General features: G+C 43.2%; 2 protein-coding genes across 14 annotated transcripts; both read left to right on the top strand.

Annotated features, from left to right (window-relative positions):
* The first annotated feature begins 73,860 nt into the window (after positions 1 to 73,860).
* Positions 73,861 to 127,204, top strand: LOC124036294 (AP2-associated protein kinase 1-like). 13 transcript variants are annotated; one of them, XM_046350671.1, is made up of 20 exons: positions 73,861 to 74,601; positions 92,352 to 92,470; positions 94,215 to 94,323; positions 94,451 to 94,593; positions 94,917 to 95,038; positions 95,205 to 95,286; positions 95,447 to 95,579; positions 97,232 to 97,335; positions 97,917 to 97,996; positions 98,093 to 98,247; positions 98,652 to 98,824; positions 101,003 to 101,196; positions 101,485 to 101,672; positions 101,782 to 101,877; positions 102,306 to 102,401; positions 113,407 to 113,511; positions 113,709 to 113,774; positions 116,158 to 116,334; positions 116,850 to 116,960; positions 124,359 to 127,204. In XM_046350671.1, exons 1-20 carry the CDS (start codon positions 74,439 to 74,441, stop codon positions 125,183 to 125,185), a joined length of 3,243 nt encoding a protein of 1,080 aa, XP_046206627.1. In that variant the 5' UTR covers positions 73,861 to 74,438; the 3' UTR covers positions 125,186 to 127,204. The 13 variants fall into 13 exon arrangements, with proteins under 13 accessions (XP_046206627.1, XP_046206626.1, XP_046206637.1 ...); XM_046350670.1 differs by having other exon boundaries at positions 113,706 to 113,774; XM_046350681.1 differs by lacking the exon at positions 124,359 to 127,204 and adding an exon at positions 117,696 to 120,616 and having other exon boundaries at positions 113,706 to 113,774.
* A 1,547-nt stretch (positions 127,205 to 128,751) lies between these two features.
* On the top strand, positions 128,752 to 139,437 carry nfu1 (NFU1 iron-sulfur cluster scaffold homolog (S. cerevisiae)). Its single transcript, XM_046350669.1, has 8 exons — positions 128,752 to 128,867; positions 129,463 to 129,563; positions 129,675 to 129,810; positions 129,951 to 130,017; positions 130,113 to 130,230; positions 138,274 to 138,337; positions 138,459 to 138,633; positions 138,737 to 139,437. Exons 1-8 carry the CDS (start codon positions 128,809 to 128,811, stop codon positions 138,770 to 138,772), a joined length of 756 nt encoding a protein of 251 aa, XP_046206625.1. The 5' UTR covers positions 128,752 to 128,808; the 3' UTR covers positions 138,773 to 139,437.
* The last annotated feature ends 4,742 nt before the right edge of the window (positions 139,438 to 144,179 follow it).

The following is a 144,179-nucleotide window of genomic DNA, read 5'->3' as shown; positions in this document are numbered from 1 at the left end:
ACAGAAGATCCCGCTCTGTAATGGACAAAATACAGAAGAACCCGCTCTGTAATGGACAAAATACAGAAGATCCCGCTCTGTAATGGACAAAATACAGAAGAACCCGCTCTGTAATGGACAAAATACAGAAGATCCCGCTCTGTAATGGACAAAAATACAGAAGAACCCGCTCTGTAATGGACAAAATACAGAAGAACCCGCTCTGTAATGGACAAAATACAGAAGATCCCGCTCTGTAATGGACAAAATACAGAAGATCCAGAATAATTATTTCTATTTTATTCAGCCAAGCATAGTCTTCTTAATATAAAATCAGATAAAATAAAATAATGGCACGGAACTTATAAGCATATCTTGTCAGCTAAATGAACAAGCCTACAGCCAATGGCATGGAGCATAGCCAGATAACATAGGCCTACAATAGGCCAACTCATAATCTGGTCAATTACCGTGAGACCGGCCATCTTTTGCATGACAATAACCAGCTGACAAAATTGAATGACCACCACAGCCCTATATGGCACCATCTCTTTAAGAGAGTCATGTCCCTCTGCACTTCTTCTGGATGAGTGAATGGGTCATAGAGCAGAGTTAAGGCTAGGAGGCCATGGTTCACTTGGTCTGGCGCCAGCACAATGGCAACAGATGACAAAAAGGGATGAGAGAGAGAGAAAGACAGAGACAGAGAGGGGAGGAGGAGAGGATACAGTTTGCAGCAGTGACGCTTCAGTTCATCATTGTGTCCTCTGGGATAGATCAGTGGGGAGAGTGTCAGTACCCTGCTGGCCTGTTTTAGTGTACTTTATTACACATTCCTCATTGTAATAGCGGAGGATCATAAAGATGGCGGCCCCTATGCACTTTCAACAAATGCCTAGTGTGCTAAGATTGCTGTTTTGTACATTGCTCTTCTTTACTCTTTTTTTGTGTCGTCATTAGCATAGTATACAGCCAATTCTAGCTCCAAGACTGTGGCCATTTGAAAAAACGAAAAAGTGTATTGTCCTGATTTACAGGCGCGTTGAACCATGTCGCACCTTTGCCATTGTGTATTATTAACATCCTTGATCTAACTGTGTCACACCCTGATCTGGTTCACCTGTCCTTGTGATTTCCTCTACCCCCTTCAGGTGTCCCTTATTATCCCCGGTGTATACAGTTGAAGTCGAAAGTTTACATACACCTTAGCCAAATACATTCAAACTCAGTTTTTCACAATTCCTGACATTTAATCCTAGTAAAAATTCCCTGTTTTAGGTCAGATAGGATCACCACTTTATTTTAAGAATGTGAAATGTCAGAATAATAGTGGAGAGAATGATTTATTTCAGCTTTGATTTCTTTCATCACATTCCCAGTGGGTCAGAAGTTTACATACACTCAATTAATATTTGGTAGCATTGCCTTTCAATTGTTTAACTTGGGACAACGTTTTGGGTATCCTTCCACAAGCTTCCCACAATAAGTTGGGTGAATTTTGGCATATTCCTCCTGACAGAGCTGGTGTAACTGAGTCAGGTTTGTAGGCCTCCTTGCTTGCACATGCTTTTTCAGTTCTGCCCACAAATTTTCTCTGGGATTGAAGTCAGGGCTTTGTGATGGCCACTCCAATACCTTGACTTTGTTGTCCTTAAGCCATTTTGCCACAACTTTGGAAGTATGCTTGGGGTCATTGTCCATTTGGAAGACCCATTTGTGACCAAGCTTTAACCTCCACATAATTTTCCATCCTCATGATGCCATCTATTTTGTGAAGTGCACCAGTTTCCTCCAGCATCTTTACAAGGTCCTTTGCTGCTGTTCTGAGATTGATTTGCACTTTCGCACCAAGGTACGTTCATCTCTATGAGACAGAACTTGTCTCCTTCCTGAGCGTTATGCCGAGTTCGTGGTCTTGTGGAGGGCTAAAAAAATAATTCTGAGGTCTTGGCTGATTTTACATTTTTTTCCCATGATGTTAAGCAAAGAGGCACTGAGTTTGAGGGTAGACCTTGAAATACTTCCACAGATACACCTCCAATTGACTCAAATTATGTCAATTAGCCTACCAGAAGCTTCTGGTATGACAATTTTCTGGAATTCTCCAAGCTGTTTAAAGGCACAGTCAACTTAGTGTATGTAAACGTCTGACCCACTGTGATACAGTTAATTATAAGTGAAATAGTCTGTAAACAATTGTTGGAAAAATTACTTGTGTCATGCACAAAGTAGATGTCCTAACCGACTTGCCAAAACTATAGTTTGTTAACAGGAAATGTGTAGAGTGGTTGAAAAACAAGTTTTAATGACTCCAACCTAAGTGTATGTAAACTTCAACTGTATGTGTGTGTGTAACTTTTATTTAACTAGGCAAGTCAGTTAAGAACACATTTTTATTTACAATGACTGCCTACACCGACCAAACCCGGACAACGCTGGGCCAATTGTGCACCGCCCTATGGGACCCAACCACAGCCGGATGTGATTCAGTTTGTATTCGAAACAGGGACATCAGTGACTCCTTTTACAATGAGATGCAATGCCTTAGACCTTTGCGCCACTCGGGAACTCCATACCCGCCTGCCTGACCACTCTGCCTGTATATATCCCTGTTTCCTCTCTATGCCAGTTTTGTATTTTTCCCAGTCTCTGTTTGTTTCTTGTCCTCCTGGTTTCAACCCTTTCTTGTCATGACTCTGTACCCGCCTGCCTGACCACTCTGCCTGTTCTGATTACCAGCCTGCCTATCCCCTTGTACTGTTTTGGCCTGACCTCGAGACTGCCTATTGTCTGGTTCTGTTTGGACTCTGATCTGGTTTATGAACTCTCGCCTGTCCCCAACCTGCCTTTGTCTACTCCCTTTGTTATAATACATTTCGGAGCTCTACCATCTGCCTCCTGTGTCTGCATTTGGGTCTCACCTTGTGCCTTTATAAACTGAATCATGGCAAGCAATCTGAGTCAAGGTGAGATCCAGAAGCAATAACTTTGCATCAGGGGAACATGACAACTTAATAAAGCATGTAAAAAGGTCAAGAAAAAATACAGTTTAATTGACACAGGATGACTCTAGCGTACACTCGTGATGATAATTCTAATGTCAACATGAAACAAGGAGGGGATGAACTGAAGAAAAACATATTTAATTGAGAAGGGAATAGAGGCAACAATAATGACAGTAAAGTAATGTTGGCATAGTTGAATGTGGGAGTTAACGTAGGAGGACAGTGTTCTACAATGTCAATGTTATTTTCAACAGTATTTAACAACTCACTGGTGTAATAGACAGGTGCTGTGATCAAGACAATGAACTCAAGTTTGTTGAGTTCAGTGGAGGTTTTTGAGACTCCAATGCAGGGATGGGCAACTTTGATGGAGGTGGGTTGCCACAAAAAAAATCTGAACTCATGAGGTGTTGCAGTTGCCCAACCCAGTTTTATACAGATAATTCCTTGCAATTATACACATTTTGCCATAGGGTGGAGAAAAATGTTTGCGGTTTCTAATATGATATCTGAGATTGACTAACAAAATCAATGGGAAACCTCCTGGGCTCTAATTCGACCTTGATTACTACAAGTTCAGAAAGTTGTCCGCTAGACTAACTTAAAAACTAAAACATGTTAGCTGATATGGGCCAATTGAGTGACTATCAAAAACTGTTGACGCACAACCAAATTTGAACGTTGTGCATTCTACTATTCCACCTTGCAACAGTAAGTTCCCCTCCAAAATAATAAATACATTTTGTATTGTTTCATTTTTGTGGATATTGATTCGAGGGCCGCCAGTTGCCCTTCCCTGCTTCAATGCATTTCAGCAGAGGAAGCTCAGTGTTCTCTTCTACATGAGATCCAACTGGGTTTAAAGTTATCACGGTGGTCACTGAGAGGACACTCAGGGGATCATTGTCACGGTCGTCATATGGAGGAGACCAAGACGCAGCGTTGTAAGCGTACATACTTAGTACATACTTACTTTAATGAAGAAAGAACACTGAACAAACTACACAAACCGTGACGCTAATATGAGACACGCAGAACAGGAAACTGAACATAGAATAAGAACCCCAAAACTACCCAAGGAATTTGGCTACCTAAATATGGTCCCCAATCAGAGACAACGATAAACAGCTGCTTCTGATTGAGAACCAATCTAGGCAACCATAGACATATAAACACCTAGAATTACAAAATCCTCTAGACATACAAAACCCCTAGACAATACAAAAACTGAACAAACCACCCTCGTCACACCCTGACCTAACCAAATAATAAAGAAAACAAAGATAACTAAGGTCAGGGCGTGACAATCATGGTGGTGTGGACCGACTAGAGGATTTGTTTGGTTCTTGCATGAGAAGGGGGGAGCGGATTTTGTCCACATTCACAAAGGCCTGACAGTTTGCTCAAAAACATCACTACACAGAGGCCTAGTTCACAAATATCTACTTCTCTATACTGTACCCTGTACCATTTGAAATGTTTTTCCTCTTAGAACACATCTAAACCCATTGAACTGAGATGATCAGGCCATTGGGTACTGTATTTAGCCACAAAGTGATCAGATACGCCTGAGCAGCGAAATAACAGTTTAAGAATCTTAGACGGGTTCCAACAGAATCTAAAATATGAAACATGTCCAAGATATCCAGATAAGTGAAAATGTCTAGGAATTGTCTTGTAAACACTTTATTCTTACTCATCCAGTATTCCAGATTGCCAGATAGCTTTCATGTTGTGTTCCACTGCATTTGTTCATTATCAGGTGTGTATCTTACTGTATCTTGCTGTTCCGTAGAACAGCCATTCTAGACCAGTTCAGTGTTTCAGTGACCTAAGCACTGCACTGCTCTCGAGACGTTACTGAGTCTAACTCTTTGACATTCTCCTCTATAACAGGCAATGAGAGAGAGATTTAGACAATACATTTTCCAGTCCAATGTCATTCCTTAATATCGTGGAAGCCTACCTTAAAGTCTGACATCACAATCATTCACTGCTGCCTACTGAGACTGGCCCCACCTTTACAACCATCACCACCCCTTTCTCTGACTGTTTCAATGACCCCCCTTTACTTTCAGCTCAGTTAATATGTGGGAAGCCCATAGATATAAACATTTTGTACAACAGCAACATAAAAAGTATCTTTATTCTGGTTTACAGAGCTCCTTTTGACTGGCCTGGGTCCTGATTGATCATCCTCGCCACAGCTGTAAACGAATGTTTCCACTGACTTGGCTGGATCTTGTGTTTGTCTGCTGCACAGTGTACAGGCTACATCAGGTTAAGGTCAGTGTGTGTGTGTGTGTGTGTGTGTGTGTGTGTGTGTGTGTGTGTGTGTGTGTGTGTGTGTGTGTGTGTGTGTGTGTGTGTGTGTGTGTGTGTGTGTGTGTGTGTGTGTGTGTGTGTGTGTGTGTGTGTGTGTGTGTGTGTGTGTGTGTGTGTGTGTGTGTGTGTGTGTGTGTGTGTGTGTCACAGGGGCTAACCCAACCAGGTCTCAGAGCATTTCGTATTATTCTTTACTTAAATCCGAGGACACTCCGTTACTTTGTTACATTTTGTATGGTATGTATTCATTTCTGGATGTCCATCATCCATTTCGAGTAATATGCTACATACTACAATTCATATATGTATTTAATTTGCAAAATTTACAATATGTTACGAATTTGGCCAAGTGTAAAATATGTTACAAATTCCAATTTGTTGTATCTAACGCTAGCTAGGTGGCTTGGGTTAAGGTTAGGAGTTAGGTTAAAGGTTTAAGGTTGGGGAAGGGTTAGCTAAAAAGGTTAAGGTTAGGGTTAGGGGAAGGGTTAGCTAGCATGCTAAGTAAACTCAGCAAAAAAATAAACGTCCTCTCACTGTCAACCGCGTTTATTTTCAGTAAACTTAACATGAGTAAATATTTGTATGAACATAACAAGATAAAAAAATGTAGACATAAACTGAACAAGTTTCACAGACATGGGACTAAAAGAAATGGAATAATGTGTCCCTGAACAAAGTGGGGGGGGGGTCAAAATCAAAAGTAACAGTCAGTATCTCGTGTGGCCACCAGCTGCATTAAGTACTGCAGTGCATCTCCTCCTCATGGACTGCACCATATTTGCCAGTTCTTGCTGTGAGATGTTACCCTACTCTTCCACCAAGGCACCTGCAAGTTCCCGGACATTTCTGAGGGGAATGTCCCTCACCCTCAGATCCAACAGGTTCCAGACGTGCTCAATGGGATTGAGATCTGGGCTCTTCTCTGGCAATGGCAGAACACTGACATTCCTGTCTTGCAGGAAATCACAGAACGTGCAGTACGGCTGGGTCATTGCCAGAGAAGAGCCCAGATCATACTGCAGGGTCATGTCAGGATGAGCCTGCAGGAAGGGTACCATATGAGGGAGGAGAAAGTCTTCCCTGTAATGCACAGCTTTGAAATTGCCTGCAATAACAACAAGCTCAGTCCGATGATGCTGTGACACACCACCCCAGACCATAACAGACCCTCCACCTCCAAATGTATCCATCTCCAGAGTACAGGCATCTGTGTAACGCTCATTCCTTCAACGATAAACACGAATCCGACCATCACCCCTGGTGAGACAAAACGACGACTCGTCAGTGAAGAGCACTTTTTGCCAGTCCTGTCTGGTCCAGTGACTGTGGGTTTGTGCCCATAAGCAACGTTGTTGCCGGTGATGTCTGGTGAGGACATGCCTTACAACAGGCCTACAAGCCCCCAGTCTGAGCCTAACTTCTGAGCCTATTGCGGATAGTCTGAGCACTGATGGAGGGATTGTGCATTCCTGGTGTAACTCAGGCAGTTGTTTTTGCCATCTGTCCCGCAGGTGTGATGTTTGAATGTACCGATCCTGTGCAGGTGTTGTTACATGTGGTCTGCCACTGCGAGGACGATGAGCTGTCCGTCCTGTCTCCCTGTAGGGCTGTCTCAGTACGGACATTGCAATTTATTGCCGTGGCCACATCTTCAATCCTCATGCCTCCTTGCAGCATACCTAAGGCACGTTCACGCAGATGAGCAGGGACCCTGGGCATCTTTCTTTTGGTGTTTTTCAGAGTCAGTAGAAAGGCCTCTTTAGTGTCCTAAGTTTTCACAACTGTGACCTTAATTGCCTATCGTCTGTGAGCTGTTCGTGTCTTGACGACCGTTCCACAGGTGCATGTTCATTAATTGTTTATGGTTCATTGAACAAGCATGGGAAACAGTGTTTAAACCCTTTAAAATTAAGATCTGTGAAGTTACTTGGATTTTTACGAATTATCTTTGAAAGACAGGGTCCTGAAAAAGGGACGTTTCTTTTTTTGCTGAGTTTAGTTGCAAAGTAGCTCAAAAGTAGTAGGTAGTTGAAAAGTTGCTGTAATGCTAAAGTAATCTGTGATTAGATTCGAACACGCAAACTTTGGGATGCCAGACATTCGTGTCATATGCCCTCCTATCCACCTCGACCAACCACCCTTCTTTTGTTTTGGCTTTAAGTAACCTTCTGCCTTAATAAAGTAACCATACCAAACTTAGAATATCATACCAATTTGAGTGTCCTGGATTTGCATTTACTCTGTTACGTCTAGTCTATGAGACCAGTGTGGCTAACCCAAGTGGGGCATTGTAGTTGCCTTTCCCAGCAGAGTACCCCAACTCCCCCAGTAAGTGGACCAGCAATTACTGGCCAGTTTATTTATAATGATTGTATTTAAAGAGGCCAATGCAGAGTAACTCTACAATAACCACCTCAGGTGGGATGCCTGGTATAACCTTAAACCTTATAATGCAATGTCAAATGAAGGGGCAGATCGTGTGTGGTTGACGCAGTGACTCATGGTTCTGTGTATAGATATAGATACAGTGGGGGAGATAAGCATCTAGTATATTTTATCACCACTGTATACCTAATCTGGGCACCATTCTTAACCTCCTGTAACCCAGTCTTGCCATCAGTCTGTCCAGCCAGTGGCACATGTTTCTCCTCAATCATCTTCCTCCACTCACCCGTTCCTATCTACCTCTCCATCTTCACACCAAAGCCTTCCTGGATGCCCTGTCTCTGTCTGACCCCTTGGGCTCATACCACTCCAACGATGAGCAATTCACAGGGCGCCTTCTCACAAAAACTACCTCAGATAGTCAATAGTGTATGTTTACAACATAGTTTCTGTGTTTCTTTGAGAGTGTAGGTAATGTGTGGGTACCAGTCAAAAGTTTGGACACACCTACTCATTTAAGGGTTTTTCTTTATTTTTACTATTTTCTACATTGTAGAATAATGGTGAAGACATCAAAACTACGTAATAACACATGGAATCATGTAGTAACCTAAAAAAGTGTTAAACAAATAGATTCTTCAAAGTAGCCACTCTGCCTTGATGGCAGCTTTGCACACTCTTGGTATTCTCTCAACAAACTTCACGAGGAATGCTTTTCAAACAGTCTTGAAGTAGTTCCCACATATGCTGAGCACTTTTTGGCCGCTTTTTCTTTACTCTGTGGTCCAACTCATTCCAAACCATCTCAATTGATTGTGAAGGCCAGGTCAACTGATGCAGGACTCCATCACTCTCTTTGTTCAAATAGACCTTACACAGCCTGGAGGTGTTCAACCTTCCCAAGTTCTCTCACGTCACCCCGCTCCTCCGCTCTCTCCACTGGCTTCCAGTTGAAGCTCGCATCCGCTACAAGACCATGGTGCTTGCCTACGGAGCTGTGAGGGGAACGGCACCTCAGTACCTCCAGGCTCTGATCAGGCCCTACACCCAAATAAGGGCACTGCGTTCATCCACCTCTGGTCTGCTCGCCTCCCTACCACTGAGGAAGTACAGTTCCCGCTCAGCTCAGTCAAAACTGTTCGCTGCTCTGGCTCCCCAATGGTGGAACAAACTCCCTCACGACGCCAGGATAACGGAGTCAATCACCACCTTCCGGAGACACCTGAAACCCCACCTCTTTAAGGAATACCTAGGATAGGATAAAGTAATCCTTCTCACCCCCCTCCCCCCTTAAAATATTTAGATGCACTATTGTAAAGTGGTTGTTCCACTGGATGTCATAAGGTGAATGCACCAATTTGTAAGTCGCTCTGGATAAGAGCGTCTGCTAAATGACTTAAATGTAATGTAAATGTGTTTTGGGTCATTGTCCTGTTGAAAAACAAATGATAGTCCCACTAAGCACAAACCAGATGGGATGCTGGGGTTGCCATGCTGGTTAAGTGTGCCTTGAATTCTAAATAAATCACTGACAGTGTCATCAGCAAAGCACCCCCACACCATCACACCTCCCCCTCCATGCTTCATGGTGGGATCCTCACATGCGGAGATCATCCGTTTATCTACTCGGCGTCTCACAAAGACATGGCGGTTGGAACCAACATTCTCAAATTTGGACTCATGAGACCAAAGGACAGATTTCCACCGGTCTAATATCCATTGGTCGTGTTTCTTGGACAAAGCAAGTCTCTTCTTCTTATTTATGTCCTTTAGTAGTGGTTTCTTTTCAGCAATTTGACCATGAAGGCCTGATTCACTGAACAGTTGATGTTGAGATGTGTCTGTTACTTGAACTCTGTGAAGCATTTATTTGGGCTGCAATCTGAGGTGCAGTTAACTCTAATGAACTTACCCTCTGCAGCAGAGGAAACTCTGGGTCTTCCTTTCCTGTGGCGGTTCTCATGAGAGCCAGTTTCATCATAGCGCTTGATGGTTTTTGCTACTGCAGTTGAAGAAACTTTCAAGGTTCTTGAAATGTTCCGTGTTGACTGACCTTCATGTCTTAAAGTAATGATAGACTGTTGTTTCTCTTTGCTTGTTTGAGCTGTTCTTGACTAAATATGGTCTTGGTCTTTTACCAAATAGGGATATCGTCTGTATACCACCCCTACCTTGTCACAACACAACTGATTGGCTCAAATGCATTAAGAAGGAAAGGAATTCCACAAAGGCACACCTGTTAATTGAAATGCATTCCGGGTGACTACCTCATGAAGCTGGTTGAAAGAATGCCAAGAGTGTGCAAAGCTGTCATCAAGGCAAAGAGTGGCTACTTTGAAGAATATCAAATCTAAAATATATTTAGATTTGTTTAACACTTTTTTGGTTGGTTTGAATGACTTCACTATTATTATACAATGTAAAGAATAGTACAAATAAAGAAAAACCCTTGAATGAGTAGGTGTGTCCAAACTTTTGACTAGTACTGTATGTGTAAGGTGGGTATATCATTTGTGGACTGCTTAGTAGTTATGTGTATCAGAAATGGGGATATACTGGATATATTGCCTTTCTCGGTCCTCTAGTGAAATACTTTTCACAGGCTCTCTTTGTTAGAAGTCTACATGCTGTATGTTTACATAATACTACTACAGGTAGCAGTTGGTTTGTTGTTGTTGAAAATGTCCTTTACTGATGCTGTGTGTTCCTGCAGTACTAGAACTTGATGCCCTGTTGCTTGGCAGGGGCTCAGAGGGAGACTTATCTCTCCACACTGTGTACAAGCTGATTACCAGGCAGTCTGAGACACTGTCAGACCTCTTCTCTCACAGCAACAACACCTTTGGTGACTTAGTCACCATAATCATCAACCTTAGGACTGCATGTGAATCCATATGGTGGGAAGAAGGGCATTGTATTTCTCACATTAAAGTGAAATGCTTACTTACAAGCTCTTTCCCAACTATGCAGAGTTAAATAAGAAAAATAAAAAAACATAAGGAATAAAACACGGAAGTGCCATCATAAAGTATTCACACACCTTGACTTATTCCACATTTTGTTGTGTTAGAGAGTTCATTTAAAATGGATTCAATTGAGATTTTGTGTCACTGGCCTACACACAATACCCCATAATGTCAAAGTGGAATTTTGTTTTTACAAAATAATTTCAAATGAAAAGCTGAGTCCAAAGCAGTTCAACCCCTTTGTTATGGAAAACCTAAATAAGTTCCGGAGTAAAAATGTTCTTAAGAAGTCACATAAAAAAGATACAAAGACTCTGTGTTGAATATCTAATCTCTAAGGTCCCTCAGTCGAGCAATGAATTTCAAACACAGTTTCAACTACAAAGACCAGCAAGGTTTTCCAATGCCTCGCAAAGAAGTGCACCTATTGATAATTGGATAAAAATAAAAAAAGCAGGCATTGAATATCCCTTTATGCATGGTGAAGTTATTAATTACACTTTGGATGATGTATCAATACACTCGGTTATTACAAAGATTCAGTCATCCTTCCTAACTCTGTTGCCGGAGAGGAAGGAAACTGCTCAATGATTTTACCATGAGGCCAATGGTGACTTGAAAACAGTTACAGTTTAGTGGCTGTAATAGGAGAAAACTTAGAATGGCTCAACAACATTAATTACTCTACAATACTAACCTAAATGACAGAGTGAAAACAAGGAACCCTGTACAGAATACAAATATTTCAAAACATGCATCCTGTTTGCAATGCAGCCCTAAAGTAAAACTGCAAAACATGTGGCAAAGAAATTAACTTTTTGTCCTGAATAGAAAGCGTTATGTTTGGGGCAAATCCAACACAACACATCACTGAGTACCACTCTTCATATTTTGAAGCACGATGGTGGTTGCATCATGTTATGGGTATGCTTGTCATCGACAAGGACTAGGGAGTTGCAAATGCAAATATACACTGGAGTTACTTACCAAGACGACGTTGAATGTTCCTGAGCAGCCTAATTACAGTTTTGACTGAAATCGGCTTTCTAGCAATGATCAACAACCAACGTGACAGAGCTTGAATTTATTTTAAAGAATAATGGGCAAATATGGTACAATCCACATTTGCAAAGCTCTTAGAGACTCAGAAAGACTACCAACTGTAATTTGAATTTTTATCTAATCAAAATTTGAGTGTTTTATTTTGCATTAATTTAAAGTCTTCCACTTTGGCATTACAGAGTATTTGGTGTAGATCGTTGACAAAAAATGACAATTAAACCACTTTGTAACACAACAAAATGTGGAGAAAGTCAAGGGGTGTGAATACTTTCTGAAGGCACTGTAGGTATAGTTTCCATATTTACTGCATACAACACCACCAACATGATGAAGTGAAAAACCTGTTTTCTAGCAATCCTTTTCATTCACCCTCTCTCTGCTTTATTTGTTGTTACTCGTGAGAATGCCCTTTTATAGCCTACAGCTCTAATTGCCCCTACCCATTCCCTATCATGCCCCATCAAAAACATTAGCCCTACTCAGATTCTATTGCAAGCCCCCTTTATCACCAGCACGGCCTAATTCACCGAGGTTGAGGTCTATTACCGGTGCTCTCACTACATTTTCAAATGTCAGGCTATTTACCAAATACACTGAGGGCACATCCAGAAAAAACAGGATTTCTAGTCCGGTGCAACTACTGCTTAAACTTCTTAGTTCCTTTACTAGCTCTCTCAAAATTTTTAAATGCATGATTAATGTGTGATGCTATTGCATTTTCACTGAGATAGACATTTGAAAAGAAATGAGGGCAATTTCAGATTGTGTCATGTTGCTCTCTCTATTTATGTCAAATAAGCTCCTCATAAGTTGATGTTGAGACTAGCATGTATTCCAATGGCAACATTGTGGGCTTTAAAGAGCGACTGCCTTTAAAAAGCAACAAATTCCTTTTAGAAAATAGCCTTTATGACATTGATACGAGTCAGAAACATTTATTCTTTTGCCAAAATTGACTACAGGATAATTTTGGATAATTTTGGTTATAAAGTCTGTCTCGTCTTAAACAGAGTTTGGAACATCTGTGCATCACAACGGGTGAATGGAGGTTGGGTTTCGATTTGAAAATGTCCATTTGCCCACTGACATGGGGTGAACAGTTACGGTGTTTGCTGTCCAAAGCATAGAAAGTGGGCAGCTCTGGCATTTTTCTACTTGAGAAATACTGCACTAAACACCTTAGTTACAGTTGAAGTCGGACGTTTACATACACCTAAGCCAAATACATTTAAACTCAGTTTTTCACAATTCCTGAGATTTAATCCTAGTACAAAATCTCTGTTTTAGGTCAGTTAGGATCACCACTTTAATTTAAGAATGTGAAATGTCAGAATACTAGTAGAGAGAATGATTTATTTCAGCTTTTATTTCTTTCATCGTATTCCTAGTGGGTCAGAAGTTTACATACACTCAATTAGTATTTGGTAGCATTGCCTTTAAATTGTTAAACTTGGGTCAAACGTTTTGGGTATCCTTCCACAAGCTTCCCACAATAAATTGGGTGAATTTCGGCCCATTCCTCCTGACAGAGCTGGTGTAACTGAGTCAGGTTTGTAGGCCTCCTTGCTCGCACACGCTTTTTCAGTTCTGCCAACAAATTTTCTCTGAGATTGAGGTCAGGGCTTTGTGATGGCCACTCCAATACCTTGACTTTGTTGTCCTTAAGCCATTTTGCGACAACTGGAAGTATGCTTGGGGTCATTGTCCATTTGGAAGACCCATTTGCGACCAAGCTTTAACTTCCTGACCGATGTCTTGAGATGTTGCTTCAATATATCCACATCATTTTCCATCCTCATGATGCCATCCAGTGCTTCATGGTTGGGATGGTGTTCTTCAGCTTGCAAGCCTCCCCCTTTTTCCTCCAAACATAACGATGGTCATTATGGCCAAACAGTTCTATTTTTGTTTCATCAGACCTGAGGACATTTCGCCAAAAAGTACGATCTTTGTCAAAATGTGCAGTTGCAAACCACAGTCTGCCTTTTTTATGGTGGTTTTTGAGCAGTGGCTTCTTCCTTGCTGAGCGGCCTTTCAGGTTATGTCGATATAGGACTCGTTTTACTGTGGATATAGATACTTTTGTACCTGTTTCCTCCAGCATCTTCACAAGGTCCTTTGCTGTTGTTCTGGGATTGATTTGTACTTTTTGCACCAAAGTACGTTCATGTCTAGGAGACAGAACGCGTCTCCTTCCTGAGCAGTATGACGGCTGCATGGTCCCATGGTGTTTATACTTGTGTACTATTGTTTGTACAGCTGAACGTGGTACCTTCAGGTGTTTGGAAATTGCTCCCAAGGATGAACCAGACTTGTGTAGGTCTACAAATGTTTTTCTGAGCTCTTGGCTGATTTTCCCATGATGTCAAGCAAAGAGGCCTCTGAGTTTGAAGGTAGGCCTTGAAATACATCCACAGGTACACCTCCAAAGGACTCAAATGAGGTTAATTACCCTGTCAGAAGCTTCTAAAGCCATGACATAATTTTCTGGAATTTTCCAAGCCCGTTTAAAGGCACAGTCAACTTAGTGTATGTAAACTTCTGACCCACTGGAATTGTGATACAGTGAATTCTTAACTATAGTTTGTTAACAAGAAATTTGTGGAGTGGTTGAAAAATGAGTTTTAATGACTCCAACCTAATTGTATGTAAACTTCCGACTACAACTATAGATGTAAAATTGGGGAACTAAAACACCCTCAACAAAAAAACGTAAAAAATAATTACATATTTCTTGGGTTATTTTAGATTCATTCTGGGGACTTGGATGTGAAATCGGCTTCCGCTTCTACAGTGTGTCATGGGGACAAACGTCATTAACCAACTGCAGAATCAGTCAGGAAACACACCTCCAAGACTGAAATCGAGTTTTTCTAATTAGCAACAGAAAAACAAGCGCCAATCGGCAGGGTCAGTGGCTCTTTAATCAAAGATCAATGCCCCCAACTTCTTTGGGCATTAATCACAAAGGTATGTCTACCGAGCATCTACTCTTTCTATGTCTTTAGGGATTCCACAATGATGGTTTCAGCAGTTGTGGCTCTGAGCAGCATGTCTAAAGAGTTAGTGCATGTGATGGTTCTGCCCCTGGCGCCAGGCTACACATATTGTAATAAGGCTTAGCTGTGCTGATTGCAGATAAAGCTACACGATGAAAATAGGAAAGGGGATTTAATTATATTAAAAGAACCAGTGAAAATCTCTCACTTTAAATCAACACCCTGTAATCTGTAATGAGCCTTTACAACCTTACATTATACATGCATTTTATGATAGTATATGTTTTCCTTCTCTCCTGTGGCTCTGGGAAAGCATTGTTTTGGTCTTTCGCAGTACTCTTGCTGATCCCAGGGGGCTTAGAGATAACGCGAGAGGAGAGAGGCTGGAAGACTTTGAGGCATCTGCCTTCTTTTGTTGTTGAATTCTTTCGCTGCACGCAAGTCCCTAAACATACTCACCTCCTTAACATGGGTCAGACTGCTAAGGAGCAAAAGACATACCTCAACACTCCTTTGTGATACAACTTGTTGTTTTTCACCTGCATGCACTGAAGAATCTGGCCTGGCCAGTTAATGCTTGAGTTGATCTGAGGAGACAGAGAGAGCAAAATGGAGACTGAGAGGAGAGAGGAGGGTGTCGTAAGATTGGGTTGTCTGGGGGTGGGGAGTCGACAGGCATGGCAGAGGAGGGAGAGACAGCCAAGTTTATAACCTACTGTAGGTTGAGACAGGAGGGGGTGAGAGAGAGGGGAGAGAAAACATGAGATCCTGGCCTGTGATAGCATTTCTGAAGCCCGCTTCCCTTTCCTTTGGAACATTACTCACATTGCTAATGGTATATGAAGGCTGGCGGCGAGCACAGACCTGTTCCTCTGAATTCTGAAATAGAACAGCTAGGGCTCTATTCAAACCTTAACGCGGAAGTTCAGCGTTAAAGCCCAACTGACATTTAACGGCAAAGTTCCCGCGTTGGCAAAGAGTATTTCTTTCAAAATACATATATAGAGAAACAGTGGCCTGACATGAGCCTGTACACTCTGCAGATCAAGTCCAAATACCAGTGGGATTTCATCCCAAGGTTGAATTGCCAGTAATCACATTTCAGGATGAGTTATTTGATTGAATCCCTGACATCACTGTTCTTTGTCATTCTGCAAACTATATGTAATTTGTCCAGCTAAACAATTTTCCTTCCCATCCCGTCGGGGTGACGCAAGTGATGCCATTGGGGCCAGGCACAAAGTAGTGCATTGGGATTTGGTTCTGGCTTCATGGAACAATCTAGGATTACCCAATGTTCATTAAGGGTAAGAACACCAACGGTTGCAAAGTAGTAATTCAATTATATGTCACTGAGACTTTCATTACTGTGTCTAATCAAGCTCTTATCAGCTGCAGACTAATTACAATGTAGACAGGTGTGCATAACACAGGTCATCTGGTAGCCTAGGGTATTGAATGAACCAGAGTTGGAAATGTGAGCGCTCATAATTTGCACCAAGGTGATCTATTGGTTCATGTAAATGACTACCCATAGAAATTTGATACAGGTTCCATCCTTTGATGCGTCTAGATGAAATTGAGGTGAAGATAACTCTGACACGGGTCTTACCATATGTCCTCTCAGTACCAAGTGAGAAGAAACATTCATACAGAGCTCATAATTGTAATGTTGTCTGTCTCCATTACCCTTCATCTTAGTTATACTATCTGTGGCATAAAGTCAGAGAGAGAGAGTAGAACACTTTACCAGACTGTTTGTTCTCATGGCTCAATCCTCTGTGGGCTTAATGCCCAGTCAGTCCCTCTCTCTGTCCACTGCAGCCAGACACACATCCCCGGATGTTTCCCATTGCTGCACCAGTTGTGTGATGACAGATTACACAGGGGGTGACCAGAAAACTTGTCCCTCTAAATGCATATGGTAATGATGCCAAATAGCACACAGCCAAATTCAATGAGTTCATTGGAGCCAAGGGGAAGTTGTTCATTGAGATACGAGAGCAATTGCTTTTACTGTTGCTTGTCTGATGACTCCTGCTGTGTTCCTTGTACTTATCAGTTTGAAGTACAAGTTTTACTGTAAAAATGTCTCCCGCTTTGACTCTAAAAAAATAGAAGTGTTGTAATAATTGGGTCGTCTAAGTGATATGTTTATGCTATTGGAAATGTCCCATTCCAGTGATGTGGCCCTTTTGCCTGATTTAAAGTTGTTTTCGTTGCATTCCATGAGCAAATCGTTTTGGTTCCACGGTTGGCCTTGAAAGAGACCGAACAGGCTGTTCAGTACATGCACTCAATTAGATCTATTCAGGCAATGTGAAAAGAGCTGGAATGACTCACCAGAATGCAGCTAAGTTGCTACCTGAAACTTTAGATAGAGTTTGGTGCTTTCCAATGTCCATCTCACTCACCTTGTTCTGGTCTCCCTGAGTTCTACCAGGGAAGAGTGGTAGGAAGTCAAACATGTGGAATATAAATCTGGGTTCTGGCCAGTTGAGATCGGACATTCAGACAGTTTCCTCCCACACTTGTCATATACAGTAGGCTTGAACAGCTCATTTATGTTCATCTATCATTCTGCATTCTGGTCAAGGCTTAAGCTCATCAGCAGACCTTTCTGGCCGGACGTAAGAGTGCACCCATGCATGTGGGTCTGTACTTGTGTGTACGTGTGTATGTACAGTATGTGTGTGTGTATGTGTATGTGTATGTGTAGGTGTGTGCGCAAAAAGCCACTTTTCCAGGAATGGTTTTGTAATGAGGGCTTATGCAGTGTTTTAATATGTGTGGGGGTGGAAAAAGTGAATGATACAAGCAGACAAAGTGAAAACAAATATTTATCCACTGGCCGGTTTTCCATCATCAGTTGAGACAGCCGCCAGTTGCCTAGCCAGGAATTGGAGAACTTGAGACGTGCATGGAGATGAGGAGGGAATGAGGGAGTGATGGAAGGATCTATCTGAGGGACTGATCTCCAGGTTTAGTCTGCCATTGTGCGAGTGTCCAAGCCAATACCTCCTACCCAGGAACAGAGGCACTGAATTCAAATAATAACTCATTTGATTATGCTGCACTTATGTTGTAGACCACTTAGCCTCAATGGGGTGATGAGGCCAGTGCACCAACCATTACAGTTTACAGATGGAGTGCCATAATTTGTCTTAGGAGTGGTGTAAAGGTACGATTAGACTGGAATCATGGTGGCTCAGGAGACAAACCGTTATTGTTGTTCAAGGCAAATAAGTCAAAACCAGATCTAAAATACCTACCAGGCGAACAGAAAACTAACTAGGTGAAAATCCGCTCATTGATAGAATATCAATATCACAGCATCTGGTGGTTTAAAGTCAATCTTTGCATGTTTACGGTATTGGTTCCTAATTCGCTGTACCAGACAGTTACATAATGTCATCCTCTATTCATTATATGTAGTAAAATGCCAAATCTCTTCAAAACACTTCATCTCGCTGCAGCTGCATGTAATTATTGCTACATTGTTTCCAAAATGATGATCCTCTTTTAACCTAGAGTATTGAGGAACACTTCACCCTATGAATTCCTCAACATGAAAAGAACATTCTCCTTATGTTAGGAAAGAGGACTTGCCAACAACATTCATACTGAAGTCTCAGTTCAGTGTTGTGTTGGAGTGCCAACGCTAGCCATACATTATGCACTCTCTCACGCAGGGCACCCTCATATGTAATTATGTAAGTAATTTTCTCTGAAATTGATCACTTTTCCCTGCAGGGCCTTGTCTTCAGTCTAGTCTGGGAGAATGTGGTGGTAATGTATTACCATAGAGTCAGATCTGTGGTCTTTTAACACAGCTTAGTGTTTATTGTGGGTTTCTTTTGGCAGGCGGTCATGTTTTCTTTTTGTCTCTTGTCAAATTATCGTGTTGCTCTTTGCTATTTTGGTGCTATGCTGGGCTGGTTGTGTTATCAGTCTCTGTCGATTTCCCTCGCACTGTCCATTAATTTGATTCCTCTTTTATCTGAAGACAGAATCACACTTCCTGATCCTGCTACCGGGGGCTCCTGGGAACCTCAGTGTTTGGCCTGCTCCAGCATTCCCCTATCCTGCATGGCCCAATCACAACCCCCTGTCCTCTGTCAGGTACAATGGGTCCAGACTTGGGCTGTAGCCATGAGTTGGTGGAAATAGGGTTCAATGTTATTCCGCATTCAGTCATAGAGGACTACAGTGGTTTTCCACTATCTGAGTGCTAACAATAGTGGGTGTATGATCCAATGTCTGTCAGAAAGAGCTCTACACTCTTTGACGAACCCTTGTTGGTTCTGGGTAGAACCCATTTGGGTTCCATGTAAAACCCTTTCCACAGAGGGCTCTACATGGGACCCAAAAGGGTTCTACGTGGAACCAAAAAGGGTTCTACCTGGAACTGAAAAGGTTTCTCCTTTGGGGACATTCGAAGAACCCTTTTGGAACCCTTTTTTTCTAAAAGTTTAGAGATATTGTTGAATGGGCTGGCCATGGGTGCTAAGAGATGAGCATATTGCTCATCAGCAGGTCTAGAGCTCCAGGTCTATCTGTCATGTGATGAATCTGAGCCATCAGGACACAGCTCAAACACCACGTATCCCTGCACATTGATATTGTAATGGTACTCTTTGTGTACAGTGCATTTGGAAAGTATTCAGGCCCCTTCACTTTGCACACCTGGGTTGTACAATATTTGCCCATTATGTTTTTTTTTTATGATTCAAGCTTTGTCAAATTGGTTGTTGATCATCGGTAGATAGCCATTTTAAAGTCTTGCCATAGACTTTACAGGGTGATTTTTAAAAATGTATTTATCCTTTATTTAACTAGGCAAGTCAGTTAAGAACAAATTCTTATTTACAATGACGGCCTACCGGGGAACAGTGGGTTAACTACCTTGTTCAGGGGCAAAATTACATAGTTTTACCTTGTCAGCTCGGGATTTGATCCAGCAGCCTTTCGGTTACTGGCCCAACACTCTAACCACTAGGCTTCCTGCCACACTGAATTTGTCTCCCAGTATCTGTTGGAAAGCAAGTTTTCCTCTAGGATTTTGCCTGTGCTTAGCTCCATTCCTTTTCTTTTTATTCCTAAAAAACTCTCTAGCCCTTGCCAATGACATGCAAACCCATTACATGATGAAGCCACCACAACATTCAAAATATGAAGAGTGGTACTCAGTGATGTGTTCTGTTAGATTTTGCCCAAACATAACACATTGTATTAAGCTTAACAAAAAGGTTGAATACTTATTGACTTAAGATATTTTAGCTTTTAATTTTTAATGAATTTGTGAAGATTTCTAAAAACATAATTCCACTTTGACATTATGGGTTATTTTGTTTTGCTCAATGATACAAAATCTCAATTGAATCCATTTTCAATTCAGACTGCAACAGAACAAAATGTGGAAAAAGGCAAGGCATGTGAATGCTTTCTGAAGGCTCTGTAGCTTCATTATTGTGTTTCATTTCTTATGTTTTTTCTTTTTCTTATTTCACTCTACACATTTGGGAAAGAGTTTGTAAGTAAGCATTTCACTGTAAGGTGAATGTGAGAAATACAATTTGATTTGAGGCTGCTGCTGACTCCACCTTGACCTTCAGTCTCTGTCAGTCTGCTGACTCCAGCATGTTTCACATTCTTCTACAGGTGCGTTTGTGACACAGTCGATCCCATCATAGATTGTTTGTCGTCTCCTTTCCACATACTTCTCACATTGCTAAATAGTTTCAGGGTTGGTCATTTTGTGCACTGTACCTGGCGGCCTTTTAGAGAGCAAGCATTTTCTAGGTGAGGAACTAAACTGATCACTGTAAAAATCTGAGGCAATTGAACAGGACACATTAACAGACACGTATTGTAGTTGTGCAAAGATAAACAGTTTAATTTGGCTTTCAAACAGTTTGAAATGATCACATATACTATATTTCTATATTGAGGAAATGGACCAGTACTGTAGTTGAATCTGTTTTCTACCTCTACATACTCAGTGAATCAACAGTGGTGTACAAAATCTCAGCACTTTATTGATCTTATCACCCCAACAGTCCCTCACTAATACTACAGTATATCAATACCACTTAACAAGTTGTGTTAATTCATAAATTACATATCTTAAGCTTGTAATTGAGAGATTCCAGCCCGCAGTGAATCAGGTTTCACACAGGGATTTTTAATCCCGCAATGCTATCATAGTACAAAGGAAATGTCCAGTCCTCCACAGCGGCCTGTTTAATGAATGGTGTGGCATATGTTTGTTCTGTGTAAACTTTGCTTGTTCTGTGGGCCCCAGACCACAGGTAGAGTCCAGATGGCAGCTGCACAACTGACCAGGCTTTGACCTCCCTCATGTCTGTCTGGATGTGTGTGGTCCAGTGATTAAGCTAGGTGTGTCTTTTCTTTGTTTGAGCTTGCTAGGAGAGCGAGGCTGGGAAGAGAGTAGGTAGTATACAGTAAATGGTTGTGGGGCATGGAGACTGGCACAGTGGGAATGGGCTAAACTAAGCTGCCCAGGAACAGGCCTACTTTTTCCACACTCCTTGAACAAACAACCAGAGGTTCTCTTCTCCACAACAGGAACACCACGCCCTATCTTCAACAATGGACAACCCTCAAACCCACCCGCACAATACAGTAATTAATATTCTGAAATAATTTAGTGCGCGTAATTTACCGGGGGACAGGGAAGGGGGGACATGAACCCAACCCCAATAGTAGAAACAGGTCAATTTGACCCTCCCACAATAATATACCATGATGAATTTGATGGATTGGAAATAATTTTTCCCACTGTAGCTTCTGGCTTTCTGTGGCTTTACACTACTACTCAATTCTTTATTTTATGATTGAATCCCCCCGCCACCAATTATGCTTGGTTTGGCCCGGTCTTCAGAGGCCTTGATTTGTGAAGGGCGTGCTATGAGAACAAGCAATATAAGCTACATAGCCAAAAGTATATGGACACCCTTCAAATTACAGTCAAACCTGTTGCTGACAGGTTTATAAAATAGAGCACACAGCCATGCAATCTCCATAGACAAACGTTGGCTTTAGAGTGGCCCGTACTGAAGAGCTCAGTGACTTTCAACGTGGCACCGTCATAGGATGTCATCTTTCCAACAAATCAGTTCATCAAATTTCTGCCCTGCTAGAGTTGTCCCGGTCAACTGTAAGTGTTGTTATTGTGAAGTGGAAACGTCTAGGAGCAACAGTTCAGCAACGGAGTGGTAGGCCACACAAGCTCACAGAACGGGGCCGCTGAGTGCTGAAGCACGTAAAAAATAGTCTGTCGTTGGTTGTAACATTCACTACCGAGTTCCAAACTGCCCCTGGAAGAAACGTTAGCACAATAACTGTTTGTCGGGAGCTTCATGAAATGGGTTTCCATTGCCGAACTGACACACACAAGCCTTAGATCACCATGCACAATGCCAAGCGTCGGCTGGAGTAGTGTAAAGCTTGCCGCCATTGGACTCGAGCAGTGAATCACGCTTTACCATCTGGCAGTCCGACAGACAAACCTGGGTTTGGCAGACGCCAGGAGAACGTTACCTGCCCGAATGCATAGTGCCAACTGTAAATTTTGGTGGAGGAGGAATAATGGTCTGGAGCTGTTTTTCATGGTTCGGGCTAGGCCCCTTCATTTTAATGAAGGGAAATCTTAACACTACAGCATACAATGATATTCTAGATGATACTGTGCTTCCAACTTTGTGGCAACAGTTTGGGGAAGGCCCTTTCCTGTTTCAGCATGACAATGTTCGCATGCACAAAGCAAGGTCCATACAGAAATGGTTTGACGAGATCAGTGTGGAAGAACTTCATTGGCCTTCATAGAACCCTGACCTCAAGGTCATCAAATACCTTTGTGATGAAATGGAACGCCGACTGCAAGCCAGATCTAATCGCCCAAAATCAGCGTCCGACTTCACTAATCCTCTTGTGGCTGAATAGAAGCATTTCCCACAGCCATGTTCCAATATCTAGTGGAAAGCCTTCCCAGAAGACTGGAGGCTGTTATAGCAGCAAAGGGGGGGACTCACTCTATACTCATGATTTTGGAGAGATGTTCAACAGGCAGGGGTCCACATACTTTTGGCCATGTAGTGTAGTTCCTCTTTTTCCTCGCTTTCTCCTTAATTCTTTGAGCTAACTTGTAACAAATAAAGTACAGTCACATTTAACATGGTAAATTCATGAGCGTGAATAAGAATTATAAAGAAAAGGATAGCTTATTTTTCAAATGGAGAAGGTTTCTATTGCAAAGAGACAGATACGCATCTTGTGAGTGAGTGATAATTGGTTACTGTCATATTTGCCAAAATGTTGTGAGTTCAAACACAACTTTGGTAGTACGGTATTATAAACTTTGGAACAACTGGTTACTAGTAGGCTGCAGAATTAGAGAAGGGCTGTTTTTCTGAACCTCAGGCAGGCAGTAGGCTCAAGCAATCTTGTTTCTCTCCCCAGTCAGAGGCCTGTCTCACAGACTCTCACCAGCAGCAGCCACCTATCCATTTTAGTAACTTAGACGCCCTTATCCAGGGCGAGTTACAGTTAGTGCATTCATCTTAAGATAGCTAGGTGGGACAACCACATTTCAGTCATTTTTGCCAGCCCTGAGAGGGTGGAGAGGAGGATCTGATGGTTAACAGTGTCAAATTCAGCAGATAGATCTATGAGGATGAGAACAGAGGAGAGAGTCAGCTTTGGCTGTGCAGAGAGACGCAGTGACACCCATCTTGAAGCCTGATTGGTTAGGGTCAAGAAGATCAAACTGAGCGAATTGATCAGAGAGATCTAGGAGGATGAGAACAGAGGAGAGAGTCAGCTTAGGCAGTGCCTCTAGTAAAGATGATGTCAAGCGCATTGCCTGCCTTGTGAGTGGGAGGAGAGTGGCAAAGGGTGAGGTCAAGAGGCAAGGAGGGGAAAGAGAGTTGGAAAGAAATTAATCAAATGCATACATCAGTAGGTTGAAGTCGCCAACTGAGAAGAACGGTGATCCATCAGGAACTGAGCTTATGAAGGTGTCAAGCTCATTGAAGAACTCTAAGGGCAATGGTTGGTGATTAGATGACAACAATGTTAAGCCTGAGTGGAAAAGTGACAGCATGGAATTGAAAGGAGGAGATGGACAGGTGAGAGATGGAGAAAATGTAGTCAGATGAAGAGAGTAGCAGTAATCTCTGGAGTGATCCATGTCTCCGTCAGGGCCAAAAAGTCAAGGGACTGAAGAGCAACTTAAGCTGAGCTAGACTCAACGTTCTTGACTGCAGATCGGCAGTTCCAAACGCTGCCAGAGACCAGGAATTCTATATGGGTTGGGCAGGGTACACGAAATTAGAAGGGTTGCAGCCAAGGGATGGGGAACGTCTGTAAAGCCTATAGGGAGAGGAGTGAACAGGTATAGAAAAAACACACACACGTGTCAACGGTACAAAAGAGCTATATGAGATCATCTGAATATAACTAGGTAAGATACTCAAGTGAGAGAGTGGTGTGGAGCCTTCCTCTCTTTCCTTCCTGGGGCAACTCGGCAGAACCTTCCTAGTTTCCTGACACTGCTTAAGACTGAAGTACTAATACTAATTACAAATTGCCTTGCAAAGGTCAAGAGCACACCTTTCGGCACTAATTTCTGGTTGCCTAGGAGAGAAGAAACCACTCCCCCTCCAAAACAGCCACTGATTATCAAAACAACAACAGTCAGATTGCCCTGCCCCTTGATCCTGGTTGATGTGTCAACAATCATCTGCAAGTTAATAGCAGTCAGCAATTCACACACAAAGTAGGCTCCTGGGAAGACAGGCAGTACTTAAAGTAGATGTCCCTAGGTAGCAAATAACTGTACTAGGCAATCACAGATAAAGACAATAATGATACATGTCACTCCTGTAGATATCAGGAGTCCATTAGCTATAGAATGAATGTTTAGAAAACAAATATGAAGGCCAAACTTGTGGGGTGAAATCACTCCTAATGTTTATGCAACCTAATAAACACCCTAATACCTCCAAAACCACCATTATATGTTATTTCATTTGAGAAAATCTACAAAAGGAATTGGCCCTCCCTAATCTTTATTGATAGAGATGCATGTGCCATTGCACAGCGATAAACTGGTTTATTTCTCCTTTATATCTTTTTTTCTTCTTGATTTCAATATGGAAGGGAAACCAGGTATTGGTGTTTGTACGTACTGTTTCTGTTTCTTGAGTAAAATGTATTGTTATACCATATTTTTGTGTAACATAGTAGCAGTACATTCAATTGGGGGAGGTGGGGGGGGGGCATAGGATGTTCCCCCATGATGAAAGGGGCATGAGTTAAATGTTTTGGGAAACACTGATATACTGTAGCTAATCAAATCAAACCAAATGATAAAACTTTATTGGATAGTTCATCTGTAGATGCTCTACAGACTATTGACAGATCAGTAACATTTCAACTAACCAGCATTGGGGAGTAGTGAACTACATTTTAATAATTAATAATTTTACTACATTTTGCAGGAGCTTGGTGGTAGCTGTACTATATTCACATGAAGTAGTGTTTTCAGTAGTTCATTTGTTTTTTTGCCATGTAGCGATGTAGCTAACTACTGGAGGTACACACACATTTTTGGCAAATAGAAAATAATATATGGGTGAAGTAGGCAAGAATTTCCTTTCTTTTCAGCATCACCTCTTTGTAATAAATGTTTGCATTTAATATGCTAAATTACACATACTGTTAAAATCTTTCTCCAGAGCAATCTGTTCACACAATTTCCAGTCTATGACAAGGTGTCTAAAGCGTGCCACAGGGATGCTGGCCCATGTTGACTCCCAGGCTTCCCACAGTTGTCCTTTGTGTGGTGGAACATTCTTGATACACAGGGGGAACTCTTTGTCGTGAAGAGGGCATGACAACACCTTTTCCCCCTCAGGAGACTGAAAAGATTTGGCATGGGTCCCTAGGTCCTCAAAAGGTTCTACAGCTGCACCATCAGAGAATGGTTGCATCACTGCCTTGTATCGCAACTGCTCGGCATCTAAACTGTAAGGAGCTACAGAGGGTGTGCTGTATAATAGAGGAAAGTCCCAAAAATTGTCAGAAACTCCAGTCACCCAAGTCATAGACTGTTATCTCTGCTACCGCACGGCAAGTGGTACCAGAGCGCCATGTCTAGGACCAAACGGCTCCTTAACACCTTCTACCCCCAAGCCATAAGACTGCTGAACAAGACTACCCCCGTCCATTTGTTTTGTACACTGCTGCTACTCACTTTATTATCTATGCATGGTCACTTCACCCCTACCTACATGTACAAATGACCTCGACTAACCTGTACCCCCGCACATTGGCTCGGTACCGGAACCCCCTGTATGTGGCCTCATTATTGTTATTTTATTGCGTTACTTTTTAGTTTTTACTTTAGTTTATTTGGTAAATATTTTTGACTCTTCTTGAACTGCACTGTTGGTTAAGGGCTTGTAAGCAAGCATTTCATGGTAAGGTCTACACTTGTGGTATTCGGCACATGTGTCAAATAAAGTTTGATTTGATTTTAAACTCTTGAGCGTGACAAACTCAACAATGTTGCAGTTCTTGACACAAACCTGGCACTTACTACCATATCCCATTCCAAGGCACTTAAATATTTTGTCTTGCCCATTCACCTCCTAAACACATACACACATACACAATCCATATTGAAAATCCAAGATGGCGTAGCAGTCAGGCGTCTTTGTCTTCGTCTTGTCGTGTCCCGTGTATATATCTTTTTATATCTTTTAACTTCGGCAATATAAAAAAAAAATCTTATCCTCAACTTCAACATACTCTCCTGCAAACCGCCTCACCCAATGTGGTATGGATCTGCTATTTTCTTTACTTTAGAACCAGAACCCCAGTTAGCCAGCTAACTAACTACTGGTAGTCAGCTAGCCACTGCTAGTGGTCATCAGCTAACCTTTAGCCCGGACCACTCCTGCCAGTCTGCACAGGAAGATTCAACCCAGAGCATATCGGACTTCTTCATATCCGGATTCTTACCACAAGCTCTGAACCTTTTCACCTGGATCATCGCTAATGTCTCTGTCCCAAAGCAAGCACCAATTAGCCTGGAGCTAGCCTATGCTAGGCCCATCTCCCAGCTAGTTGAAGAGGTCTGTCAGCCACTCCTTGGGATACAATACCTATATTTGCCTGGACCCTTTTTACTGTCGATATGGAGCCCCGCCGATTCATCATGACTGGACTACCGACGTAATCCGCCCGAGGGTGTTTTTGAACAGGCTCATCCGTCTAGACGTCCCCTGAATGCCCATCTGTTAACCTGCTTCCCGCGGCCCGCTAGCTGTCTAGAGCATATCAGACTGTCAGCTGAAGAGGTCTATCAGCCAATTTCTTGAGCTACTATACCTATTTTGCCAATTGGCCTGGAACCTTTTACTACACAGACCACTGCTGATCCATCATGACTGGTCTGCCGACATAACCGCACAAGGGGACTACAACAGACTTATTCCGTCGTAACGTTCCTCTAAAGCCCTTCTGCTAGCCTGCTAGCCCTACTGTCTGAATCGCCATGTCTCCAGTCCGCCTAGCTACTCACCCGACCTCTATGATCACTCGGCTATGCATACCTCTCCCTAATGTCAATATGCCTTGTCCATTGCTGTTTTGATTTGTGATTATTGTCTTATTTCACTGTAGAGCCTCCAGCCCTCCTCAATATGCCTTAGCTAACACTTTGTGACCTCACCTGGTTTAAATGGTGTCTCTAGAGACAATACCTCTCTCATCGTCACTCAATGCCTAGGTTTACCTCCACTGTATTCACATCCTACCATACCTTTGTCTGTAAATTATGCCTTGAATCTATTCTACCACGCCCAGAAACCTGCTCCTTTTACTCTCTGTTCCGAATGTACTAGACAACCAGTTCTTAGAGCCTTTAGCCGTACCCTTATCCTACTCCTCCCATGTTCCTCTGGTGATGTAGAGGTTAATCCAAGCCCTGCAGTGCCTAGCTCCACTCCCATTCCCCAGGCACGCTCATTGTTGACTTCTGTAACCATAAAAGCCTTTGTTTCATGCATGTTAACATTAGTTTGTTTTATTCATTGCTTTAGCATACTCTGCCAACCCGTATGCCCAAGCCGTGTCTGAATCCTGGTTTAAGAAGGCCACCAAAAACCCTGAAATTTCCATCCCTAAGTATAACATTTTCTGACAAGATAAAACTACCAAAGGGGGCGGAGTTGCAATCTACTGCAGAGATAGCGTGCAGAGTTCTGTCTTACTATCCAGGTCTGTGCCCAAACAATTTGAGCTTCTACTTTTAAAAATCCACCTTTCCAGTAACAAGTCTCTCACAGTTGTCGCTTGCTATAGACCACCTTCTGCCCCCAGCTGTGCCCTGGACACTATATGTGAATTGATTGCCCCCCATTTATCTTCAGAGCTCGTGCTGTTAGGTGACCCAAACTGAGAAATGCTTAACACCCCGGCCATCCTACAATGCCATCAATCTCACACAAATGATCAATGAAGCACAGTATATGGAAGAAGGTACTCTGGTCAGATGAGACTAAAATGGAGCTTTTTGGCCATCAAGGAAAACACTATGTCTGGCACAAACCCTACTCCTCTCATCACCCAAGAATACCATCCCCACGGTGAAGCATGGTGGAGGCAGCATCATGCTATGCGGATGTTTTTCATCGGCAGGGACTGGGAAACTGGTCAGAATTTAAGGAATGATGATGGCTCTAAATACAGGTAAATTCTTGAGGGGAACCTGTTTCAGTTTTCCAGAGATTTGAGACTGGGACGGAGGTTCACCTTCCAGCAGGACAATGACGCTAAGCATACTGCTAAAGCAACACTCGAGTGGTTTAACCTCTCTGGGATAGGGGGACGCAAATGTCCCACTTGGCCAAATTGCCAGGGAAAATGCAGAGCGCCAGATTCAAATAAAATACTATAAAATTCAAACTTTCGTTAAATCACACATGCAAGATAGCAAATTAAAGCTGCACTCGTTGTGAATCCAGACAACGTGTCAGATTTCAAAAGGGCTTTTCGGTGAAAGCATAAGAAGCTATTATCTGATGATAGCACAGCAGTAAACAAAGAGAGTAGCATATTTCAACCCTGCAGGCGCTACACAAAACATATAATTAAAATATAAAACATTCCTTACCTTTGACGAGCTTCTTTTGTTGGCACTCCAATATGTCCCATAAACATCACAAATGGTCCTTTTATTCGATTAATTCCATCCATACATATCCAAAATGTCCATTTATTTGGCGCGTTTGATCCAGAAAAAAACAGCTTCCAATTTGCGCAAAGTCACTACAAAATATTTCAAAAGTTACCTGTAAACTTTGCCAAAACATTTCTAGATACTTTTGTAAAACAACTTTAGGTATTTTTAAACGTTAATAATCAATAAAATTGAAGACGGGTCTATCAGTTTCCAATAGAGGACGAGAGGAAACTAACGCTACTTTTCAAGTCTTGGCCAACTCTCAACAGCGTTACCCTTTTCCAGGATGGCCGTACTTCTTCATTGCACAAAGGAATAACCTCAACCGAATTCCAAAGACTGGTGACATCCAGTGGAAGCGGTAGGAACTGAAAACAAAGAAATATCGTTTCCCAATGAAAATTCACTGAACAGACAGAGACCTAAAAAACAAAAAAATCTGAACAGTTACTCCTCAGGGTTTTGCCTGCTACATAAGTTCTGTTATACTCACAGACATGATTCAAACAGTTTTAGAAATGTCAGAGTGTTTTCTATCCAAATCTACTAATAATATGCATATCTTATATTCTTGGCATGAGTAGCAGGAAGTTGAAATTGGGCACGCTATTTATCCAAAAGTGAAAATGCTGCCCCCTATACCTTACGAAGGAAACATCTTGGAATTGTCTATTAAAGTCCACACCTCAATCCAATTGAGAATCTGTGGTATGGCTTAAAGATTGCTGTACACCAGCGGAACCCATCCAACGTGAAGAAGAATAGTCAAAATTCCCAGTGGCTAGATGTGCCAAGCTTATAGAGACATACCCCTAGAGACTTGCAGCTGTAATTGCTGCAAAAGGTGGCTCTACAAATGATTGACTTTGGTGATAGTTATGCACACTCAAGTTTTTAGTTTTTTTGTTTTATTTCTTGTTTGTTTCAGAAAAAAAATATTTAGCACTTCAAAGTGGTAAGCAAGTTGTGTAAATCAAATGATACAAACCCCCCCAAAAATATATTTTAATTCCAGGTTGTAAGGCAACAAAATAGGAAAAACAGCAAGGGGGGTGAATACTATATTGTTAGGCAAATTTTTGTAGGGGAAAATTATATTTCAATGGTGTCAGCATAATTATATTTTTATTCATTTTGGAGTTGAAAAGTCACCAGGGCTGCGTTCAGTACAAAATAACATAATGCAACGTTCAATTAAATGGAAACGGTGCTGTTCTGAACGACCAGTTGAAAAAAGAGGAATGGGTTTGGTTGTGTTCACAATGCACGCAAAGTCTGTTTAAGAAAGTTGAAGAACGTTTTGGGGAAAGGTGTCGTTCAGTACAAGCCGTTACGCAATGTAGCAAATGTTCAATCAAACTGAACACACCCCAGAACCGACTTTCTCACAGTTATTCTACAAATAAATTGCCAAGCGTGGTTACTTTCTGAATTGTTAGAGTTAGACCAACAGTTTACACTATTAAAGTAATACAGAAAAGATTGGTATTGTATTTCATTTGTTGTTGGGATATATTGACTAAATTATCAGTAACGTCTTGGATGTATTTTCTCTTCAATATGCCACAGAAATAACCATTTCACAACATGCCCCTGGATGCCCCTGGACACCCAGGGTGTTGAGCCCGGAACCCATTGACCCAGACCCCCCTCCTCCTCCTCCCCCAATATGCAATACAAAGTTACACCCTTGCTGTCAACAGGGACTTCACGATATGACATTATCAGTGGCATGTATCCATGGATGCCAAGGGAGGCCAGGCTTCCCCAAATACTGTATTTGACCAATACAAAATTAGAATGATAAAATACTGTCTCTTTCATCTCTCTGTTTTCGTAATTTTCTGTCTATTCGCAAGTGGCTGAATCTCACAGGAGAAATCATCCTAAATCATTAAAAATCATCCATGATTTGCTGGTGTTTTTATAGTCTTATGTCCAACAATTTATGTCCAGCAGTGCATAGCCTACTCCATTTGACTTGTATCCATCCCCATTTCCAAAGAGTGCCTCTTGTCCGGTGTCTCTTGACAAAGACGCACCGAGTAATACTGTTGCTATTACTCGTTACTGTGCTATTTAATCAACTGTATTAATCCACAATGAACTAGGAAGAGAATATTCCATGTCCCCAGCTGAATTGGAGTTGATGCCAATGCAAAGACTGTCAATAACCTACGGCATGCAGTATTAAGCCATGAAGTGTGTTGATTGGCCATTGAGTAGCCAAGCCTTCATCACAACTATAATTACTTTTTTCATCAAAACCCAACCCTTTTCGCACCCCTGCCAGCTATTGTGCTCATAATTCACGCAGTGAAAATAGCTAAAATATATCTGACATGCAATATATAGCCCTACCGCCAGTGCTAAGATTTACCACTGCATTAGGTTTGTTAAAATAGACCCCAGAATGTTAAAATTATGTTTAATTCACCACGTTATACTACTCAAAAGGCACTTAAATGGTGGAACAACTCGACCAGAGGTGTTCATAAGTGTTCTCTTGAGGTGAGAGATGATGCTTGTCACCTGTAGTGTACAGCTGTCTGGATTGGGCTGCTCAAGCCATTGCTGTGGTGTCCCCCCTAAGCTCTGGGGAGTGGCCATGTCACGCCCTGACCTTAGTTATTTTTGTTTTCTTTATTATTTTGGTTAGGTCAGGATGTGACACGGATGGTTGGTTTAGTTTTTGTATCGTCTAGGTATTTTTGTCTTGTCTAGGGTTTTTGTATATCTATGGGGTTTTAGAATGCCTAGGTATATGTAGGTCTATGGTGGCCTGAATTGTTTCCCAATCAGATACAGCTGTTTATCGTTGTCTCTGATTGGGTTGCTATTTAGGTTGCCATTTTTCCATTTTGGTTTTGTGGGTTATTGTCTATATATAGCGGCACGGTCATTTTGTTGTTTTGTATAGTTTGTTCAGTGTTCTCTTTCATTAAAGAGGAATGTATTCATATCACGCTGCGCCTTCGTCTCCTCGTTATGACAAATGTGACAGACCGTTGTTTGTCTACTAGGATTAGGTGATGGTATGCTGTCAGCATCAGATGCCTCCTCTGAATCCAGTCGGACTCCATTAGATCATCTGATCCCCTGCTGGGCTTTCATTCCAAACCAGATTAACCTGTGCCTCACCCCCATGACCCTTACCCACCAACCCATCCACCAATTCCCTGTCTGACTGCAGGCATGGTTAATGGACACAATGCACATGCCTTACATATTTAACATAAAGACATTCATAGGTAAAGGATTAGAGCCAGTGATACTGTTGAAAAACTGATACAAAACCTATGGCCTGTTGAAAACCTTATACACGACTACACATGCATGGTTGGCTCACCATATGTTAGCATTAGGCAGCAGTAGTATGTTTAAATTCCCAAATCATGTGCTGTATGAGGACTGTGATTGATACAATATGGGTATGGGATGGCTTGGCTTGACTATGCAAAATGTTCTGTTTCCAGACTGGAGTAACGAGGCTAAGTGAGATAATGTCTGAGCAGGGGCTTTTCTGGTGAAATGAGTCCATAATGGCTGGAAAAACAACTGTGCACTTATTCCTCCAGCATTATCAGCAATTCAAGAGATATCACTGGCTGTTTCTACTGGAAGAGACAATGGGAAGTGTGTGTGTGGGGGGGGGGGCATTGTGACTTTGGAGAAGTCTGTGTGTCGTTATGCCAACATGATTAATAACAGGCAGTCACCCATGTGCGGCCGTGGTCAATGGCAGCCTGTGGGAACCTGGCCCTAGCCAATAGGAGACGTCTGTATTAATGTACGCTTCAAGTTAAAAGGCCCCATTCCCTTGAGAGTCTCAAGATTTTTCTAAATAGAAGAAGAAGAGATATTTGCCTTAAATCTATACATTTATTTACAATGCCTGTGCTGGTATATTTTGGGCTCAGCTGTACTGTATACATCACTTGTAAAATGGTATTGGGTGGGACATTCCAGTCTTTTTCTCAGGCCCTGGATCGAGTCCCCCCCACTGTGTCCCCATGGGTATGTTCCTGCCACAGAACAAGCCACAGTTGAATCCAGTTCAAATACACTGTGAGTTGAACCAACTTAAAGGAATTGGAACCAGTTGTTGGAGATATTGAGAGATCCCTTGTCACACAAATGAGGAAAAGATGCAAGCAGAGGCATGGTGTAGATCAGAGATGATAGATACAACTATCTCCCCAGGTCAGAGGGCATGCTGTGAGAATGAGCAGGTGGTAACTCTTGTTACAGGTATAATTGGACATGCAGGTGTTACTCTCTCTGTGATGTTGCACATCAACTTAACATTGTGGAAAACTAACTGTTTAGTTTGAAGTTGTGTTTTATGGTGTAAAATTATGTAATTTATATGTTCAATCAAAGGAGCTACTTTTGGAAAATATGTGATCCTGACCTGCGGTGCATAATAAATGTCCCCTTTTCAGGACCCTTTTTCAGGACCCTGTCTTTCGAAGATAATTCGTAAAAATCCAAATAACTTCACAGATCTTCATTGTAAAAGGGTTTAAACACTGTTTCACATGCTTGTTCAATGAGCCATAAACAATTGATGAACATACACCTGTGGAACGGTCGTCAAGACACTAACAGCTTACAGACGGTAGACAATTAAGGTCACAGTTATGAAAACTTAGGACACTAAAGAGGCCTTTCTACTTCCTTTCTAAAACACCAAAAGAAAAAAGCTCAGGGTCCCTGCTCATCTGCTTGAACGTGCCTTAGGCATGCTGCAAGGAGGCATGAAGACTGTAAATGTGGCCAGGGCAATAAATTGCAATGTCCGTACTGTGAGACGCCTAAGACAGCGCTACAGGGAGACAGGACGGACAGCTGACCATCCTCGCTGGCGGAAGACCACATGTAACAACACTTGCACAGGATTGGTACATCCAAACATCACACCTGTGGGACAGGTACAGGATGGCAACAACAACACCTTGAGTTATACCAGGAACGCACAATTCCTCCATCAGTGCGCAGACTGTCCACAATAGGCTGAGAGAGGCTGGACTGAGGGCTTGTATGCCTGTTGTAAGGCAGGTCTTCACCAGACATCACCGGCAACCATGTCGCCTAAGGGCACAAACCCACCCTCGCTGGACCAGACAAGACTGGCAAAACGTGCTCTTTACTGACGAGCTGTGGTTTTGTCTCACCAGGGGTGATGGTCGGATTCTCGTTTACCGTTGAAAAAATGAGCATTATACAGAAGCCAGTACTCTGGAGTGGGATCGATTTGGAGGTGGAGGGTCTGTTATGGTCTGGGGCGGTGTGTCACAGCATCATCGGACTGAGTTTTCTGTCATTGCAGGCAATCTTAACGCTGTGCGTTACAGGGAAGACATCCTCCTCCCTCATGTGGTACCCTTCCTGCAGGCTCATCCTGACATGACCCTCCAGAATGACAATGCCACCAGCCATACTGCTTGTTCTGTCTGTGATTTCCTGCAAGACAGGAATGTCAGTGTTCTGCCATTGCCAGAGAAGAGCCCAGATCTCAATCCCATTGAGCACGTCTGAGACCTGTTGGATCGGAGGGTGAGGGCTAGGGCCATTCCCCTCAGAAATGTCCAGGAACTTGTAGGTGCCTTGGTGGAAGAGTGGGGTAACATCTCACAGCAAGAACTGACAAATCTGGTGCAGCCTGTACTGCAGTACTTAATGCAGCTGGTGGCCACACCAGATACTGACTGTTACTTTTGTTCAGGGACACCTTACTCCATTTCTGTTAGTCACTTGTCTGTAGAACATGTTCAGTTTATGTCTGTTGTTGAATCTTGTTATGTTCATACACATATTTACACGTTAAATTTGCTGACAATAAACACAGTTGACAGTGTCTTTTTTGCTGAGTTTGTTTTATCTTTATACAGAGCATTGGAAAAGGTTTGGATCAACCTTGGACCAATTGGCTGCTTGGCCTTTTTGGCTTCTGATTCATGGAGTGTTTAGTGCAGCAAAAATACCAGCATACCTAAAAGCCTCAAAATAGAGCTTTCCAGTTTTTTACAGGTCAGAAAGAGAGAGAGAGCTCTGGAGCTGTGGGATTTATTGTGTTGTCTTAAATAATCTTCTCTCCTCTTTAACAAATTAGTCTTGATTGTTAAAGCAAAACAACAGATTAGACTTCTGTGTTTGTGTTCAGGCACACTGCTTTGAAGTCTCTGCCTGGCTTACTATGGACATAGTGCTAGGTCACTCTCTTTCTCTCATTCTGTCTCTCTCTCTCACTCAACTCCATTGCAATGATTATCTCTCTCTTCCCAGTTCTTTTTTTTCTGTCGCTTGGTTACAGTACACAAACATATGATTCCATGTGATTGCTAAGTCTATATGGGTTGTTTTATCGATTTATTAAAAATAATATCTTTAATGTACTGTAATGACGGTTTCTTTACCACAGACTACAAATACTCCATGCAGGTCAAATGAAAGGTAACACAGCACATGACCAGATGCTGTCAACTTAATCTTGCAATAACAGGCAACTGTCAAACACTCCGCACCAAAACCACCAAAGTGGTTCTCTCTGATCAGATAAGTGCAGATATTTGAGAAAAATCTTGTCTGTGACAAATTATACTGATCAGTGCAAGTATAATTTTGCAACATACTGTAGCAATACTCATTACAATATGTTCTTGTGTTCATTTTATAGTGCAATCTTATGGGCCAAGCAGAACACTCGCTGGGATTACATAAAGCTCTGTACCATTATCACCAAGAACAATATAAACACCTGCTTTTTCCTTGACATAGACTGACCAGATATACCTTCTTAAATCCACTTCCATTAGTGTAGATGAAGGGGAGGAGACAGGTTAAAGAAGGATTTTTAAGCCTTGAGACTATTGAGGCATGGATTGTGTATGCGTGCCGTTCAGAGGGTGTATGGGCAAAAAATATTTAAGTGCCTTTGAATGGGATTTGGTAGTAAGTGCCAGGCACACCGGTTTGTGTCCAGAACTGCAATGCTGCTGTGTTTTTCACGCCCAACAGTTTCCCGTTAGTATAAAAAATGTTCTACCACCCAAAGGACATCCAGCCACGACACCTTGTAGAGGGGGAGGTTCGACTGGGGTGACAGATAACCTAGCGGTTAAGAGCGTTGGGCTGAAAGGTCGCTGGTTTTAATCCCCAAGACAACTAGGTGAAAAGAAATCTGTCAATGTGCCCTTTATTAACCCTAATTACTCCTCTGCTAAATGACTCAAATGTAATATTAGGAAGGTGTTCTTAATGTTTTATACACTAAGTGTATCTTGGCCATAGTACCTCTCTGCTTTCTGCTCCCATGGGCTAGCACTTCCCCCATAGTAATTTAGGTAATTACTAGACATTTAGACGTTCTGTACTTGGTTGGGAAATGGCAGTCGCTTATTTGAGGCATTTTAAAAATGCTCTGTGATATCACTCTCATGCCGTGCCATTAGGGTTCCTAAATGTAGTGAACAATACGTCAACTTTTTGTATTGGTTAAAGGTCTAGTTCCGCTATTTTTATCTCAATATCAAATCATTTCTGGATAACAATTAAGTACCTTATTGTTTTCAATTAAAATAATCAAAAATAGCTTCTAAGCAAAGAGCAATTTCTCAAGCTAGAATTTAGTTAGGTCTGTCTGGTAGTGGTCTGAGTGTGGAGGGGAAAATTGATTGGCAGAGAGGTTTGGAACTTTCTTTCTTATTCGTCTATTAACTCATTTGATGGTGGTGTCACCAGGCAGGACAAAACTCCATCCCAACAAAACAGGCTGAAATTGAAGGTTTTTTTTTTCAAACAAGGCCTTCAAACAATTAGAAGGGCATAAATGATAATTTCACCAAAAAAAAACTTTTTTTATTTTTATTTTACCCCGTTTTCCCAATTTCGTGGCATCCCATTGTTTAGTAGCTACTATCTTGTCTCATCGCTACAGCTCCCGTACGGGCCCGGGAGAGACAAAGGTTGAAAGTCATGCGTCCTCCGATACACAACCCAGCCGCACTGCTTCTTAACACACCGCATACCGCGCACCTGGCAACCTTGGTTAGCGTGCACTGCGCCCAGCCCGCCACAGGAGTCACGCGATGAGACAAGGATATCCCTACCGGCCAACCCCTCCCTAACCCGGACGACGCTAGGCCAATTGTCCGTCGCCCCACAGACCTCCCGGTCGCAGCCGGTTACGACAGAGCCTGGGCGCGAACCCAGAGTCTCTGGTGGAACAGCTGGCGCTGCAGTACAGCGCCTTAACCACTGTGCCACCCGGGAGGCCCATAATTTTCACAATTTGACAATATTATTCCAATCTTTTGTGTGGAAAATCATGTTCTGGGCCTTTAAAGCATCATGAAGGCTTTATGATTCTATAGTGACATTTAATAATGACTGTTGCTGATCCTGTTGCTGACCATTTGTCAGCAAGACAAGGGAGCTAATGGTGGACGGACGAAATGGACGGCCGAGCACGCCATTAACATCGACAGGGCTGTAGTGGAGTGGGTCGAGAGCTTAAAGTTCCTCAGTGTCCACATCACTAAGGCTGTTATCATGGTCCAAACACACCAACACAATAATGAAAAGGCCACAACAACGCCTCTTCCCCCTCAGGAGGCTGAAAATATTTGTTATGGGCCCTCAGATCCTTAAAACGTTCTACAGCTGCACCATAGAGAGCATCTTGACTGGCTGCATCACTGATTGGTATGGCAACTGCTTGGCATCCAACCGCAAGGCATACGACCCAGTACATCATTGGGGCCGAGCTCCCTGCCATCCAGGACCTCTATACCAGGCGGTGTCAGGGGAAGGCCCGAAAAATTGTTAAAGACTCCAGCCATCCAAGTCATAGACTGTTCTTTCTGCTATCGCATGGCAAGAGATACTGGAATGCCAAGTCTGGGACCAAAATACTCCTGAATAGCTTTTACTCCCAAGTCATAAGACTGCTGAACAGTTCATCAAAAGGCCACCCAGACTATTTGCATTCACCCCCTATTATTTATTATTATTGTTTTGTATTATTGTTTGTTGCAGTGACTCTCTCTCTAGATTCGTGTTACGTTTGTTCATTAAACATGGATCGCAATCTACACGCTGCATTTTGGTCCGACTCTCCTTCACACCTAGAAAACCGTTACAGTAACTTATTTTTTTACTTGTTTTGTACATAATGTTGCCGCTACCGTCTCTTATGCCCTAAAATACCTTCTGGATATTAGGACTGCGATTACTTACCACGGACTGGCAAAATCCTTTGTTTCCTTTAACGAGTCTGATGAGGCCGACGCAAACGATATACCGCTTTCTCGGGAACAGGCCCAGATCCCCGTGATTTGCGTGAAGAGGAATTCGTAGGCAATCAAATAAACCCCCACTTCCTTCCAATCTGCTAGCAAAGGTGCAATCTTTGGACAATAAAATAGATGACTAACGCGGAAGATTAAACTACCAACGGGACATTCAAAACTGTAATATCTTATGATTCACGGAGACGTGGCTGAATGACAACACTGTCAACATACAGCTGGCTGGTTATACGCTTCACCTGCAGGAACAGAGGACTCTGGTAAGACAAGGGGTGGCGTACTATGTCTTTTTGTAAATAACAGCTGGTGCACGATATCTAAGGAAGGCTCGAGCTATTGCTCGCCTGAAGTAGAGTATCTCATGATAAACTGTAGACCACACTACCTACTGAGAGTTTTCATTTGTATTTTTCATAGATGTTTACATACCACCACCGTCAAGAGGCTGGCACAAAGACAACATTGAATGAGCTGTATTCCGACATAAGCAAATAAGAACATGTTTAGCCAGAGTCGGCGCTCCTTGGAGCCGGGGACTTTAATGCAGGGAAACTTAAATCCGTTTTACCACATTTCTATCAGCATGTTAAATGTGCAACCAGAGGCTTTACTCCACACACAGATACGCTTACTTCACCCTCTATTTGGCAAATCTGACCATAATTCTATCCTCCGGATTCCTGCTTACAAGAAAAATTAAAGCAGGAAGCACCAGTGATTAGATCAATAAAAAAGTGGTCAGATGAAGCAGATGCTAAGCTACAGGACTGTTTTGCTAGCAAAGACTGGAATATGTCCTGGGATTCTTCCGATGGCATTGACGAGTACACCACATCAGTCATTGGCTTCATCAATAAGTGCATCGATGATGTCGTCCACACAGTGACAGTACGTACATACCCCAACAAGAAGCCATGGATTACAGGCAACATCCGCACTGAGCTAAAGGCTAGAGCTGCCGCTTTCAAGGAGCGGGACTCTAACCCGGAAGCTTATAAGAAATCCCGATATGCCCTCCGACGAACCATCAAACAGGCAATCGTCAATACAGGACTAAGATCAAATCGTACTACACTGGCTCTGACGCTCGGCGGATGTGGCAGGGCTTGCAAACCATTACAGACTACAAAGGGAAGCACAGCCGAGAGCTGCCCAGTGACGCAAGCCTACCAGATGAGTTAAACTACTTCTATGCTCGCTTCGAGGCAAATAACACTGAAACATGCATTAGAGCACTGGCTGTTCTGGAAGACTGTGTAATCACGTTCTCCGCGGCGGATGTGAGTAAGACCTTCACAAGGCTGCAGGGCCAGACGGATTACCAGGACGTGTACTGTGAGCATGTGCTGACTAACTGATCAAGTGTCTTCTCTGAAATTTTCAACCTCTCCCTGTCCGAATCTGTAATATCAACATGTTATAAGCAGACCACCATAGTCCCAGTGCCCAAGAACACTAAGGTAACCTGCCTAAACGACTACCGACCCGTAGCACTCACGTCTGTAGCCATGAAGTGCTTCGAAAGGCTGGTCATGGCTCACATCAACACCATCATTCCAGAATCCCTAGACCCACTCCAATTTGCATACCGCCCCAACAGATCCACAGATGATGCAATCTCTATTGCACTAAACACTACCCTTTCCCACCTGGACAAAAGGACCACCTATGTGAGAATGCTATTCATTGAATACAGCTCAGCGTTCAACACCATCGTGCCCTCGTAGCTCATCAATAAGCTAAGGACCCTGGGACTAAACACCTCCCTCTGCAACTGGATCCTGGACTTCAGGTAACAACATATCCGCCACACTGATCCTCAACACAGGGGCCCCTCAGGGGTGCGTGCTCAGTCCCCTCCCGTGCTCCCTGTTCACTCATGACTGCACAGCCTGGCACGGCCTGGCACGACTCCAAAACCATCATTAAGTTTGCAGATGACACAACAGTGGTAGGCCTAATCACTGACAACAACAAGACAGCCTATAGGGAGGAGGTCAGAGACCTGGCCGTGTGGTGCCAGGACAACAACTTCTCCCTCAGCGTGATCAAGACAAAGGATATTATTGTGGACGACAGGAAAAAGAGGACCAAGCATGCCCACATTCTCATCAACAGGGCTGCAGTGGAGCAAGTTGAGAGCTTCAATTAATTTTGTGTCCACATAACCAACAAACTTACATTGTCCAAGCACACCAAGAAGAGGGCAGGTGAAGAGGGTACGACAAAACCTGCTCCCCCTCAGGAGACTGAAAATATTTTTTCCATGGGTTCTCAGATCCTCAAAAGGTTCTACAGCTACACCATCGAGAGCAGGACTGGTTGCATCACTGCCTGGTTGCAACTGCTTGGCCTCCGACTGAAAGGCACTACAGAGTGTAGTGCTAATGGCCCAGTACATCACTGGGGCCAAGCTTCCTGCCATCCAGGACCTTTATACAAGGCGGTGTCAGATGAAGGCCCTAAAAATTTTCAAAGACTCCAGCCACCCTAGTCATAGACTGTTCTCTCTGCTACCGAACGGCAAGCGGTACCGAAGCGCCAAGTCTAGGTCCAAGAGACTTCTAAACAGCTTCTAGCCCCAACCCATAAGACTCCTGAACATCTAATCAAATGGCTACCCAGACTATTTGCCTTGCCCAGCCCCCGTTTTACACCGCTTCTACTCTCTGTTGTTATCATCTATGCATAGTCACTTTAATAACTCTACCTACATGTACTTATTTCCTCAATTACACTACCTGTTATGCACGTGAGTGAGGACCCAAAAGCGGTTTAACAGATACAGAGTCTTTTAATGTCAAATCACAGGGAAGACATAGATCCTCTTCAGATGTATAAAAATGGCAAAATAGACAACCCGCAGAGAGGGCGACAAAAGAATAATAAAGTCCCTCTGAATATTACAGATGAGTCCCCTTCTTGCAGCAGAGGAGAATAGCTGGGTTAGAATCCCCTTCTTAGCAGCCGAGGATAATAGCTGGGTGAGCGGCGACAGACTGCTGGTCTCTCTGGGTAGGCGCGGGTCGTAGAGGACAGGGGTACCTGATCACATGTAGCATCAGAAGAACAGGTAGATTCCGACAGGACGGGACAAGGGTGAAGCAAACAAGATGATAGTTTGGTTCTGGCATGAGAAACTCAAACGAGAATCTGACAAAGACAGAAACAGGAACAGAGAGAGAAATAGAGACCTAATCAGAGGGAAAAAAGGAACAGGTGGGAAAAGGGTGAACGAGGTAGTTAGAGAAGATGAGGGACAGCTGGGGGAAGGAAAGGAAGAGAAGGTAACCTAATACAACCAGCAGAGGGAGACTGAGTGAAGAGAAAGAACAGGAACAAGACATAATATGACAATACATGACACTACCGTTCAAATGTTTGGGGTCACTTAGAAATGTCCTTATTTTTGAAAGAAAGTACATTTTTTGTCCATTAAAATAACATAAAATCGATCAGAAATACAGAGTAAACATTGTTAAAAAATGACTATTGTAGCTGGAAACGGCAGATTTTTTTGAGAAATATCTACATAGGCTACTGAGGCCCATTATTAGCAACCATAACCTCTGTGTTCCAATGGAATGTTGTGTTACCTAATCCAAGTTTATCACTTTAAAAGGCTAATTGATCATTAGAAAACCCTTTTGCAAGTATGTTAGCACAGCTGAAAACTGTTGTTCTGATTAAATAAGAAATAAAACTGTCCTTCTTTAGACTAGTTGAGTATCTGGAGCATCAGCATTTATGGGTTTGATTACAGGCTCAAAATGGCCAGAAACAAATAACTTTCTTCTGAAACTTGTCAGTCTATTCTTGTTCTGAGAAATGAAGACTATTCCATGTGAGAAATTGGCAAGAAACTGAAGATCTCGTACAACGACGCTGTGTACTACTCCCTTCACAAAACAGTGTAAACTGGCTCTAACCAGAATAGAAAGAGGAGTGGGATGCCCCTGTGCACAACTGAGCAAGAGGACAAGTACATTAGAGTGTCTAGTTTGAGAAACAGACCCCTCACAAGTCCTCAACTGGCAGCTTCATTAAATAGTCACAAGTGAAGAGTCGACTCCGGGATGCTCTGTTCCTCTGTCCAGTGTCTGTGCTCTCTGCCCATCTTAGTCTTTTCTTTTTATTGGCCAATCTGAGATATGGCTTTTTCTTTGCAAGCGTTGTACGAGATCTTTAAAAATCTTCCATTTCCAGCTACAATAATAATTTACAACATTAACAATGTCTACACTGTATTTCTGATCAATTTGATGTTATTTTAATGGACAAAAGATGTGCTTTTCTTTCAAAAACAAGGACATTTCTAAGTGACCCCAAACTTTTGAACGGTAGTGTTCCTCAACTACCTCGTACTCCTGCACATTGACTCTGTACCGGTACTTGGTACTGAGTCAAAGTCGCTCACACAGGACTAAGAAAGGCCCAGTGTGTAACGGCTGTTGGTGGAAGAAGGTAAGGACCAAGGTGCAGCGTGGTACATGTTCGTCATTATTTAATAGAACAGAACACTGAATGACAAAACAACAAAGAGAACAACCGAAACAGTTCTCTCTGGTGCAGACACAAAAACAGAAAGCAAATCATAGTGGGAACACAGGCTACCTAACTATGGTTCTCAATCAGAGACAACAATTGACAGCTGCCTATGATTGGGAACCATACTAGGCCAAAAGCAGAAATACAAAACATAGAACAAAAACATTGAATGCCCACCCCAACTCACGCCCTGACCAAACTAAAACAGAGAGATAAAAAAGGAACTAAGGTCAGGACGTGACACTGTGCACTACTTTTGTGAAAGAACATTCTGATTTATCAGGGAGTGCTGCAGCACCCTCAACACCGCTTTTCCCGCGGCTATGAGTATGGGGTCAGACTCGGACCTCCCTTTGCCTCCAGAACAGCCATAATTTTCCGGCCATGGATTCTACAAGTCGGAAACTATCCACAGGGATGTTGGTCCATGCTGACGAGATGGCATCGCGCAGTTGCTGCAGATTGGATGCCGGTACGCTACCGCCACTAGTCTGTACCGTTGACAACAGTCAAGACTCATGTTTCTTCCGCCAAATCCTGACTCTGCCATCAGCATGACACAACAGGAACTATGATTCGTAGGACCAGGTCATTTTTTTCCACTCCTCAGATGTCCAGTGTTTGGTTTTTAGCTGATAGGAGTGGAATCCGGTGTGGTCGTCTGCTGCAGTAGCCCATCAATGACAATGACCGATGAGTTGTGTGTTTCGAGATGCCGTTCTGCACACCACTGTTGTACTGCGTCGTTATTTGTATGTTTGTGGCCCTCCTGAACGATTCTTGCCATCCTCTTTCGACCTCTCGCGTCAACGAGCTGTTTTCACCCACATAACTGCCGCTGACCGACACCTAGACTCTGTCATGCGTGAAAAGCCCAGGAAGGGCCTGTTTCTGAGATGGTGGATCTAGCGTACCAGGGACCAATGATCATCCCACGCTCAAAGTCGCTTAGGTAACTCATTTGAACCATTCTAACGTTCAATCGAACAGTAAGTGAATGCCTCGATGCCTGTCTGCCTGCTTTATATGTAAAACCACAGCCATGTGACCATTTTCGTGAACGTGGTGGGTACCTAATAAGTGTATAGCCTTGTAATTGTTATTTTTTATCTAAGCATTTCACTGTATATTCTACGCATGTTGTATTTGGCGCATGTGACAAATACAATTTGGTTTTATTTGATCAGATAATCTTTTAATGAACTATGCCAAGTTTAAGGCACAGAGGCTTATGTTTGACTACATTATGACTCTCTGTCTCCCAATGAGATTAGAGACTGGAGGATGGAGTGAGGCAGAGAGAGATGTTCCACTGGAGTCTCCTTGGTGTCTTGACCACTGCAGGGCTGTTAAAGGGAGCCGGAGGCTATAGTTTTGGGCCCACTGCCCAATCTCAAACCTCATTAATCCTTTCCCAGCCTGACGCTGCCTGGACCCATGATGTATTGGGAGGGTCATTTGAAATAGTCACCACTTCACCCACTCATCCGAGCGGGATTGTGATTAATACGACCCAAGAACCATGGAAAAACACAGGGAAATTGATTCTGTGTGGTTAAGTTTGGAGAACCTTATTGACATATTAAGGCGCAACCCACAATGTGTTCATATTTAGATTCAGTGTTACAATTACTTTCCCACCTGTAGGAATTTCAGAAAGCACATGTATCAGATTATCAGACGCAATGCTTGTATTCCATATCTCTTCTGAATAATCCCCATCTCCCCTGAAAAGGGAGAAGGGATCATTGGCAAACATCTTCACCTAAACTTGGAGCCTCAGGTTAGCTGACAAAACCATATATCACCCCTATGAATAAGTGTCACATAGGAGCCAGTAGCGTGGAAATAGATAATAGCTTCCCCAGCGCTAACCACAATGACATAAGTTATTGTGATTATGAGGACACAATCATTTGTTTCTTTTCTCTTTAGTAACCAATCTGTCAGTAGTCCCCTGAACCCTGCAGAAAAGTCACTTCCTTTCTGAAACATCTGTGAAACCTCTGATTAATGTAACTATCTACGCCGACTCTGCCGAGTCAGACTTTGACACCATGACAAGGCACTATGATCTCCCCAGGTGTGAGTCTACAGAAGCAGCTATGGACTATTCTCCTAAAAAGCACATGGCCTGAAATTAAATTGAATTTATACTAGTCAGGGCACAGAGCTCTATCACAGACTTTTCAAGACATGCCTCCCACTTCCTTACAATTTGATCAGCTTTTTATGTGGAAGGAAACAAACAAGACAGTCTGAGTGAAATAATCCATCTCCAATGCAGCATGAAGATTACCCTTTCCTGACTGGGGCGCGTGCACACCAAGTTTAGCCTATGAATGAGGTCAACCAGTAGGCTTTCAGAGGCTGGCTCTGCAGAGTGGGACTCGCTGCCAGTGAGTGAATCTAAGGCTCATTACTCATCTCTGGGCAGCTCAGAGGAATCCTCTGGTCTAGAGGTCAGATCCAGGGTCAGTAGACCAGACTCCTATCTGAAGGACACAACTGGTAGGTGACTGACTGTTCCTAAAATACTATGATTGCAAGACAATAATTATAATGTAATATATCAGAAATCAGCTCCCCTGGTCCAGGTATGCCTAACAGGATTGGTACTGGGATTGATGGTCAACGTCTTGCCTTGCTCTTGAAGTACACTGCAAATACTGACACAGAGTGCACACATGCTGAAGAGGGAAGTATTCAGAATATCATAAACACTCACAGCCTGACGTTGGTATTGCACTCGTCCTCAGTTTAAGGAAAACAAAGAAAAAATATGAAAAAGACAGAAGAAATGCATCAAAAATAAGCAACAGAAGACATATTTCCTTGTCAAATTGTATTTCAGTCAGAACAAGCAATATGTATGAGAGAGAGAAGAAATGGCAATCACACCACATCACTGTTAATGCAGGACAAATAAAAATAGAATATTCAAATCTGAATTAGTTTTATGCACAATATTAAGTGTAAAGAATGGTGGTAAAAAGGTTTTTAATTAGTGCACATAACGTGAATGTGAAGAAGCATTTCTATTATACCCTTCAATGAGTTTCATTGTTTATAAGGTGCGTGCGACTGACATTATGAGACAGCTGGGAAGAACAAGAAAACATGTTGTCAATTCAATTTATTTTTAGCGCTACAGGAAAACAGGTAAGTAAATACAGGAAGACTTTAGCACTTCTTCCTTTTTGGGGTCACACTGGTTGAGATTGATAGATACTGTCATGAAAATAGATACTGTCATTTGTTTTCTTGACTGTACATTTGTTTATTCCATGTGTAACTCTGTGTTGTTGTTTGCGTCGCAGTGCTTTGCTTTATCTTGGCCAGGTCGCAGTTGTAAAGGAGAACTTGACTGGCCTACCTGGTTAAATAAAGGTGAAAGGGAAAAAAAGGACAAAAGAAAAGCCTCAAACTTGAAATGTGTGGTGCACAATGTGAAGTGGAAAGTTATAGCAATTCTATGTAATGACTAATGATCTGGGGAAAGAAGGGAAAGTCTCTGAAGTGGAATCGGAGTGAGAAAGCACATCCTCCAACAGCTTGTTATATCAAGTTGGAGCTCTGTTTTGTCTGCCAGTATCTTTTGTGTTATTTTTGTGAGCACAATGATTAATATTCTAACGTGCCAGGATTGTAGTAGCATCTGCGTCATGAGTTCACAATCCTCGGCTCATTTTACAGTAGTTGGACATTTGTCTCGTGTTTGTCAACATATGGTCCTCAGATAGGCACACAGTGCGTTCCTGCATGCAGCAAGCCTCCCCTGTGATCCCCTTCCCTGTCTGCATGTGCACCTCCAAAGTGCCTTGTGCAGTTGAACGTCTCCCATGACGCTCTTAGCCTCGTCTCTTGTAATGAGAGAAGTTTTGTCTGTGACCTCTAGAGGTGGGGTCTCTCATGAAAGACCTGCTGCCCACACTGTTAACAGCCTGTTAGAGCATTAAGTTACTTTCTGTGCATCTACATTGTATTATAGCTGGGGATTACAGGTGTGTTTAATTATTTCATTCTCGGGAAGGATGTTTATGTTACCCACAAGAGGCTCGTTAACAGAATATGTTGCCCCTCCGAGCATTGCTTAGACACCCATAGGATTAGGATACAATCACATTATAACTGTTGATAAAACTACACAGATGAGTATCAACAATGCTGGTTTCCACTGTGTTTTATTATGGTTGATTGCTTGGGACAAGCTGCTATCCAGCCCTGAGGGAGCCACTACTCAGATCCATCCGGGGTCTTCCCCTCCCCACTCAATACTGTGGTATTAGGGTCTACTGAGGTCGGTGTATATTTGGTAAATGCAGTGTGACATGCCAAAGGATGGGATGAAAGTAGCAGGGATATCTGTATCAGTCACACATGGGAACAGGCAGCTTTATTCTGGTCTATGAGATTTCTAAGTAGAGTGGGAACTTTCCGCTGAAAATGAATTCCATTTGATCACTAAGATCCCATGGTTCTACTAGGCCTACCTCCTGACTACTTCTGTGCCTTGTGACCTTGACATGACCTTATGGTGTCATTTTCATTGTATTCAGATTTCCTGTTCTCAGACGTCTACACAAGTTTCAAGGAGTACACTAAAAAGGACACTGAATTATGAGTAGGGCTGTTGTGGTGACTGTATGACCTCTAATCACTCTTACATGAATGCAAATGTGTTCAAAATTGAAGCAAACACTTCATGAGAGCCCATGAGCTCATGTTGTGCAACATTTCAATAGCCTATGTAATTGCGCAAGAAAACAGAGTGATGGCCTCTACTAACAACAGGATCAGCATTCTATATTTATTTCTCAACTTTCCTAATATTAGGCACATTGCTTAAATTTACAACAGGAGTATAGCATACCTGGTTGGAATTAACATAAACCATGATGAAAAATGTCCTCATTCGCTATTTAAGTGCATAGATTACATATTTATTCCACCGACCCTGTTTCAGTACAGGTGCATGATAATGGTCCATTCTAAAGCAAATCAAATTTCACAAATATATTATTTAGTATATGTAAAGACAAGATTAAATCAAGAATAGTCTGATGGGTGACAATATTAGCCTATCACTTGTGAATGATATACATTTTACATTTTACATTTAAGTCATTTAGCAGACGCTCTTATCCAGAGCGACTTACAAATTGGTGCATTCACCTTATGACATCCAGTGGAACAACCACTTTACAATAGTGCATCTAAATATTTTAAGGGGGGAGGGGGGTGAGAAGGATTACTTTATCCTATCCTAGGTATTCCTTAAAGAGGTGGGGTTTCAGGTGTCTCCGGAAGGTGGTGATTGACTCCGCTGTCCTGGCGTCGTGAGGGAGTTTGTTCCACCATTGGGGAGCCAGAGCAGCGAACAGTTTTGACTGAGCTGAGCGGGAACTGTACTTCCTCAGTGGTAGGGAGGCGAGCAGGCCAGAGGTGGATGAACGCAGTGCCCTTATTTGGGTGTAGGGCCTGATCAGAGCCTGGAGGTACTGAGGTGCCGTTCCCCTCACAGCTCCGTAGGCAAGCACCATGGTCTTGTAGCGGATGCGAGCTTCAACTGGAAGCCAGTGGAGAGAGCGGAGGAGCGGGGTGACGTGAGAGAACTTGGGAAGGTTGAACACTAGACGGGCTCTGCGGATGTTGTAGAGCATGAACCTACAGGAACGGGCCACCGCCTTGATGTTAGTTGAGAACGACAGTTTGTTGTCCAGGATCACGCCAAGGTTCTTAGCGCTCTGGGAGGAGGACACAATGGAGTTGTCAACCGTGATGGCGAGATCATGGAACGGGCAGTCCTTCCCCGGGAGGAAGAGCAGCTCCGTCTTGCCGAAGTTCAGCTTGAGGTGGTGATCCGTCATCCACACTGATATGTCTGCCAGACATGCAGAGATGCGATTTGCCACCTGGTCATCAGAAGGGGGAAAGGAGAAGATTAATTGTGTGTCGTCTGCATAGCAATGATAGGAGAGACCATGTGAGGTTATGACAGAGCCAAGTGACTTGGTGTATAGCGAGAATAGGAGAGGGCCTAGAACAGAGCCCTGGGGGACACCAGTGGTGAGAGCGCGTGGTGAGGAGACAGATTCTCGCCACGCCACCTGGTAGGAGCGACCTGTCAGGTAGGACGCAATCCAAGCGTGGGCCGCGCCGGAGATGCCCAACTCGGAGAGGGTGGAGAGGAGGATCTGATGGTTCACAGTATCGAAGGCAGCCGATAGGTCTAGAAGGATGAGAGCAGAGGAGAGAGAGTTAGCTTTAGCGGTGCGGAGCGCCTCCGTGATACAGAGAAGAGCAGTCTCAGTTGAATGACTAGTCTTGAAACCTGACTGATTTGGATCAAGAAGGTCATTCTGAGAGAGATAGCGGGAGAGCTGACCAAGGACGGCACGTTCAAGAGTTTTGGAGAGAAAAGAAAGAAGGGATACTGGTCTGTAGTTGTTGACATCGGAGGGATCGAGTTACAGTTGAAGTTGGAAGTTTACATACACCTTAGCCAAATACATTTAAACTCAGTTTTTCACAATTCCTTACATTTAATCCTAGTTTTAAAAAAATCCTGTCTTAGGTCAGTTAGGATCACCACTTTATTTTAAGAATGTGAAATGTCAGAATAATAGTAGAGAGAATGATTTATTTCAGCTTTTATTTCTTTCATCACGTTCCCAGTGGGTCAGAAGTTTACATACACTCAATTAGTATTTGGTAGCATTGCCTTTAAATTGTTTAACTTGGGTCAAACGTTTCGGGAAGCTTTCCACAAGCTTCTCACAATAAGTTGGGTGAATTTTGGCCCACTCCTCCTGACCGAGCTGGTGTAACTGAGTCAGGTTTGTAGGATCCTTGCTCGCACACACCTTTTCAGTTCTGCCCACAAATGTTCTATATGATTGAGGTCAGGGCTTTGTGATGGCCACTCCAATACCTTGACTTTGTTGTCCTTAAGCCATTTTGCCACAACTTTGAAAGTATGCTTGTGGTCATTGTCCATTTGGAAGAGCCATTTGCAACCAAGCTTTAACTTCCTGTCTGATGTCTTGAGATTTTGCTTCAATATATCCACATAATTTTCCACCCTCATGAAACCATCTATTTTGTGAAGTTCACCAGCCCTACTGCAGCAAAGCACCCCCACAACATGATGCTGCCACCCCCGTGCTTCACGGTTGGGATGGTGTTCTTCGGCTCGTGAGCACCCCCCCTTTTCCTTCCAATATCTTCGATCTACACTTCGGAATTGGATAAAGACGCGCACAGTTGCGTCCTGGATGTCTGTCTTCATGTAGCCTGTGAGAAAGGCACGATCACGTGATGGAGCACGCAGCACTCAGGGGGAAGCGCACAACCGCCACTGGCTGCAAAAGGCATGGATTATTTTAGGGTGCGTTATGGCCACACTAAGGGGATGCCACTGTGAAATTCAAGGCATTATCAATTGCTGGTGTAGTGTGTACAGCCTGCCCAAGAAACAAAGCAGAGCTCATACCTTTCAAGCAACTTTTTTCAAAGTATAATTTGAGTCGCATCATGCAGCCTTACAATTATTAAAAATCAAAACATATAGCCCAACGTTTGTAAAACAACTAAAGTTACATGAATTACTCTAAATTAATAATTTAGGAAGATACATGTATTTGTTAACATGTGTGGAAGCCAGGAGATGCTACATGTGTTTATGTGAATTAATGGTCAATTGTCATGAGACCGACAGTTATTTGCTTGACATACACAGGCTGATGAAATGTCGTGACCGCCACAACCCTAATTTATAATTATTAATTTGGGGGATCATAAAATGGAAAACAAAGTGTCATTATGAATATATATGAAGGCACTGTCAGAGGAAACAATTGACTCCCATGAGCAAAGCTAATCCACCATTAATGACCACTGAGTAGTGACATGGAGGACTCTTGTTAGTTGTCTTGCATCACAGCATACCATCTGTTTTCACTTGATTTAACACAAATAGATGTTACTCTGTCCTTTAGAACATAAACATATGACAAAATGTCCAATGAGGAGCACTTTCTAGATGTCACCCCCACACTTTTCCTGAAGCAGGGGGCACAACCTTAAGTTAATCACATTACAGTTTAATTATTGTGGAAGGACCACCAGAGGGCAGGCTGGGCTCACGGATAGTAGCCTAACAAGGCATGGGAGACAAGGTAACCGGAGGCAATTAAGCACAGCTGACGGTACTAATGACATATTCAAATCAAATTTATTTATATAGCCCTTCGTACATCAGCTGATATCTCAAAGTGCTGTACAGAAACCCAGCCTAAAACCCCAAACAGCAAGCAATGCAGGTGTAGAAGCACAGTGGCTAGGAAAAACTCCCTAGAAAGGCCAAAACCTAGGAAGAAACCTAGAGAGGAACCAGGCTATGTGGGGTGGCCAGTCCTCTTCTGGCTGTGCCGGGTGGAGATTATAACAGAACATGGCCAAGATGTTCAAATGTTCATAAATGACCAGCATGGTCGAATAATAGTAAGGCAGAACAGTTGAAACTGAAATGAAAATATTCTCCTTCCCCTATAAGAGAGAGTATGGAACAAGCAGAGAAGGGGGAAAACTATCTCTGGAAGATGGCCACTGAGACAGAGGAGCTATCCATGAATAACCACTAAGATGGTGACAATCCCATCACTTTTGTTGTAGTTTAAAGATAATCGTATGGTGTTCTTGTTTCATCTGGAGATTTTCATTGATTATGTTCGAGTGTTTGTGTTGACCAAATGCCCTCAATAGAGAACTGTGTTCAATCAAGAAAACCTACTCCTTACTCGTTTATTCCACCTTTCCGCTTTAGAGAGACACCCAATTACTTGGTCCGCTCACATTGGTGGAGGATGCGGGCATTAGGTGGACGAGTGACACAAGGATAAGTGAGTAAATCAAGATTCTTCCAGTGGACCCGGAGGAACCATGAAGAACAGAATATCCAGAACGATGGATAACGCCCTGCTACAACAATTGATTACGGCACAGCAGACAACCTTCTCACCAGCTGAGCCGGTGAGAAGAATCTAGAGTTAAGCCAAGAGCGGCTGCTCACCCCATCTTACCTCGTTTCTCCAAGGAGGATGATATTGAGGCCTTCCTCATGACCTTCGAAAGGACGGCCACCTTGGAAGAGTGGCCGCCCACAGAATGGGCGAGCGCAGCCCCTCTTTTGACCGGGGTGGCTCAGGAAGCCTATTTTCACCTGGGTTCCCATGAAGCTGCGGACTATGGGCGACTAAAAACAGAGATCCTGTCCCGGTACCAGCTGACTGCCATAGATAGGGCCGTAAAGTTCCATCAATGGACCTATACAGCTGACCAACCCGTCCGTGCACAGATCTTCGCATTAATACGACTGATGAAACAGTGGCTAGAACCTGGAAAGGGACTAGGACATGTGATAGAGACCCTCATAGTGGACAAGATATTGAGGGAATTACCCAGTGACTTAAAAAAGGTTGTGGGGCAAGCCAACCCGTTGTCAGCCGACGACATAGCCCAGGCGGTGGAAACATATCGGTCTACAGGGGAATTGTTAAAAAGTGACAAGGAGGAACTGAAGGATTCTTCCAATCCTGTACCATGACTCACCCCGGCGCGTCCGCCACCGAAACGTCCAAATCCCCTCCGGAGGTGGGAGAAGTCAGCCACCACACAGCAGGGTCGGTGTTATAAATGTCAGTCTCCCGACCATTAAGCCCCACAATGTCCTAGCAAGGACGAGCCCATGGTCACGGAGTCATCACTGCCCACTCCCACACATCCCGGTTTGAGGGGGCAGGATCAGCACTGTTGGTTAGCAGAAATAGCCCCAGCCCCAGAGATTCTGGTTCGAGTCGAAGGACAAGATATGGTAGCCATTCTCGACTCGGGAAGTATGGTTATTCCAGGAAACCACTGATGAAAATACCTGCGAAGGGTTATACACAATGCAGGAAGGAAGGAGCAACCAGGCGCTAAGGGATATATTTGAAGCTCCATCCGAGGAGGGAACCTGGAAGGGATTCTCCTCGGGCACCCCTGATGGGGATGGGGAACAACCTCCACATCCCTCTACCGAGGTCGACCTGCCCCAGGAATTAAAGGGACAGTTCGGCACCTCGCAGCATAGAGACCCAGACCTAAGGGAGGCCATGGTGAAGGTGATTGACGGGAGGAACGTCGACGGATCAGGTGAGCCCCCTCTTACTTACTATGCAATCAGACGGGTCTCTTATACTGGGTCGTAAGATGAAGGGGGGAAAACCAGGAATGACTAATGGTGCCTAGACCATACAGGGATACAGTTCTACAGTTAGCCCATTCCCACATCCTGGGAGGACACCTGGCATGAGACAAGACTATTGACAGAATCATGCAGAGATTCTATTGGCCCCGGGTCACCCGGGATGTGGCCAGGTATTGTAGGACGTGTGATCAATGTCAACGTACAGTTCCCAGTATCCCTGCGGAACATGTCGTCAAAAGGAATTGCCAAGGAGTTATTTTCATGATGTTCTCTCGGGTGGGCCTCCCCAATACGATCTTAACCAATCAGGGAACCCCGTTCATGTCCTGGTTGATGAAGGACTTGTGTCGGTTATATCAGGTTCAACAAATACGTACAAGCATATTCCACCCTCAAACAGACGGGTTGTGTGAACGCTTGAACAAACCGATTAAAAGCATGTTGAGTAGAGTGGTGTCCCGAGTCGGGAAAAACTGTGACATGCTTCTCCCACACTTAATGTTTGCTCTGAGAGAAGTACCCCAGGCATCCACTGGATTCTCTCCGTTTGAATTGCTCTATGGCAGACCCTGTCGAGGGATCCTCAACTTAGCCAAGGAGACCTGGGAGACCCAACCATGCCCCTTTCGATCTACAATAGAACATATTACCCTGATGAGAGACCGCCTGTCAGCAGTGTGGCCCATAGTCAAGGAGCATATGGAGAAGGCACAAAGGACCCAAGGCCGGGCCTATGATAAGTCCGTGATACCCCGTGAGTTCACCATGGGAGAAAAGTGATGGTGCTCGTGCCCACGGCCGAACACCGCTTGCTGGCGAGTGGAGGGGTCCCTACGAGGTAATGAAAAGGGTCTCACCGGTCAATTACCTCATCAAGCAACCTGACAGGAGGAAGAAGGTCCAACTCTATCACATAAGTACCGGGCTCTACCACAGGTGCACCATGGCCAAACTCTCCTGCCGGAGCAGTCAAGACAGCTAGACAATCTGATTATGAACTTCGGTCGAATATTCTCTCCATTCCCAGGACAAACAGTTGTCCTGTTCCACCATATCCACACTGAATCCTGTAAGGTTCCGTCTCTACAAGATTCCTGAGGCTCGCCGAGTCATCGCTAAGAACGAGGAAAGGGAGATGTTGAGGATGGGTGTGATCGAGCCATCGATGAGTGAGTGGTCCAGTCCCATAGTCCTTATGAGACTCTGCAACGACTTTAGGGACCAGGGAAATTCGGGACTGGCCTCGACCCCAGACCAAGCGGGACGTTCGGGCCTTCTTAGGGATAACGGGATATTTTCAACGTTTTATCCCGGGATATGCAACCATTGCCAACCCCCTCACAAACCTCATCAAGAAAAACTTGCCAAACCAGGTAGAGTGGAAAGACGAGATGGAAAAGGCCTTTCAATTGCTAAAAGATGTCCTGTGTTCTGATCCCGTTCTACATGCTCCGGACTTCTCACAAGGGTTCATTGTGCAGGTCGACGCCTCGGATACAGGGTTCAAGGCCGTACTAGCTCAGGGTAAAGGCGAAGCAGAGAAGCTGATTCTCTTCATAAGTAGGAAGCTCAGCGATCGGGAACAGAGATATGCTACCGTAGAGAAAGAGGCCTTAGCCATTAAGTGGACCCTTGATTATCTCCGGTACTACCTACTGGGGTGGAGGTTTGCATTAGTTACTGACCATGCGCCCCTCATGTGGATGGCTGGTAAGAGAAACAATAACAACAGAATAGCCAGATGTTTTTTGTCTTTACAACCGTTCTCTTTCCATGTCATCCACAGGGCAGGATCGAGGAACGGGAATGCAGACGCGCTGACCCGATGCGACCAAGACGGTGTGTCTGGCACCCGACCCTCCAGTTCGGTCCTGAGGGGGTAGATATGTGGAAGGACCAACAGAGGGCAGGCTGGGCTCACGGATAGTAGCCCAACAAGGCATGGGAGACAAGGTAACCAGAGGCAATTAAGCACAGCTGACGGTACTAATGACATATTCTCCTTCCCTATAAGAGAGAGTATGGAACCAGCAGAGAAGGGGGAAAAACTATCTCTGGAAGATGGCCACCGAGACAGAGGAGCTATCCATGAAGAACCACTAAGATGGTGACAATCCTGTGACTTTTGTTGTATTTTAAAGACAATCGTATGGTGTTCCTGTTTGATCTGGAGAAGAAGATTTTTTTTTCCTTGGGAGATTTTCATTGATTACGTTGGAGTGTTTGTGTTGACCAAATGCCCTCAATAGAGAACTGTGTTCAATCAAGAAAACTTACTCCTGACTAGTTTATTCCACCTTTCCACTTTAGAGAGATGCCCAATTACTTGGTCCGCTCACATTATACTCCTCAAAACATCAATGATATAGTTTAGTCCTGAGAATTTTATATCTTTAATACGTTTTATCCATTTTTACATTATTTCACTACTTTGTCAATTAAAGCTTGTGTGGTTAGCTATAATGGAGGAATTCAAGATTGTGATAAACATTCCCACAGACAGAGTCCATTGATCTCTCTGTATTGTTTTCACTACAAGAACCGTAGCAACTCAGAAACCTGCATGGCTCTACCTGTCTACCCCCTTTTCTGTGCTATCAAGCCCTTTAAAGGAACTTGCAGTCAGGTGCTTGTGAAGTTAAATCTTTAACCACCTCTCAAATCCTTGCCTTCAATTATGTAGGGTTTTCACCAAACATAGACATTTTCTAAAGAGACTGCTCTCGAAGATCTGACCCTCACGATGCTGGCTCAGAATAAAAAGCCTCCATTATCTGTGATTGCAACCTAACAAGGACTAAAAGGGCTTTGTTTTGTGAGCCAGGGCTGATATTGATCTGCAGCTAGGTAGGCAGCTGTGATTGTGGAGTGGAGCTGGACTGACCTGAGCAAATCAGGAATCAAGGTAAGACCCAAATGCAGACTGTGTGAAGTAACAATGTTTATTGTAACAGGGGCAGGCAAACGACAGGTCAAGGCATGCAGGGGTCGATAATCCAGAGTAGAGGCCAAGGTACAGGATGGCAGGCAGGCTCAGGGACAGGCAGAGTGGTCAGGTACAGGGTCAGGACAGGCAAAGGTCAAAAACCAGGAGGATGAGAAAAAGAGACAAGAAAAGAAACAGGAGCAGAGACAAATGCTGGTTGACTTGAACAAACAAGACAAACTGGCACAGACAGACAGAAAACACAGGTATAAATACCGAAAGAATAAGTGGGGAAGATGGGCGACACCTGGAGGGGGTGGAGACAAGCACAAGAACAAGTGAAACAGATCAAAGCTTGACAGAGCAAAGCTAAGAGTGCTCAGTATATGGCCAGGGGTAGCCTTAGTTATAATCACTAACAGGACCTGTGGCTGCAGATGGAGAACTAGGGCACCTGCTCTTTCTGTGCATGGCCAATGATAATCGAGGACAGATGGTCTTGGCATTAGCTGATTTAAGAGCTCCTCACTCACTGTCTTGAAGAAGGATGTATGTTGGTGTCTATTTCCAACCTGATTGAAGGCTGTATGCTGGTGTCTATATCCAAAGTGGCTGAAGTCTGTATGCTGGTGTCTATATCCAAAGTGGCTGAAGTCTGTATGCTGGTGTCTATATCCAAAGTGTCTGAAGTCTGTATGCTGGTGTCTATATCCAAAGTGTCTGAAGACTGTATGCTGGTGTCTATTTCCAAACTGTCTGAAGGCTGTATGCTGGTGTCTATATCCAAAGTGGCTGAAGTCTGTATGCTGGTGTCTATATCCAAAGTGTCTGAAGACTGTATGCTGGTGTCTATATCCAAAGTGGCTGAAGTCTGTATGCTGGTGTCTATATCCAAAGTGTCTGAAGACTGTATGCTGGTGTCTATTTCCAAACTGTCTGAAGGCTGTATGCTGGTGTCTATATCCAAAGTGTCTGAATGCTCAGGTGGAGACATGGGGCTATAGTATGAGCTAAATAGTCCTGCAGAGAAGAGGGCCTTATTTGACACACACTTGCTTCTCCTTCGCTGGGCAGTCTGTTAGGAGTGCCCCACCCTGTGCTATAGGAAAGAGGCACATTCCACAGGAAGTTTACTCTTCCCCTCTTCCCTCTCTCTTCCTGTCCACTCTCTGATTTGTGCTGATTGTTGTGAACTGGGTGGGCTGATAAGAGAATGAGTTGGGGAGACCCCTGGCCTGCATACATACAGTAATACAGTAATACATACAGTACATACAATTTGTAAGTCGCTCTGGATAAGAGCGTCTGCTAAATGACTTAAATGTAAATGTAATGTAATGTAAATGCTTTTACACCTGCATTGTTTGCTGTTTGGGGTTTTAGGCTGGGTTTCTGTAAATTTGAGATAAATGTAATGATTTGATTTGATTTGATTAAATGTAATGGTGTGGACCAACTTTATATTGTTCTGAAGAAAGCCACAATGACTCAATGCACCAAGATAATCAGTGTCTATTTTATAAAGCAAATGAGAGGTTATTGCATCAGCGGTGATAATGAAATTGAATACAGTTTTATCAGCGATATCCAATCAATTCTATCAGAAAGGAGCAACTAAATCAAAATTGATGTGATAGCAGCACCTGCTTACAATAGATATAATCGTTGTTCCTGTTACCTGTGCTGGCTTTGTCACGGAGTCCATCAACACCTTCACCTTCCTAGTTAATGCACCTGCCACTGCTATCAGCAGCAGCAGTCCACCAGCTGAGGCTGCATTGTGTGGGGCTAACAGCTTGCCTCCAGCTTTTATTGGACCTCTGTGACAGAGAGCACGTCCCTGAGCTAGATCAATAAACATGCACTGACATATTTCATTCACATACAAAATTCTTAGTGTACAAAATAGTATTAGTGTACAAAACATGTACAAAACATGCTCTTTCCATGACATAGACTGACCAGGTGAATACGGGTGAAAGCTATGATCCTTTATTCACTTGTTAAATCCACTTCAATCAGTGTAGATGAAGGGGAGGAGACAGGTTAAAAAATATATTTTTAAGTCTTGAGACAATTGAGACACCACCCAAAGGATATTTAGCCAACTTGACACAACTGTGCAAAGCATTGGAGTCAACATGAGCCAGTATCCCTGTGGAACGCTTTCGACACTTTGTCCATGCCCCGATGAATTAAGGCTGTACACAACTCAAAGCTTATAAATGTTTGTGCAAGCGCAGAGCTGTACGTTTATTTTTGGATGCCAAGTATTCCCTTATGCAGCTGGCTGTTTTTTTGTATTAGGCCAGAAAACTGAAGACATAGGCCTACTCTGCTGCAAAGGAAAACAGCTGGAATAATGTGTCAATTCCCTAATGTGCTCACTTGTCATTTCTGTGGGATTAGCACTCAGATGGTTAGACATAGGAATGACCTTGTGTTGGCTAGTGAGGATTCTTTATAGTAGGCAGAACAGAACACTTAAACATCATTCTCTTTCTTGGATAGTAGCCTATGCAGCAGAGAAATCTGCATTAGATTTTCTGCTCTGTTGATTTCTCTGTTTTTTTTTTAGGTGTGTGTTCACAGATTTGGAAGAGAAGAGACTGAAATTTGTTGAAGACAGCTGTAATAGCATGAGGTTTTTCGAAGGGCACTTGTAAGAGGAATATTGTATGATCTTATCAACGGGGGGAATGTAATCGCACCATTAAAGCTTGTCAAATGTTCTTCTTTAACCTCGAACACAATGTAACCATTCACCATACCATTTAAACGCCACCTTTATTGCAAAGTATCTGTCACAATGTCAGGAACCAGCTGCGATTAGCCGTTTACCCTCTTCCCTAGATTTCAGAATTTCTAGATTCTAGAGGAATATCAGATTTTTGGCCATGTCTATGGAAGTCATTAGCTTCTGACAAATGGCTTCAGTAATTATAGCTTGAACCTCTTGTAGGAGAAGCCCAACAAGTCAAGTGGGGCTGCTCAAGTACGTGCTGATTGACCCTGTCTTAGAGTGGGATGAGGTCCAGATGTGGCAGAGTGACTGCTATTGGAGGGAAGGACACTCCATCCTCTTGATTTGGTACACCATGTCTACTCCTTCTCCCAAAAGTCGAACCATCATGTAAAATAGAGCGGCACCGACTAGTGATGGACTCTGAAAGTAAGGTGTCAGTTAAGGTACGATCGCTGCGGTGAGAGGCACAAAGATGAATCGCACAGAGACTCGAGTTTAACCATTTATGGTGGATAAATTAATAGAATTTCATCTTCAACGCATTCATACACACCAGTGATGGTTCAGAGTTTATAATCCAGTTATTGGAAAGAAGGTCCAGTTCTTTGTTGGTAATCCCTTCTCTGGAAAGTGAGAATGACTTCTGATGTCAGCCTGGGTGAGATCACCTCTTATGTACTGGGCCTGGCCCAACCTTGTAATTGGCCAAGGTTTGGCAGAGTTAGGGGTGATTATTGGCTTGTCAAAGGTCCCATGAGAGGTCAGAGTTGTGACCTGTAACTGGATACTTGGCACACTCCGAGGAGGAGGATGAGGTTCTCCCCCACTACAGCAGATTTGCCTTAAACAAGATCTAGCTGAGAGGGGATAGGGTTTTCCTCAAACCAGCTGCACTAAAATAATGCCTGGGGAAGCTAAAGCAAACCTCAAGATGAGAGCTGGAAGTCTGGGGCTGCTTAACAATAGTGTGAGATTTGCTTTTTTTCAAAAATGAAACTCCTTTTTATCAGGGATAGGAAGGGCTGCTGCAGGCTGTTTGATTTCTATTAAAAGCTCACTTACATTGTCTGTGCACCACAATTGTCTATAATTGACAAGCTACATGTAGTATCCCATCTTGGAACTTGTTGCCGTGTTTAAGTCTTTGATTGTTCAAGTATTGAGTACAAAAACATGTTCTACAGGGGCAAATTGATATCAGTGCTCTGTGAATGACAACAAACAGAAAACCCTTAGGAACACCTACTCTGTCCATGACATACACTGACCAGGTGAATCCAGGTGAAAGCTAAAAATCCCTTATTGATGTCACTTGTTAAATCCACTTCAATCAGTGTAGATGAAGCAGAGGAGGCAGGTTAAAGAAGGATTTTTAAGCCTTGAGACAATTGAAACATGAATTGTGTATGTGTGCCATTCTGAGGGCAAAGGGGGGTGCAACTCAATGTTAGGGAGGTGTTCCTAATGTTTTGTACACTCAGCGTACAGTATGTGTCAGCAGCATCTTCATTCTTTGGGGCACGGACAGGGCTGTGGAGCACGGTGAATCTCTGAGGAATTATACTTTAAATGACCTTGCATCCTGCCTTTCTCAACGTGTAAACACTATTGCACTGAAGCATTTATTTTGTTGTATACTTATATAACTACAGCTGTAGTAGAAAGCATTATGATTTCCTGACAGGGAATAGGTCCCTAAATTATACTGAACAAAAATATAAACGTAACATTTAAAGTGTTGATCCCATGTTCATGAGCTGAAATAAAATATCCCAGAACTGTTCCATGTGCACAAAAACCTTATTTCTCTCTAATTTTGGGCACAAATGTGTTTACATCACTGTTAGTGAGCATTTGTCATTTGGCTTGATAATCCATCAACCTGACAGATGTGGCATATCAAGAAGCTGATTAAACAGCATGACCATTACACATGTGTACCTTGTGCTGGGGACAATAAAAGGCCTCTCTAAAATGTTCCATCTTGGTCACATAACACAATGTCACAGATGTCTCAGGTTTTGAGGAAGCTTGCAATTGGCATGCTGACTGCAGGTATGTCCGCCAGAGCTGTTGCCAGATAATTTAATGTTAATTTCTCTACCATAAGCTACCTCTAACGTTGTTGTCGAGAAATTTGCAGTACATCCAACCGGCCTCACAATAGCAGACCACGTTTAACCACGCCAGCCTAGGACCTCCCCATCCGCCTACTTTACCTGCGGGCAAATGCTCACCTTCGATGGCTACTGGCACACTGGAGAAGTGTGCTCTTTATGGATGAATTCCGGTTTCAACTGTACCGGGCAGATGGCAGACGGGCAGTAATGGGCGAGCATTTGTCCGCAACAGTGCTGATGTCAACGTTGTGAACAGAGTTCCCCATGGTGGTGGTGGGGTTATGGTATGGGCAGGCATAAGCTACGGACAACGAACACAATTCGATTTTATGAATGACATTTTGAATGCACAGAGATACCGTGGCGAGATCCTGAGGCCTAATGTCGTGCCATTCATCTGCCGCCGTCACCTCATGTGATAATGATAATGCATGGCCCCAATGATGCAAGGATCTATACACAATTCCTGTCCCAGTTCTTCCATGGTCTGCATACTCACCAGATATATTACCCATTGAGCATGTTTGGGATGCTCTGGATCGATGTGTACGACATCGTGTTCCAGTTCCCGTCAATATCCAGAAACTTTGAACAGCCATTGAAGAGGAGTGGAACAACATTCCACAGGCTACAATCAACAGCCTGATAAACTCTATGTGAAGGCGATGTGTTGCGCATAAGGCAAATGGTGGTCACACCATATACTGGTTTTCCGATCCACGTCCCTACCTTTTTTTTCAGGTATCTGTGACCAACAGATGCATAAATGTATTCCCAGTCATGTGAAATCCTTTGATTAGGGCCTAATAAATGTATTTTTATTGACTGATTTCCTTATAAGAACTGTAACTCCGTAAAATCTTTGAAATTGTTGCATGTTGCGTTTATATTTTTGTTCAGTGTTTAATAACCTTTCTCCATGTTATAGCCTACCTGATTAATATGAATCCCTTTATCAAACATTGATAATAATGCACACAGTAGTTCCATCCAGAGTGAAAAAGATCTTGATAAACTGTAACTTCCAGAGCAGGAACCAGCTTTAACAGCATCAAGCTACTAAGTCCTTGGTGGTTTATGGATATCGTTTTATAAGGAAGCCTTTGGCTCTCAGAAACTTGGACATTGTCGGATATCTTTTAATTAATTGAATCATGAGGCTTCTTCCGGGAATTAGGATATTGAAGTGAACTTGAGGTGAATCACTTATTAATAAAGCTTCAAATAATGAATTTGGTTTCAGTTTAGTTATTTGGGAGTTACAAGATAAGAATATCTAGAAGAAAATACATATTTTCATTGTCATTAACATGTTAATTGACAGTGTTTACACTGAAATGGCAATACCAGTTCACTATATTTTCTGGCACACAATATAAGCCTTTCCCTACCTTCCTGTTTCCCAGGCTAGTAGTGGAATGCCATGGGTTTTACTGTACCACAAATCCATTGGGCCTCAGTCCCTGACTGCTGTTTCACGAGGAGGAAATGAAATGTCAGTGCAGTGTCAAGACCTGCCACAGTCTCACAGAGGGACTATAGCTCTCCCGTGTGCTCATGTTGGGATTAACAGCTAGTAGAATTCATGCTGTGAGAGCAGTGAGCAGAGGGTAAGTAAAGAAAATGACTTTGTTTTCCTTCCTATGACTTTGTTTGTCTTCACATTGAATGATCATTTTGTTACCATTACATGATAGGCTATATGAATAAAGTATGTGGACCATTTACTTTCAACATCATCATAGATCAAAGGGTTTAATGTTAATTCAACACACAATCACATACAGTACACTATAACTTTTTCATATTTCACCAAAACACCACCAACCCTCATCATCTGCTTAAATCAACTGCTTAATGCAGCATTAATTACATATTGTTTATCCACACATTCTTAAGCATTAGTTATGGCAGAGTAAATGCACTATATATACACAGATAATCTCACCGACTAGATATACATCTCAGTAAGGAGAAAATAATGAGATTATTTTAAATTATTTTTACCAAAGAATGTCTGTTACCTGTCTGAGGTCATTTCTATGGTATAAGTAATTATTTAAACCATTTCCTCTGAATCAAGATATTTGTTCTGGTCATCTTTGCATTCCTAGAAGTGACCACGTGTACAGTTAAAGTTGGAAGTTCACATACACCTTACTCAAATACATTTAAACTCAGTTTTGCACCATTCCTGAAATTTAATCCTATTAAAAATTCCCTGTCTTAGGTCAGTTAGGATCACCACTTTATTTTAAGAATGTGAAATGTCAGAATAATAGTAGAGAGAATGTCACGACTTCCGCCGAAGTCGGTTCCTCTCCTTGTTCGGGCAGCGTTCGGCGGTCGGCGTCACTGGTCTTCTAGCCATCGCCGATCCACCTTTCATTTTGTCTTGTTTTCCCACACACCTGGTTTACATTCACTCATTCCTTGCTGTGTATTTAACCCTCTGTTCCCCCCATGTCTGTGTGTGAAATTGTTTGTTGTAAAGTGTTTGTGCATCTGACTGGTTCGCGACGGGTTATTTTGTACCCATATTGTGTTGTTCTGGGTGCCGTTGGTTTTGCATATTAAACTGCTCCGGTTATTACCCAGTTCTGCTCTCCTGCGTCTGACTTCTCTGCAGCCAGTCACGCACCTCTTACAGAGGAAGATTTATTTCAGCTTTTATTTCGTTTCATCACATTCCCAGTGGGTCAGAAGTTTACGTACACTCAAATAGTATTTGGTAGCGTTGCTTTTAAATTGTTTAACTTGGGTCAAACGTTTTGGGTAGCCTTCAACAAGCTTCCCACAATAAATTGGGTGAATTGTGACCCATTCCTCCTGACAGAGCTGGTGTAACTGAGTCAGGTTTGTAGTCCTCTGCTCGCACACGCTTTTTCAGTTCTGCCCACAAATGTCTATAGGATTGAGGTCAGGGCTTTCTGATGGCCACTCCAGTACCTTGACTTTGTTGTCCTTAAGCCATTTTGCCACAACTTTGAAAGTATGCTTGCGGTCATTGTCCATTTGGAAGACCCATTTGCAACCAAGCTTTAACTTCCTGACTGATGTCTAGAGATGTTGCTTCAATACATCCACATGATTTTCCAGCCTCATGATGCCATATATTTTGTGAAGTGCACCAGTCCCTCCTGCAGCAAAGCACCCCCACAACATGATGCTGCCACCCCCGTGCTTCACGGTTGGGATGGTGTTCTTCGGCTTGCAAGCCTCCCCATTTTTCCTCCAAACATAACGATGGTCATTATGGCCAAACAGTTTTATTTTTGTTTCATCAGACCAGACCATTTCTCCAAAAAGTACGGTCTTTGTCCCCATGTGCAGTTGCAAACCGTAGTCTGGCTTTTTTATGGCGGTTTTGGAGCAGTGGCTTCTTCCTTGCTGATTGACCTTTCAGGTTATGTCGATATAGGACTCGTTTTACTGTGGATATAGATACTTTTGTACCCGTTTCCTCCAGCATCTTCACAAGGTCCTTTGCTGTTGTTCTGGGATTGATTTGCACTTTTCGCACCAAAGTATGTTCATCTCTAGGAGACAGAACGCGTCTCCTTCCTGAGAAGTATGACAGCTGCGTGGTCCCATGGTGTTTATACTTGCGTACTATTGTTTGTACAGATGAACGTGATACTTTCAGGCGTTTGGAAATTGCTCCCAAGGATGAACTAGACTTTTGGAGGTCTACAATTTTTTTTACGAGGTCTTGGCTGATTTCTTTTTATTTTCCCATGATGTCAAGCAAAGATTGGTTTACTACTTTGAAAGTAGGCCTTGAAATACATCCACAGTTATACCTCCAATTGACTCAAATCATGTCAATTAGCCTATCAGAAGCTTCTAAAGCCATGAAATACTTTTCTGGAATTTTCCAAACTGTTTAAAGGCACAGTCCACTTAGTGTATGTAAACGTCTGACCCACTGGAATTGTGATACAGTGAATTATAAGTGAAATAATCTGTCTGTAAACAATTATTGCAAAAAATGACTTGTGTCATGCACAAAGTAGATGTCCTAACCGACTTGCCAAAACTATAGTTTGTTAACAAGTAATTTGTGGAGTGGTTGACAAATGAGTTTTAATGACTCCAACCTGTGTATGTAAACTTCCGACTTCAACTGTATGTTTCTAAATCCATAAATGTTGGAGAAACAGTGACGTACAGTATGTCTGTTATGTCTGCTCCGACTCTTCACCCCCCCCCCCCTGCATCATGTACTCCTGCCATCTATAACGCACATCTGCCTTCCCTCGTCATGTGCATCAGCGATATTGGACTCACCTGGACTCATTCATCACGTGTTTATTTCCTCCCCTATATTTGTCAGTTCCCTTGCTCTGTTCCCTGCTGCTGCATTAATAGTTTTTTTTCTGTGTTACTTGTTTACTGACACTATTCCTGTTTCGTTCTATGTCTGTTCTATATTAAATGTTTTACTCCCTGTGCCTGCTTCGTCTCTCCAGCATCAACTCATGTGACAATGTCCACATGACAACAGCAGAGGAGAGAAAAAAAAGTGTTTTATTGGCTCAATAGTGATTCGCCTACCAATAGTTGTTGGGTGGAATCATGAGGGAATGAGGGTTCCAAGCAGGTAGGTGTCAGTCTTGGGGAAGCTACTCTAAAAATATATTTTACCAATCTACCAATTACTTTACACTGGAAGAAATTAAGCTACACTAAAGCTAGGCTTAAAAAATAGGACCTCCCGGGTGGCGCTGTACTGCAGCGCCAGCTGTGCCACCAGAGACTCTGGGTTCGCGCCCAGGCTCTGTCGTAACCGGCTGTGACCGGGAGGTGCATGGGGCGATACACAATTGGCCTAGCATCGTCTGGATTAGGGAGGGTTTGGCCGGTAGGGATATCATTGTCTCATCGCAAACCAGCGACTCCTGTGGCGGGCCGGGCGCAGTGCATGCTAACCAAGGTTGCCAGGTGCATGATGTTTCCTCCGACACATTGGTGCGGCTGGCTTCCGGGTTGGATGCGTGCTGTGTTAAGAAGCAGTGCGGCTTGGTTGGGTTGTGTATCGGAGGATGCATGACTTTCAACCTTCGTCTCCCCGAGCCTGTACGGGAGTTGTAGCGATGAGACAAGGTAGTAGCTACTAAAACAATTGGATACCACAAAATTGGGGAGAAAAAGGGGTAAAAAAATTTATTAAATAAAAAAATATATATAGTTGACTAAAGTTACTTTGAAACTACTTTGTGATAAATTCTACATCTGAGCTGTCATATACTATAAATTACAATAACAAATCACTCTTGAGTCAGATGTTAACAGAATGTGTAATTTAGCCTATTAAACACAAAAACTATTGTTCAGGTGAGAATGAGGCAGGTCTAATGCCGAAAAAAGACATTCTTGCGTACTCACCCATATTTTATTTTAGCTCAAAAAGTAGTAAGTAGTTCCAGTAGTTTAACTATTGAAAACACTAACAAGATTTGAATTTAGTTTAACTACCACCAGCTATTGCAAAATCTACATAAATTACCAGTTGAACTACACTCCCCAACACTAGAAGCAGTTCAGATGAAGTATCAGGAGTCCGCCATGACAAAAGCAGAGCATGCCATGCACCACTGGGATTGCATCTAAACCAGAACTTCCTAAAAAAAATATATATATATAGTTATTGAACAAATCATACAAATAGTAGTGTACTGTGTTTATGATATGGGACTCCTTAAAAACACGGCACTTCGATACAGCTATGACCGGATCAATTTTACTAACCCTAACCCTTTTCTTAACCATAACCGAATTTTCCTAACCTGCTACGTTAATTATCCTAACCTGCTACGTTAATTATCCTAACCTGCTACGTTAATTATCCTAACCTGCTGCGTAAGTTGTCCTAAAGTGCTATGATCCTAAAGTGCTATGAAAAAGTAACTTCCGGTTGTAGCTGTATCCAAGTGGAGTATTTTTAGGAAATCCTTCCATGATATGTTAGCTAGAGAAAAATGGCATTCATCGTTTGTTTTCTAATGTAACAGTGACCCCATGTGGACGATTGTAATAATTATAGGACTGATAGGACATTTTGGGGGTGTTTATTATCCCTATCTCATATTCATTTCGTAGTTTTTTAATTATTTGAGCACATTGAATTAATCATAGGCAATGAGCTACAGCAATCTTTTTCAGTGCCTCCCACGATTAGCTTGCGTAATAGAACTCCCTTAATGCATCCAAGGTTCACTGCTGTTGTTTAGGGTCGGGTTATACCTTGTCAGAACTACATTTCCCAGGTCTCATTTAGGTCCATTTGACTCACTCATATCAACCTGGACTCAGGGATAGACGTAACATAGTAAATGTAAATCTGAGAAGCGCAATTAGTATGATAGGTATTAATTTGTGGATGTCCATCATCCATTTCGTATGATATGTTACGAATTACAATACAAATAAAATGTAATGTCATAGGTCGCATACACATATTTAGCAGATGTTATTGCAGGTGTAGCGAAATGCTTGTGTTCCTAGCTCCAACTGTTTTATTCATTTATTTTATTTTTATTTCACCTTTATTTAACCAGGTAGGCATATTGAGAACAAGTTCTCATTTACAATTGCGATCTGGCCAAGATAAAGCAAAGCAGTTCGACACATACAACATCACAGAGTTACACATGGAGTAAAACAAACATACAGTCAATATTACAGTAGAAACAAGTCTATATATACGATGTGAGCAAATGAGGTGAGAAGGGAGGTAAAGGCAAAAAAAGGCCATGGTGGCAAAGTAAATACAATATAGCAAGTAAAACACTGGAATGGTAGATTTGCAGTGGAAGAATGTGCAAAGTATAAATAAAAATAATGGGGTGCAAAGGAGCAAAATAAATCAAATAAATAAATACATACATTAGGGAAAGAGGTAGTTGTTTGGGCTAAATTATAGATGGGCTATGGACAGGTGCAGTAATATGTGAGCTGCTCTGACAGCTGGTGCTTAAAGCTAGTGAGGGAGATAAGTGTTTCCAGTTTCAGAGATTTTTGTAGTTTGTTCCAGTCATTGGCAGCAGAGAACTGGAAGGAGAGGCGGCCAAAGAAAGAATTGATTTTGGGGGTGACCAGAGAGATATACCTGCTGGAGCGCATGCTACAGGTGCGTGATGCTATGGTGACCAGTGAGCTGAGATAAGGGGGGACTTTACCTAGCAGGGTCTTGTAGATGACATAGAACCAGTGGGTTTGGCGACGAGTATGAAGCAAGGGCCAGCCAACGAGAGCGTACAGGTCGCAATGGCTGGTAGTTTATGGGGCTTTGGTGACAGTTGTCCACGTATTCTAAGTCTGAGCCGTCCAGAGTAGTGATTTTGGACACGCGGGCAGGTGCAGGCAGCTATCGGTTGAAGAGCATGCATTTAGTTTTACTTGTATTTAAGAGCAATTGGAGGCCACAGAAGGAGAGTTGTATGGCATTGAAGCTTGCCTGGAAGGATGTTAACACAGTGTTAAGATATCGTTTAGGACCTTGAGCGTGGCTGAGTTGCACCCATGACCAGCTCTGAAACCAGATTGCATAGCAGAGGAGGATGACCGCAGCTGCTTTCCAATCTTTGGGAATCTCAGACGACACGAACGAGAGATTGAATAGGCTAGTAATAGGGGTGGCAACAATTTCGGCAGATAATTTTAGAAAGGGTCCATATTTTCTAGATTGTCCAACTGTGCAGTAATATCTAACAATTCACAACAATACACACATCTAAAAGTAAAATAATAGAATTAAGTAATACATAAATATTAGGATGAGCAATGTCAGAGTGGCATGGACTAAAATACAGTAGAATAGAATACAGTAAATACATATGAAATGAGTAAAGCAGTATGTAAACATGATTAAAGTGACTCGTGTTCCATTATTAAAGTGACCAGTGATTCTATGTATATAGGGCAGCAGCCTGCTCTAAGGTGCAGGAGTGAGTAACCGGGTGGTAGCTGGCTAATTGGTATGATATGTTAAGAATTCCATTTCCTTGCAGCTAAACATTACTGGTATCGCCACCCAATACCCTGGTATTGCCTTAGACCTTTGGTCTTATGTAACCATACCAAACATAACATATCATACCAATGTTAGTGTCCCGGATGTACTTTAATATGTTACGTCTAGTGTATGAGACCAGTCTGCCCAGATTACTGTAGCTACGCTATTTATTATTATTTTCCAAATGTAGCACACATAATACATGGTACTACTGCAGTGGAGAACCACGCTAGAGAGGTTTTCTCAGATTGCTGCCAATATTCGTTCCGGTTGCCTTTTTCCATGGATGTTGCACGACTCACGATCTACCTGTTATGGGGAAGCAGCAACATTAGCGTCCCTGCAGTAACAAGACTTCCGGTTTTCCGATGTTGCCTTCAAAATAAAAGTCTGCAGTAAAACGCCATGTGTATGATGTAAAATCAATATTTATTCTATACTTTGTATAGTCATGGTGCATAATGTTAAAATTATGTTACAAAATTATAACTACATGAGGGAAAAATCCAAACTCAAGGGAATTACTACTTACTATAAGATAAATAATATTATAAGGTGGAGCACATCCAGAAATGGCTATGTTTTTCATATGTATGTTATGTATGTTATGTATATGACTGGTGCTATCCTTAACAGTGTTTCTTGAATCTTACAGATCCTATCACGATTTTAATTAATTTTCAGTTTGCTTGAGATGTATTCCTGGATGATTATATGGCCTAGTGGCTTATGTGTGTTATCCTAGTAGCATCCTCTAGTGGGTTAAAACATAATATGTATTATCCTAGTAGCACCCTCGTGGCTTAAAACATATGTCTTGTCCTAGTAGCACCCTCTAGTGGCCTGAAAACATAAAGTGTACACTGCATCACAGTGCAAGCTGTGGCACCAGAGACTCTGGGTTCGTGCCCAGGCTCTGTCGCACCCGCCCGCAACTGGGAGGTCCGTGGGGCGACACACAATTGGCCTAGCATCGTCCGGGTTAGGGAGGGTTTGGCCGGTAGGGATATCCTTGTCTCATCGCTCACTAGTGACTCCTGTGGCGGGGCGGGCGCAGTGCACGCTAACCAGGTTGTCAGGCGGACGGGGTTTGCGGCTGGCTTCCGGGTTGGATTCGCTCTGTGTTAAGAAGCAGTGCGGCTTGGTTGGTTTGTGTTTCGGAGGAAGCATGGCTTTCGACCTTCGTCTCTCCCTAGCCCGTACGGGAGTTGTAGCGATGAGACAAGATAGTAACTACTAACAATTGGATACCACGAAATTGGGGAGAAAAGGGGGTAAAATTTAAAAAATATTTTAAAAAATATGTATTTATTTATTTATGAAATAAAAAAATAAAACAACGTGTATTTTCCGAGTAGCACCCTTTAGTAACTTAAAACATAATGTGTGTTATCCTAGTAGCACATACTAGTGGCTTAAAACATCATGCGTCTTATCCTAGTAGCATCCTCTAGCGGCTTAAAACATTATATGTCTTATCCTAGTAGCACCCTCTAGTTGCTGAAAACATAATGTCTTATCCTAGAATTACCCTCCAGTGGCTTAAAACATAACTAGGGGTCTGAATACTTTCTGAATGCGCTGTATATACAGGGTCCGTGCCAGTACCAAATGTACAATGTGCAGGGATCCTTGAGTGGTTAATGTAGATATGTACATGTGGGCAGGGATAAGGAGAAACTGTCTGGGTAGCAGGATAAATATTATCATTATTATTATTATTAATCAATATAGCTAGCAGCAGCATAAGTGGTGAGTCTGTGTGTGTTGGTGTCAGTGCGTGTGTGAGTTTGTATGTGTGTGCGTGCATGCGTGTGTGAGTGTATGGGTAGAGACCCATGAGTGGCATATAGTCAGTGCAGATAGACCGTGGGTGATGGAGGGCTGCATTGCCTAGCTGTTCAAAAGTCGCTGTGCCTGGAGTCTTTGGCTGTTCAAAAGTCTTAGTGCTTGGGGATAGAAGCTGTCTCGGAGCCTGTTGGTCCAGGACGCAAAGCTCCGGTACTGCCTGCCGGACAGTTTAGGGACTTAATCACATCATTGCAGATTTTTCTTCTTTTGACAATGTACTTGGAAGCATTCTTTCATGGCGATCACCATTATAGGAATCTTTCAAGGTATTCACCATTATACTCAATCAATCTGATATACACGTGCTTGCAATAATATTTTTTTCTGGTAATTCATACAAAATACAACATCTCATGTTGTTGTGAATGAATGAATTGATGTTATCTCCAAATAGGACTGATTTAGTAAACAAACACACATAGGGACCACAACGATGAGAAAATTAATATTTCAGAACTATGTCCACAACCTTTCCATGTAATGCCAAATACTGTAGTGCCAGATAGTTATGTAGTGAGTGCAGAATGCCCTCCAGTTCCTTCTCATACTGCTTTAAGGAGTCCATTATTTTAACACTCAATGTTATCCTATTGCGAGCACGTACAGTGCCTTGCAAAAGTATTCGTTTAACCTATTTTGTTGCATTATAACCTGTAATTTAAATGGATTTTTATTTGGATTTCATGTAATGGACATACACAAAATAGTCCATATTGGTGATGTCAAATTTAAAAAATTACTTGTTTCAAAAAATTCGAAAAAATTAAAAACTGAAAAGTGGTGCGTGCATATATATTCACCCCCTTTGCTATGAAGCCCCTAAATAAGATCTGGTGCAACCAATTACCTTCAGAAGTCACATAATTAGTTAAACAAAGTCCACCTGTGTGCAATCTAAGTGTCACATGATCTCAGTATACATACACCTGTTCTGAAAGGCCCCAGAGTCTGCAACACCACTAAGTGGCACCACCAAGCAAGCGGCACGATGAAGACCAGGGAGCTCTCCAAACAGGTCAGGGACAAAGTTGTGGAGAAGTATAGATCAGGGTCGGGTTCTAAAGAAATATCAAAACTTTGAACATCCCACAGAGCATCATTAAATCCATTATTAAAAAATGGAAAGAATATGGCATCACAACAAACTTGCCAAGAGAGGGCTGCCCACCACAATTCACAGACCAGGCAAGGAGGGCATTAATCAGAGAGGCAACAAATAGACCAAAGATAACCCTGAAGGAGCTGCAAAGCTGCACAGCGGAGATTGGAGTATCTGTCCATAGGACCACTTTAAGCCGTACACTCCAAAGAGCTGGGCTTTACGGAAGAGAGGCCAGAAAAAAGCCATTGCTTAAAGAAAAAAATAAGCAAACACGTCTCGAGAACACCATCCCCACAGTGAAGCATGGTGGGGGAAGCATCATGCTGTGGGGGTGTTTTTCATCAACAGGGACTGGGAAATTGGTCAGAATTTAAGGAATGATGGTTGGAGCTAAATACAGGGAAATTCTTGAGGGAAACCTGTTTCAGTCTTCCAGAGATTTGAGACTGGGACGGAGGTTCACCTTCCAGAAGGACAATGACCCTAAGCATACTGCTAAAGCAATACTAGAGTGGTTTAAGGGGAAACATTTATATGTCTTGGAATGGCCAAGCCCAGACCTCAATCCGATTGAGAATCTGTGTATGACTTAAAGATTGCTGTACACCAGCGGAACTCATCCAACTTGGTCCTGCCGTACATACCTACACGTACGCTACGGTCACAAGACGCAGGCCTCCTAACTGTCCCTGGGATTTCTAAGGCTGTTTGCCCATGTGAGAGATGCAGACTCGGTCTCATCATTTAAGTTTTTATTGAAGACTCATCTCTTCAGTAGGTCATATGATTGAGTGTAGTCTGGCCCAGGAGTGTGAAGGTTAACAAAAGAAGTGGGGCACATCAACACAAATTGATCGTCCAAATGAGACTTTACAAGATCGTTGTACACATCAATTATCTTATCACTGAACCAATTTCCATTGCTTATTGCATCAAAATCCTCAGCTTGTTAAGACATTTTCCTCTGAGTTGGCTTAGGAATGAATGTCTTTATGTTGAGAGGAATCACATTCCTTGCATTTGACAGTGCATAAGTGAATGACTTCTTTCAGACCAAAGAGGCAAAACTTTTGATTGATTGCTATTGTGTTGGTGACCAAGGTAGGTTTAAGAAGATCTTTGGAAAGGTATGCATAATTAGGGTGATATAAACCTATGGCAACATGATTTTAGGATACTGCCTAAAAAAGTGTATTTGTGTGGCCAAGCGATTGACCTAATGCATTTTATGGCACTTGGCTGGTAATTGCCTGATTTTAAATGTGTAAGGGAGCGCAGATGGCTCATCACCACTATGATTATCTAGGTTGTTTGCAGCAGGTTTTCCCAAAGGTCCAGCAAAAAAAATATGTGAAACACAACCAAAACAAATAGCAAGTGCATCCAACAAGTTTGTAGAGTTGCAAGCTTGACGTAGTCATTGTGTTCTGGGAATATGGGACCACATAATAAACATTTGACTACTTTAATACACATATAAGTTCATTTGTCCCAATATTTTTGGTCCCCTAGAATGCTGTAATTTCTAAACGGTTCACACAATATGAGGAAAATACCCTCAAATTAAAGCTGGAGTCTGTACTTTAACTTGAATTATGGTCATTGTATCACTTCAAATCCAAAGTGCTGTGGTACAGAGCCAAAACAACAAAAATGTGTCACTGTCCCAATACTTTTGGAGCTCACTGTACATTCTACAGACCCTACTGGTTATTCTCTACAATACTTTTATTTGGCACCTATCTATTTCATATACAGGGATTTGCATTAGGGGCATTTATTTGACCTTGGGACAAGTTTAAAACCCAAATGTAATGAAAATATCATTATATCACTTAAATACGAACAAATACGAATCATTGTTCATGTTTAGACAATTATTGTTCATATAACATGAATGACACTTTTCTACTATTACGTGGGGGACTTTTATTTAGAAAACTTACCGAAATTCCGTGACCCGGAAGTACTTTTTTAGTGTCGCTGACAAGACGCTGATTGCACCAAGTTGTTGTACTACGGGAGCAAATCGGGCAATGAATTACAAGCTAGTAGCTAGAACACCAAAGTAGCTAGATAGGCAGCTAATTATCGAATATAAACCAGGGAGGAGATTCAGGAGTCAACACCAAGAAAGAGCTCTCGATAAACTAGTGAAATAAATGCCTTTACGCTGAAAAATGGGTGGAGATGTGTGTAAATAGAAGCTAGTAACTTAGCAGGCTGTCAACGCAATTTTCAAAGCCAGATAGGTTTTTTGTTTGTTGTTGATATCATTAGCTAATTGGTTGGCAAACATTAACTAGACATTTATAAATCGATTAACCGTGTCATCTCGTGTGTTGATAGCTAGTTAACTATTTAACTAGCTTGCTATTATGACAGTCGAAACATTGGTAACTAGTTGCGCTTGGAAATCGAACGAGCAGGCTCTTCAAGAGGATAGCTTTAGTTAGCCTAAGGTGGCTACTGTCATTCAATTATCCAAAGCTGATAGTAAACAACATCTACGCTTAATTGTGAATAGGTATTGATTGCAAACCACTCGACACTTGGCAAACATCACCGGGAAATGAAGAAGTTCTTCGATTCACGCCGGGAACTTGTGAGTTCCGGGCCTGGTTCTGGAGCGGGTGGAGGAGGCATTGGGTCCGGCAGCAGCGGTGGCAGTTTCATTGGACGGGTATTCACCATTGGACGGTATCAAGTGACCGTTGATGAAACTGTTGCTGAAGGTGAGGTAACGTTAGAGTAATTGATGTGCTTTTTCATTAATAACATCCCAGGCAAGCTAATTTATCAATAAATTGCCATAACTATCGCTAGTGACAATAATGCTCTTGCTTTGGGTTGGAAACAAGCTTACCCTGACATGACCTCCATCCTATGGTCAGGCATACTGTTAAATTCTGATAACTGAATTATTGATAACCCCAATAATGTATCTACGTCAATTTATTTCACAATTTGCAAACAAAAACAGCTAGGCTAGCAAGATACCATAGGATTGAGGCCATTTCAGGGTAAGCTTGTTTCCAACCCAATGCATTGGGGCATGGTCTACAACTGTATCAGCTGTGAGCTCCTCAGACAGCTGTACTGTCACTGCTGGTGTCAGGATTCATTTGGAATGTATCTACCAGACTGATAAGAATGATGGAAATCTAAAAACTGGTCAGCCTGCATCCTGAAAGAGATGGGATCTAGGGTGCGGGTGCGGGTGTGAGGAACATGGAATTGGAATCTCACCTCATGAATTACGAACATTATAGGCTAACTTTTCTAACCCCCATTGCTCAAGGCTAGGAGGAACAACATTTTCATTTTAAGGCTGATCAGACATATTACATTCAAAGTCTCAGCTCTCGATGACAAATGGAGAGGGAACCAAACATATAAGTTTCTGATGAGGGTATAAATGTAATTTGCTACATGGGGGAAGTCAACAGGGAGTGGTGAGGCCTATCACTTAATGTTAGCACCTGCTCCACACCATACATTATCTTTAAGATTAGATTGGGAGTGTTCTGGTGGTTATAGCCTCTTGTTTCTGGTCACTGACTGATATGGGTGTGTGCATTTGTCAGTGTTGGTTGGGACATTGAGGGGATTTGATTAGTGCCCCGGGTGAACCAGGTCAGCGTTGATTGCATTCGTTTTGGAATCGGGCTGCCTCCCGGGAGTGAGCCAGGTGCCCCGTTTTGGCTGACAGCGAAGTCCTCTCGAAAAACAAAAATGGCACAGGTTAAGCGTGTGGAGTAATGACTAGGATTCTGTGTTTTCACATGCAAATGTGATTTGCTTTTGATAAAAATGCCTTGTTTGCCTTCCCAATCAAACATATACAGTGTACTCCCCTATATTTGAAGGTGTCATAAGTATTTGGACAAATTCACTTATGGTGTATCACATTTATTTCAAAGTTAAGTATTTGGTCCCATATTCCTAGCACACGATGACTACATCAAGCTTGTGACTCTACAAACTTGTTGGATGCATTTGCAGTTTGTTCAGGTTATTCTGGATTATGTTGTCCCTAATAGAAATTAATGATAAATAATGGATTGTCATTTTGGAGTCACTTTAATTTATTTATATTGGGCACAACATAATCACACAGTAAAGAATGTTGCGCTGCTTGCTTAGCGAGTACCACTTCCTCCTGATTCGGCCATACCTGGCTGGAACTCGGGACCTCTGCCATGCTCTTACCAGTCCACACCACGCGAAAAGCGTCTCCGAACGATGGGTGACCAAGCCTTCTGCTCCCTTGCCCCCTCGCCTATGGAGAGCCGTTCACCACTCATAACTTTTAAAACGGTCCTTAAAAAACACTTCTACATGTTCTATTTCATAGTCCTAGTCTAAAATGTATTTAGCACCTAGCCCACTATTGCTATTATACCTGACGGGGCAGCAGGTAGACTAGTGGTTAGAGTGTTGGGCCAGTAACCGGAAGGTTGCTGGATCGAATCCCTGAGCTGACGAGATAAAAATCTGTTCTGCCCCTGAGCAAGGCAGGTACCCAACCCACTGTTCCCCGGGCACCGTCTACATGGATGTCGACTAAAGCAGCCCCCCGCACCTCTGATTCAGAGGGGTTAAATGCGGAAGACACATTTCAGTTGAATACTTTCAGTTGGACAGCTGACTAGGTATCCCCCTTTCCCCTAAATGAATGATTTTATTGTATCTCATTTGTTTTTCCTCTGTAGAGCTTTGTAAGGAAAACCACCATACAAATTACATTTATTAATTATTATTATTTATATTGGGCACAACATAATCCAAAACACAACCAAACAAATCTGTAAATGCATCCAACAAGTTTGTAGTCACAAGATTGATATAGTCATTGCGTGCAAGGAATATGGGACCAATAACACCAAATACTAAACTTTTGACGAACATTAAGGGAATAAGTCCAAATACTTATTACACCTTCAAATTGGGGGACTAGATGCATAAAGTGCATTAATTTCTAAACGGTCAAACAGACGTGGGAAAATACCCTAAAATAAAAAGTAATATTCTGTACTGTCACCTCCATATAAAAAATGTATCTTAAATATAAAATGCTGGAGTATAGAGACAAATTCAAAGTTTCAGCTTCACTGTCCAAATAAATATGTAGGGGACTGTATTTTATGAAAAAAGGTGTCTGTTTCTGAACGATGCATCATGCTGCTTTATTGACACATGACCCAGAGATGCAGATTACTGTTCAATTTGCAAAGGCCACTCCTCCCTCACCGCCTTTGCTCATTCAAGTCACGGGCCATATCCCAGTGCACCGCGGTTCACCTTACCTTTTTGAGCTTTGTATGTCCTCTTTAATCACAGGATGTTGATGAGCATCTTGCATTGTATTTGTCATTCCTACAGTTCAACACAAAACGCACAGATCCTGCCTCCTCAAAAGCCAGCTACTAGTGACTGTATAAGTATCTCTGACATCCCTGGACTCATTGTTTTTACTGGGTCTTTTTTAATACATTTGGTACCTTTGTGAAATTGATGTGTACTTCCTGTAATATTCCAAATATAGGACTAGCCTAGATCAGAATATTAATGGGCTCTGTTTCACTGTCAAGATGCATGCTAGTATTAGCTCTTTTGTAAAACTACTCAGTCTTGCCTAATTTGATGGATTGTCCCTATTGTTTGTCAAGATTACAGCCTCGAGCCTTCTTGGGTATGACGCTACAAGCTTGGCACACCTGTATTTGGGGAGTTTCTCCCATTCTTCTCTGCAAATCCTCTCAAGCTCTGTCATGTTGGACTGGGAGCGTTGCTGCACAGCTATTTTCAGGTCTCTCCAGAGATGTTCGATCGGGCTCAAGTCCTCAAGGACATTGAGACTTGTCCAGAATCCACACCTGCTTTTTCTTGGCTGTGTGCTTAGAGTCGCTGTCTTGTTGGAAGGTGAACCTTCGCCCCAGTCTGAGAACCTGCTTCTGAGCACTCAGGACTTCGTCAAGGATCTCTGTACTTTGCTCCATTCGTCTTTCCCTCGATCCTGACTAGTCTCCCAGTCCATGCTGCTGAAAAACATCCCCGCAGCATGATGATGATGCTGCCACCACCATGCTTTCCCATCGGGATGGTATTGGCCAGGTGATGAGTTGTGCCTGGTTTCCTCCAGATGTGGCGCTTTGCATTCAGGCCAAATAGTGCTTTCATCAGACCAGAGAATCTTGTTTCTCATGGTCTGAGTCCTTTTAGGTGCCATTTGGCAAACTCCAAGCTCAAATCAAAGTTTATTTGTCACGAGAAGCCTCAGTCCTACCACTGTTGTGTCGCCTGCAAATTTAATGATGGTGTTGGAGTCGTGCCTGGCCATGCAGTCGTGGGTGAACAGGGAGTACAGGTGGGGACTGAGCATGCACTCCTGTGGGGCTCCAGTGTTGAGGATCAGTGTGGCAGATGTGTTGCTACCTACCCTCATCCCATGGGGGAGGACCGCCAGGAAGTCCAGGATCCAGTTGCAGAGGGAGGTGTTTAGTCCCAGGATCCTTAGCTTAGTGATGAAGCTGGTTGTCATGTGCCTTTTACTGAGGAGTGGCTTCCGCCTGGCCACCATTAAGGACTGATTGTTGGAGTGCTGCCGAGATGGTTGTCCTTCTGGAAGATTCTCCCATTTCCACAGAGGAACTCTAAAGCTCTGTCAGTGACCATTGGGTTCTTGATCACCTCCCTGACCAAGGTCCTTCTCCCCTGATTGCTCAGTTTGGCCAGGCGGCCAGCACTAGGAAGAGTCTTGGTGGTTCCAAACTTCTTCCATTTAGGAATAGAGTCCACTGTGTTCTTGTTGACCTTCAATGCTGCAGACATTTTTTGGTGCCCTTCCCCAGATGTGTGCCTCGACATAATCCTGTCTCTGAGCTCTACGGACAGTTCCTTCGACCTCATGGCTTGGTTTTTGCTTTGACATGCTTTCATATAGACAGGTGTGTGCCTTTCCAAATCATGTCCAATCAATTGAATTTACCACAGGTGGACTCCAATCGCGTTGTAGAAATATTTCAAGGACGGTCAATGGAAATTGAATTTTGAGTCTCATAGCAAAGGCTCTCAATACTTATATAAGTAAGGTATTTCTGTTTGTTATTTTTAATATATTTGCTAACATTTCAAAAAACCTATTTTCGCTTTGACCTTATGGGGTATTGTGTGTAGATTGATGAGGGGGAAAAAACATTTTAATACATTTTACAATAAGGCTGTAATGTGAAAAAGTGAAAGGGTCTGAGTACTTTCTGAATGCGCTGTATACATGACATTACATTCACCACAAGCCAGTATCTAATTGATTGATGCTAATTGGCTCAGTGTGCTGCTGTCTACGTTGCAGGGTTGAGTAATTAACTGAAATGTTGGTATTTTCTAGTTGTTTTTTTAAACAACTAATTGACCGAGGTCGGTTCAGTTATATGAATTACAACTTTTCAATCTTTCTGTGAGCTCAAATCAAACACACACAAATAGCACAATTGGTTAGGAGACTGTAAAACAGCAGCCATTCTCTCCGGCGCCATTCTAAACAAAGCTCAATGCGTACACTACAATGCTTTTACTCCTGCTATGTAAAAGAGACAGGGATACGGCATCGAGAGGGATAGAGAGCAGTTGCTTCATGGGGGGTATCTCTACCTGAAAATAATGATCTACATGATTGAAAGTTGATATTCAGCAGTCATAAAAGTATGCTTTCTTTACTTTGAAGAACTAATAGTGATTCTGTCCGACAGCATTGGCAGCTCTATAGAGATGAGTTGACTTGGAATTAAATAATAAAGTAATCAAATGAAACTAATGTACATAACTGAAATATTGTATTAAAGTAATGTGAATAAATGATGGTTAACAGGTGATAAGCAGTAATGGGCCGTCACTAGGCCTACCATCATGAGACTGTTATGAATTGTTTTATCCTGTTACAGCATAATAATCTAACCGAACCGACCTCAAACACTAAGAGCTCAGTACTACTACATTGTTTACTCTTCTAGACTTACATCATTAGGCTACTTTGCTCTCCACACCATAGCCCCAGAGCTATGCTCTAGACAAGAGTTATCCAACTCTTAGACCTGGAGCCTGCTGGTTTTCTGTTCTACCTGATAATTAATTGCACTCGCCATGTCTCAGGTCTAAATCGGTCCCTGATTTTAGAGGGGAACAATTTAAATGCACTGGAACTGGCTTCGAGGTCCAGAGTTGAGTTTTAGGGCTCTAGACACATTGTCTAGAGCTCTAGTATTGTCCCATCAATGGGCTATCTACACCCTCACTGTGTTGTCTAGTCTGCTGAGCCAGATGTTTGTCCCGCACGCTGGTGCTCTGCTTTAGGGACAATGCTATGCTGATCCATAAACCATGGTCAAAGTGAATGTGCCATTTTGTCAGCTGAGATGGCCTGCTGCTGAATAATGGATGGACAGAGTATGATTTATTCATCACTGGTATAGATGGGCACCATCTGTCGGTCCGCACCACGCCTGGTTAAATGCCTGGATCATAGAATTAGGAATTAGAGTACTTAAAGTATGATAAATAAAAACATACTATTAAATAATCTCTCTGGCATGGATATCCTCACATTCAGTCCTCCTTAGGCTTAGGACTACTCTTCTATGAAAGTGAGTGTGCTGTTCAGAGGGGACAGTGACACATGGGGGTTGTTGGATGGTACAGTCAATTCACAGTGAAACAGCTCAGTATAACATTAAATTGATAACTTTCTGTATATTCTCAAACCATGCATGAACAAGCTGCTTTCTGTATGCTGATGTGGTTTACCGGTCTGGGTCCAGTGGTGGAACCAGCTGAGCTGACTTCCTCAAACTGCTCCTGCTCTCCATTAGAGATTGTGCATTTTGAGAAATTACAGTTGGAATGTTTTTCGAGGGATCATATTTTCTGGCTGTAGATTTGCTCTCCAGTCAGGTTGTTTGTTCAGATGGTTTTGAGGTGTGGTTGGTCACATTTGCAGGAATTTTAAAAGCAGCTTTATGCCTGTTCACTCAGCAAACCAGAAAGCATTTAGCTGCAACTAGGCATGTTAACTGTTAATTAGACTGGTCATGCTTATCGGTCTATTGGGTAATTTGTGGAATTTAAATTGGGATGTGTGTTTCTGTTAGTTTTCATGCATTCTATTCTTCACACATGCACAGCATACAGAGTGTAGTTTGAGGAGCAGAATAACCTACCACCTGTCAGACAGCTCAAGAGTAGCTCCTCAAAAGCCTGTAGGCTACTGGAGTGAATCTGCTTTTGTAAGCCCAGTTATTGTGGAACAAACACCAATTCTAAATGCAATCGCTTGTTAAACTTTGTTGGTCACGATTAAAAGAAGCTATTTTTATACCTCAATCTCAACTCTTAATTAAAATGTGCTCCCATTCGGGTGTATAGGCTATAGCCTGCCTACCGTTGACTCTATCTGCGAGTTACCCACCCCTTTGCAATGTGAGCTTCAAGCTGTATAATGGTTTGAAACCTGAATGCTTTACTTTACTTCAAATAATGAAGCATACCTTGCTTCAAAGTAGCCTTGTGAAAATCTGTCTGTAGAGACAATTATTTTATAAGGACTTCTTTATGCCATTAATCAGCATTTAGCTCCTGTTCTATTGGTTTTCATTTAAACTTTCTTTCGTTGTCCAAAAGCCAAAGGCACAATCTTAGTCATATTAGCAACCCATCATAGTTGTTGCTATTAAATTCCCCCTCTTTCTAAATTTCTAACAGAGATTTTAATATTTGTCACAACTTCTCACATTAGGTTTTCCATTAATTGCATTTTGTCAAATGTTTAAAATGTTTTATTAGCAGCTTCTTTACAGGATTTGCATGTTCAATAATAAGCTATAGCCTTTTGAACTTTAAGACGATAGGCTTGCGATTGGTGCACATTTCCATTAAGTTCTCAATAAAAAATGTCCGGTCCTTGTATGGGTGCGTAGTATCAGAGAGGAAGAGGCAAAGTGAGAGGTTTCACTCTCTTCAAAATCTGTCCAAAAAAGCCCACTGTGTTTCTTTGGGCCTAAGCTTCCTTTTTCCCACACTATATTCAAATGTCAGTATGTGTTCTACAAACGGTGGAATAGGAAAAGTATAACACAACTGATGGCAGTAGCTAACTAGCCAGAAAACCTCTGTAGCTAGCAAGCAACGCTAAAGGGATTGCAAACGGCTTAGCATAACTTTAGCCAAAAAAAAAAATGGTAAGAATTTGTGGGAGTGCTGATGACGTCGCACACTGTATGCACTTTCGGTAGCCTGATTAGTGTCCAGGCTGAGGATAAATCCGCACACATTGCATACCTGACCACCTCCTGAAGTGGTGTGCCAGATCTGTACACAATCTGACCACAAACTTGTGTTTGTCTAGACATGTCTTTTCAATGCAATCTTCGTATTCTGATCGCAGAAGTCTCATATACACTACCGGTCAAAAGTTTTCGAACACCTACTCATTCAAGGGTTTTTCTGTATTTTTACTATTTTCCACATTGTAGAATAATAGTGAAGACATCAAAACTGTGAAATAACACATGGACTCATGTAGTAACCAAAAAGTGTTAAACAAATAAACATTTTTTTTTAATATATATTTGAGTTTCGTCATTGATGGTGCAGCTGGTGCAAGCTGGTTTAATATTAATGCCTACTGGAGACAAGACTTTGCCAGTAGAATTGTCTGCTCAATGCTGGATGCAGGGTAACGCATACTCCTAAATAATAATAATATGCCATTTAGCAGACGCTTTTATCCAAAGCGACTTACAGTCATGTGTGCATACATTCTACGTATGGGTGGTCCCGGGAATCGAACCCACTACCCTGGCGTTACAAGTGCCATGCTCTACCAACTGAGCTACAGAACCACTCCTCAGTGAACGTGTTTGTAAACAATGTAGTAGTTTTTTTATTTTATAGTAGGCTACATGCTGTTACACAAGCTCCATTGCAGTGATGACGACCCTTTGTTTACTGAACTGTATTTAAAAAAAAAATTTGTATATATTTGGTTGTGTGGACAACAACGTATTATACTGACTCATCAGTGTTGGGGGGTATTTTGTAGCTCTTGTTGTTGACCTGTCCAGTCCAGTAAATCAGTGTGCTGGTGCATGTAATTTAAGAAGGTTGCTAATCCTTCTAAATTCACGCAGGCGCCCGAGATTAGACGGCGCGAACTAGCAGGTGCTTGGCACGGCAAACCCAACATCAGCTGTGGCAGGAACACACACTCTCTCTGTAGTGTGTACATGTTTGTGTGCTTGCCCTCAATGTTCAATTTGATTCAGGCACAAAACAAGCTTCGCTGGATACACTATTTTGCATACATTTGCATAAATGTGTTTGAACTTGTTCATATGAGACAGCCTATTTTTTTTTTTACTTCTCAATGCAGTCAATCATAAATAAGCAGCATGGGGTTTCTTTCAGCCCATTTTCCTCATTCTTTAATACTTAATTAATCACCATAGGACTAATTATTATGGTGCGGGTATGATGAATAGAAAATGCGTAAGGGAGTTGATTTTAGCCTGACCCATGGGTCATACATTTACCAATATCATGTGTAGTATGTATGTAGAATACCATTCTACTGAGTGTACGTAATATTCACTCGAAGCCTCATTGGACAGCAGCAGCACCTACTGAACTGAAGGCTGTGGTGGAAAGCCTCATGATCAAACATACTGATCACGTGGAGGGAGCTGTCCTTGGCTTAGTGATGCGATGCGAGCTGGATGACTCAGCCCAGGGCATGGCTCAGCGCAAGCAACAACGCATGGCATTCTGGCCTGGGAGAGCATGGGGCTGGCTACTCACAGGCCTCTCTGAGCAGCTGCAGCATCCTCCTATAGTAGGACTGACTGTGTGTCTGTCCGAGTGAGTAATAAAGATGGAGGCCTGTGTCTGAATGCCCATACTTGCGTCTTAAATAGTACGCTGTTTGAGTATGTGAAAATAGGAAGGGTTATCATATGTGTTTTTTTTATTTTAAATCTATTGTGGTTTAAATGCCAGGATGTTCTCACTTCGGCTTTTCATCTAGTAGAATTTGCTGCACACTTTTAAGGAATTTAAAATGTATTTGAAGAGGGGTATGCATGTTTTGATAGCTAGATCTCTGAGTAAACAACTCGCAAGATAGTAAATAGTGAAGCTTCTGCGGTGGTCTTCAAATGGAAGTCACTTTTGTTCTCATTAAAATGATCACGACTATTTTAATTGTAACGTTACTACTCTGGAAACAGATCTGCTGCCTGCCATGCCTTTAGTAAAGCTAGCTATATTCTTTAGCAGGACTCAAAGTTGCATTAACGAGCATCAGCCATAGAGGCAGCATTTTCACTTTTGGATGAATAGCATGCCCAAGTTCAACTGCCTGCTACCCATCCCCAGAATATAAGATATGCATATTATTAGTAGGTTTGGATAGAAAACAACACTCTGAAGTTTCTAAAACTGTTTGAATCATGTCTGTGAGTATAACAGAACGTATGTAGCAGGCAAAACCCTGAGTACAAAACATTCAGATTTTTTTTGTTTTGAGGTCACTCTCTTTTCAACGAATATTCATTGGGAAACCATTTCTAAGGGACTTGCTTGCAGTTCCTACCACTTCCACAGGATGTCACCAGTCTTTAGAAATTGGTTGAGGTTTTTCCTTTGTGTAATGAAGAAGTACGGCCATCTTGAATGAGTCACTTGAAGTGGACTGAATGAGAGAGGCGCGTGACTAGAAAAGTTGCATCAGTTTGTTTTCTTTTTGTATTGAACACAGATCATCCAGTCTTCAATTTGATTATTTACGTTTAAAAATACCTAAAGTTGTATGACAAAAGTAGTTTGAAATGTTTTGGCAAAGTTTACAGGTAACTTTTGAGATATTTTGTAGTGACGTTGGTCAAGTTGGAACCAGTTTTTCTGGATCAAACGTGCCAAATAAATGGACATTTTGGATATATATCGACGGAATTAATCGAACAAAAGGACCATTTGTGATGTTTATGGCACATATTGGAGTGCCAACAAAATAAGCTTGTCAAAGGTAAGGCATGAATTATAGTTTATTTCTGCGTTTTGTCGCGCTTGCATGGTTGAAATATGCTACTCTCATTGTTTACTGTTGTGCTATCCTCAGATAATAGCATCGTTTACTTTTGCCGAAAAGCCTTTTTGAAATCTCACATGTCGGCTGGATTCACAACGAGTGTAGCTTTAATCTGGTATCTTACATGTGTGATTTAATGAAAGTTCGATTTTTATAGTAATTTATTTGAATTTGGCGCTCTGCATTTTCCCTGGCTTTTGGCCAGGTGGGACGCAAGCATCCCACCTATCCCAGAGAGGTTAAAATGATCACAACTATTTTAATTGTAACGTTACTTCTTTGAAAACAGATCTTCTACCTGCTATGCCTTTAGTAAAGCTAGCTACATGCTTTAGTAGGACTCAAAGTTGCGTTAACGAGCATCAGCCATAGACTCCCAGTCGTTGTGTGATCTGCTAGCATGCTAGTAGATACCCATATAATTAGTCATTGTGCTAATGTTAGTTTAACGTCCTTCATACTAGACACAGAGACAAAAAAATGGTATCCACAAGTACTTCTGACTCTGGGGAAGTAGATAAAGGGCCTCATTGCCAACATCCAGAAGTATCCTTTACATGAATTCATTTTCTACTGTTTTTGGTGAAGTCCTTTTGTAAAACCCAAAGTGGATTTCAGTTTTCTCATCAAAAAGTGTTTATTTGTAATAAAATAAAATAAATGATACCAGTACATCTACTGTTGGTGTGTTTTACTTTCAACATTTCAACATATTAAAAATTGCTCGCACGCCTGAGGTATCTTGTTGCAGGTGCATGGTTAAGCAATAAAGCCAGAGAGGGGTGTGGTATATGACCAATATACCACGGCTAAGGGACAACGCAATGTGGAGTGCCATATACCACAAACCCCCGAAGTGCCTTATTGCTATTATAAACTGGTTATCAACTTAATTGGAGCAGTAAAAATACATGTTTTGTCATACCCGTGGTATACGGTCTGATATACCACGGCTGTCAGCCAATCAGCATTCAGAGATCGAACCACAGTTTATAAGTGGAAACAAAAAAGAAACCCGCACACTGCTCTTGCTAGTATCACTTTTGTATTGAAGCTTACATGTTGGCCTCTTGGCCTTCGTCAGAGCTTTTTGCTCAACTAAACTAAATAAGCCATCTTTTGATATAATAATTGATTACATGTCAATAGCACTTTTCATAATTTCAAAAGCAAAAAAGCAATACATCACGAGTAGCAGAGCTATAGTTGACTAGTTCAACCGATAGAGGCCAAGTCTGAGTGCATGCATCCTCCAATGAAGGAGAGGGACAGTTCCTGGCTTGATCAGAGGAAGGTTATTAGGGAGATGGTTGATGAAGATTGAGTCTGGTAATGATCTTGTAGAGGGCTACTGGACTTCTCCTTCACAATGTATGGCACCCACTTGGGTGGTACCTCATTAGCTCTGGGTGCCAGTAAGCTCACCACACACAGTTCAGAGTAGTAGCCAGTCATCCTCATTTATGAGCCCCCTGCTTCAGCACTGCATTCCTCTACTGCATCTCCCATTCCTCTCAAGCTTCAGGTGACTCTTCAGTTCATACATGCGTGGCCTATGGTACACTCTTACTCAAAATACTTCATTCCAAATGCTAGTTACTTGGCTGTTAGCCCAAAACAACAACATGAAATGTCACTGGGTGGGGCTACAAACGATCCTTTCCACTTCATATGAAGCCATAACTGCTAAATAGTATGTGTACTACACACTGCTGTTTAATTTAGTAGCAGGCAAGCCAGATTGTTTACATGGCCAGAGACTTTATGCAGGGTTGAAATGCTTCTGCTGTGCTAGCAGTAGAAATAAACAAGGAAGCAGTTGTCCAATAAAATGCTCTCAAAGGCTTGATTTGGACCTTGCTTGTTTTACACACTGCAGGTGCTCTGCATTCACATACACAGACATCTCCCAGTTTGTATTCGGCCCAGAGCATGAAGGCCCCTTTTTTAAAGCATAATCTACAAAATTAATGAGTACAGGCAAGCCTGTTGTATGGTGCAGGGTGAGGAGCCACTGTGAAGTGTTTATGGTGCTTGTGTGTGGATGCAGAAGATGGGACTCAACGGAGGAGATGTCTGACGTTTTGCGGACTCCTAACCAATTGTGCTATTTTTTGGGGGGGTTTTTCTGTATTATTTGTAACTTATTCTGTACATGTTTCTGCCACTGTCTCTTATGACTGAAATGAGCTTCTGTATATCAGAACAGCGATTACTCACCTCGACCTGCACAAAGATGTTTTTCTTTTAACGAGTCGGACGCAAATTAATTACTCCCGACACCCGACCAGGCCCAAATCCCCGTCATTCGGCTGAAGAGAAGACTCAGATGTAGGACCGGGTGCCTTGTGAGAATTTGTCGGCAAGTGGGTAACCCGCCTCTACCATCCGTCCTATTGGCCAATGTGCAATCATTGGAGAATAAACTGGGTTAGCTCCGTTCAAGACTATCCTACCAATGGGACATTTAACTGTAATGTCTTGTGTATCACGAATCGTAGCTGAACGACGACGACGATAATATACTGTTGGCTGGTTTTTCCGTGCATTGGCAAGACAGAACAGCTGCCTCCAGTAAGACGAGGGGTTGCAGTCTGTCTATTTGCCAATAACAGCTGGTGTGCAAAATCAAATATTAAGGAAGTCTCAAGGTTTTGCTCACCTGAAGTAAAGTATTTAATGATAAGCTGTGGACCACATTATCTACCAAGAGAGCTCTCATCTAGATTATTCGTAGCTGTCTATTTACCACCACAAACCAATGCTGGCACTAAGACCGCGCTCAACGAGCTGTATAAAGCCATAAGCAAACAAGAAAATGCTCATCCAGAGGTGGTGGTCCTAGTGGCTGGGGACATTAATGCAGGGACACTTGAATCCGTTTTACCTAATTTCTAACAACAAAATGGAAAAAAACTCTACACTACCGTTACTCCACACACAGAGATGCATACAAAGCTCTCCCTCGCCTTCCATTTGGCAAATCTGACCATAATTCTTTCCTTTTGATTCCTGCTTACAAGCAAACACTAAAGCAGGAAGTACCAGTGACTCGCTCAATATGGAAGTGATCAGATGGTGCAGATGTTAAGCTACAGGACTTTTTTGCTACCACAGACTGGAATATGTTCCAGGACTCATCCGATGGCATTGAGGAGTATACCACATCAATCACTGGCTTCATCAATAACTGCATTCATGACGTTGTCCACACAGTGACCGTACGCACAGTTGAAGTCGGAAGTTTACATACACCTTAGCCAAATACATTTACACTCCAATTTGCATACTGCCACATCAGATCCACAGATGACACAATCTCACTCCACACTACCCTTTCCTACCTGGACAAAAGGAACACCAATGTGAGAATGCTGTTCATTGACTTAAGCTCAGCGTTCAACACAATCGTGTCCACAAAGCTCATCACTAAGCTAAGGACCCTGGGACTAAACACCTCCCTCTGCAATTGGATCCTGGACTTCCTGACGGGCTACCCCCAGGTGGTAAGGGTAGGACAAAACACATCTGCCACGCTCATCAATAACACGGGTGCCCCTTGTGTGTGTCTGCTTAGTCCCCTCCTGTACTCCCTGTTCCATGACTGCTTGGCCAAGCATGACTCCAATACCATTAAGCGTGCCGACACTACAACTGTGGTATGCCTGATCACCAACAACGATGAGACAGCCTATAGGGAGGAGGTCAAAGTGTGGAAGTGTGATGCCAGGACAACAACTTCTCCCTCAACGTGATCAAGACAAAGGGGGTGATTGTGGACTACAGGAAAAGGAGGGCCGAGCACGCCCACATTCTCATCAACAGGGTTGTAGTGGAGCTTCAAGTTCCTTGGTGTCCACATCAATGGTCCATACACCAAGACAGTCGTGAATAGGGAACGCCAATGACTATTCCCCCTCAGGAGACTGAGCAGCTTTGGCATGGGTCCTCCAGAACCTCAAAGTTATACAGCTGCACCATCGAGAGCATGGTAACTGCTACAGAGGGTAGTGTGTACGGCCCAGTACATCACTGGGGCCAAGCTTCCTGCCACCCAGGACCTCTATACCTGGCTGTGTCAGAGGAAGGCCCAAAAATTGCCAAAGCCTCCAGCCACCCTAGTGTTAGGCTGTTTTCTCTGCTACCGAACCGCGCACGGTACCAGAGCGCCAAGTCTTGGTACAAAAGGCTGCTAAACAACAGCTACTCCCAAGCCATAAAGCCGCTGAACAGCTAATCAAATGGCTACCCAGACTATTCGCATTGACCCCCCCACTGCTGCTACTCGCTGTTTATTATTCACTTTACCCGGACCTACATGCAGATCACCGACCATTTCAAATCCCACCGTACCTTCTCCACTATGCAATCTGGTTTCTGAGCTTGTCATGGGTGCACCTCAGTCACATTCAAGGTCCTATACGATATCTTAACCGCCATTGATAAAAGATAGTATTTTTCAACCGTCCTCATTGACTTGGCCAATGCTTTCGACTTGGCTTCTCAAATGACTGTTCACCAGCTACTTCTCAGACAGAGTTCAGTGTGTCAAATCGGAGGGCCTGTTGTCCGGACCTCTGGCAGTCTCTGTGGGTGCCACAGGGTTCAATTCTCGGGACGACTCTTTTCTCTTATATATCAATGATGTCGCTCTTGCTGCTGGTGATTCTCTGATCCACCTCTACGCAGACGACACCATAATGTATACATCGGCCCTTCTTTGGACACTGTGCTAACAAACCTCCAAACAAGCTTCAATGCCATACGACATTCCTTCTGTGGCCTCCAGCTGCTTCAAAATGCTAGTAAAACTAAGTGCATGCTCTTCAACTGATTGCTGCCCACATCCTCCCGCCTGACTAGCATCACTACTCTGTACGGTTATGTGGACATCTACAAATACCTAGGTGTCTGGTTAGACAAAAACTCTCTTTCCAGACTCCCATTAACCATCTCCAATCCAAAATTAAATCTAGAATCGGCTTCCTATTTCGGCAACAAAGCTTCCTTCACTCATGCTGCTAAACATGCCCTCGTAAAACTGACTATCCTACCGATCCTTGACCCGGCGACGTCATTTACAAAATAGCCTCCAACGTTCTACTCAGAAAATTGGATGTAGTCTACCAGAGTGCCATCCATTTGTCACCAAAGCCCCATATACTATCCACCACTGCGACCTGTATGCTCTCGTTGGCTGGCCCTCACTACATATTCGTTGCCAAACCCACTGGCTCCAGGTCATCTATAAGTCTTTGCTAGGTAAAGCCCCGCCTTATCTCTGGTCACCATAGCAGCACCCACCCGTAGCATGCGCTCCAGCAAGTATATTTCACTGGTCATCCCCAAAGCCAACACTTCCTTTGGCCACCTTTCCTTCCAGTTCTCTGCTGCCAATGACTGGAACGAACTGCAAAATTATCTGAAGCTGGAGACATTTACCTCACTAGCTTTAAGCACCAGCTGTCAGAGCAGCTCACAGATCACTGCACCTGTACATAGCTCATCTGGAAAAAGCCCATCCAATCTACCTCATCCCCATACTATTTATTTATCTTTCTCCTTTGCACCCCAGTATCTGTACTTGCACATTCATCTTCTGCACATCCTACCATTCCAGTGTTTAATTGCTTTGTTGTAATTACTTCGCCACCATGGCCTATTTATTGCCATGGTGGCAATCTTATCCTACCTCATTTGCACATGCTGTATATATATTTTTCTATTGTATGTTTGTTTATTCCATGTGTAACTCTGTTGTATGTGTCGAACTGCTTTGCTTTATCTTGGCCAGTTCGCAGTTGAAAATGAGAACTTGTTCTTAACTGGCCAACCTGGTTAAATAAAGGTGAAATATATTTCAAATTAATGTACATATTACCTCAACTAACCTGTACCCCCACACATTGACCCGGTACCCCTTGTATATAGCCTCGTTATTTTATTGTTACTCTTTTATTTTGTACATATTGTTTCTTAACCAGCAATGCAGTTTTAAGAAAAATAGGAGTTAAGGTCTTGTAAGTAAGCGTTTCACAGTATATTCGGCATAAATCAAATTTGATTTGAGAACTACTAATAGGATGTGAATTTCTTATTCAGATTAGTGAAACTTGATCCTGGCCCATATCTGCTTCTGCTTTGATCAGAACCCTCCAGCTCAGCCAGTGGAGGCTGTGTGCCAGCCAGATGCAGGCCAGCCCGGGAGGTGCTGAGCCTAGTGCAGCAGCCCAGCAGAGCATTCAACCAAACCCTCAGAGCATTAGCTCACCTTCTACTAGCCTGTAATCAGACACAAATACTACCCACATCTTACAGCGCTGTGCTGCAATAACACTGTAGAGCCACCAGTCCTTCAAAACACTATCTGCATCACCAACATAATACACAACTGTTTTTTCTCTTTGAACAATGTGAGATAATTCTAGCTAAAATACATGCTCAGTGTGTTTGGTTCCAGACAGTGCTTCTGCTGAACCCTGCCCTTTGGTGTTATTCTTTATGTAGGCAGAGCCAGCCCCCTCACTGTGTGAATGGTGTGTACATGAAAGAGACCAGTGTTGTATCACTCATGGATCACAGCAAGCCAGCACTGCCTCCTGGGTCACCAGAAACAAATAGTGTGCACAGCCAGCCACACAATCACTCATGGTTTTGTGTGTCTCCATATGTTTGAATTAGCAGGCAAGAGGGAGAGGAATGGAGAGGCCCAGACAAAAGGGCTGTTTTGGAGCCGTGCCGGCTGCCCAATGTGTCAGCACAATGTGCCTCTAATAGTCGGATGATGGACTCACACTCTCCACCTTCTCCAGTCACAGTGCGGCTGCTACGCTACCTGCAGTTTTCCTCTGATTCTCATCTCTACTGCTGACTCACCAATGCTATGTTGAGCCTTCTTTTACCACAGCTTCATCCACCCCTCTGACTTAACACAGATTTCACAGCATTTATTCCCAGCTTGCTCTGCCACTGTTGATCTGGGGTCATACAGTGTGTGTGTTTATATGACAGAGAGGACAAACGTTGCCAGGGTGGTGTGCTGCTATCAGGATGAGGTAATGGACAGACTGAAGGAGGCCTGCTCTGTTCTGCACACAGTCAGCCACTACAGTATCAGCAACTTTGACTCATCCAGGCTGACTGACTATGACGCAGGGCTAATTCAGTCACTGTTACTGATACTTGTTGAAGCAAAGCACGTCATTTAGCCGTTTGGCTTGAGGGGAAACCAGTGTCACGAAACACATTTTTGTTGCTCCATATTAAGCTGGTGTCTTGTTGTGTTTATTGTATTCTCTTGCTGTGCCACTCTGTCACAGGTCAATGCTGACATCTTTCTCTCTCTAGGAGGCTTTGCCATTGTGTTCCTGGTGCGGACCCACCAGGGGGTCCGCTGTGCCCTGAAGAGAATGTACGTCAACAATGAGCATGACCTGCATATCTGCAAGCTAGAGATCCAGATCATGGTGAGAACTGGTTCTGGGCTGGAGTTCTGCTCAGTCTGTCACCCAGTCTACCTTATAATGCACAGGCTCTCTCAGACAAATGGACTTCACAAAGGGGGCGAATCACTGTGCCGCTGTAGTGAAGCTGATGTAGAACCACATAGATAAAATGACACAAATGAAAGAATAGGATTGTGTTTCTATTCTGGAAAAGGTGATATGGGAAGGTGATATTGCTGACTATGGAAGGGAAGGGTCGACAAGACTAACTTAAACAAATATATATAGATATAGGGGGGGTGTAGTAACTGAGTCATACATTCTTCACTCCATTAGAGCCTGCTGCTGAATATGTTGATTTGGACTTCATGCAGATAAACTCTCCCAGCCCCTTGGGCCTCAGTTCCCTAACTGGAGCCATGCTGTAAGATAACCAGCCCCTGCAGCTACACCCTGTGGGGCATAATTGGTACAGGATGGCTATCATTATTGGGTCGTTCCACAAAATGGGTGCCTTTTGCCTCCCTTTGATCTTTTAAGTAGACATTATGCACCAATATTGAATTTTAAAATGCCTGTCATATTATTTTATTTTACCTTTATTTAACTAGGCAAGTCAGTTAAGAACAAATTCTTATTTTCAATGACGGCCTGGGAACTGTGGGTTAACTGCCTGTTCAGGGGCAGAACGACAGATTTGTACCTTGTCAGCTCGGGGGATTTTAACTTGCAACCTTCCGGTTACTAAATTAAATGAAGTGCACTATAATATAGACCACATGAAGAATTCAATACATCAGATTTTTTGTATGAATTAAGGCTTGCTAAAGTGCCACAATTCAGCATTTTGACATGTCCCTCCATCAACACTGTCACTTCTAGGAAGATTTCAACTCACTTAATCCCAAAATGTCTCCATGTTTCACAATTATAAAGGCCTATTTATTTTTGCTGCTTTGACAGTCATTTCTGAAGGTTATTATTGCTATTAATGTGATTGGTGATGCATTTACGTATGTCCCTCATTTTAAGGCCAACCCTGTTATGCAAACAATATTCCTTTAAAATAATGGACCATTATTTGACTCACAGCAGGTGACATTGTTTGGGGCCTTTTCCACCATGAACAGCATGGTGGAAAAGGAAGTAAGTCTTGTGTATAATTCCTAATTTTATGAACACCATGTGGTCCCATTCTCTTCACCACATGAGGAGTAATGGCCGATCTTAAACCTAAACTGTGTTATTGTCAACCCTGTTAGAGGCCCAACTGTAACTTTATCCATATGATATTATATGGAAGTTTATTTGTACAAGGGATACTTGATCAATGAGAACATTTGGGATTCATCTCAAACATGCTTTTATATAATAGTTAAGCGGTTACATAAGTGTCTGTAACCGTTTTGACAGTGTGGTACAACTGCAGATAAAATGCTCTTAGTTTATAGGATTTTAATACCCGAGACTGGACAATCTGTTTTTCCGTAAACTCAACATATCCTCCATGCAATTGAAATGTTGAAAGGAGATATATTTTAAAGTGAATTTCTTAAACGTTTGCATGTCCAAAAGGCACCCATTTTGTGGAACAACCCTATTACTTCCAGCCTTTTGGCAGATCCTCATAGTCAGCGAGCAGAAGCAGAATACACTTGGGCAATCCAAAAATCAAACAAAGATCACCATTGTTATGGCAGCCTGTTTGGAACTTGAAAGCAAACCAGAGACCTATGAGGTTCTTTTTGTGTGTGTGCATGTGCAGAGGGACCTTGTGGGCCACAGGAACATTGTGGGTTTCCTGGACTCCAGTATAACTGCAGTGGGATCAGGAGATGTCTGGGAGGTCCTCATCCTCATGGACTTCTGTCGTGGTAATTCTGCCCCTCTTTCCTTATCAATAACTTTTGTAGTTTCATTCGTGTACAAACATCATACCATTACAGGAGCATATCTACTTAGTTTCCAAACCCATTGTAAGCCCTCCCTGGTTTGTTACAGGCGGTCAGGTGGTGAACCTGATGAACCAGCGTCTGCAAACGGGCTTCACTGAGGCAGAAGTGCTGCAGATCTTTTGTGACACCTGCGAGGCTGTGGCCCGCCTCCACCAGTGCAAGACGCCAATCATCCATCGAGATCTCAAGGCACGAGCACTTGTCTTCACACACACACACACACACACACACACAAACACACAACACACACACACACACACACACACACACACACACACACACACACACACACACACACACACACACACACACACACACACACACACACACCCTCAGAGTCGACACCCTACTCACACTTGCCCTCTGTTTGTCTTTAATACATGTCCTAGCTGCATATGTGTGTTGCAGCATGAGAAGTGAACCATGAAGTGTATAAATATGTTACACACCATTCAAAGAGCAACTCAGGAGTCACCTGTCTCAGGAGTCATCTGTGTGTCGACCTCCTGCAGGTGGAGAATATCCTGCTCCATGACCGGGGACACTACGTGCTGTGTGACTTTGGTAGCGCCACCAACCGCTTCCAGGACCCTCAGGCAGAGGGCGTTCCACTGGTGGAGGAGGAAATCAAGAAGTGAGTGATTCTGAAGAGCTTCACCTCAGCTACAACACTGAACTCATGGGTGTGGTTTGATAGTTTTAGTCTCGTGAACCAACAAGTACAACAGGTTGGGATGTTGTGGATTTACTGTGCCCTTTGAAGTCCTTCCTAAATGAGTGTGCTCCCTTCCCATCTTAAGGTACACTACTCTGTCATACAGAGCCCCAGAGATGATCAACCTTTACAATGGCATGGTCATCACTACAAAGGCAGACATCTGGGTGAGTTGGCATACTACTGAATCGACATGGGAGATTATGACTGGTTTCTCTCCACTAGAGTTATGTTGGCGTGATGCCAAGTACAGTGTAACTGACTTGCTGGGTTGCAAGTTTTGAGGTAATAAAAGGTGTGCCGATGTCCACTGTGCTGTCTCTACAGGCTATGGGCTGCCTACTGTATAAACTGTGCTACTTCACCCTGCCATTTGGGGAGAGCCAGGTGGCCATCTGTGACGGCAGCTTCACTATACCAGACAACTCCCGCTATTCCCCGGACATGCACTGCCTCATCAGTGAGTAGCCATCCTCCCTGTCAACTCCTACTGACTGGTCCATGCATTTGTATTTAAGAGAGTTGTCTTTCTGTCTCTGTCTTTCTCTCTGTGCCCCTTCTCAATTACACAATGCAAGTCCTTTAGTCCACAGAGAGAAATATGCAGTGCATTCAGAAAGTATTCAGACCCCCTGACTTTTTTCATGTTTTGTCGTTATAGTTTTTCTCCCCTCGTCAATCTACACACAATAGCCCATAATGAAGCAAAAACACATTTTTAGACATTTTTGCTAATTTATTCAAAATAAAATAACCTGAAATCTCACATTTACATAAGTATTCAGACCTTTACTCAGTACTTTGTTGAATCACCTTTTGGCAGCGATTACAGCCTCGACTTCTTAGGTATGACGCTACAAGCCCGGCACACCTGTATTTGGGAGTTTCTCTCATTATTCTCAGCAGATCCTCTCAAGATTTGTCAGGTTGGATGGGGAGCGTCACTGCACAGCTATTTTCAGGTCTCTCCAGAGATGTTCGATTGGGTTCAAGTCCAGGCTCTGGCTGGGGCACTCAAGGACATTCAGTGACTTGTCCCAAAGCCACTCCTGCGTTGTCTTGACTGTGTGCTTAGGCTCGTTGTCCTGTTGGAGGTGAATCTTCGCCCCAGTCTGAGGTCCTCTGTACTTCCTTTCATCTTTCCCTCGATTCTGACTAGTCTCCCAGTCAGTATGTTGCCACCACCATACTTCACTGTGGGGATGGTGCCAGGTTTCTTCCAGATGTGACGCTTCGCATTCAGGCCAAAGTGAATCAGACCAGAGAATCTTGTTTCTCATGGTCTGAGAGTCCTTTAAGTGCCTTTTGGCAAACTTTAAGCGGGCTGTAATTTGCCTTGTACTGAGTGGCGGCTTCTGTCTGGCCACTCTACCATAAAGGCTTGATTGGTGGAGTGCTGCAGAGATGGTTGTCCTTCTGGAAGGTTCTCCCATCTCCACGGAGGAACTCTGGAGCTCTGTCAGTGTGACCATTGGGTTCTTGGTCACCTTTCTGACCAAGGCCCTTCTCCTCCTCCTGAGATTGGCTGGGCGGTCAGCTCTAGGAAGAGTCTTGGTGGTTCCAAACATCTTCAATTTAAGGATGATGGAGGCCACTGTGTTCTTGGGGAGCTTCAATGCTGCAGAAATGTTTTGGTACCCTTCCCCAGATCTGTGCCTCGACACAATCCTGTCTCAGAACTCATGGCTTGGTTTTTGCTTTGACATGCACTGACAACTGTGGGACCTTTATTTTGACAGGTGTGTGCCTTTCCAAATCATGTCCAATCAATTGAAGTTACTACATGTGGACTCCAATCACGTTGTAGAAACATCTTAAGGATGATCAATGGAAACGAGATGCACCTAAGCTCAATTTCGTGTCACTTAGCAAAGGGTCTGAACTAATGTAAATAAACTTTGTTTTTATATTTAATAAATGTGCACATTTCTCTAAAAATCTGTTTTTGCTTTGTCATTATTGGTTATTGTGAGTAGATTTGGGGGGGTTATTTAATCAATTAATCAAGGCTGTAACGTAATCAAATGTGGAAAAAGTCAAAGGGTCTGAATATTTTTCAAATGCACTGTGTCAGTATCATAATTACCAACCATGTTTTCTTCCATTCATCAGGATACATGCTGGAGCCTGACCCAGAGCTGAGACCAGATATCTACCAAGTGTCCCACTTCTCCTTCAGGCTGGCCGGGATAGAATGCCCCATCCGGAACGTACATGTAAGTCACCTCACCCTCAGTAACGACAACAGGACTAGAAAATCTCCCCGGAGACGAAGGTTACAACCAAATAATTCAAAGAGCGAAAATGTTTAACTTTATTTGAATTATTACCTTGCCCTCAAATGCCAGATGTAATGTTATTTAATTTCAAATGTAATAAGCTTCCACATTTTACTAAAGTTTTATTCACGTCTAATCTTTTTGGAAAGCAACATAAGTCTAGTGAAAAATGCCAGAGGATGGGGGAACAAGGAGCTTTGTGGTTGTTGCCAGCTGGCTGCCCTCCATCCCCCAGGCCCCTTTGCTTTGCATTGAAGGAGCAATGTCAGCACTCAATCATCTGACACAGCACATTTCAGACGTCATTCCCAGTGGACATTCAAGGCCGATTCATGGAATCTTTAACTGATCATGACATTGCTGCAGTCATGTCATGCAGAAGTTATAATGATAAAGGGTTCTTGTTGCCTCGCTGTGACAAAAGGAAAACCATTACACTAGAAATCAGAGTGAAGCTGATTGATTCAAATTGAGTAACATATATAAGCATAATACTGAAACTCTTCTCACCTTCACAGAACTCTCCTATTCCTACAAAACTCCCTGAACCTATCAGAGCCAGCGACGCTGTGGCCAAAAAGAGTCAATCCAAAGCCAGGTAAGTGAGGGGCATGAAAAACGGGGCTTTTTCATAGTTACAGATGTAAATCTCCGGCAAAGGATAATCTGGCCTGCCCTTCCTCTCCCCTCCCAGGCTCTCAGACCCTGTCCCCACAATGGAGACGTCCATCACGCCCCGTTCACGCCCCAAAGCTGGAGGGGCCCAGTCCATAGGCATCCTGCCCATCCAGCCGGCCCTCACCCCACGCAAGAGACCCAACATGGCTGCAGGAGGGTCCCAGCCCATAGGTACGCATTAACTACCCTCTGTACCTGCTTTGTTTCTCAGTCAAAGCTTGAACCACAAGGACCTGATGATGTGGTGAGCAGAGAGGTGAGGCCTGCTAGCAGAGGAAGTCTCTTATCCTGTAACAAAACACTCACCAAGTTAGACATCCTGTATTGAGCTTGATGTATTGAACTGTTCCAAGTGTTTGGCTGACATAACATGGCCTTGTAATCCCAGTGGTTCAATTTGTCTGTCCGGACAAGGCTTTAATAGTCTATTAATGAGCCCTTGGAGCCCTTGTAGTCTCTCTGAGCCCTTCTGTCCATCTGCTTGTATAGAGACAGATAGTAGCTGCAAGCCTGTCTGCTTTAGTCAATTGTTATGTCACCCTTCCAAGACAAGCATCTTTTCCCCTGTACTACAGGTGTTTTAGGCACCGCCCAGCCTGCAGTTGCTGTCCAATTAGTCCAGCAGGTCACACCCCCACTGGCTCAGACCGCCCCTTCGCAGCCCATGGCCACGCCCCAGCATCAGCAGGGTCTCTTCATGAAGCAGCAGACTGCAGCCTTCTTCAGCCCACAGCAGCAGACCAACCAGGTGGGCATATTACCTTGTGGTTGGGATTCTTAACATATCAGAGTATCTTTTTACTATTTGCCAATAATATTAAGTCATTTGTTTTTTATGTATCCGTTTATTACCTTCTTATGATATTTCTATGGAGTGCACTTTTAGCAGGACCTCTGAATGACCTTGTGGTTTTGAATGAAAATTGAATCCAACTGAATAACTTTATTGACTTTCCAGGAACTCCCATCTGATCTGTTCATTAAAATACACTGACATGTCATGTTTAACAAAAATCCAACTGCAAAAATGACAACTTTCATGAAAAGCACGGAACAGAATACTATGCCTCCCATGCCGATTCTCCAGGGCTCTGTGGCTGTGCAGCCCAAAGCTAATCCTGTGGCTGCAGTTGCTCCCCTGCAAAAGCAGCCAGCTGGCCCTGCGGCAGACCTCTCCCCTCCCCCCAATCAGCAGCACCCCCTCAGCTTGCAGCCACAGGACCTGCACTTGACTGACTCTGAGCCCACAGTTACCCCCCTCCCTTCAGGCAGCCTGCTGCATTGTGGGACAGGGAGAGATAACAGGCCCGTCCCCTCTGGCAGCCTGCTGGTCTGTAGGACAGGGAGGGCTAACAGGCCCCTCCCCTCTGGCAGCCTGCTGGTCTGTACAGGCCCCCCTCCCTGGCAGCCTCTGGCAGCCTGCTGGTCTGTAGGACAGGGAGGGCTAACAGGCCCCTCCCCTCTGGCAGCCTGTTGCCTTGTGGGACAGGGAGGGATAACAGACCCCTCCCCTCTGGCAGCCTGTTACCTTATGGGACAGGGAGGGCTAACAGGCCCCTCCCCTCTGGCAGCCTGCTGCCTTTTTGGACAGGGAGAGATAACAGGCCCTTCCCCTCTGGCAGCCTGCTGGTCTGTAGGACAGGGAGGGCTAACAGGCCCCTCCCCTCTGGCAGCCTACTGCCTTGTGGGACAGGGAAGGCTAACAGGCCCCTCCCTTCTGGCAGCCTTCTGCCTTGTGGGACAGGGAGAGATAACAGGCCCTTCAGGCCCTCTGGCAGCCTGCTGGTCTGTAGGACAGGGAGGGCCAACAGGCCCCTCCCCTCTGGCAGCCTGCTGGTCTGTAGGACAGGGAGGGCTAACAGGCCCCTCCCCTCTGGCTGCCTTGTGGGACAGGGAGGGCTAACAGGCCCCTCACCTCTGGCAGCCTGCTGCCTTGTGGGACAGGGAGGGCTAACAGGCCCCTCCCCTCTGGCTGCCTGCTGCTTTGTGGGACAGGGAGGGCTAACAGGCTCCTCCCCTCTGGCAGCCTGCTGCCTTGTGGGACAGGGAGGGCTAACAGGCCCCTCCCCTCTGGCAGCCTGCTGCCTTGTGGGACAGGGAGGGCTAACAGGCCCCTCCCCTCTGGCAGCCTGCTGCCTTGTGGGACAGGGAGGGCTAACAAGCCCGTCCCCTCTGGCAGCCTGCTGCCTTGTGGGACAGGGAGGGCTAACAGGCCCCTCCCCTCTGGCAGCCTGCTGCCTTGTGGGACAGGGAGGGCTAACAAGCCCGTCCCCTCTGGCAGCCTGCTGCCTTGTGGAACAGGGAGGGCTAACAAGCCCGTCCCCTCTGGCAGCCTGCTGCCTTGTGGAACAGGGAGGGCTAACAAGCCCGTCCCCTCTGGCAGCCTGCTGCCTTGTGGAACAGGGAGGGCTAACAGGCCCGTCCCCTCTGGCTGCCTTGTGGGACAGGGAGGGCTAACAGGCCCCTCCCCTCTGGCAGCCTGCTGGTCTGTAGGACAGGGAGGGCTAACAGGCCCTGACTCTCTGTCTGGGGCCTTAGAATCTAGCTAATCTCCTAACACTGAAGACAGCCATTTCATGCTTTGCTAGTGATCAAATAGGATTCAGAAGCTGTCTAGCTGCTTTTCCTTTCACTGTAGTTATAATGTTTAAAGTTGTCATGAAACGTCTGTCAGTGGAACCTGTCAACACTCAGTTCTGTCTCCTTTAGAATGTATTGTTCTAAATCCAATATGAATCAATAACATCCTGAAAACCATCGTTTGGTAATTTGCCACTAATTAACCATGTCTTTTCACTAACCAATAGAATAGCTAATCAACTTGAATCAGCCTGTAATTTTCTTCCTTCTCTCACTGATATTGATATTTGGTGTGATAATTTTCTTATCTCCATATTAAACCCTTTCTCTCGCTCTCTCCTCCCAGCATCTGGCTCCTGGACGTGGGCTCCACAAGGTTGGCACCCTGACACCCCCCTCCTCCCCAAAGATGCCCCCCCGAGGCAGTCACAGACGCATCCTGAGTGACGTCACCCACAGTGCTGTGTTTGGGGTCCCAATCAGCAAGTCAACCCAGCTACTGCAGGCGGCTGCAGCCGAGGCCAGCCTCAACAAGTCCAAGTGAGCTGAATTAACCCATCTCAATGAACTGAGGAATCAACTGTCCATTCATTAGAGAGAGAGAGAACAAACACACAGGCATTCATTCAGAGAACCCTTTAAACACTCCCTTTTATAGTTCAACACAGGAATAAACAGCCCTTTCAATCTACAAATAACTCTATAGTCTTTTTAATCACCCATATTTCTATGCATGTTTTATATTTGGCACATACTTGTTTGTACTTGAGATAAATGAGATGGGTGGTTTCCACTGCAACCTTTAGTGTTTTCCTGTGTGTGTTGTAGGTCAGCAAGCACCACCCCCTCTGGCTCCCCCTGCTCCTCCCAGCAGAGTGTGTACCAGCCAGGGGAGGGCGGTGCCCAGACAGCCCCCTCTGTACCCACTGGCAGCTGGAACCCTTTTGGTGATGACAACTTCTCCAAGCTCTCTGCAGAGGAGCTGCTCAACAAGGACTTTGCCAAGCTGGCCGAGAGTAAGACCACAAAGTCCAGTCTGTGTATAGACATCTACAAGCGCAATGGATAGATAGGTAAATTATCAGAGGTGATGTTGTTTTCTAATTGTGTTTGTCTTTATGACAGCTACAACAGGGGAGAGGGCCAGCCTCTCCACAGAGAACCTCATCTCAGGGCTGCAGCCTGTCTCTGCTGCTGGGGCCACATGCAAGGCTTGCCCAGGTAAGACCCCACGTTTTCACCTTCCTCTCTCTCCCTGTGTCATACAGACGTCATTATCCCTCTCCCTCATCTCTACATATTTCCCATGTGGGGTCCTTGTGATTTTATCTGCCGGCTTCTTCTCTGTAAATCTTTATTTTGAAGGCAGATGTTTCTCCAGCTCTGTAGAATTCTTTCATAGAGGTGTATCGGTCTGAGCTGTTAAGTGAACCTCTCCAACCTTACTATGAGACAATTTTCTAAGCCAAACCCAATTACTGTTGTGTAATTTGTTCTCCTCAGCGCTGTTGTCCTCTTACATCTTGTTGACTTTCTATTAGATCAGTAACTGTCATAACCTGACCATCCTGTCTTCTCCAACATCCTTCCTCTCCCTATTCTCCTGCTTTCTCTCCTCCTTTCTCTCGTTCTCCCTGTGTAATGTTAAGCTGAGAGAACTGCTGACATCCTGGGTTTGGATGCAGGCTCAGCGATGTTGAGTGTCCCGGACCCCTTTAATGCCCTCTCCCTCTCTGACACCACAGGTAACGCCCTTTCCCAGCATGCAACATTGTTGTGGAATGTGTTAGAAGGTTCCACTTCTCAGTCCTGCCAGGATCCATACTTTACCATTAATCCTCCATCCAGTGTGTTTCAATTCCTACACATAGATGTTCCGGAGACACTCATGTTGGTGTATTGTATGTGTCCTATATCTAATGTTTAAAGCCATTGTTTATAACATGAGTCTGGGGTGACATGGCTTTGCTCATTAGTCCTATTGTCCCTGTCCTCTTAGTGTCATTGATTCCCTTTCAGTTCCTACGAATAGAGACCTTTGCTGGATCGCCTCACACTTGTGGACCCGTGCCTCTGACTACTGTTGCTTGGTTACCTGAAGGACACATTCTCCTTTGTTAATTGGATTGCTGTTCCTCTGGAGGTGCCTGCTTTAGAATGCCTCTGTCACTGAGGACATTGGGAAAGTTCAGCATCACATCTGAGCTCTTATTTCAGTTGGTAGTTGATTGCTTTTCAAAATGGCTCTGGGGCAATACTCTGTCCTTAGGTTGTCTTAGCCCGGGCTAGGCTGTATTCCCTGTATGGCCCACATAATCGCTCCAATGACAGTCAGTGGTTGCCAGTGTTGTCAGTTAGTGGGGACTGAGCTGAGGGGTTAAAAGGCTGTCTGCGGCTGTTACATAATCTGGGTGTGGTTAATCTTTTCTGTCCTCTCCCCACACACACAGTCTTCTACACAGGGCACAAACAGAGTGAGAGCACTGAGGATTTACTGGTACACAGCACTGGTAGAGCTCACAACAGGAACTGCACCCCTGCTGTTGGGAAAGCACTGCACAGTGTCTACATGAGTTCATATAGCCACAGGCCAGATGGCCATCCCTTCTGAAAGGGCTTTACATACTGTCTAGTCTAGTTATTCAATTCTCATATGAAATGTGAGAAAGCGATTGGAAAGAGAACCTGTTTCCTTACAGGTCAGTACATGCTGCTGTTATATGGTGCCGCAAGAGCAGTACACCAGAGCCATACAGCTACACCGAACAAAAATATATAAACACAACATGACACAATTTCAAAGATTTTACTGAGTTACAATTCATATAAATAATTAATTAGGCCCTAATCTATGGATTTCACATGACTGGGAATACAGATATGCATCTGTTGGTCACAGATAGGGCTGTTACGGTGAGCGTATTACCGCTACACCGGCGGTCACGAGTCATGACGGCAGTCAAATTCCACATGACAGTTTAGTCATGGAAATGAGGCTCCTACAAGCTCTGATGTTGCTGATGGGCATTAGTAGCCTACTAAACATGCTAACTGCCTGGTACTCAGCACTCTAATGTCCCTCTAATCACTCTGACATCAATGAAAATGTATTTGAAAATCTAATCAAACATTTCAGGAGCCCATGAGCTAATTTTGCGCAACATTTCTATAAGCTATGAAATTGCGGGAGAAAACAGAGTGATGGCCTCTAATAATAAGACATGGATCCCATCAGCTTTCTATAGACTAGGCCTACTGTATTTTTTTCTCAACTTTCCTAATATTAGGCACATTGCTTATATTTATAACAGGAGTAATGCCTACCTGGCTGGAATTAAAATAAACCATGATGAAAAGCATCCTCCATTCAATATTTAAGTGCACAGATGACGTACAGTTGAAGTTGGAAGTTTCCATACATCTTAGCCAAATACATTTAAACTCCGTTTTTCACAATTCCTGACATTTAATCTTAGTAAAAATTATAGGTTTTAGGTCAGTTAGGATCACCACTTTATTTTAAGAATGTGAAATGTCAGAATAATAATAGATTTATTTCAGCTTTTATTTCTTTCATCACATTCCCAGTGGGTCAGACGTTTACACACACTCAATTACAAATACAATTAGTATTTCGTAGCATTGCCTTTTAAATTGTTTAACTTGGGTCAAACGTTTTGTGTAGGCTTCCACAAGCTTCCCACAATACGTTGGGTGAATGTTGGCCCATTCCTCCTGACAGAGCTGGTGTAACTGAGTCAGGTTTGTAGGCCTCCTTGCTCGCACATGTTTTTTCAGTTCTGCCCACACATTTTCTGTAGGTTTGAGGTCAGGGCTTTGTGATGGCCACTCCAATACCTTGACTTTGTTGTCCTTAAGCCATTTTGCCACAACTTTGGAAGTATGCTTGGGGTCATTGTCCATTTGGAAGACCCATTTGCAACCAAGCTTTAACTTCCTGACTGATGTCTTGAGATGTTGCCTCAATATATCCACACAATTTTCCTGGCTCATGAAGCCATCTATTTTGTGAAGTGCACCAGTCTCTCCTGCAGCAGAGTACCGCCACAACATGATGCTGCCACCCATGTGCTTCAAGGTTGGGATGGAGTTCTTCAGGCTTGCAAGCCTCCCCCTTTTTCCTCCAAACATAACGATGGTCATTATGGCCAAACAGTTTTATTTTTGTTTCTTCAGACATGAGGACATTTCTCCAAAAAGTACGGTCTTTGTCCCGCAGTTGCAAACCGTAGTCTGGCTTTTTTATGGTGGTTTTGGAGCAGTGGCTTCTTCCTTGCTGAGCGGCCTTTCAGGTTATGTCGATATAGGACTCGTTTTACTGTGGATATAGATACTTTTGTACCTGTTTCCTCCAGCATCTTCACCAGGTCCTTTGCTATTGTTCTGGGATTTTTTTGCACCACAGTAGTTAATCTCTAGGAGACAGAATGTGTCTCCTTCCTGAGCGGTATGACGCCTGCGTGGTCCCATGGTGTTTATACTTGCGTACTATTGTTTGTACAGATGAACGTGGTACCCTCAGGCATTTGTAAATTGCTCCCAAGGATGAACCAGACCTTTTGGAGGTCGACAATATTTTCTCAGATCTTGGCTGATTTCTTTTGATTTTCCCATGATGTCAAGCAAAGATTGGTTTACTTTCGGCGCCGACAGAGATGGCCGCCTCGCTTATATGCATTATTTAGGTTTTTTTATGTGATATTTCTTAAATTGTTGCCCCAGAAAATATTAGGTGTTATTACATACAGTCGGGTGGAACTATTGGATATAAGAGCAATGTCAACTCACCAACGTTACAACCAGGAATAAACAGAGGCTTTCTCGAAGCGGATCCTCTGTTTGGTCCACCATCCAGGACAATGGATCGGATCCCAGCCGGCGACCCAAAACATCTGCGCCGCAGAAGGGACAGACAGAGCGGTCTTCTGGTCAGGCTCCGTAGACGGGCATATCGCGCACCGCTCCCGAGCATACTACTCGCCAGTGTCCAGTCTCTTGACAACAAGGTAGATGAAATCCGAGCAAGGGTTGCCTTCCAGAGAGACAGCAGAGATTGTAACGTTCTTTGTTTCACGGAAACATAAGTCATCAGAGTCGGTACAGCGACCCGGCTTCCTCACACATCGCGCCGACAGAAACAAACATCTCTCTGGTAAGAAGAAGGGCGGGAGTGTATGCCTTATGATTAACGAGACGTGGTGTGATTATAACAACATACAGGAACTCCAGTCCTTTTGTTCACCTGACCTAGAATTCCTTACAATCAAATGCCGACCGCATTATCTACCAAGATAATTCTCTTCGATCATAATCACAGTCGTGTATATCTCGTCCCAATCAGACATCGACGGCCCTGAAATAACTTAATTTGACTATGTAAACTGGAAACCACACATCCTGAGGCTTCATTTATTGTAGCTGGGGATTGTAACAAGGTTAATCTGAAAACAAGGCTCCCTAAATGTTATCAGCATATCGAATGCACGACCCGGGCTGGAAAAACCCTGGATCATTGTTATTCTAACTTCCACGACGCATATAAAGCCCTCCCCCGCCCTTCTTTCGTAAAATCTGACCACTACTCTTTGTTGCTCCCAGCCTATTGACAGAAACTAAAACAGGAAGCGCCCATGGTCAGGTCTGTTCAACGCTGGTCCGAACACTCGGATTCCACGCTTCAAGATTGCTTCGATCAAGTGGACTGGGATATGTTCCGCATAGCGTCGGATAATAACATTGATGAATACGCTGATTTGGTGAGCGAGTTTATTAGCAAGTGCATTGGTGATGTTGTACCCACAGCGTCTATTAAAACATTCCCCAAACAGAAATTGTGGATTGATGGCAACATTCGCGCAAAACTGAAAGCTTGAACCACTGCTTTTAATCAGGGCAAGGTGACCGGAAACATGACCGAATACAAACAGGGTAGCTATTCCTTCCGCAAGGCAATCAAACAAGCTAAGCATCAGTATAGAGACAAAGTAGAGTGGCAATTCAACGGCTCAGACACGAGAGGTATGTGGCAGGGTCTACAGTCAATCACGGACTACAAAAGGAAAACCAGCCCCATCGCGGACCACGATATCTTGCTCCCAGATAACCAAAAGACTTCTTTGCTCACTTTGAGGACATCACAGTACCACTGACACGGCCCGCTACCAAAACCTGTGGGCTCTCCTTCACTGCAGCCAACGTGAGTAAAACCATTTAAACGTGTCAACCCCTCGCAAGGCTGCCAGCCCAGACTGCATCCCCAGCCGCGTCCTCGGAGCATGCGCAGATCAGCTGGCTGGTTTATGGACATTTTCAATCCATTCTTATCCCAGTCTGTTGTTCCCACATGCTTCAAGAGGGCCACTATTGTTCCTGTTCCCAAGAAACCTGAGCTAAATGACTATCGCCCCCGTAGCACTCACTTCCGTCATCATGATGTGCTTTGAGAGACTAGTCAAGGACCATATAACCACCACCCTACCTGATCCTCAACACTGGCGCCCCACAAGGGTGCGTTCTCAGCCCTATCCTATACTCCCTGTTCACCCATGACTGCGTGGCCATGCACGCCTCCAACACAATCATCAAGTTTGCAGATGACACTACAGTGGTATTCTTTATTATTAACAACAACGAGACTGCCTACAGGGAGGTGGTGAGGGCCCTCTGAGTGTGATGTCAGGAAAATAACCTCACACTCAATGTCAACAAAACAAAGGAGATGATCGTGGACTTCAGGAAAAAGCAGAGGGACCAGCCCCATATACACATTAACGGGACAGTAGTGGAGAAGGTGGAAAGTTAAGTTCCTTGGCGTACTCATCACGGACAAACTGAAATGGTCCCACCCACACAGACAGCGTGGTGAAAAAGGCACATCAGCGCCTCTTCAATCTCAGGAGGCTGAAGAAATGCGGCTTGTCACCAAAAACACAAACTTTTACAGATGCACAATCGAGAGCATCCTGTCGGGCTGTATCACCGCCTGGTACGGCAACTGCTCCGCCCACAACCGTAAGTCTCTCCAGAGGGTAGTAGGTCGGCACAATGCATCATCGGGGGCAAACTACCTGCCCTCCAGGACACCTACACCACCCGATGTCACAGGAAGGTCAAAAAGATCATCAAGGACAACATCCACCCGAGCCACTGCCTGTTCACCCCGCTATCTTCCAGAAGGCGGGGTCAGTACAGGTGCATCAAAGCGGGGACCGAGAGACTGAAAGAAGCTGTTTATCTCAAGGCTATCAGACTGTTAAACAGCCATCACTAACATTGAGTGGCTGCTGCCAACATATTGACTCATCTCTAGCCACTTTAATAATGACATTGATGTAATAAATGTATCACTAGCCACTTTAAACAATGCCACTTTATATACCCTACATTACTCATCTCATATGTATATACTGTACTCTATACCATCTACTGCATCTTACCTATGCCGTTCGGCCATCGCTCATTCATATATTTTTATGTACATTTTCTTATTCATTCCTTTACACTTGTGTATAAGGTAGTTGTTGTGAAATTGTTAGGTTAGATTACTTGTTAGATATTACTGCATAGTCGGAACTAGAAGCACAGGCATTTCGCTACACTCGCATTAACATCTGCTAACCATGTGTATGTTACAAAAATGTATTTTATTTGATAATCACTAAGTTTGAAGGTAGGCCTTGAAATACAGTGGGCAAAAAGGTATTTAGTCAGCCACCAATTGTGCATGTTCTCCCACTTAAAAAGATGAGGCCTGTAATTTTCATCATAGGTACACTTCAACTATGACAGACATAAGAAAAGAAAATTCCAGAAAATCACATTGTAGGGTTTTTAATGAATCTATTTGCAAATTATGGTGGAAAATAATTATTTGGTCACCTACAAACAAGCAAGATGTCTGGCTCTCACAGACCTGTAACTTCTTCTTTAAGAGGCTCCTCTATTTTCTACTCGTTACCTGTATTAATGGCACCTGTTTGAACTTGTTATCAGTATAAAAGACACCTGTCCACAACCTCAAACAGTCACACTCCAAAATCCACTATGGCCAAGACCAAAGAGCTGTCAAAGGACACCAGAAACAAAATTGTAGACCTGCACCAGGCTGGGAAGACTGAATCTGCAATAGGTAAGCAGCTTGGTTTGAAGAAATCAACTGTGGGAGCAATTATTAGGAAATGGAAGACATACAAGACCACTGATAATCTCCCTCGATCTGGGGCTCCACGCAAGATCTCACCCCGTGGGGTCAAAATGATCGCAGCCTAAACTGCTGCATATTCCCTGACTCTGCTTGCACTGAACGCAAGAGAAGTGACACAATTTCCCTAGTTAATATTGCCTGCTTACATGAATGACTTAAATTCATATGCAGGTTTAAAAAATATATATACTTGTGTATTGATTTTAAGGCATTGATGTTTATGGTTAGGTACATTGGTGCAACGATTGCGCTTTTTTCGCAAATGCGCTTTTGTTAAATCATCACCCGTTTGGCGAAGTTGAAGTGGGCTGTGATTTGATGATATATTAACAGTAACCGCATTGATTATATGCAATGCGGAACAAGCTAGTTAACCTAGTAATATCATCAACCATGTGTAGTTAACTAATGATTATGTGAAGATTGTTTTTTATAAGATAAGTTTAATGGTAGCTAGCAACTTACCTTGGCTCCTTGCAGCCACAAGGTCCTTTTGATGCTGCACTCGCGTAACAGGTGATCAGCCTGCCACACAGTCTCCTCATGGATTTCAATGTAATCGGCGTCCAAAGAGGCCGTTTACCGATTGTTATGAAAACTTGAAATCGTCCCTAATTAATTGGCCATGCCGATTTTAATAGGTCGACCTCTAGTGTGAACACTATTTGCCTCATGCAGCACAACACATCTCCTTCCCATAGAGTTGATCAGGCTGTTGATTGTGGAATGTTGTCCCACTCCTTTTCAATGGCTATGCGAAGTTCCTAGATATTGGCGGGAACTGGAACATGCTGCTGTGTACACGTCGATCCAGAGCATCCCAAATATGCTCAATGGTTGACATGTCTAGTGAGTATGCAGACCATGGAAGAACTGGGACTTTTTCAGCTTCCAGGAATTGTGTACAGATCCATGCGACATGGGGCCATGCGTTATCATGCTGAAACATGGAGGTGATGGTGGTGGATAAATGGAATGATATCTCTGTATTCAAATTGCCATTGATAAAATGCAATTGTGTTCGTTGTACGTAGCTTATGCCTGACAATACCATAACCCCGCCACCATCTGCCCGGTACAGTTGAAACCGGGATTAATCCGTGAAGAGCACACTTCTCCAGTGTGACACTGGCCATTTGAAGGTGAGCATTTGCCCACTGAAGTTGGTTATGACACCGATCTGCAGTCAGGTCAAAACCCTGGTGAGGAAGATGAGCATGCTGATTAGCTTCCCTGAGACCCGTTTCTGACAGTTTGTGCAGAAATTCTTCAGTTGTGCAAACCCACAGTTGTAGTTAACTAGTAATTATGTGAAGATTGATTGTTTTTTTTATAAGATAAGTTTAATGGTAGCTAGCAACTTACCTTGGCTCCTTGCCGCCACAAGGTCCTTTTGATGCTGCACTCGCGTAACAGATGGTCAGCCTGTGTCTGGTTTCAGTCGATCCCACAGGGGAAGATGCTGGATGTGGAGATCCTGGGCTGACGTAATTATACGTGGTCTGTGGTTTTGAGGACTGTTGGCGGTACTGCTAATTTCCCTAAAACAACATTGGCAGTATGGTATAGAAATGAACATGCAACAGCTCTGGTGGACATTCCTGCAGTCAGTTGTGGCATTGTGCTGTGTGACCTTTTATTGTCCCCAGCAGAAGGTGCACCTGTGTAATGATCATGCTGTTTAAGCAGCTTCTTGATATGCCACACCTGTCAGGTGGATGGATTATCTTGGCAATGGAAAAATACTCACTAACAGGGATGTAAACAAATGTGTGCACAACATTGGAGCGAAATTAGCTTTTTGTGCTTATGAAACATTTGATCTTTAATTTCAGCTCAGGAAACATGGAACCAACACTTTACATGTTGCATTTATATTTTTGTTCAGCATAAATAAAGCTCTGGAGTTCAGACTTTGTGTCATAGCAGTTTATCATTGACCTGTGACCTATGACCTCTATCCCTTTTAGTAAAGGGGGCAAATGGGCAGCTGTGCTGTGTCATATTCTGAGCCCCCTGCCCCAGGTCCTCTGCCCCCCTGTCTCTCCATAGCAGCCAGTGACCTGTAAGTATGTATGGAGTTTAGGTTTTGACCCAGAAGATACTTACTCACATGCATGCACCTGGTTTGCACTGTTTGGATGCACTAACCTGCTGGAGAGGCACATCCTGAAGGGGGGAGTCCTGATTTGTCTGTGGCACGGCGCTGGGACACCCAGCAAAGTTACTTATTAACAAGGATGCTGTCAGTCAGGTGTCTAACAGTGCTGACTGATCCAACACTTGTTCAGTGATGAAAGTGGAGAAGAGACGTGTAAAGACGGTCACTGATGTAGGCCTAGTATGTGGAATGGTGCTATGGTAGCTAACCTTTTTTGTTGAGTGAGGCTGAAATTTTGCTCTTTAGTCCGTCAACTAATGAGCCAATAAAGATGAAATACTGACTAGCTGCTATGTGTTTGTATTCGTCTCCACGTCGTTGGTTGGTGGGATGGAATGATGTGTTGGTGATTTAAGGCTAGCAGTCCTTTTGAAGGCATGCTGTTTTTCTCCAATACTTGTTTGACATGAATGGTATTACTCGCCTGAATTAACATGTCCTCTACTCAAGCATGGTCTGTGCACTCTGTCATCACCCTAGGAGTGATTTAGTTTTTCCTAACCTTCGAATGTGCCTGCTGAAGGAGTAAAGGAAAAGACCGGTGTCTTCATATCATTCCTCATGGCAAAATACCCGGCCAATAGAATGACTTTGCAAACGGTACCAACTAATTCTCACCTTGATAGTATAACGATCATGTTCTCATTTGTACTTAGATGAGCCTAGTGTATGTACAGTGCATTCGGAAAGTTTTCAGACCCCTTCACTTTTTCCACATTTTGTTATGTTACAGTCTTATTCTAAAATGGATTAAATAAAACATTTTCCTCGTCAATCTTCACACAATACCCCATAATGACACAGTGAAAACAGGTTTTTAGAAAATTGTGCTAATTTATAAAAAATAAAAAGAGGTATTCAGACCCTTTGCTATGAGACTCAAAATTGAGCTCAGGTGCATCCTGTTTCCATTGATCATCCTTGATGTTTCTACAAGTTGATTGGAGTACACCTGTGGTAAATTCAATTGATTGGATATGATTTGGAAAGGCACACACCTGTGTATATAAGCACAGTTGACAGGACATGTCAGAGCAAAAACCAAGCCATGAGGTTGAAGGAATTATCCATAGAGCTCTGAGCCAGGATTATGTAGTGGCACAGATCTGGGGAAGGGCACCAAAACATTTCTGTAGCATTGAAGGACCCCAAGAACACAGTGGCCTCCATCATTCTTAAATGGAAGAAATTTGGAGCCACCAAGACTTTTCCTAGATCTGTCCCTCTGGCCAAACTGAGCAATCGGAGGAGAAGGGCCTTGATCAGGGAGGTGACCAAGAACCTGATGGTTACTCTGACAGAGCTCCAGAGTTCCTCTGTGGAGATGGGAGAACCTTCCAGAAGAACAACCATTTCTGCACCAACCAGGCCTTTATGGTAAATTGGCCAGATGGAAGCCACTCCTCATTAAAAGGGACATGACAGCCTACTTTTAATTTTTTTTTTAACCTTTAACTAGGCAAGGCAGTTAAAAACAAATTCTTATTGTCAATGACTGCCTTCCCCAGCCAAACCCAGACGAACCAGGGTCTGTAGTGGCGCCTCTAGCACTGAGATGCAGTGCCTTAGACCACTGCGCCACATGGGATCCCACTTGGAGTTTGCCTACTTTGAACCATGGTGGTGGCAGCATCATACTGTGGGGATGTTTTCAGGTGGCAGGGACTGGGAGACTAGTCAGGATTGAGGGAAAGATGAATGGACCAAAGTACAGAGAGATCCTTGATGAAAACATGCTCCAGATTGCTCAGGACCTCAGACTCTGGCGAAGGTTCACCTTCCAACAGGACAAGGACCTTATCCACACAGCCAAGACAACGCAGGAGTGGCTTTGGGAAAAGTCTCAATGTCCTTGAGTGGCCCGGTCTTGAACCCCATCCAACCTGACAGAGCTTGGGAGGATCTGCAGAGAAGAATGGGAGAAGCTCCACAAATACAGGTGTGCCAAGCTTGTAGAGTCATACCCAAGAAGACTCGCGGCTGTAATCAAAGCCAAAAGTGCTTCAACAAAGTACTGAGTAAAGGGTCTGAACACTTATGTAAATGTTATATTTCCGTTTGAATTTTTTATAAATGTTCAAAAATGCCAAACAGTTTTTGCTTTTTCATTATGGGATATTGTGTGTAGACTGATGAGGGGAAAAAAATATTCAATCAATTTTAGAATAAGGCTAACGTAACAATGTGGAATAAGTAAAGGGGCCTGAATACTTTACGAATGCACTGCATCTTCCCTTGTCCTCAGTCCTACATCATCGTCTCCCTCTTTCTCTCCCTGCTCATCTTTTTCTAATGCCCATTCTCTTCTCTCTTTCAATGCCTTCCTCCCTGTCCTCTCCTCTCGTCACCCCTGTTCCTCTCACAGAGAAGCTGATTGAGGGACTGAAGTCCCCTGAGACATCTCTGCTGCTCCCTGACCTTTTACCCCTGGCTGACCCCTTCAGCAGCTCTGCAGAGGGCAGCAGCAATGGTAACAGGCTCTTCTGCCTGTCTGCATGCCTTCCTCTCCCCTTCCTGTATCCTCTCCACACATGAGAGATGTTTCCGGTTGTTAATGAACTGAAGTCCGTCTCATCTACCTTTATTCTCTGGAGCTGGGAGCTCTTTGGTTTCCTCTCTCTTCTCAATCATTTCCTTATCTGACCGTGTCTCCTCTTTCATCAGCAGTGAAGGCTGAGATGTGTGTGGACTCTCTCATCCCGAGCCTGGATACAGTCTCAGCCAGCCTGCCAGGTTAGTGCCCTGTACTGTACCTTACTGTTCTTACCACACATTTGTGTCAACCTTAAATAATATAGGCAATGTTATTACATTATCACTTGGCTTGCATTCATTCATATGACGTGTGCTCTGTGTGGTGCCACAAGGTAATGAGTTATTGGAATAACACTAAGATTTAATGTTTTTTTTCTGGCACCAACATCATACAGGGATATGATTCTTAGTTCAGGAGCTCTGTTGCTGTTTCCTTTGTTGAAAGGACCAGGTAATTTATCAGTAACCTGCGCAAACATACCCTGCCAAGGATAGCTGACAGGTTTCCCTGCACCAAATTAATATTCCCTGTCGCCATTTCTTCAATGCTGTCCACTAAACTGTCTGGAACGGTTGTGACAGTGAGTGTCTAGGTTTATTGCAATGATCCGTTGTCATGATGTACTCCTTGAGGGCGACCAGGAAAACATTTGCAGTGCACTTTTAATTAGAATTGCTGATTCTGCTCCAGATAAACTTGAGCACAGTGTGAATATTTGTGTCATGACTGACATTCCTCAGTGAAAGTAGGCTGGATCTGGGGGCAAGGTCGCTACTGCTGAGCGATAGAGCGTGTCTGCTGCCCCTGAGATTGACCTCTCAACATCACGCAGTAGGCAGTTCTTCCCTCCTCTCCCACCTTTTGGTAGTAGTGTCAATCTGCTCCTCTAGAGGGCACCAATGGTCCTGTCATTGGTCCAACTCCTACATACAGCAAAGTACCACTACTAGTTTGGTGTTTGTTCAGGGGATATCTACTTTGAGGATGGACATACAGTACCAGTCAAAAGTTTGGAAGCACCTACTCATTCCAGGGTCTGTCTTGATTTTATTTTTGTACTATTTTCTACATTGTAGAATAATAGTGAAGGAATCAAATCTATGAAATAACACATGGAATCATGTAGTAACCAAAAAAGTGTTAAACATATCAAAATATATTTTATATTTGAGATTGTTCAAAGTAGCCACCCTTTACCGTGATAACAGCTTTGCACACTCTTTGCATTCTCTCAACCAACTTCATGAGGTAGTCACCTGGAATGCATTTTAATTAACAGGTGTGCCTTGTAAAAAGTTAATATGTGGACTATCATTCCTTCTTAATGTGTTTGAGCCAATCAGTTGTGTTGTGACAAGGTAGGCGTAATATACTGTATTTGGTAAAAGATCAAATCCATATTATGGCAAGAACAGCTCAAATAAGCAAAGAGGAATGACAGTCAATTATTTTAAGACATGGTCAGTCAATCTGGAAAATGTCAAGAACTTTTCAAGTTAATTCAAGTGCAGTCGCAAAAACCATCAAGCACTATGAATAAACTGGCGCTCATGAGGACCGCCACAGGAATGGAAGACAGAGTTACCTCTACTGCAGAGGATAAGTTCATTATTTTTAACAGAACCTCCGATAGCACCCAAATAAATGCTTCAGAGTTTAAGTAACAGACACATCTCAACATCAACTGTTCAGAGGAGACTGCGTGAGTCAGGCCTTCATGGTCAAATTCCTGAAAAGAAACCACTACTAAAGGACACCAATAATAAGAAGAGACTTGCTTAGACCAAGAGACACTCGCAATGGACATTAGATTGGTGGAAATCTGTCCTTTGATTTGGTGAGTCCAAATTTGAGATTTTTGGTTCCAACCGCCGTGTCTTTGTGAAACGCAGAGTAGATTAATTGATGATCTCTGCATGAGCAGTTCCCACCGTGAAGCATGGAGGAGGTATAATGGTGTGGGGGTGCTTTTCTGGTGGCACTCAGTGATTTTATTTAGAATTCAAGGCACACTTAACCAGCATTGCTACCACAGAATTCTGCAGCGATATGCCATCCCAACTGGTTTGCGCTTAGTGGGACTATCATTTGTTTTTCAACAGGACAATGACCCAACACACCTCCAGGCTATGTAAGGGCTATTTGACCAAGAAGGAGAGTGATGGAGTGCTGCATCAGATGACCTGGCCTACACAATCACCCAACCTCAACCCAATTGAGATGGTTTGGGATGAGTTGGACCGCAGAGTGAAGGAAAAGCAGCCAACAAGTGCTCAGCATATGTGGGAACTCCTTCAAGATGGTAGGAAAAGCATTCGAGGTGAAGCTGGTTAAGAGTGCAAAGCTGTCAAGGCAATTTCGTAGTTTTGATGTCTTCACTATTATTCTACAATGTAGACAATAGTGCAAATAAAGAAAAACCCTTGAATGAGTAGGTGTCCAAACTTTTGACTGGTACTGTATTTCTGAGAGTATGAAGCTCATTTTGGTCTAAATTATTTTCTGTGCTTAGGCTAATGGGCTTTAATTTTCGTTCCTTCTTCCTCCCTCCATCTTAACCCCTGGCCTCCGCTCCCTCAGACTCTCTGGCTGGAGAGGACTCTCTGCTGGGCTGCTCTCTGCTGTCTCACACCTCTACCCCTGGGGATCAAACTATCTGTGCACCACCCTCCTCCTGCTCCTCTGCCCCTCCTGGCTCTGCTTCCTGTCTGGACAAGCTAGCTCCAGTCTCATTTGGCACTGCCCAGACATCTGCTGGTAAGACCTCTCTCCAGCTGTCATATATTGTATACCTGTGGTGAAACTCTTCACAGCAAGTCTGACCTCTGATCACAGTACCACAGACCTGCAATATCGCTCAGCTGTAACACCAAGTCAGACTGCTAATATATTCATGTTCAAAGCCAAGCAACCTTTGAATGGATGATGTTAAACTACCCAGTTAACTATCATATTACTCATATCAACATGAACTGTATCATTTCAACTGGGGAATGAGATATTGAGACAGACATGTTGGCAGCCTGTATCAAAGGGCCCTTTTCTTTGTAGCGCTATACAGCTGCCACAACATTGTGGGACCTTCTGCAGACCCTTGACTCATTTACAAAAGCCACATCAGATGCATGGCTTAGTACTAATGCTATGACTGCTCTGGCTGCGTCTGTCTCTGTACTCCCTGCACTCTCCCCTCCTCCTCCCCCCTTGCTCTCTTCTGGGCTGCGCTAACCTCCCCCTCCATCACCCCTTCACCTCCTCTCCTCCACCTGCAGAATCCGCTTACCTCATGTTGGGCTTCCAGCCACCCGAGGCTGGGGAGAAGGGCACTGAGGATGAGTTTGACCCCATCCCTGTGCTCATCTCCAAACACTCCAACAACCAAGGTATGTAAGGCAGGCCAGCAGTGTGTAGTGATCCACACAGAGGATCAAAGTACTGTTCTGTATGAGCTGCCTTCCTCAACCCACATAACTGCCAGGGGACCACGAATGAGCACAGCCATTACTGAGAAACCCTAGCTAACACCTTAGTTCATCACTTACACCTGCTGAGAGCAACCATGGCTGGATGTGCTGTAACATTAACTAGCCCTCCCCATCATAGCATGATTTCACATCAGTGTGTTTCTCATTTGACTTTTCACTGGTTGAACTTTGCCAATAAGAATTGGCAGTTCCTATCAATGGCAGGCAGCATTATGCAGTTGTTTTATACAGTCTCAGAACAGAAGCACCAAAGGCAGAGCATTAAGCCATCTTTTAAGAGTAGTGTCTTCTAGAGGTTAGGACGACATACAAGATGTCCTCCTCCCAGCACTCTTTCCCTGAAATGCTGCGGCTGCATACAGATAATCTTGCCTTACTTTCTCTCTCTTCTTCTCTTTCTACCCGTCTTCCTCATTCACTCCTTTATGCTCCTGTCATCCCACCCTCTCTCCTGTCCTATTTTATTTCACCAACTCTCAATTCTTTGCTAAACTGTCCTTTCTCCTATTCTCTCTCAAATACTCTCTAAATATGACTCTCTCCCGCTGGTTCCCCTTTCTCCCACTTCTCTCTTCCTTGCTCCATCCATGTCCTCCTCTCTCTCTGTCCCTCTCTCTTTCTGGCACATTTCAGGTGGTCACTCGCGCAGCAACAGTGGCACTTCAGAGTCCAGCATCCCCAACATGGCCCGCTCCCTTCTGCTGGTGGATCAGCTCATCGACCTCTAGGGGGTTGGGAGAGAGAGGTCGAAGGGGCAGCTTGCAGTCGTAACATGATGGGGAGAGGGGGCAGCAGAGGCACTTATGTAGCACCTTGCCAGGTGAAATGGAGGAGTTTTAGTGTGGACTAGAGAATACTTTCTCTGGTGTGCCTCCGTGCCCCCGCCTCCATCTCTTGCTTTCTTGATACGCTGGTTTCAAACCATTCATCCTGGCCGTTGGCATTCCCATGTTGGTAACAACATGGCATTAACTCCCCGTCCTGACGGACTGTCTGCTTCTGTCTTGGCTGCACTGTGGTCTTTATCACGCTGTCATCCATCTGTCAACATTCCTCTTTGTCCTGCCTTGCGGTTTCAACCCCACGCTATTCACATACTGCCTGGCTTGCCCATAACCCCATTGGCTTTGCTGTTTTACGTTTGCATAAACCCTGAGCAAACATTGTATGTGTCCCAGGTCTGACCATGTAACACAGCAGTATAGTACTTCTATCTCTCCTAGCTATCTGTATGCACTCTTCCTGTAGCAGCTATGACCATGTCTAGTCATTAGAGCAAAGCAGGCCTTTAGGAAAGCAGACACTGACTGAACTATCACGAGCTGCTTGCATGGGCCATACAGATGAGACCAATGAGCTGTCAGTCCTTAGGCTCCTGCCGTGTTTTTAACTTTTCTCAAACTGCTGTGGTTCACCGGTGCCCCCTGGGAATGTTTGGCTGTCTGTTGCAAATGGTCGAAGATGTCTGTCATTCTGAGGTCAAAAGCGCTTCTGCAACATGCCCTGTTATGGTGGACATCTACAGTCTGTGTCTAGCTACCCCAAAACTGCCTCTGATTGGTCTTCTACAACAACATCTCCTTGACTGCACAACCATGTTTATCTTGGCTGTGCTTTATGGAAGATATATTTTTTTTTTTTAATGTATCTGAACATTCCCTGGGATTATTGTTCCCGTGTTGTGCATTTCCTGTAGTTTAAGGTCATATTGAGCTGGTGCATTTTGCCTCTTACTATACCTCTAAGTATCATAATTATCTGGAAAGGTTGACTCATTCGTGGTATTATTCTAAATGTGTGTAATTCATTTGAATGCCCTCGTCTTCTTGGTCATACTGTACATTAAGACTGGTGCTCAAGACATTTCTCTCTTGGGCAGAATGCATGCTAACCAGTTATTGATCATGTGTATTACAATAAGAGCTTTATCGTGGCTATTCTGTTTGATTTGGGTTTCTGTCCTCGGCCCATTGGCAAGGCTAACAGATATACTTTTCCCAGAATGTGAGAGAGAAATGAGTCCCATATTGAGCATGGATACAGCTGAACAGTGCAATGGTTGTGTATCTCATTGGTTGTTTAGTGAGGGTCAGCTGATCTTTACCAGTGAGCCAGCAGAGTGAGTTGTAGGGTCAGCTGATCTTTACCAGTGAGCCAGGAGAGTGAGAAGTAGGGTCAGCTGATCTTTACCAGTGAGCCAGGAGAGTGAGCTGATCTTTACCAGTGAGCCAGGAGAATGAGAAGTAGGGTCAGCTGATCTTTACCAGTGAGCCAGGAGAGTGAGCTGATCTTTACCAGTGAGCCAGGAGAGTGAGCTGATCTTTACCAGTGAGCCAGGAGAGTGAGAAGTAGGGTCAGCTGATCTTTACCAGTGAGCCAGGAGAGTGAGAAGTAGGGTCGGGTCAGCTGATCTTTACCAGTGAGCCAGGAGAGTGAGAAGTAGGGTCGGGTCAGCTGATCTTTACCAGTGAGCCAGGAGAGTGAGAAGTAGGGTCGGGTCAGCTGATCTTTACCAGTGAGCCAGGAGAGTGAGAAGTAGGGTCGGGTCAGCTGATCTTTACCAGTGAGCCAGAAGAGTGAGAAGTAGGGTCGGGTCAGCTGATCTTTACCAGTGAGCCAGGAGAGTGAGAAGTAGGGTCGGGTCAGCTGATCTTTACCAGTGAGCCAGGAGAGTGAGAAGTAGGGTCGGGTCAGCTGATCTTTACCAGTGAGCCAGGAGAGTGAGAAGTAGGGTCGGGTCAGCTGATCTTTACCAGTGAGCCAGGAGAGTGAGAAGTAGAGTCGGGTCAGCTGATCTTTACCAGTGAGCCAGGAGAGTGAGAAGTAGGGTCAGCTGATCTTTACCAGTGAGCCAGCAGAGTGAGAAGTAGGGTCAGCTGATCTTTACTAGTGAGCCAGGAGAGTGAGCTGATCTTTACCAGTGAGCCAGAAGAGTGAGAAGTAGGGTCGGGTCAGCTGATCTTTACCAGTGAGCCAGGAGAGTGAGAAGTAGGGTCGGGTCAGCTGATCTTTACCAGTGAGCCAGGAGAGTGAGAAGTAGGGTCGGGTCAGCTGATCTTTACCAGTGAGCCAGAAGAGTGAGAAGTAGGGTCGGGTCAGCTGATCTTTACCAGTGAGCCAGGAGAGTGAGAAGTAGGGTCGGGTCAGCTGATCTTTACCAGTGAGCCAGGAGAGTGAGAAGTAGGGTCGGGTCAGCTGATCTTTACCAGTGAGCCAGAAGAGTGAGAAGTAGGGTCGGGTCAGCTGATCTTTACCAGTGAGCCAGGAGAGTGAGAAGTAGGGTCGGGTCAGCTGATCTTTACCAGTGAGCCAGGAGAGTGAGAAGTAGGGTCGGGTCAGCTGATCTTTACCAGTGAGCCAGGAGAGTGAGAAGTAGGGTCGGGTCAGCTGATCTTTACCAGTGAGCCAGGAGAGTGAGAAGTAGGGTCGGGTCAGCTGATCTTTACCAGTGAGCCAGGAGAGTGAGAAGTAGGGTCGGGTCAGCTGATCTTTACCAGTGAGCCAGGAGAGTGAGAAGTAGGGTCGGGTCAGCTGATCTTTACCAGTGAGTGAGAAGTAGGGTCGGGTCAGCTGATCTTTACCAGTGAGCCAGGAGAGTGAGAAGTAGGGTCGGGTCAGCTGATCTTTACCAGTGAGCCAGCAGAGTGAGAAGTAGGGTCAGCTGATCTTTACTAGTGAGCCAGGAGAGTGAGAAGTAGGTGCAGCTGAGCTTGGGTTTTGTCTGCTTGTGTTGTGCTGGTGTTGTCCTACAAGCAATCACAGTTTCTCTTTTTGTTCCATGTGTCTCTGTTGCACATTTCATCCTCATCATTAATCTCCCTTCTTTCCAATCTACTCATCCATACTACACAAAAACACATATACATTTACATTTAAGTCATTTAGCAGACGCTCTTATCCACTTGATGTTGCTTGTGTATAGTGTAATGGTCTGGACAAATATCCATAACCAACTCGTATGTATATAGAACCACTTTCCTCATTCTCCCATTGTAAAGAAGTAGTTAAAGTATAATGAACAAGAATAGAAACACAACATGCAACAATTTCAACGATTTACAGTTCATATAGGGAAATCGGTCAATTTTAATAAATCCATCCACTCTATGGACTTCACATGACTGGGTAGGGGTGCACCCACTGGGGAGCCAGGCCAAGCCAATCAGAATGAGTTTTCCCCCACAAAAGGGCTTTATTCCAGACAGAAATACTCTGCAGGTATAGAGCTTCTTGATATGCCTCACCTGTCAGGTGGATGAATTGTCTTGGCAAAGGAAAAAGGTTTACGAACAGGGATGTAAACAAATTTGTGTACAAAAGTTTAAAGTAATACGCTTTTTGTGCACATTGAAAATTTGGGGATATTTTATTTCAGCTCATGAAACATGGGACCAACACTTTACATGTTGCGTTTTATATTTTTTATCAGTATACATTTTAAAGTGCTTCATATTTAAAGACCTATCATAATATGAATAAATGTGAGAGTGCTATAGAATGAATGAATGTATGAAGTGAGTATCAATATGAAACATATACAATTCATAAGTACATATTATAGGTAAATGAAAAGTTTATTTCTGTGTATTCTTTATGGGGCTGTATTTAAGAGTGCAAAGATATTGTGTCCCTCCTATTTGTCCAAAGTATTTTTGTCTATCCTTGGTCTTGTGGGAGACTATTTCAGCATAGGGAAGCCACTAGTCCCATGGTTGTAGCGATCTTAATTTGGTGGTGTTCTGAGAACAGCTCTGTGCTTGTGACTTGCCTTACTGGGGTATTATCTTAAACCTTCATCCTTGGTTTTCCCATAGTTTTTCCTGGTTTGATTTTCTTCCTCTGAGCTGTAGTTTATTTAACAACAGAGTCTCCTCCCTCTGAAAACAGGGCTTATGACGGATCAGTTCTTCCTGATATCTCTGTCCTTTCCTCCTCCTCTACTGTTAACCCCTAAATGCATCAAACAAGCTAAGCTATATCGCCTACCTACTTACACCTTACAATGCAGTCTCATGTGTTGGAAACAGAACCAAAATGTGTCTTACTCTTGACACCTCTTCATCATCCTCCCAGCCAGCATAATCAGGTGATATCATTTACTACATTGTACCCACACTTGATTTACCTGAGGAATATTCAAATTAGATAATACAATGTTTCAGAAACTAAACTGAAATGCAACCCATCTAAGAACTCAACTCCACAAAATGCATTTATTCAATTTCAAAAAGTATTGGTTCCATACTTGGAAAATAGACAAAGCAAAAATATACATTTCCATTTGAGGTGTTACTGCTAGTATCGCATTACTTTAAGTTGAAGTTAATTTCTTCGTTTTTTTTAAACTTTGAAGTAAAAATGTGTTTTACCCCTCTCCAAACCATATATTGTTCAGTAAATAGAAATTGGGCTGTGGCTTTTTAAGAGTGTCTGGAGAATCAGTAAAACTACTCTTATTTTGTTTTTCTCCGATCTACTTGTTGTACAGTCTTTTGCAGGTTTAGGTGTGGCTAACCTATGCAATTCTACAGTAGTGCTCATATTATCTTTAGACACCACAGTGCTGTATTCAGTAGAGGTCTAGCCTTGCCAGTAGAATTTGACTTATGTTGCTGTGAAACTGATGTCCCTAGTGTGTTTGCTGGGGCAAATATATGAACACTGTTGTACTGCGCAAACAGCAGTTGTCCATATGTGAAAGCACAGAGCTATTATCTAGCGTATACCTTATATTTTTATGAGATGAGAAAAATATTCAACAAGAAAGGGACATTAAATAAACATCTGAATGGAACTCTAGTCTCCTTGGTGTATTTTTCAATTCATCAGTAGGAAATGAAGTTCAATATATGGTAGTGTTATGAGAATTGAAAGAGCAAGTATAGGTGGATAACACATCAGTCTTTTCCGTAGTCACACACCCACATAATTCACTTCCCTAAAAATGTCAAGGCTCACACTTCAGACAGAAAACACAATCTGCTGTCAGTTTGCCAGTTTATGAATGCATTAATAGCTTTCGGAAGCCTTTTTCCTCCTTTCGCCCTATCATAAACACAGTATCTCAGTACAGTATGGAAATGCTCACTCATCCTATTATGCCTTGGTGCTAGACTGAGAACCTAACACACACTGCACTCTTACATAGGGTTTGAGTACTCTCACACACCTAACTTCTTGCCTTTCAATCCACTGGAAGGTTGAGTATCTTAGAGCTACAGTTCCACCTCTTCTCTTCCTCACACCCTGCCCAACTCTTTGCCCTCTGGCTGACTCTGAACTGTGCCCTAAATGGCTGCCACTAACCCTCTCCCCCTGGAGCTGCCGGCTAACTCCTGCTACCTGCACTACCAAGGTAAGAGTGCCCCTGTTTCTGTCGCTCTCTGTCTGTCTGCTCCTGTCAATCTCACTCTCTGCTGGGACTCCAGTGAGTCCTCTCACTCTACCTTGTTTCCACGGGTCCATTTGCTCCTTATCAGGTCCCTATATCTTTATATAACTTACCAATAAAATAATCTAAATCTTCCAGTAATTACTCTTTGTAGTGGTGCGTGGAATTGTTTTGGTGAGGGGTTGTGTCTGCCTAGAGGATGTTGGAGATCTCCTGAAAAACAAGTGGAAACAATGTATTTTTTTGTTGTAGTGATATCGCTGAATAGTCGTCTGTCGCGTTGTGTTCATTGTGTTGTACAGAGTAGATCATGTTGTGTTTTTGGAGTCGTGCTGTGCTAGCTTGCTGCTGTTGGACCATTGTGCTGTTGTTGCTGTTTCCATGGTGTTTACTTGTTTGTAGTAGAACTGTTTACGTGTCATCTTTGGGAGTGGCCTATTGATGCTCTGTTAGACCAAAGGACCACAGACTGTGTAGTTCAAAGCTGAGAGAGGGTTTTCAATGTAAACTAAGTAGGAGTCTTAACCACCAGTCATCTTGTCTCAGTGTACACATCTTAAAGGGCAACTCCACCAGTAACATCATTGTCATTATCTCCAGCACTATACTATTGTCTACATATGTGGAGACGGTACATTTCTATATTTTGTAGAAAAAAAATATCTCGTTTAAAAGTTCTACCTGATTTGTGGTGACGTGGGAAGTCAGAAAATACTCTCCTGGCGAGAAAATGACAGGTTTTTCTACTTTTAACCCTGCCCTGTGATGTCACAGATCATAGAAACGTGCCGTTTCCCCATAATGTAGACACTGGTATGGTGCTGGAGACAATGGATGAGGTTGAAAAGTGGCAGAATTATCCTTTTTTAAGTCTCATCCTTTACTTTGTCTTCTCCCCTCTGCAGAGCTGAAAGGGGAGAGTAAAAGCCACGCTGTGCTAGACAAGGGGAGGTCAGAGATTGAACCGCCTGAAGAAGGCCACAGAGCAGACCAGGGCTGTGTCCACTCCAGCGATGAGGAATTTGAGGAGGAAGACCAGAGAAAGGAGGAGCAATGCAGGAGGGCCAGTGAGAGTGATGAGGTGGGCCATGACTGCAGTGGTTCCAGACCTTTGCTGCTGGATTCAGATGAAGAGGAGGAGCACCGGTCTGAATTACACCTCCCACCCTCCCAGCCACGCCTATCACACCCACAACTCTCCACTCCCTCCCACCAACCTACCCCAGGCCCACATGTCCCATGCCAGAATAATTCCCAACAGATGCCCCAGAAAGCCAGGGGGGGTGAGGTTGTCCCTGATGTCTTATCCAAAGTCCCCTTCAAGGTTGGACAGGAAGAGGCAGGCGATGTGTTCGCAAATGCCCCGTTCCCACGTCCCCTTGTTGTGACTCAACAGCATCCAGATGTCTTTCTGCAGGCCCCCTTTGTGAAGCCCAAGACCCTCCACCCTCACCCAGCTGTGCTTTACCCTGTGGCCTCTGAAACAGCCCTCTTGAGCCAGGTGGCCCCGCAGCCTTTCCGCCCACAGGCCCTGGCCAAGTACTCCCGACACTTTCAAGGCCCATTGCCTCAGCAGCCTGTGACAGCTCAGAGGGTGTTGTCCAGCGTGAGCAGGCAGACTGCTGTGAGCTCAGTACCCGTGGGACCCTTACACTCCTGGACAGAGGTGAGTGCAGTAGACCCCTTTGTCTCTGCGCCCTTTCACCTCAAGGCCCCGCAAGAGAAGCCCTGAAAGCTCCCATCCTTCCCTACAAAGCAGGGGAGCCAGCATTGGAGGCCACACCTGTGCACACTACACTAAAGCATACACACTGCATGCTGTCACCAGCACCGGAGCTGGGCTGCAGGGTGGCATAGAACTCTTAAGATCTTATCCTTTACCAACTCGGAAAGGTCTTGAAATTGCGCACGGTCATCATTGCACTTTTTTGCTGCATTAGAATAGAGGTTCCAGTCAGTCTCAGTTATCCCTGTGCTGGTAGCTGTCATATCCTTTGGTATGCACAGAGGATATGGCAGTTTTTTTTTTCTGCCTACCTCAGTTTGTCCATTGCTCAATTTAGAGAGCTTCTTGACGGGGGGCAGTGTTGGAGGTTTAGAATCAGACAGGACACACACACACACATCCCCCGTTCTAGGGTTAACCGCTTAATGAAATTTGACCCTCTGCTTCTTCACTCAGTTCATTATCCATTGCTCTGTAAGGTCCAATAAGTATTCCCATGACAGCCCTGATCTCTGTGTGATGATGTCACTACTCATCCAGGGGTTATCCTCTCACAGGGGCCCGAGAAAGGCCTCCTGTATTGGATCCTCTACACGTCTTATATACTTCTGTTTGTTTTGGAAGTTATCTGATGACCATTTTAGCCTATTTAGTGGTGTATACTTTATACGAAGTAGGTTAATGTACATCTGGTGGTGCTGTCATTTTTATCATTTATAATATTAATCCGATGCTGGATTATGTTGCACATGTCAAACTATAATGCATTATGAGTTGACATTTTAGCCTTTGTTTTGATCCAATCCTTCCAATCCGTTTATGGTCACCTGACTCAGTGCTGCTAAAGTCAGCCTAAGGCATCTGTCACTTACTGTACATGCAGGGGATATAGTACAGAGCATACCTTACTGAGGCCAAAGGTCAGAGTTTCACCTTAAACCTGTCATCACTGGTGGGTGCCTCTGCTGTATGTAATTTGGTGTTAGTTGACTTTAATTTTGAACTGAGGTTGTTAATGTTGTAGCAGAGACGCCTTATAGAAGTCCTCAAATCTCACGACCAGCACTGTCGGCAAAGTCCCAGTCAGCACCTCCACTACACTCCGTCAGCATCTATTGTTAATGCTATGTAACTCTATGCACTCACATTCCACACCTGCTCATTCAATCATTTTCTTAAATAGCAAGCCTACATTCTACCTGCACTCGATTCAATAAGATTTGGAAACCTTTACAATCAGCAACCAATTCAACCTTTACAAATCAGCACCCCATGTCAGAACATATCAGAATAACTAAAACCCTTGTGAAGCACCTCAAGCAAAACACACAACTTTCACCTGTAGCAAGTCAGACACACACTTCCCTACACATGCTCAAAAGACACACTTCCAAGTAAAGGGTCAACACATGGTTTCTTCATAAACCCAGAAGCGTTCGCACTTCTACACCAGATTTTGCATTCCTTTTTTTATAGCCATATGAAATGCTGATATGGTATTCTGCTGACTATTGTAGAGTCTTGAAGCACTTTTCAATGTTTGCGATCCATTACATGACTTAGTGATGGTGTGGACCAATAGACTTTCTCATCTACTTGATTCAAAGTAAGAATCCCCGTCTTAAAAGGAGAAATTATTCTGATTTGCTTTTTGTCATTCGTGATTACTCTTTGTATAACATGTTAATTCATCTGCCGTGCAAATGAAGACTGAACATCAGCAGCAATGATAATGTACTCTACAATTACATGTGTTGAGGTGACACAGCTTTCTGAAGTTGTTAATTGTTTTTTTGTGTAGGTCATTTCCTGGAAAACTTAAAAGCAGCATTTTTGTTTGATTTGTCTGACTGTAATATGTTGTCGTAAAGTGTGGTGGCTGATTCAACAGCAAGCCTCACCTGCTGAACCCTAAAGGCACCCATATCAAAATACTTGAGTCATGCAAAGCTTGCCATTCAACACCATATCTTGTATGTCCTTGCGTAAAGATGAAGATAAATAAATGTATGCAAAACAAGTAAATCTCAGTTGTAATTTGTTGCATTTGTGTATCATGAGACGCACCCATATGCAATGTATGTTATAAGATGAACGTTCTCTACCTTGTGGTTAGAGAATAGGTATGTATTACACTGAACTAAAATAAATGCAACATGTAAAGTGTTGGTCCCATGTTTGAACTGACATTAAAAGATCCCAGAAATCTTCCATACACACACTTAATTTGCTCAAATTGTGGGGGAAAAAATTATCCTTTGCCAAGATAATCCATCCACCTGACAAGTGTGGCGTATCAAGAAGCTGATTAAACAGAATGATCATTACACAATTGCACCTTGAGCTGGGGACAAAAGGCCATTAAAATGTGCAGTTTTGTCACAACACAATCCCACAGATGTTTCAAGTATGCTAACTGCAGGAATGTCCACCAGAGCTGTTGCTAGAGAATTTAATGTTAATGTATCTACCATAAGCCGCCCCCAACGTTGTTTTAGAAGATTTGGCAGTACATCCAACCAACCTCAAAATCGCAGACCATAAGTGACGACACCAGCCTAGGATCTCCACATCTGGATTCTACACCTGCAGGATCATCTCAGATCAGCCACCCGGACAGCTTATGAAACTGGGTTTGCACAACAGAATAATTTGTGCTGAAATTGTCTCAGGGAAGCTCGTCATCCGCACCAGGGGTCTTGACCTGACTGCAGTTTGGCGTCGCAACCAACTTTAGTGGGAAAATGCTCACCTTCGATGGCCACTGGCACTCTGGAGAAATGTGCTCTTCACGGAGGAATCCCGGTTTCAACTGTACCAGGCAGATGACGTTGCGGCTGCGAGCAGTTTGCTGACGTCAACGTTGTGAATAGAGTGTCCCGTGGTGGTGGGGTAAATGCTTTTGGCAGGCATAAGCTTCGGACAACGATCACAATTGCATTTTACTGATGGCAATTTGAATGCACAGATACCGTGACGAGATCCTGAGGCCCATTGTCGTGCCATTCATCTGCCATCACCTCATGTTTCAGCATGATAATGCACGGCCCCCTGTCTCAAGGATCTGTACACAATTCCTGGAAGCTGAAAGTGTCCCAGTTCTTCCATGCCCTGCATACTCAGAAATGTCACCCATTGAGCCTGCTTGGGATGCTCTGGATCAACGTGTACGACAGCATGTTCCAGTTCCGGATAATATCCAGCAACTTCGCACAGCCATTGAAGAAGAGTGGGACAACATTCCACATGCTATGTTCAACAGCCTGATCAACTACGTGAAGGAGCTGTCGCGCTGCACGAGGCAAATGGTGGTCACCAGATACTGACTGGTTTTCTGATCCAAGCCCCTAACTTTTTTTTAAAGGTATCTGTGACCAACATATTTATGTCTGTATTCTCAGTCATGTGAAATCTATAGATTAAGGCTTAATTTATTTATTTCAATTGACTGATTCCCTTGTGAACTATCATCACAATCTTAGAAGTTGTTGCATGTTGCATTTCTATTTTTGTTCAGTGTATACAGGAACCATGTTTTGGTTCCTACACAAAATGTGGTTCCAGGGAAATAATACAAGGACGGTTTCTTCCTTGGAGTTTACAGGAAATTGCGTATAAGCATCACAAACATGGCGACTTACAGGCAGGTCGGGAGGTTGTTGGGTATTTCTGCAAGAATTTCAAGTCCGTAAGTTGTGCTCTGTTGAACACTGACTGAGGATGTCTTTAAAGCTGTAGTAATGCATGTTTTCACCTTTTCCTCTCACTACGTGTTCGTCAACTAATTAGTTAGCGGCTAACCTTTAGCTAGCTCTGTTTCATAAGATAAGGTCTGACGCAGTTTAGGAGTAGCGAGGTAACGTGATTATTGTAGCTCAATTTCCAGTAAAAAGTTATTATAGTTGCAATATGATTGAACTGGTTTAATAAAACATTTAATTTGTAGCTAGCAAACTAGCTAGTTGCTCAGCTTGCCTCATTGGTGAAAAATACAACCCCACCGAGCTCAGCAAGCACAATAATATCCCTACTTGCATAATTAATACGGGTGCGTTTGATCAGAGGAATATTTTCATACTGGATTTTTTTTAAATAAATTGCTGCCCAGATCTCCAACTAATTAAATTGTCAGCATGCTGTGTTCCAATAGTGTTGCATCATGTGACATCATATTGTCAAATCAAGCGTGATGTGACTGATTCTGTTTTTATTTGGTCTGGTTGATCGCGGTGATCAATTTACCCTATTCTTATTCTAAATTGATCAAAATGTTTTTTCTTTAGGCTTGCTGTGCGTGCATATCAGTTTGCTGGACTGCATTGGACTTCACACAACATTGGTGTTACCAGGAGATGGTCACTGCCACCATTTTCAGTTGTATCTGGTAGGCATGAAAACCCTGTACAGTGTATAGAAATGTCTTCGAGAGCTATCTAAAATGTGTTTTAGCACCACAATTGCTCAAATTACTTTGACACTATGCCCCTCTTTCCAGCAAGGACCATGTTTATTCAGACCCAGGACACTCCCAACCCAAACAGCTTGAAATTTCTGCCTGGTCGCATGGTCCTTGAACAAGGAACGATGGATTTTACTGCACCCCGTGAAGCCTATTGCTCCCCCCTCGCAAGGTTAATGACTTAGGCTACTGAAACCATGCCTACCAGTATTGAAAATAACATTTTAAACAATTAAAAGAACAAGCAGTCAGACATTTTGTTACAGCCATAACTTATATTGGGCAACATTGTAATACGTATTATTTCTTCAGGCAGCTATTTAGAATCGATGGTGTCAAGGGTGTCTTTTTGGGTCCTGACTTCATAACCATAACAAAGGTAATATTACCAGTCATTTACATGTATATTTGAAAATGTCATGTCTGAGTCATGGGTAGAAATGATGAGAATTGCTCTGTTTCTGGCTTATTCAGACAGATGTAGATCTGGAATGGAAGTTAATCAAACCTGATGTGTTTGCTGCCATTATGGACTTCTTCACATCTGGACTCCCTGTTGTTAATGAGGAGGACACCCCTCGTGCAGATACAGGTATGGAACAGACAAACACTTTATAAGGCAGTACAATACCGCCACCTTACATAGGATAGGCGATAGATGCACACACACAAAAATGACTGTACTGAGTTATATTGTATGCAACAAAGAAAGGGGTGAAATTATACTTTTGTTTGTTAAAAAAAATGTATTCTTGACATGGTAGGGGTCAATTATTGACACCTCTGTTTTCAGTACCTTGTGGTGTATAATCTGGAGTCCAGAAGCAGAACTTGCAGTTGAACAAAATACATCTGGTGTTATTCCATTTTGTTTTACAAATCTAAACTTTAGGAGAAGTGGAACAAAAATCAAGAACAACATTCTTTCTCCCTTGCAAGTCTGCTACTGCCATGCCAAAAACAAGTTCCTTAGCCCCACACAAGTGTGTTAAATCTGCTCATTAAAAGCTCTGGTGGGGGCCTGAGTGCGGCCTAGTTGCAGAGAGTGGTGCTCTCCACTGCCGTGGGGCTGAACTTTGTGACAGCTGTTTCTCATGCGCTTTGTTGCGGTTGCTATCTGTGATCCTGAAAATAGTTTCTCCAGAATAGGCACATTCTCGCGCTCACGGGTTAACATGGCATTCTTCATATAGTTACATAAAACTCTGGCCCGATGAACTTGGCCTTCTCAGTATTCATCCATTAGTTTAGTTCATATAAATACAACAATTGAATGGGTTTCTTTTGGGAGTGTTCAATGACATTCTTATGCTCACTGAGCGTATCTTATAATCTCTTCCTCTGAACATCTCTTTTACATGTCCCATCTTCCACATTTGACATGGGATTTTGTATTTGTGCAACATCTCCAACCTTGAATGTGACCTCGTTGGTTAACTTCTCCACACTTGTTCCTCATGTGCCTCTGTCTGCAGGATCTCCCACTGTCTTTCCCACTGCAGTGTCTCCATTTTTCTGGAAGTGTCAGACTTTTAGGATTTCATCCACTCTGTTAGCAATGAATGGTTTCCATTGTTTGACTGTGGTGTTGATCCAATGGAGTGTTATCATTGAGTTTGTCCAGTCGTGAACTTGTACATCACTCATCTTCAAGTTGCTCTTTAGATGGTTTCCTAATCTTGCTCCTATTGCTGCTTCTGGAAGTTCTAGTCTGGGTGGAGTTTTCAATGGAGAACTATTGTCTTGGCTGTGATTAGACCTGTAGTGCATTCTCCTTCTGCATTTGCTGTGTGCATGTACCTAGTGGATAAATCTTGTGGAAGCTCTTCATCCCATGATAGGCCCGGTTTCCACATTTCTTGGAATGGACACTTGATCCTAATGCTGACTGTGGATACAATCTGATTGAATATTCAAGCAGCTGATTGAAGTAGTCATTTTGTGATCTTGTCTTTCAGGAATTCAATCAAATCTGTCCTTTCAAACAGTCATCAGTGTCTGATCTCTGTTAATCCTAGTAAGCAACTTTTTACGGAGTTTGACTTTCCACTTCAACATGTTCTGTTACATTCTCTTGTGTCCATTCACTTGGCAGCTCATTTAAATGTGTTTTCCATTTACATATGTTCATGCTTGCGCTGTCCATGATCTCTTTAGCCTTCGTGGTTAGATCAGAGGCTGTTCCTTTGTCCTCTGTGCCGCAAATAAGGTTGTCAACATACAAGTATTCCCTCAGTGCAGTTACCACTCCTGGATAGACCCCTGTCATACTTGTTCAGATGTTGTTTGATCGTGGCTGCTGAAAGGAATTGGCGGATGCTCCAAATGGAACTCTCGTCTTTCTCAGTGTACATCATGATTTCTTCATTTGTCATTGGGATGTCACTTTTCCATAAGAACCTCCAAAATACTTCTGTCCATTTCGTTTAGAGAGATTTGCAAAAATGCTTTCGTGATGTCTGCCATTAGCTCCATTCTGTGCTGCCTGAACTTAATCAGAATACTCAACAAGTAATGGTTTAGATTTGGTCCTGTTAGTAAGCAGTCATTTAACAAACTACTAATATATACATATTTTTTACCTTTATTTAAGTCAGTTAAGTTAAGAACAAATTCTTATTTTCAATGACGGCCTTGGAATAGTGGGTACTTCCGGCGCCGACAGAGATGGCTGCCTCGCTTCGCGTTCCTAGGAAACTATGCAGTTTTTTTTTTTTTTTTACGTGTTATTTCTTACATTAGTACCCCAGGTCATCTTAGGTTTCATTACATACAGTCGAGAAGAACTACTGAATATAAGATCAGCGTCAACCTACCATCAGTACGACCAATAATATGTTTTTCGCGACGCGGATCCTGTGTTCTGCCTTACAAACAGGACAACGGAATGGATCGCATGCAGCGACCCAAAAAAACAACTCCGAAAAAGAGGGAAATGCGGCGGTCTTCTGGTCAGACTCCGGAGACGAGCACACCGTGCACCACTCCCGAGCATTCTTCTTGCCAATGTCCAGTCTCTAGACAACAAGGTTGATGAAATCCGAGCAAGGGTAGCATTCCAGAGGGACATCAGAGACTGTAACGTTCTGTGCTTCACGGAAACATGGCTCACTGGAGAGACGCTATCCGAAGCGGTGCAGCCAGCTGGTTTCTCCACGCATCGCGCCAACAGAAACAAACACCTTTCTGGTAAGAAGAGGGGCGGGGCGTATGCCTTATGACTAAAGAGACATGGTTTGATGAAAGAAACATACAGGAACTCAAATCCTTCTGTTCACCTGATTTAGAATTCCTCACAATCAAATGTAGACCGCATTATCTACCAAGAGAATTCTCTTCGATTATAATCACAGCCGTATATATCCCCCCCAAAGCAGACACATCGATGGCTCTGAACAAACTTTATTTAACTCTTTGCAAACTGGAAACCATTTATCCGGAGGCTGCATTCATTGTAGCTGGGGATTTTAACAAGGCTAATCTGAAAACAAGACTCCCTAAATTTTATCAGCATATCGATTGCGCAACCAGGGGTGGAAAAACCTTGGATCATTGTTACTCTAAATTCCGCGACGCATATAAGGCCCTGCCCCGCCCCCTTTCGGAAAAGCTGACCACGACTCCATTTTGATGATCCCTGCCTACAGACAGAAACTAAAACTAGAGGCTCCCACGCTGAGGTCTGTCCAACGCTGGTCCGACCAAGCTGACTCCACACTCCAAGACTGCTTCCAGCACGTGGGCTTTAATATGTTTCGTATTGCGTCAGATAACAACATTGACGAATACGCTGATTCGGTGTGCGAGTTCATTAGAACGTGCGTTGAATATGTCATTCCCATAGCAACGATTAAAACATTCCCTAACCAGAAACCGTGGATTGATGGCAGCATTTGCGTGAAACTGAAAGCGCGAACCACTGCTTTTAATCAGTGCAAGGTGTCTGGTAACATGACCGAATACAAACAGTGCAGCTATTCCCTCCGCAAGGCTATCAAACAAGCTAAGCGTCAGTACGGAGACAAAGTAGAATCTCAATTCAACGGCTCAGACACGAGGCATGTGGCAGGGTGTACAGTCAATCACGGACTACAGGAAGAAATCCAGCCCAGTCACGGATCAGGATGTCTTGCTCCCAGGCAGACTAAATAACTTTTTTGCCCACTTTGAGGACAATACAGTGCCACTGACACGGCCTGCAACGAAAACATGCGGTCTCTCTTTCACTGCAGCCGAGGTGAGTAAGACATTTAAACGTGTTAACCCTCGCAAGGCTGCAGGCCCAGACTGCATCCCCAGCCGCGCCCTCAGAGCATGCGCAGACCAGCTGGCCGGTGTGTTTACGGACATATTCAATCAATCCCTATACCAGTCTGCTGTTCCCACATGCTTCAAGAGGGCCACCATTGTTCCTGTTCCCAAGAAAGCTAAGGTAACTGAGCTAAACGACTACCGCCCCGTAGCACTCACTTCCGTCATCATGAAGTGCTTTGAGAGACTAGTCAAGGACCATATCACCTCCACCCTAGACCCACTCCAATTTGCTTACCGCCCAAATAGGTCCACAGACGATGCAATCTCAACCACACTGCACACTGCCCTAACCCATCTGGACAAGAGGAATACCTATGTGAGAATGCTGTTCATCAACTACAGCTCGGCATTCAACACCATAGTACCCTCCAAGCTCGTCATCAAGCTCGAGACACTGGGTCTCGACCCCGCCCTGTGCAACTGGGTACTGGACTTCCTGACGGGCTGCCCCCAGGTGGTGAGGGTAGGTAACATCTCCTCCCCTCTGATCCTCAACACTGGGGCCCCACAATGGTGCGTTCTGAGCCCTCTCCTGTACTCCCTGTTCACCCACGACTGCGTGGCCACGCACGCCTCCAACTCAATCATCAAGTTTGCGGACGACACAACAGTGGTAGGCTTGATTACCAACAACGACTAGACGGCCTACAGGGAGGAGGTGAGGGCCCTCGGAGTGTGGTGTCAGGAAAATAACCTCACACTCCACGTCAACAAAACTAAGGAGATGATTGTGGACTTCAGGAAACAGCAGAGGGAACACCCCCCTATCTACATCGATGGAACAGTAGTGGAGAGGGTAGCTAGTTTTAAGTTCCTCGGCATACACATCACAGACACTGAATTGGTCCACTCACACAGACAGCATCGTGAAGAAGGCGCAGCAGCGCCTCTTCAACCTCAGGAGGCTGAAGAAATTCGGCTTGTCACCAAAAGCACTCACAAACTTCTACAGATGCACAATCGAGAGCATCCTGGCGGGCTGTATCGTCGCCTGGTACGGCAACTGCTCCGCCCACAACCGTAAGGCTCTCCAGAGGGTAGTGAGGTCTGCTCAACGCATCACCGGGGGCAAACTACCTGCCCTCCAGGACACCTACACCACCCGATGTTACAGGAAGGCCATAAAGATCATCAAGGACATCAACCACCCGAGCCACTGCCTGTTCACCTCGCTATCATCCAGAAGGCGAGGTCAGTACAGGTGCATCAAAGCTGGGACCGAGAGACTGAAAAACAGCTTCTATCTCAAGGCCATCAGACTGTTAAACAGCCACCACTAACATTGAGTGGCCGCTGCCAACACACTGACTCAACTCCAGCCACTTTAATAATGGGAATTGATGGGAATGATGTAAATATATCACTAGCCACTTTAAACAATGCTAGCTTATATAATGTTACTTACCCTACATTATTCATCTCATATGCATACGTATATACTGTACTCTATATCATCGACTGCATCCTTATGTAATACATGTATCACTAGCCACTTTAACTATGCCACTTTGTTTACATACTCAATTTGTATGTATATACTGTACTTGATACCATCTACTGTATCTTGCCTATGCTGCTCTGTACCATCACTCATTCATATATCCTTATGTACATATTCTTTATCCCCTTACACTGTGTATAAGACAGTAGTTTAGGAATTGTTAGTTAGATTACTTGTTGGTTATTACTGCATTGTCGGAACTAGAAGCACAAGCATTTCGCTACACTCGCATTAACATCTGCTAACCATGTGTATGTGACAAATAAATTTGATTTGATAACTGCCTTGTTCATGAGCAGAACGACAGATTTTTACCTTGTCAGCTCGGGGATTCAATCTTGAGTCCAACGCTCTAACCACTAGGCTACCTGCTGCCCCACTATCTCTCATGCGAGGATGCATCAACCACTACTCTGAGCTTGATAGTTGTCCTCTCCTTGATCACTGTGATCCGGTAGGTAGTATACAGGTTTATCTGAATGATCACTAAGCACCTGCTCAACAATACCTTGGCTAAGATTGATACAGTGCCTTCAGAAAATATTAATTCAGTTGCCCCTTGACTTTTTACACATTTTGCTGTGTTGCAGCCTGAATTCAAAATAGATTCAATAAATAAAATCTCACCCATCTACACACAATATCCCACAATGACAGTGAAAACATGTTTTATAGAAATTTAATGAAATACAGAAATCCAATTTATATAACTATTCACACACCTGATTCAATACATCTTACAATCACCTTTGGCAGCGATTTACAGCTGTGATTCTTTTGGGGTGAGTTAAGAGCTTTGCACACCTGGATTGTACAATATTTGCACATTCTTTTTTTAAATTCTTCAACTGCTGTCAGGTTGGTTGTTAGTCATTGATTGCCATAAATGTTTAAGTCTTGCCATAGAAGTTTAGTCGAGCAGTTTAGTCGAGCAGTAGCAAAAACACCCGTCTGATTCGCGCCTGTCTGAGTCCGTGGGGATGGCACAGACCATCGCTCTAAGGCGTGCTACTGAAATTGTATATGGTTATTACATAAGAACAATGGTGCAACACTAATAAAACAATGTTCTCCTGTGTTGGATAGTGGTCACTGTCCGTGGTTCTGAAACGCATCAGTGCGCTGTTGAACTGGCACCTTTTCCTAGACCATGTTGCTATGCGTTAACCAGCATATTGGTGTTGAGAAAAATGCAGTGAGGCAGCAGCGGAGTTAGGAGACTAGAAAACAGCCCTTGCTTTAATTGTCTAAGAAAAGTGAGGAGAGAGGATACCCCTACTTAATTAGGTGTATAATCAATAGCCTAGCTGTTAAATGTGCCTGGTTTTATAAATGACCGTACCAGTCAAAAAAATAGTGAATACTGCAAAACCCATTGCATTATTCACGACTTTGTTCAAGCTATCCATGGGAGTTTCATTTTCAGCGTTCCAGTCAATCTCATTCAATGTTTGTTCCTTTGCAATGAATTGTTCCATACATTCCTCCAAGATACTCCCATTAGGGTTTTCCTCTCCCAGTACCTGATCAATTCTGTTCAACAGCCTTGTTGCCGTCCTTGTCGTTTTTGACTGTTTCAATCGTGCAAGTTCCCTCATTGTTTCTCCTGGTCAACTCCACGTTTCCAATATAATGCTCCGTATCAATTTTTCTTGTCATTTTCTTTGAGGAAACTTTCCCTCTTGGGTTTTGGCATCAACTTGTGGCGTATAATCAGGAGTCCCGAAGTATTACTTGCAGTTTAAAAAATCTTTTATGCCCTATTTTATTTCAAATCTTAACTTTAGGGGAAGTGGACCAATAATCTAAATGAAAATGCCATTATTTTGCCCTTGCAGGTCTGCTCCTGCCAGGACAAACCAATTTGGCATGGCACCTGTAGCCCAGCACAAGTGTATTGAAATTGATCATTAAAAGCTTTGCTTTGGTGGGGGGCTCGGAGCAGTCCAGAGTGGCGGTGAACTCTGAGCGGTTTCTCCTGCACTTGCTTGCAGTCACACTCCGTGGTCCTGAAAATGTATTATTAGGATTAGGCACCTTTGGCTTGGGGGTTAACATGACATTCTTCATAAAGTTATAACACCTCACCAACGAGAATAACCGCACTGAACATTTTCTTTTTTTAGATGTAGGAATTGGAGAACTCATAGGGAGTGATTTTAGACCATTCCTCCACACTGAATCCTTCCACATTCTTGATATCCTGTGCATAAGACCTGCCCTCTTCGATGCAAACCATATGTTTTAATGTCCGGAGATTGCCATTGTAAGATGTAGATTTTTTTGGTGGAGGGGCCAATTAACCATTTCTTTGTGGATTTTGATGTTTGCTTGGTCTTGCTGGATGATCCAAGTTTCCACCTCCTGGCAAAGGTGGCCGCTGGGTAAAGTTCACGATTCCGTTGACCTTAACAAGGGATCAGGACCAGCGGACGCAAAATAGCCCCATAAGATCCACCACCATATTTTACAGTAGTTGTGGGGTTATTTTCTGTTCCTGCATTATTATTTTGATGCCTAACCCACCACTGGTGTGCGTGGCCAATGTCATCTGACCAAAGCACTAGTTCCAATCCAAGTGCAGTTTAGCAAAGTCCAGGCATTTACATTTGTTGGATGACATGAAAATAGAGCTCTTTGGTGGGTTTGACGTTGATATGCCACTCATTTCGATCTACCATTTTCAACCCGTATACGAATTACAGGCTGTGAATGGAAAGGGCTACCTATTATATTAAAGATGGTTGCATTTATTTCCTGTGTTAAATGTTAAGTAATTTAAGCATATTTTTGCGTGAACTGTTCCTTTTGTCTTTACAGCACCATCAGATGATGATGATGAGGTGATTGCTATGATCAAAGAGCTTCTGGACACCCGAATCAGGTATCATTACTGTAGTTATACATAGCCTTTAGCTGATATCTCCCTCCCTGTTATCAGAAGTGTCTCTGCTCAATGCAGTATCTGTATGTATTAAATTCTTAACTCATGTGGCTATCCCCAGGCCAACAGTGCAGGAAGATGGTGGAGATGTCCTGTATTGTGGCTTTGACGATGGCATTGTAAAGCTGAAGCTGCAGGGCTCCTGCACCAGTTGCCCCAGCTCCATGGTCACTCTGAAGAGTGGCATCCAGAATATGTTGCAGTTCTATGTCCCTGAAGTAGAAGGGGTGGAGCAGGTTTGTACCCTGTACAAAAGAACGAGCAGAATTTTAGGTGGTTGCCTGTAGGTCTAGTTCTCGATTTCACAAGACGAACCTAACGTGTCATGTACTTTTCCAGGTGAAGGATGAGCAAGAGGAGGTTGCCCAAGGCTGAGTCCAATGGAAACTACTCAGACCCTATAGACATTCCTCTTACCCTCTACCCTCCTGCAGCCACTCCTGACTCCAGTATAGCTGATTAATCCGCATCGTAGAGGCTTGTCTAAAGCACAGCAGTGACGAAGGAAGAACTGCACTGTTATTTTGAGAGATTTGTCATTGGACTTCATAAGTTCCCGGAGATTGTCAGCTGTCAACCTTTCTGGCTATGGGACTTGGTGTGTAAGAGAGGACCCTGCCTTGTCTGAAGTAGTGTCCTTGTCCTGCTGTTTTGTTTTTTTTGGAAGGATTCCAGGCTGGGGTCCACAAACTTTTGTCTGACAATGTATTTATTGCAGTATCTCATATTATCACACCATATAACTCAGTAAGTATTGGTTATTAAAAAAACAACTCCATCTATATACAACACAAATGAGCAGACTGTATAATGTAAATAAAGTACATTGAATTACGTGTATGAAATTATTTGATAGAATTCCCTGAATATTGGCTACCAAACCCTTTGTCAATCTGATGGGAAAAAGTGCACATGTTGCATGGATAGAGGATACTCCTTTTGCCATTATGGTCTGGAGGAAAGCTTGAGTTTGCATTGCTTTCTAAGTCTGTTACTATTATCGAACATTTAAATAAGTGATTAAAGACATAATTTATACATTTCTGTGTCATTTTGTTATATTTTTTTAATCGTCCACAAACCCTCATCTCTGTGCAGTCAACTATCTAAGTAACTTTTTGGGGTGATCCAACCAAATTCACATAAAAATGTGATTATAGATTGGTCATTCTCTGGGTATGTTTACATGCACATTAATAATTTCATATTAAACTGATTATGGCAGTAGACAGATTATGGAAATAGTCATGTAACACCTTACTCTGCTTATCTTAATCGGCATAAGGTCAGAAACAAAGCATATGCCTATTAAAACACTTGGTTTTCGGAGTACTTTAAAGAATTATCAGTGGTGTGTATCCATGGATGCCAAGGGAAGCTAAGCTTCCCCAAAGAATTGCCCAGAAAAATATATATTTTCTGTCTTTTGTCTCTGTTTCTCAATTCACAAAAAGCTGACTAACTCACCAGAGAAAGCATCCGAGCGAGCGAAACAGTGCCCCTCTTTCTCGGTATGTGTAGCTCATCTATCAGATGCTGTCTGGTCAAAAGGAGAATTACATTGTTGCCGCCGTAGCATTGAATGCAAGGCAAGCCAGTGAGCATTTGGCCTCAATTAAAAATATATATAAAATAGGTCATTAGTGTTGAGCTAAACTGAGTGCGCTCTGCTGTGAATGGTCCTGTCTCATCAAAAAAAATCTTGAATTGTTGCATCTTGTTGTCATCCTCCTGTGGGCAGCTAGCTAGCTAAAATAGTCCCTTTCATAAATTCGCTATGGATGGAGATAGGGATTTAGACTTTTTTCTTAATTTTCCATACTAGCCAATGATTATAACGGCGATTCCGATCCTACTACCCTACTGTACTTTGCTCCATCTTTCCCTGGATCCTGACTAGTTTCCCAGTCCCTGCCACTGAAAAACATCCCCACAGCATGATGCTGCCACCACCGTGCTTCACTGTAGGGATGGTGCCAGGTTTCCTCCAGATGTGACGCTTAGGATTCAGGCCAAAGATTTCAACCTTGGTTTCATCAGAACAGAGAATCACAAGTAAGCCCATACCTCCCAAGCTGAGTTCTGGATAAGATCTGTGATCATCACCAAAGCTAAGATGAATTTTCATTAGTGTAGTTCGACCACTGTGAATGGCTTTGATCACATAAATAAACTCTCTGAAAGGTATTGGATACTTATTCAATGTTATAAATTGTTCATATATGAAAGAATATTACCCCTATTGTTGAAAACATCATGAACAAAGTTAAAATTCCTCTCATACCAGTTAGGCTAGAACAATGACTTATTCCTTACAGTTATGTCTGAATTATTCACAAAAGAGCTTTATCTGCGGAAAGGTTGTGCAGGAAACATATTTTCCAGGACATTAAAGCTTGTTGGTGAAACCTAGCCAATTTAGCAGGTAATCTTTCAGGAATATAATTACATAAATTTCATTAGAAATGTAAGACCTCCAAATTTATTAAACACATTGTTTGGAATGAAATAGCAAATTGATTCTGTATTGACCAAACATATTTTCAACCAATTTGATCTTGAAAGTGTTTTTTGTCAACAAAATCCAACACTTCCAGACCTTCAGATCTTAGTTTTCTCAATTTTAGGGGAGAAATCCATATGTTGTCGAAGTGTTTTTTTAATGTATTCCTAAATATTTAACAGTCCTATACAGGAATATTTTATATTTCTTTATCAGTCATATAAACATAAGATTTCACATTTAGAAATATTCAGTTTTAATCCAGATGCAATAGTGAATGCAGTGATAGCATTAAGGGCATGTGTGACCTGGTCTTTGTCTTTTTTTTAAAGAGTAGTATCGTGAGCCAGTTGGGATTTTTTTTATTTTTCTGTTTAAAAAAAATGTAAAAACCATGCAGATTTGCATTATTCAGAATATCTATAGGTAGAAGTTCCACTACCAAAATGACAAAATTGGGCATCCCTGTCAGACACTTCTGTTAATACTGAATATTTTGGATGTATTAAGGTTAAGTATCACAGAACTATTTATATCTGTTAAACATGCGAATGACTTTGATAAAATGTTTACCGAAACCAAACAATTTGAGACCAAAAGAGAAATGAATGTTCAATTGAGTCGAAGGCTTTACAGAAGTCTAAAAATAAAAATAACAGCATCTGAGTCAATTGCATCTGAATAATCGAAAAGGTCCAAGGCTAAACAAATGTTGAAACTTATGTGATGGCCCTTCATAAAGCCTGTTTGATTCTCTTTTAAAATGGTATCTATTCTTCTTTAATATTTTGGCATAAACCAGAGCAATCAATTTGTAATCAGTATTGAATAAAGTAATTGGTCTCCGATTGTCGATAAGAGAAGGGACTCTATCAGGCTTGGGAATCAGTGAAATAAGGCCCTGTTTCATGGTGGAGACCATTTCACCATTTTCAATGCAATCTTGAAACAAACAATAGGGTATTCTAACTCCCAAAACTGTCTATAGAAGTCAACTGACAGGCCATCAGGGCCAGGTGATTTCCATTTCTTTATTGAATTCAGAGCCTCTCTCATTTCCTTGATTGACACAGGTGATTCACAAACTGATGGGAAATCTTCCCCAATCACAGGGAAATAATTCTGAACGTGGCCAATGTAGCGTTCACAACAATCTTCCTGAAATTGTGAGTTGTAAAGGTTTTCAGAAAGGAAATGACAAATGTTGATATTGTAATGGGATCTTTGCATAATACATCATTAAGTTTGAGTGCCATTATATATTTTCTTTTGTATATTATCTTTTCAAGCGCAAAGAAATAACTGGTGTTTCTTTTCCACTCTTCAATCAATTTTGCTCTTGATCTGAAAAAACTGTTCTAATTCTAGTTGTAAAGATTTAAATACAGACTTCTTGAGATAGAGAAAAACATTTGATGACCAAGATAATCTAAGGTTCTTCAGGTGCTTCAGCTCTTTGGATGATTTAATGGCTACAACTCTGACTTGATATTTGAAGAATTCTCATCTACTTCCATGACCCAAGTTTTTTCTTGCAAAGCAATATCTTTGGCTAACAATTTGATGTTTCCAATGAAAACAGGATCTTTAACAAGTGTAACAATACCCTTTGATTTTTTTAGCAGCAAATTCAATTAAATCAAATGATCAGAAAAGGGAGCCAACTGATGATATACATCTATAACGAATTGTAACAAAAAGGGGGAAATTAGGAATAAATCGAATCTACATTTTTGTAACTTAGTTTTGTTGGTCCAGCTATAGCCCTTTACATCCGGATTGAAATAACGCCAGGCATTGTCAATGGAGAGTTCCTTGCATAACAATGTTATATTTCTTTTTTGGGAGCTTTGACTCATTCTAGGAGAAAAACGATCAGCCTCTGAGTATTTGTTGCATAAATCCTGTACTTTTCTGGTAAACTGGGCAAAAAGGGTCTTATTTGGAGCATGTGAGTTATGTCCATACACATTATAGATTAAAATAGTGTGATGGAAAATGTTATGTTTGTGCTTTTCTATCTGCAATTTGGCAGTACCCCCAGAACCTTGTTTTGAGAATGAAAGATATCTCCGTTTCAAGGTCTCAGCTTACAGAGAAGCAGCCTTGTGAGGTATTGGTCTGTCACATGAATGAAACAAACGTTAATGATGAATGATAAATAAGCTAAATTATGCTGTATAGCTCAGCATTGACATGATTGGTTGAAGTAGGTGGGGACGGGAGGCCCTGTATAAACAAGCTCACTTCCTTGACAACTAAATTCACAACAGCTCTGCGAAACCAAGAAGTATGAATGCCCTGGCTTCTGCAGAGGCCAAATGCAGATGTCAGACTGATCATGCAGCTCCTTTCATTGTTACAAAATTAGGGAGGCGGTAAGGAGCTCGATTTGGCTTCTGCATTCCTTCGGAGACTCTGCTTTTGTGTCACACCCTCCATATGGAGCCTTCTATCAGATTTTCGGATCAAGCATAAATGCACTTTTATGCCTATATATCACGGTGGCAAGGCATATGAACGAACAGGTTATAGATCAAACAATGCAAATATCACAACACAGGTTCTAATATTGATTATTTTTTCCTGGCTTGGCTTCCCCGGTGATTTTACCCACGCACCACTCTTGCGAAATTGGGAATTGATAGGACATGTAAACAGTCTAATCCGCGTTCCAGCGGTGTATTTGATCTGCGCATGTGCTAGCACCGGTATTAGAGTGAGGAAAAGTATGTATGCATCAGCAATTTCATTGTGATCTATCAAATAACTGATTGACACAGTAATATTTCAGTAGTGAAATGAGGTTTATTGGATTAACAGAAAATGTGCAATATGCATCAAAACAAAATTAGACAGGTGCATCAATTTGGGCACCCCTATAGAAAAATCACATCAATATTTAGTAGAGCCTCCTTTTGCTAAAATAACAGCCTCTAGACACTTCCCATAGCCTCTAATGAGTGTCTGGATTCTGGATGAAGGTATTTTGGACCCTTCTTCCTCACAAAACATCTCCAGTTCAGTTAGGTTTGATGATTGCCTAGCATGGACAGCCCGCTTCAAATCATCCCACAGATTCTCAATGACATTCAGGTCTGGGGACTGGGATGGCCATTCCAGAACATTGTACTTGTTCCTCTGCATAAATGCCCGGGTAGATTTTGAGCAGTGTTTTGGGTCGTTGTCTTTTTGAAATATCCAGCCCCGGCGTAACTTCAACTTTGTGACTGATTCTTCAACATTGTTCTCAAGAATCTGCTGATATTGAGTGGAATC

Source organism: Oncorhynchus gorbuscha, linkage group LG05 (genome assembly GCF_021184085.1).
Source record: "Oncorhynchus gorbuscha isolate QuinsamMale2020 ecotype Even-year linkage group LG05, OgorEven_v1.0, whole genome shotgun sequence".
Lineage (NCBI taxonomy): Eukaryota > Metazoa > Chordata > Actinopteri > Salmoniformes > Salmonidae > Oncorhynchus > Oncorhynchus gorbuscha.
The sequence above is the reverse complement of the archived record's forward strand: the minus strand, read 5'-3'. Positions and strand labels throughout refer to the sequence as shown.

Excerpts from the sequence above, each read along its gene's own strand:
- LOC124036294 (XM_046350670.1), top strand. The coding sequence starts at position 74,439 with ATGAAGAAGTTCTTCGATTCACGCCGGGAACTTGTGAGTTCCGGGCCT. Across the intron at positions 101,878-102,305 it reads CACATGCAAGGCTTGCCCAG|CTGAGAGAACTGCTGACATC; the intron begins GTAAGACCCCAC and ends TGTAATGTTAAG. Across the intron at positions 116,335-116,849 it reads CACTGCCCAGACATCTGCTG|AATCCGCTTACCTCATGTTG; the intron begins GTAAGACCTCTC and ends CTCCACCTGCAG.
- nfu1 (XM_046350669.1), top strand. The coding sequence starts at position 128,809 with ATGGCGACTTACAGGCAGGTCGGGAGGTTGTTGGGTATTTCTGCAAGA. Across the intron at positions 129,564-129,674 it reads ACCATTTTCAGTTGTATCTG|CAAGGACCATGTTTATTCAG; the intron begins GTAGGCATGAAA and ends CCCTCTTTCCAG. Across the intron at positions 138,338-138,458 it reads CTTCTGGACACCCGAATCAG|GCCAACAGTGCAGGAAGATG; the intron begins GTATCATTACTG and ends GGCTATCCCCAG.